The sequence below is a fragment of the Callithrix jacchus genome, chromosome 22 (assembly GCF_049354715.1).
Source record: "Callithrix jacchus isolate 240 chromosome 22, calJac240_pri, whole genome shotgun sequence".
NCBI classification, from domain to species: Eukaryota; Metazoa; Chordata; class Mammalia; order Primates; family Cebidae; genus Callithrix; species Callithrix jacchus.
The window spans coordinates 24,429,043-24,573,221 of NC_133523.1; the positions used below are offsets into that span (position 1 = coordinate 24,429,043).

General features: G+C 40.7%; 1 non-coding gene and 1 pseudogene across 1 annotated transcript; both read right to left on the reverse strand.

Annotated features, from left to right (window-relative positions):
- Nucleotides 1–24,328: 24,328 nt before the first annotated feature.
- Nucleotides 24,329–24,468, reverse strand: LOC118150412 (U4 spliceosomal RNA). The gene has a single exon (XR_004738510.1). It is a non-coding gene; the product is annotated as a U4 spliceosomal RNA (small nuclear RNA).
- Nucleotides 24,469–37,542: 13,074 nt separating this feature from the next.
- LOC100386298 (treslin-like) lies at nt 37,543–98,875 on the reverse strand (annotated as a pseudogene).
- Between the last annotated feature and the right edge of the window lie 45,304 nt (nt 98,876–144,179).

Below are 144,179 nucleotides of genomic sequence, written 5' to 3' on the forward strand. Positions count from 1 at the left end.
CTGGCGTGAGATGGTATCTCAATGTGGTTTTGATTTGCATCTTTCTGATGACCAGTGACGATGAGCATTTTTTCATATGATTGTTGGCCTCATATATGTCTTCTTTCGTAAAGTGTCTGTTCATATCTTTGCCTACTTTTGAATGGGCTTGTTTGATTTTTTCCTGTAAATCCGCTTGAGTTCTTTGTAAATTCTGGATATCAGCCCTTTGTCAGATGGGAAAACTGCAAAAATGTTTTCCCATTCTGTTGGTTGCCGATCCACTCTAGTGACTGTTTCTTTTGCCGTGCAGAAGCTGTGGAGTTTCATTAGGTCCCATTTGTCTATTTTGGCTTTTGTTGCCAATGCTTTAGGTGTTTTGTTCATGAAGTCCTTGCCTACTCCTATGTCCTGGATAGTTTTGCCTAGATTTCTTTCTAGGGTTTTTATGGTGCCAGGACTTATGTTTAAGTCTTTAATCCATCTGGAGTTAATTTTAGTGTAAGGTTTCAGGAAGGGGTCCAGTTTCTGCTTTCTGCACATGGCTAGCCAGTTTTCCCAACACCATTTGTTAAACAGGGAATCCTTCCCCCATGCTTGTTTTTGTCAGGTTTATGAAAGATTGTATAGTTGTAGATATGTTGTGTTTCCTCCGGTGCCTCTGTTTTGTTCCATTGGTCTATATTTCTGTTTTGGCACCAGTACCATGCTGTTTTGATTACTGTAGCCTTGTAGTATAGTTTGAAATCCGGTAATGTGATGCCCCCCGCTGTGTTCTTTTCGCTTAGAATTGACTTGTCTATGCGCGCTCTTTTCTGGTTCCATATGAAGTTCATGGTGGTTTTTTCCAGTTCTGTGAAGAAAGTCAATGGTAGCTTGATTGGGATAGCGTTGATTCTGTAAATTACTTTGGGCAGTATAGCCATTTTCATGATATTAATTCTTCCTAGTCATGAACATGGAATGTTTCTCCATCTGTTTGTGTCCTCTCTGACTTCGTTGAGCAGTGGTTTATAGTTCTCCTTGAAGAGGTCCCTTGCGTTTCTTGTGAGTTGTATTCCAAGGTATTTTATTATTTTTGTAGCAACTGTGAATGGCAGTTCGCTCTTGATTTGGCTCTCTTTAAGTCTGTTATTGGTGTAGACGAATGCTTGTAATTTTTGCACATTGATTTTATATCCTGAGACTTTGCTGAAGTTGCTTATCAGTTTCAGGAGTTTTTGGGCTGTGGTGATGGGGTCTTCTAGGTATACTATCATGTCATCTGCAAATAGAGACAATTTGGCTTCCACCTTTCCTATTTGAATACACTTTATTTCTTTTTTTTGCCTGATTGCTCTGGCTAGAACTTCCAGAACTATATTGAATAGGAGTGGTGAAAGAGGGCATCCTTGTCTAGTGCCAGATTTCAAAGGGAATGCTTCCACTTTTTGCCCATTCATTATGATATTGGCTGTTGGTTTGTCATAAATAGCTTTTATTACTTTGAGATAAGTTCCATCGATACCAAGTTTATTGAGGGTTTTTAGCATAAAGGGCTGTTGAATATTGTCAAATGCCTTCTCTGCGTCAATTGAGACAATCATGTGGTTTTTGTTTTTGGTTCTGTTTATGTGGTGAATTACATTGATAGACTTGCGTATGTTGAACCAGCCTTGCATCACCGGGATGAATCCTACTTGATCATGGTGAATAAGTTCTTTCATTTGCTGTTGCATTCGGCTTGCCAATATTTTATTGAAAATTTTTGCATCTATGTTCATAATGGATTTTGTCCTGAAATTTTCTTTTCTTGTTGGGTCTCTGCCGGGTTTTGGTATCACAATGATGTTTGTGTCGTAAAATGATTTGGGAAATATTCCCTCTTTTTGGATTGTTTGAAATAGTTTTAGAAAGAATGGTACCAGCTCCTCTTTGTGTGTCTGGTAGAATTCGGCTCTGATCCTGTCTGGACCTGGGCTTTTTTTGTGTGGTAGGCTCTTAATTGCTGCCTCGACTTCTGACCTTGTTATTGGTCTATTCATAGTTTCAGCTTCCTCCTGGTTTAGGCTTGGGAGGACACAGGAGTCCAGGAATTTATCCATTTTTTCCAGGTTTACTAGTTTATGTGCATAGAGTTGTTTGTAATATTCTCTGATGATGGTTTGAATTTCTGTGGAATCTGTGGTGACTTCCCCTTTATCATTTTTTATTGCATCTATTTGGTTGTTCTCTCTTTTCTTTTGAATCACTCTGGCTAGTGGTCTGTCTATTTTGTTGATCTTTTCAAAAAACCAGCTCTTGGATTTATTGATTTTTTGAAGGGTTTTTCGTGTCTCAATCTCCTTCAGTTCAGATCTGATCTTAGTTATTTCTTGTCTTCTGCTGGGTTTTGAGTTTTTTTGATCTTGCTCCTCTAGCTCTTTCAATTTTGACGATAGGGTGTCAATTTTGGATATCTCCGTTCTCCTCATATAGGCACTTATTGCTATATACTTTCCTCTAGAGACTGCTTTAAATGTGTCCCAGAGGTTCTGGTATGTTGTGTCTTCATTCTCATTGGTTTCGAAGAACTTCTTTATTTCTGCCTTCATTTCGTTGTTTTCCAAGTCAACATTCAAGAGCCAGTTGTTCAGTTTCCATGAAGCTGTGCGGTTTTGGGTTGGTTTCTGTATTCTGAGTTCTATCTTGATTGCACTACGATCTGAGAGGCTGTTTGTTATGATTTCAGTTGTTTTGCATTTGTTGAGCAGTGCTTTACTTCCAATTATGTGGTCAATTTTAGAGTAGGTGTGATGGGGTGCTGAGAAGAATGTATATTCTGTGGATTTGGGGTGGAGAGTTCTGTAAATGTCTATCAGGTTTGCTTGCTCCAGGTCTGAGTTCAAGCCCTGGATATCCTTATTGATTTTCTGTCTGGTTGATCTGTCTAATATTGACAGTGGAGTGTTAGTCTCCCACTATTATTGTGTGGGAGTCTAAGTCTCTTTGTAAGTCATTAAGAACTTGCCTTATGTATCTGGGTGCTCCTGCATTGGGTCCATATATGTTTAGGATCGTTAGCTCTTCTTGTTTTATCGATCCTTTTACCATTGTGTAATGGCCTTCTTTGTCTCTTTTGATCTTTGTTGCTTTAAAGTCTATTTTATCAGAGATGAGAATTGCAACTCCTGCTTTTTTTGCTCTCCATTTGCTTGGTAAATCTTCCTCTATCCCTTTATTTTGAGCCTTTGTGTATCCTTGCATGTGAGATGGCTGTCCTGGATACAGCACACTGAAGGGTTTTGGATTTTTATCCAGTTTGCCAGTCTGTGTCTTTTGATTGGTGCATTTAGTCCATTTACATTTAGGGTTAAGATTGTTATGTGTGAATTTGATATTGCCATTTTGATGCTAAGTGGCTGTTTTGCCTGTTAGTTGTTGTAGATTCTTCATTATGTTGATGCTCTTTAGCATTTAGTGTGATTTTGCAATGGCTGGTACTGGTTGTTCCTTTCTATGTGTAGTGCCTCTTTCAGGAGCTTTTGTAAAGCAGGCCTGGTGGTTACAAAATCTCTGAGTACTTGCTTGTTCGCAAAGGATTTTATTTTCCCTTCACTTCTGAAGCTCCGTTTGTCTGGATATGAAATTCTGGGTTGAAAGTTCTTTTCTTTAAGAATGTTGAATATTGGCCCCCACTCTCTTCTGGCTTGTAGTGTTTCTGCCGAGAGATCTGCTCTGAGTCTGATGGGCTTCCCTTTGTGGGTAACTCGACCATTCTCTCTGGCTGCCCTTAGTATTCTCTCTTTTATTTCAACCTTGTTGAATCTGACGATTATGCTCTTTGGGATTGCTCTTCTTGCAGAATATCTTTGTGGTGTTTTCTGTATTTCCTGCATTTGAGTGTTGGCCTGTCTTACTAGGTGGGGGAAGTTTTCCTGGATGATGTCCTGAAGAGTATTTTCGAGCTTGGATTCATTCTCTTCGTCCCCTTCTGGTACACCTATCAAACGTAGGTTAGGTCTTTTCACATAGTCCCACATTTCTTGGAGACTTTGTTCATTCCTTTTTGTGCTTTTTTCTCTGATCTTGGTTTCTCGTTTAATTTCATTGAGTTGGTCTTCGACTTCAGATATTCTTTCTTCTGCTTGGTCACTTCGGCTATTGAAACTTGTGCATGCTTCACGAAGTTCTCGTATTGTGTTTTTCAGCTCCCTTAGTTCATTTATATTCCTCTCTAAGTTATCCATTCTTGTTATCATTTCCTCATATTTTTTTTTAAGTTCCTTAGTTTCTTTGCATTGATTTAATACATGTTCTTTTAGCTCACAAAAGTTTCTCATTATCCACCTTCTGAAGTCTAATTTCGTCATTTCGTCACAGTCATTCTCCGTCCAGCTTTGTTCCCTTGCTGTTGAGGAGTTTTGGTCCTTTCTAGGAGACGAGGTGTTCTGGTTTCGGGTGTTTTTCTCCTTTTTTCGCTGGTTTCTTTCCATCATTGTGGGTTTATCCGCTGGTTGTCTGCGTAGTTTCTGACTTTTTGATTGGGTCTCTGAGTGGACACCCAGATTGTTGATGATGAAGTATTTCTGTTACTTGGTTTTCCTTCTACCAGTGTAGCCCCTTCGCTGTACGACTGCTGAGGTCCACTCCAGGCCCTGCTTGTCTGGGGTGCACCTCTAGCGGCTGTGGAACAGTGAGGGATGCTACCAGTTTCTTTTTCTCCTATCTTTGTCCCAGGATGATGCCTGCCAAATGTCAGTCTTTTGGATATAGAGGGGTCAGGGAGCTGCTTGAGGAGACAGTCTTTACTTTATAGGAGCTCAATTGCTGAGCTGTGAGCTCTGTTGTTCATTCATGGCTGTTAGGCTGCTATGTTTGATTCTGCTGCAACAGAGCTCATTAAAAAAACCCTTTTTTTCTCAAACGCTCTGTGTTGGGGTGTTCGGACTTTATTTTTTGATGTCCGTTGTGGTGTCCTGCCCAGCTAGGAGGCAGAGTAGCCACTGTTTGCCTGCCGAGGCTCTGCCCTGAGGTTGTGTGATTTGCCCTGTTCCTGCAGGCTCTGCTGTGGTCTCCGCCATGCCCTGTGGCAGAGTCTCTTCGTTTTAGTGTGTTGCCTCGGCAACAGGAGGCTGCATCAGCAGTGGGCGTGTATCTCAGCAGGGACAGGTTGCCTCGGCAACGGCTGGTTGCGTCAGCAGTGGGCGTGTATCTCAGTTGGGGCGGGTTGCCTTGGTAGTGGTGGACGCCCCTCCCCCACAGAGCGTCTCGGACCGTCTGCTCGGGATAGTTTGAAATCACGGTTTTGTTCGTCCCACTGGGTACCCCGAACGCTCTGTCCCTGCAATCCCCTGGGCTGGCCTACTGTCCAAGTCTCCTTCAGTCTCAAGTCCAGCCCTCTCAAGTCTCAGGTTGCCGGTTTAACAGGGCACCCAGACATGCGCACCCTGTGGGGATTGATGGGTAGGGCCGGCCGCCACCATCCCGGCTGCCTGGCGTCCCGTGTCTTTTTTATACTTGGGAGTTTCCCCGTTCTGTGGGCAACAAAGATCAGTCTGGAAATGCCGCTCCAACTCACCTCTTTGCGGATTGAACGAGAGCTCCAATCCTGGGTTGTTCTCACAGAGCCATCTTGAGTCCTCTCGTCTCTGCTCATTTTTTATTTGTTTAATATGTATGTTTCTGTGTATTTTTATGGGAGTGTTGACATTTAGGGATGTGGCCATAGATTTCTCTCTGAAGGAGTGGCAATGCCTGGACACTGCACAGCGGAATTTATATAAAAATGTGATGTTAGAGAATTACAGAAACCTGGTCTTCCTGGGTGAGCATAACTTTAATGCACAATTTAATAATATATTCTATAAGTTTTATCTTTCTTTCTTTCTCTTTCTTTCTTCTTCCTTCTTTTTTTCTTTCTTTTTCTTTCGTTCTTTCTCTTTTTTATGTAGAATAATTTTTGGTAATTTTTGCTTTCAGATCTGCTAAAAAAAAAACTGCAAGATTTGTCTAATAAAAAAGAATTTTAAAATGTTTAATTTTGACCTGAGCTTTTCACATTCCTTAACTGATCTGTGTTCTTCACTCTAAATTAGTGTCAAGTTTTGAAATTTAGTGGCGTAACATTCTTTTTATTACATCTTAAAATCTGATTGCCACTACCCTTTGATTTAGTAGTACCAGGTAGTGAAATTACATACTTACACAATTAAAATATGTTTTAGAATATTTTGTTATAAATTAGTAGTTTAGAATTATTTTACTAAAATATTTTATTACATGCTTTTTACTGAGCACACTACTAAGTTGGTAATTGAAGAATATGAACAAGATTCATGTAATTTTATAAAAAAACAGGTATTTCTGCCTCTAAGCCAGACCTGATCACCTGTCTGGAGCAAGGACAAGAACCTTGGAATGTGAAGAGACATGAGTTTGAAGCCAAACTCCCAGGTAAGTGAAAGTGAAAGTGAGTACAACAGACAACTCACGGAACATCTTCTCTCTTATCTTATTAAAGAAACAGTCACTAGAGTGAATCGGCAACCAACAGAATGGGAAAACATTTTTGCAGTTTACCCATCTGACAAAGGGCTGATATCCAGAATTTACAAAGAACTCAAACAGATTTACAGGAAGAAAACAAACAAGCCCATTCAAAAGTGGGCAAAGGATATGAACAGACACTTTAAAAAAGAAGACATATGAGGCCAACAATCATATGAAAAAATGCTCACCATCACTGATCATCAGAGAGATGCAAATCAAAACCACATTGAGATACCATCTCACGCCAGTTAGAATGGCGATCATTAAAAAATCTGGAGACAACAGATGCTAGAGAAGATGTGGAGAAAAAGGAACATTTTTACACTGTTGGTGGGAGTGTAAATTAGTTCAACCATTGTGGAAGACAGTGTGGTGATTCCTCAAGGCTTTAGAAATAGAAATTCCATTTGACCCAGCAATCCCATTACTGGATATATATCCAAGGGACTATAAATCGTTCTACTATAAGGACACATGCACACGAATGTTCATTGCAGCACTGTTTACAATAGCAATGACCTGGAATCGACCCAAATGCCCATTGATGATACACTGGATTGGGAAAACGTGGCACATATACACCATGGAATATTATGCAGCAATCAGAAATGATGAGTTTGTGTCGTTTGTAGGGACATGGATGAATCTGGAGAACATCATCCTCAGCAAACTGACACAAGAACAGAAAATGAAATACCGCATATTCTCACTCAGAGGCGGGTGATAAAAAATGAGAACACATGGACCCAGGGAGGGGAGTACTAAACACTGGGGTCTATTGGAGGGAAAAGTAGAGGGCCAGTGGGAGGGGTAGCTGGGGAGGGATCGCCCGGGGAGAAATGCCAAATGTGGGTGAAGGGGAGAAAGGAAGCAAAACACACTGCCATGTGTGTACCTATGCAACTGTCTTGCATGTTCTGCACATGTACCCCAAAACCTAAAATACAATAAAAAATTTTTAAAAATCTCTAAAGATTTTACTTTTCCTTTAGTGATCTTTCTTTACTTTTAAAGTGACAATTAAAGTCCTCTTCATGGCACATAAGGGACTGCAAAATCTGATTGCTCTTTCATTGTTTTTGAAAATCAGATATGTGCAATTTGGAGAAATTTTATGTTAAACTATTTTAAAACTCTCTGTTTACAACATGTCTAAAATGTGTGAGAGTAGTGATTTCTCTTCTATTATTTTTATTACTTTTTTGAGATGGAGGTTTGCTCTTGTCACCCAAGCCGGATTTCAGCTCACCAAAACCTCCACCTTCTGGGTTCAGGCGATTCTGCTGCCTCAGGCTCCAAAATAGCTGGGATTACAGGTGCCTGCCACCATGCCAGGCTAACTTCTGTATTTTTAGTAGAGACAGGGTTTTTTCATGTTGATCAGGTTAGTCTCAGATTATCAGTGTCAGGTGATTCGCCCCTCACCTTGGCATCCCAAATTGCTGGGATTACAGGCGTGAGCTACTGAGCCCAAACTGCATTATTTTTGTATTGCTAATATTTCTGCCTTCTTCTTTTATAGCCTTGAAGTATAGTTTGAAATTTTAAATTATGGTGGTCTGCCTTGTTGTTTTTCAAGATTTTTTTGGCTATTCAACATTCATTCTAGCTCTAAGTGAATTCTAGAATTACATTTCCTAATACTGTAGAAAATATTGAAATTTTGATAAAGTTTATTAAATCTACAAATCATTATAGATAATATGGCACTTTAACAATAGTCTTTCAACCAATAGACATGAAATGTTTTTATATTTATTTTTGTTATTTCAGTTTTTTAAATTGATATATCTTATTTGAAAGATATTTAAACTCCTTGGTTATATTTGTTTTTCAAAATGTATTATTTTAGTGCTATTATAAATAAGATTGCTTCCTTTCTCTTATCAGATTGTTTGTTTAAAGTGTATGGAGCCATAACTTATACTTGTATGTTAATCTCTATTTTGCTAATTGATTGTAATTATCATTTTAATTAAGTTATAATGTAATGTTTATTTTTATATAAGATCAAATAATCTGCACAAAGCAACTTCCTAATTATTTGTCTTTAATTTCAATAACCTAAAATATTTTTTGACTAATTTTTATTGCACACACTTCCAATGCTATGTTCAGATAGTAGCATTGAGAATAGGCACAATATACTTTCGCATTGGTGTCTGTGAATTTGAAGGAGCAAAAACCTCTTCAACTTTCTATAAACTGGTTTCAGAAGGTAAAGACCTTTTGTTGAGCCCCATGGTGATGGGATGCCTTATGGCTTTGTAGTGGAGAGGTTTTAGTGTGGTTAAAAAGGCTGCTAGGTCTGCATTAGGGTCCATCTTTAGTTGGCTTGTTATAAGGGGACTAGGTAGTTCTAATTCCCATATGATTTTTGGGCAGACTAAATATTCTTCAGGACTTTGCTCTGTTTGACAGACTGTAGGTCAGGTTTCTGCACTTGGGTCTTCATATTGGAGGCTTTATATTAAGATGTAGATGAGTTTGGCTTTCACTGAGTACCCGAGAGGATTTCCCAAGGTCACTGTGGGTTTTCACATAGGCAGAACTTGCCATGCACTGTGGTTCGGGGAGCTGAAATTGAGTCATGGAACTGCTTCATGGACCACAATGAGGGCCAATGTCTTCAGTCCTGACAGCATGGCTATGAACAGGTGTCTTCCTCCAGGACTCTGGAAGGGTGGGATGTTTTCCAGACTGTGGCTGGGAGGAGTTTGGGATGATTACAGGGTATGTTCAGAATTCTCAGTGGGACCAAGTTCAGTGGGACATTTTCTGCTCTATAGCCAAGAACAGGATTTCTATAATCTGCCACCTGAATCAAAGCCTATCTTCTGTAAAGAATGTTCCTCCATCTTGGGTATTAGCAGAGTTGTACAATTTCCTCCCTGGATCTTAAAGCTCTTTCGATGGCACTTATTTTGGAGATGGGGTCTTACTGCATAATGCAGGCTTTTCTTGAAATCCTAGCCTGAAGCAGTTCTGTGACTCAATGTACCATGGAGCTGTCATTACAGGTTTGAGCCATGATTCCTGTGTCTCTCATATAGAAATTTTTGTTAGGGATGGCTGATGAATTTTTTTGCTGTCAGAAAATAGGCAAATAGGGCACCTTTTATTTTCCCATCTTGGTGATGTCACTCTCCCTGTACATTTCTACTTTCCATTTTCTATTTTGATTTTGTCTGTCATTTTAGATGTAGACATTTATGACAATATACTAGAATTTACATGTTATGCCTGAAGTGAATTAGATAATTAGTAGGCAAGTGAAAAGTAAATGTAGACAGCTAAATAAAGATGATAAGATTTTCACTCATGTTTGTCAGCCTATATCTAAAATAGAACATAAATCATTACCAAATTTTTTTATGTATCAGAGGCTCTGACAATATTTTGCAAAATCTATATATATTTACTTCCTTTAGCAATGTAAGGGTATTCTTTGCTTCTAAAGTTAGGTTACGAATGTTTCATTTTGTGTAATAATTGTGTATGTTTAAAACTTAAAAATTATTTCACTTAAATGGTTATTTATCAACAGTTTGGCATTCGAATCTTCTGTTTAGGATTACACTGCATTTTATATGAAACTTTACTGCATTACAGTGAATTCCAATGATTCAAAATATTCATCTTCAATGAGTTCATAGTTACAGTAAACTATTGTAGTTACCCACACAAATTCTTCCTTAAAGATTCATCACTGTTGCATACCAGAGTTTATGAGTGAACATTTATTGTTTTGCAATTCCACATTAGTGTGTTTTCTCAGTGTAGGTTTTTTAACATACTTAATTTTGCTTTTTGGTTTTACAATTTTAAACAATTTGCAATTCTGTGTATACCCATATGTAGTTGTGCGGTTTAATTAAGAGATAAATCAACCATATGTCCATTACAATCTGATTATATATGTGTGTATGTCTAATCTTGTATTTATGTTTTCTTAGCTGATTTATAATAATAAAGAATCTTTTCTAAATGAACAAAATTTACCGTCTTAAATCTATTTAAGTGTACCTTTCTTGGACAGTGATGGTGGTGGTTTATATCTAATCCCCCAATTTTGGGAGGCCACAGCAGGAAGACTGTGTGAGTTCAAAATCTTGAGAACAGCCTGAGAGGCATATGGAGACCTCATCTCTATAAAGCATTTTAAAAGTTAGCAAGACATAGTAGTACGGTTCTAGCTCCTTGGGAGATTAAGGAGGGAGGATTATTTGAACCTGAAAATATGAGGCTGCAATGAGCCATAACTGTGTCATGTGCTCCAGCTTGGGTGATAGAGTAAGACCCGGATTCAAAAACTGTCCATTTCGGGCATGGTAAGTATAATTACTTTGTTTTATGAAAGATTTCTGAAAATTTTGCCACATGCATTAAACAACTACCAGTTTTTCCCATTTCTTGGCACTTTTCAAACACCATTCTGTTTTCTCTTTCTAAGAGTAGCTGCTTTGTATATCTCATAACATCTCTGTTTGTGGCTGGCTCATTTTATTTTGCGTAATGTCATCAAGATTTACCTTTATAGTTAGAATACTTTCTGATGTTTGCAAACTGAGTAAATGTTTTTATATTTTCAATTATATCTACTGAACTATTTGGTGACAAAAGTTTGTATTGCTTTCACCTATTGGCTTTCAGTAACAATGGTAAGATAATTATGAGTATGAGTATGCAAATGACTCTTTATATTACCATATATGTGAGCATTCTTATATATGTGCTGTATCCTGTTGCATTAATTAATATTATTATTATTATTTTTTGAGATGCAGTGTCACTCTGTCACCCAGGCAGGAGTGCAATGGAGGGCTTTCAGTTCACCGCAATCTCCACTGCCTGGGTTCAAACAATCCTGCCTCAACCTTCTGAGTAGCTGGGATTACAAGTACCTGCAACCATGCCTGGCTAATTTGTGTATTTTTAGTAGGGAAAAGGATTCACTATGTTTGTCAGGCTCGTCTTGAGCTGCTGACCTCATGATCCACCCTCCTTAGCCTCCCAAAGTGCTGAGATTACAGGCTTGAGCCACCAGGCCTGGCCCATTCTATTTTATTAGTCTGATTTTTTACCTTTATACTCATATCAAATTGTTTTAATTCTCTAGCTTTCTAATGTGTTCGGAAATCAGGAACTGAACTGCCCTCAACATTGTTTGGTTTTGTTTTTAATATTTTTGGGTACTTTATTTTCTGTAGAGATTCTATATACTCAGGATTGCTGTTTGCATTTCTTACAACATGAAATGAGCAATGGAAAAAATTTGTATTAAATCTGTTCTTTGCAGCTGAGCGTGTTGGCTCATACATGTAATTCTAGCACTTTGGGAGACTGAGTCAGGCAGATTACAAAGTCAGGGGTTCAAGACAAGCCTGAAAAACATGGTGAAACCCTGTCGATAAATAAAAATACAAAAATTAGCCTGGTGTGATGGTGCACACCTGTAATCCAGCTACTTGAGAGGCCGAGGCAGAAGAATTGCTTAAATCCAGAAGGTGGGGGTTGTGGTGAGCTGAGATCCCACCATTGCACTCTAGACTGGGTGACAGAGTGAGACTCCAATAAAAAATTCTTAGATAGCACTGACAAAGATAAACATCATTATAATATTACCTGGGATTACACTATAGCTAGTATTACAGGCACTTACCACCATGCCCAATCAATTTTTGTGTTATTAGTAGAGACTGGGGTTTCACCATGTTGGTGAGTTGAGTCTCAAACTCCTGATCTCAGGTGATTAGCCCACCTCTGCCTCCCAACCTGCTGGGATTACAGGCATGAACCACTGCACCTGACCTAATTTGTAAGTTTTGTTTGTTTGTTTGTTTTTTAGATGAAGTCTCACCTGTCACCCAGGCTGGAGTGACCTCGGCTTGAGGCAACCTCCACCTCACATGTTCAAACAATTCTCTTGCCTTAGCTTCCTGAATAGCTGGGATTACAGGTGCATGCCATCATGCCCAGCTAATTTTTTCTGTATTTTTAGTAGAGACAGGGTTCAGGCTAGACCTCGTGATCCACCTGCCTCAGCCTTCCGAAGTGCTGGGATTACAGGCGTCAGCCTCCCAAAGTGCAGGGATTACAGGCGTGAGCCACCGTGCCTGGCTCTAAATTTGTAAGTTTTAATTTCCGTTTTTTTCTCCATGGAATTTTGACTTGAAGTACATTTTTAAAATGTAACAATTTTTGACTTAAGATGTATAATATTGCTTATTATTTTGATTTCCTCTGCTGTCAGTGACTAATATTTGCATTAAATGTCTACTTCCATCTTGCTCCTTTCAGTTTGTTTTTAATCAGTTGATCTCAGTTATCTTTTGTGGATAAAAAGGGGATCTTGGTTTTTTAACTTTTAATAGAATTATGTATTGAAAGTATGTCTCTTAATTTGAAAGTTAATTTTGTGTATGTATTTAAATAATTTTCTGAAAGTAAAAGACAATCTTATGTTTTTATTTTATTAGAGTCTTACATCTTTGTTTCTTCTTTACTCTCTGTCTTGTTTTGTGTCTATTGATATAATTTTACTTATTTCTAATTTCCCTTTTTGTATTTGTACAAATTTTTCTTAATGGTATCTTGGGGGTTACATAAAACCTATATGAAAACAACCAGCATATTTTAAATTTGGTACAAAGTAAATTTCAGTTGAATAAAAAAAGAATTTTTTTTAACATATGCCTTGACATTTGTCATTGATGTTGGTAATTATGTTTCTACCAACATAATTGTATATTTGTTAACAGATGGTTCTGATTTTTATGCTTTTATTTTTAAAATAGTAGAGAATAATTTGAAAAGTTTTCTGCATCATTATGTAATGCCACAAGATTCTGTTTCTGTGTATGTGCATATCTTTCACAAAATATAATGTATATATATTTGATTATGTGTTGTTTTCTCGACTTGCCTTACTTTAAGAAACTGTGTCAGAAATTTGGAATATGCAGTTTCTGTATACTTTTACAGAATTCAGTTGTTTCAGAAGGTTGTTTTCTGAGACACAGTCTTTCCTTCTCACCAGATTGGAGTGCAGTGTCATGGTCTTTGTTCACTGCAGCCTGTAACTCCCAGGTTCAAGTGATTCTCCTGTCTCAGCCTCCCACATAGCTGCCATTACAGGCATGTATCTGCATGCTCAACTAATTTTGTGTTTTTAGTAGAGACTGGGTCTTACTATGCCACCCAGACTGGTCTCAAGCATCTGGCCTTAGGTGATCCACCCACCTCAGCTTCCCAAAGTGCTAGGATTACAGCTGTGAACCACCACACTCAGCCATTTATGTTTCTTCTTAATAACCAATAATCACTTTTTACAATTGTTTTATGTCTGTGGTCCCACCCATAAAGTCTTTCTGTTGCTACAGCACTTACCTTCTGTCTCAGCAGACTCAGATTGTCATTTGAAAGAATACCACTACTTAAGAACCTGATGTAATGAGATACAGCAACCAGGGTCTGTAAAATACTGTATCATTCAGAAATAAAGATGTATAAGGCAGCATTTTACTTGTTATTTACCAAAGAAACCAGAAGTTGGCAATTTATTTCAAGTTACTATGTCATATTGAAAAGCAGGAAGATCTGTGTTGGGTAAATGTAAAAGACTATTGTTCTGTGTGGCTCTTTGCATTAAACTCACTGGGGGCATTGCACATAATTTAATTTTTTACAAACGTAATTTGGCCTATATGTTTTTATCACCTTTAAATGTCTTTGAAAGAAATGGAGCCTGTAAAATTTTTCTATGCCATTTTGTCATGTCGTTTCTATAATTTTATAGGTAAGACTTTTATATATTCTGAGTCAAGTAAGCAGAGTAATTTGTTCGAGTAATTTGGTTGTTTTTGTTTTTTATTTCTTTTAATTGCATCTTATTTTGCCCAAGATCTTTGGCCAAAGCTGGGCATAAAAAATTATTTCCAAAAATTGATACTGAGAAGATACCAAAAACGTGGACATAAAAATTTTTAGTTAAGAAAATGTTGTCAAAGTGTGGATGAGTTTTAGGTGCACAAAGAATGTTACAATGGACTTAACCAGGTTTTGACAACTACCCAGAGCAAAATATTTCAATGCAACAAATTTGTCAAAGTCTTTCATAAAGATTCAAATTCAAACAGATGTAATAAAAGACAAAGTGAAAAGAAACCTTTCAAATGTAAGGAATGTAAAATGTTATTTTGCACACTTTCAGACTTAGCTGAACATAAAAGAATTTATACAAGAGAACGACCCTACAAATTTAAAGAATGTGGCAAATCCTATAATGACGCCTCAAACCTTTCTACATATAAAAAAATTTGTAATGGAAAGAAACCTGGCAGATATGAAGAATGTGGACAAACCTTTAACTGGTTCTTAGACGTTACTACACATATGAGAATTCATACTGGAGAGAAACCCTACAAATGTGAGGAATGTGTCAAAGCTTTTAACACTCTTCAGTCCTTGCAAGACATAAAGAAATTCATGCTGGAGAGAAAGACTACAAATTTGAAGAATGTGGCAAATCTTTTAGGTGGCAATCCAGCTTTAATACACATAAGAAGATTCATACCAGAGAGAAATCCTACAAATATGAAGAATGTGGCAAATCTTTGAGGTGGTCCTCAAACCTTATTACACATAAGAGAATCCATACTGCAGACAAACCCTACAAATATGAGAAGTGTTGCAAAACTTTTAGCTGGCACTTGAGCCATTCTGGACATAAGATCATTTGTTCTGGAGAGAAACGCTACAAATGTGAAGAATGTGGTAAATCTTTTAGGTGACACTCCAGCTTTAATATACATAAGAAGATTCACACCAGAGAGAAATCCTACCAATGTGAGGAATGTGGCAAAACTTTTAACCAATCCTCAGTGCTCGCTAGACATAAGAGAATTCATACTGGAGAGAAACCCTACCAATGTGAGGAATGTGAAAAAGCTTTTAACCAATCCTCAATGCTCACTAGACATAAGAGAATTCGTACTGGAGAGAAACCCTACCAATATGAGGAATGTGGCAAAGCTTTTATCTGCTCTTCAGGCCTTGCTAGACATAAAAGAATTCATGCTGGAGAGAAAGACTACAAATGTGAAGAATGTGGAAAATCTTTTAGGTGGTTCTCAAACCTTATTACACATAAGAGAATCCATACTGAATGCACACCCTACAAATGTGAGGAATGTGGCAAAGCTTTTAACTGCTCTTCAGACCTTGCTAGACATGAAGGAATTCATGCTGGAGAGAAAGACTACAAATGTGAAGAATGTGGCAAATCTTTTAGGTGGCACTCCACCTTTAATACACATAAGAAGATTCATACTGGAAACAAACCCTACAAATGTGAGGAATGTGACAAAGTTTTTGTCCACTCCTCAAGCCTTACTTATCATAAGAGAAATCATACCAGAGACAAACACTACAAATGTGAGGAGTGTGGCAAAGCTTTTGTCCACTCCTCAAGCCTTACTTATAATAAGAGAAATCATACCGTAGACAAACCCTACAAATGTGAGGAGTGTGCCAAAACTTTTAGCTGGTACTCGAGCCATTCTAGACATAAGATAAATTGTTCTGGAGAGAAACACTACAAATGTGAAGAATGTGGTAAATCTTTTTGGTTCTCCACAGACCTTACTAGGCATAAGAAAATTCATACTGGAGAGAAACCCTACCAATGTGAGGAATGTGGCAAAGCTTTTAACCAATCCTCAATGCTCACTAAACATAAGAGAATTCATACTGTAGAGAAACCCTACAAATGTGAAAAATGTGGATAAGCTTTTGACGAATCTTGAAAACTTACTCCACATAAGAGAATTTGTACTGGAGAGAAACTCTACGGTGTGAAGAATATGGCATAGCCTTTAGCCAGTCCTGAAATATTACTAGACCTAAGGTAATAATTCATTATGAAGTGAAACCCTAAAAGTGTGTTGAATGTGGCAACACCTTTAACAAGTCCTCAATTCTTAACAGACATTATATGATTCATACTGCAGAGAAACTCTAGAAACCCGAAAGTTCTGACAATGCTTGTGACAACACTTCAAACATTTCTACACATCAAAGAAATTGTGCTGGTGAGAAGTTATAAAAATGTTAATAATGTGAGAAAGCCTTTAAGTGATTATCACAATTGATTGTAGGTAAGGTACTTCATAGTGGAGAAAACTTCTACAAGTATAAACAATGTCACAAAACTTTTAAATAATGCTCACACCTTATTGCACAGAAAAATATTTGAGAACAAATGTACAAATTTAATGAAAGTAAAAAAATGGTAAATATATGCTCATGATCTTACTGTACAAGAAAGAGCTTATACTTAATAAAAGCATTAAAAATGCAAATGTCTCAAAAGATTCTTCAGAAAATATAAACCTTTAAAGTGCTGGGGAGCATTTATTTCAAATGCAGACATTAAAAATATAGAGAGTTGTAGTAATTTTACTTGTAACAGACCTTGTTGTGCTTATTTTGTGTTAGAGGCAAACTCTGAAGCAATTGCTCAAACTGTGTTCAGTATCAGAGAATTCTGCAAATGTAATACATTTGGGAAAGAAAGACATTAATAGCTGCAGAAACTTCAGAGTGTTCATACTAAAAAATATTTTTTGCAGACACAGTAAATAGGAAAAAAATTTTTAATGCAAAATGAAGTCTTGAAATAATCAGAATAAGAAACGTATAAGGCACTGACACTTCAGACTTTTCACTAAAGCAGTGCTCTGTGTCTACAATATAATCTAAAACTAAAGTTGGTAGGAAAATTATTTGTATGCAACTTTAAAACAGTAGGAATTTTTTTGGAGACATAATTACAAGCATACTTTGGCAAGATTACAGTTTTTTTAAGTAAATAACGTTGTAACTAACTCTCTACTTCATACTAGTAAAGATGTAATTAACTCTCAAATTACTTCATGCTAAAACAATAATTATTTTTTAGTATTTTGCAACTCTGTCACACTGGCTGTGGTGCAGTGGTGTGATCTCAGCTCACTGCAACCTCAAACTCCAGAGTTTAAGTGGTTCTATTGCCTCAGCCTCCCAAGTAGCTAGGAGTACAGGTACATAACATCACGCAGAGCTATGTTTTATTTTTTTAGAGATGGAATGTTGACATGTTGGCCAGGCTGCTCTGAAATTTGTGACCTCAAGTGATCCACCCAGCTCAGCCTTCCAACATGCTGGGATTACAGGTATTAGTCACTATGCCAGGCTCATCCTGTTTCATTATTACTATTTATACATAAAAACATGTGACCAATTGTTATATGAAAGATATGAGAAATTGTTTTTATGACATCTTTTATGAAAGATTAAGGATATTAAAATGTAAGATGCATGATGAAAATCTAAGTAAAAAATTCTTGGGGGGAGGACTCAAGATGGTGCTGTGAGAACAACCCAGTATTGGAGCTCGCGTTGAATCCGCAAACGGTGAGTCCGAGCTGCATTTCCAGACTGATCGTTGTTGCCCACAGAACGGGGAAACTCCCAAGTATAAAAAAGACATGGGACGCCAGGCAGTACGTCTGCCTGGCAAAGCCGGTAGCTGGGGCGGCAGCGGCCGGCCCTACCCAGCAATCCCCACAGGGCGCGCTTCTCTGGGTGCCCTGTTGAACCGGCAACCTGAGACTTGAGAGGGCTGGACTTAAGACTGAACGAGACATGGACAGTAGGCCAGCCCAGGGGATGGCAGGATCAGATCGTTTGGGATACCCAGTGGGAAGAACAAAACCGCGATTTCAAACTATCCCGAGCAGATGGTCCGAGATGCTCTGTGGGGGAGGGGCGTCCACCACTACGGAGGTCCCCCGCCCCAACTGAGATACACACCCACTGCTGACGCAACCAGCCGTTGCCGAGGCAACCCGCCCCAACTGAGATACATGCCCACTGCTGACGCAGCCAGCCGTTGCCGAGGCAACCCGTCCCTACTGAGATACACGCCCACTGCTGACGCAGCCTGCCATTGCTGAGGCAACAAGCTACAACGAAAAGACTCCGCAGCAGGGCGTGGCAGAGAGCACAGCAGAGCCTTCAGGAACAGGGCGAATCACACAACAGCAAGGCGGAGCCTCAGCAGCCAAACAGTGGCTAGTCTGCCTTCTAGCTGGGCAGGACACCTCATTGAACATCCAAAAATAAAGCCCAAACCCCTCAACACAGAGCATTTGAGGAAAAAAAAAGGGTTTTTTATGAGCTCTGTTGCAGTAGAATCAAACATAGCAGCCTAACAGCCCTGAATGAACAACAGAGCTCACAGCTCAGCAATTAAGCCCATATAAAGTACAAAAAAGCTAATGGAAAGCAAAAAAAAGCAGGAGTTGCAATTCTCATCTCTGATAAAATACACTTTAAAGCAACAAAGATCAAAAGAGACAAAGAAGGCCATTACATAATGCTAAAAGGATCAATAAAACAAGAAGAGCTAACGATCCTAAACATATATGGACCAAATGCAGGAGCACCCAGATACATAAGGCAAGTTCTTAATGACTTACAAAAGGAGTTAGCCTCCCACACAATAATAGTGGGAGACTTTAACACTCCACTGTCAATACTAGACAGATCAACAAGACAGAAAATCAACAAGGATATCCAGGGCTTGAACTCAGACCTGGAGCAAGCAAACCTGATAGACATTTACAGAACTCTCCACCCCAAATCCACAGAATACACATTCTTCTCAGCACCACATCACACCTACTCTAAAATTGACCACATAATTGGAAGTAAAGCACTGCTCAACAAATGCAAAACAACTGACATCATAACAAACAGCCTCTCAGACCATAGTGCAATCAAGTTAGAACTCAGAATTCAGAAACCAACCCAGAACCGCACAGCTTCATGGAAACTGAACAACTGGCTCTTGAATGTTGACTGGGTAAACAACGAAATGAAGGCAGAAATAAAGAAGTTCTTCGAAACCACTGAGAACGAAGACATAACGTGCCAGAACCTCTGGGACACATTTAAAGCAGTCTCTAGAGGAAAGTATATAGCAATAAGTGCCCATATGAGAAGAATGGAGAGATCCAAAATTGACACCCTATCGTCAAAATTGAAAGAGCTAGAGGAGCAAGATCAAAAAAACTCAAAACCCAGCAGAAGACAAGAAATAACTAAGATCAGAGCTGAGCTGAAGGAGATTGAGACACGAAAAACCCTTCAAAAAATCAATAAATCCAAGAGCTGGTTTTTTGAAAAGATCAACAGAATAGACAGACCACTAGCCAGATTGATTAAAAATAAAAGAGAGAACAACCAAATAGATGCAATAAAAAATGATAAAGGGGAAATCACCACAGATTCCACAGAAATTCAAACCATCATCAGAGAATATTACAGACAACTCTATGCGCATAAACTAGTAAACCTGGAAGAAATGGATAAATTCCTGGACTCCTGTGTCCTCCCAAGCCTAAACCAGGAGGAAGCTGAAACTATGAATAGACCAATAACAAGGTCTGAAGTTGAGGCAGCAATTAAGAGCCTACCACACAAAAAAAGCCCAGGTCCAGACGGGTTCACAGCCGAATTCTACCAGACACACAAGGAGGAGCTGGTACCATTCCTTCTAAAACTATTTCAAACAATCCAAAAAGAGGGAATCCTTCCCAAATCATTTTATGAGACCAATATCATCCTGATATCAAAACCCGGCAGAGACCCAACGAGAAAAGAAAACTTCAGGCCAATATCCATGATGAACATAGATGCAAAAATCTTCAATAAAATATTGGCAAGCCGATTGCAACAGCAAATCAAAAAACTTATTCATCATGATCAAGTAGGATTCATCCCAGGGATGCAAGGCTGGTTCAACATACGCAAGTCTATCAATGTAATTCACCACATAAACAGAACCAAAAACAAAACCCACATGATTATCTCAATTGACGCAGAGAAGGCATTTGACAAAATTCAACAGCCCTTTATGCTAAAAACCCTCAATAAACTCGGTATCGATGGAACGTATCTCAAAGTAATAAAAGCTATTTATGACAAACCAACAGCCAATATCATACTGAATGGGCAAAAACTGGAAGCATTCCCTTTGAAATCTGGCACTAGACAAGGATGCCCTCTCTCACCACTCCTATTCAATATAGTACTGGAAGTTCTAGCCATAGCAATCAGGCAAGAAAAAGAAATAAAGTATATTCAAATAGGAAACGTGGAAGCCAAATTGTCTCTATTTGCAGACGACATGATAGTATACCTAGAAGACCCCAATGCCTCAGCCCAAAAACTCCTGAAACTGATAAGCAACTTCAGCAAAGTCTCAGGATATAAAATCAATGTGCAAAAATCACAAGCATTCTTCTACACCAATAACAGACTTAAAGAAAGCCAAAGCAAGAGCGAACTGCCATTCGCAATTGCTACAAAAAGAATAAAATACCTTGGAATACAACTCACAAGGAACGTAAGAGACCTCTTCAAGGAGAACTACAAACCACTGCTCAACGAAATCAGAGAGGACACAAACAGATGGAGAAACATTCCATGTTCATGGTTAGGAAGAATTAATAAAGAAAATGGCTATACTGCCCAAAGTAATTTACAGAATCAACGCTATCCCCATCAAGCTACCATTGACTTTCTTCACAGAACTGGAAAAAACCACCATGAACTTCATATGGAACCAAAAGAGAGCCCGCATAGCCAAGTCAATTCTAAGCAAAAAGAACACAGCGGGGGGCATCACACTACCGGATTTCAAACTATACTACAAGGCTACAGTAATCAAAACAGCATGGTACTGGTACCAAAACAGAGATATAGACCAATGGAACAAAACAGAGGCACCGGAGGCAACACAACATACATACAACTATACAATGTTTGATAAACCTGACAAACACAAGCAATGGAGAAAGGATTCCATGTTTAACAAATGGTGTTGGGAAAACTGGCTAGCCATGTGCAGAAAGCAGAAACTGGACCCCTTCTTGACACCTTACACTAAAATTAACTCCAGATGGATTAAAGACTTAAACATAAGTCCTGGCACCATAAAAACCCTAGAAGGAAATCTAGGCAAAACTATCCAGGACATAGGAGTAGGCAAGGACTTCATGAACAAAACACCAAAAGCATTGGCAACAAAAGCTAAAATAGACAAATGGGACCTAATGAAACTCCACAGCTTCTGCACGGCAAAAGAAACAGTCACTAGAGTGGATCGGCAACCAACAGAATGGGAAAAAATTTTCGCAGTCTACCCATCTGACAAAGGGCTGATATCCAGAATTTACAAAGAACTCAAACAGATTTACAGGAAGAAAACAACAAGCCCATTCAAAAGTGGGCAAAGGACATGAACAGATACTTTACGAAAGAAGACATATATGAGGCCAACAATCATATGAAAAAATGCTCATCGTCACTGGTCATCAGAGAGATGCAAATCAAAACCACATCGAAATACCATCTCACGCCAGTTAGAATGGCGATCATTAAAAAATCTGGAGACAACAGATGCTGGAGAGGATGTGGAGAAAAAGGAACAGTTTTACACTGTTGGTGGGAGTGTAAATTAGTTCAATCATTGTGGAAGACAGTGTGGCGATTCCTCAAGGCCTTAGAAATAGAAATTCCATTTGACCCAGCAATCCCATTACTGGGTATATATCCAAAAGACTATAAATCGTTCTACTATAAGGACACATGTACACGAATGTTCATTGCAGCACTGTTTACAATAGCAAAGACCTGGAATCAACCCAAATGCCCATTGATAATAGACTGGATTGAAAAAATGTGGCACATATACACCATGGAATATTATGCAGCAATCAGAAATGATGAGTTTGTGTCGTTTGTAGGGACATGGATGAATCTGGAGAACATCATCCTCAGCAAACTGACACAAGAACAGAAAATGAAACACCGCATATTCTCACTCATAGGTGGGTGATGAAAAATGAGAACACATGAACATAGAAAGGGGAGTACTAAACACTGGGGTCCATTTGGGGGAAAAGGGGAGGGCCAGTGGGAGGGGGAGGTGGGGAGGGATAGCCTGGGGAGAAATGCCAAATGTGGGTGAAGGGGAGAAGAAAAGCAAAGCACACTGCCATGTGTGTACCTACGCAACTGTCTTGCATGCTCTGCTCATGTACCCCAAAACCTATAATCCAATAAAAAATTTAAAAAAATAAAATAAAATAAAAGGAATTGTTTGCCCTCATTAAAAAAAAATTGTTTGTGGTTAACTTACAGTATTGAGTGATGTATGAGGTAAGCGTTTAGAGTAGTATTCTTGTGCATTGCATAAAGAGACAAATATTTTTAGTTTTAGTTAAAATTAAATTGGGCAGGTACAGTGGCTCACATTGATAATTGCAGTACTTTGGAAGCCTGATGTGGGGGAATCACTATGTGTGGAGTTTGAGACCAGCCTGGCCAATATGGTGAAACTCCGTCTCTACTAAAAACACAAAAATTAGCTAGGTGTGTTGTAGCATACCTGTAGTCCCAGGTACTCAGGAGGCTGAGGAAGAAGAATTGCTAGAACCCAGGAAGTGGAAGTTGCAGTGAGCCGAGATTGTGCCACTGCACTCCAGACTGGGTGACAGACTGAGATTCCATTTAAAAATAATTAAAAACAATTGGTAGCATATAATTTTACTAATTGTACTTTCATGAAACAAAATGTAGCACATTTTAAAAATTTCAGATTATGTATGAATTTAATGTCTTCAACATTTCACATGTCAAATATTGTGCATTAAATTAAGTCTTATTACACTTACTTTAACCTTGTCCCCATTACTCAAGTGTGTTGGTATAAGATGGCAAGATGATGGGCTAACATCTCTAATTTTTTTGCCAATGGCTTAATACTTCAAATAAGGTAAGAATATTGTTTCCATGGGTAATAGTTTTTTCTCTTTTACCTTTAAATTTATTTCTGTTAATTTTTGTGAGTACATAATATTTATGTTATATATACATATTCTGATAAAGATATACAATATATATTAATCACATTTGGTTAAATGAGATACTCATCACCTCTAGAACTTATTTGCATTAAACCAATTTATTTCTACAGTTTACTTCTACTGAATCATTTTTGTAATAGTAAAAGTTATATACAATTATAAATAAAATTTACACATATCTGAGTCCTGAATAAATAGCTTTCAAAATTTATTATATATTTTTCTTTGAATACATTGCCTGTATGCTTGCAAACATACTGACTTCTAGTTTTGATTTGCATAGAGTTAAACATATACATCTATTAGTCTAAATATAAACTGTAGGTGTGAACAAATTATGAATTAATTGTGTTTGAGGATGAGTTTGTATTTTCAGAATCAAATATCAATATTGAAAGAAAACAAATAATTTTAATAAGGTGTCTAATTTTCTGTTTTTCTTTTTTTTCTTTTTTCTTTCATTTTATTATTTTTTTGAGACAGAGTCTTGCTCTGTTGCCCAGGCTGGAGGCAGTGGCATGATGTCAGCTGGCTACAACTTCCACCTCCCAGATTCAAACAATTCTCCATTCTCAGGCTCTCCAGCAGCTGAGACTACCGGTGTAGGCCACCACGCCTAGCTAATTTCTGTATTTTTTGTACAGATGGTGTTTTACCATATTGATCAGGCTAGTCTTGAACTCCTGACCTCAAGTGGGTCCACCGACCTTTGCCTCCCAAAGTGCTGGGATTACAGGTGTGAGTCACCAAACCCAGCCAGATGTCTGATTTTTTAGAATACAAAAATACTCAAAAATTCTGAATGCAAATCTTTACTTTCTTTTTCTTTCTTTCTTTCTTTTTTATGTATATATACAATTCAGTCCCAGTAGAGACTCCCAAAAATTGCCAGTGCTGGCTAAATTTCACCTCGTCCTAGTGGGGTATTGGGGAAAGTTTTCAATTCCATTACTCATGCCTTGGATAAACCTCATTGACTATGATACTGCCACAGCACAAAGCTGCAAATCTATGCTTTCTAGTTTGCATTGAATTTATTACTGTAATATATTGTGGCTTATGGTTCAGAATCTTCTCATACAAATTATCTTTTTTTACTTGCCTGATACTTATGTTAGACTCATGACTTTCTTGTTTATTATATATATTTTGTTTTGCAGTTGACAAAGTACCAAGTTTGTGAGCTGCTCTGTGATTATAAAAATGATTTTAGTGAAATTTAGTCATGGGCAAGACACAGTGGCTCATACCTGTAATCCCAGCACTTTGGGAGGCCAAGGTAGACATATCAACTAAGGTCAGAATTTTGAGATCAGCCTGGCCAAAACGGTGAAACCCCATCTCTACTGAAAATACAGAAATAAGTGAGGTGTGGTGGTACATACCTGTAATTTCAGCTATTCAGTAGGGTGAGGTAAGAGAATAGCTTTAACCCAGGAGATGGAGTTTGCAGTGAGCCAAGATTGCACCACTGCCATCTAGGCTGGGTGACAGAGGAAGATTATTTGTCAGAAAAGAAAGAAAAAAATTAGTTATACACACAAAATAGTTTTAGCTGTAATTCCAAAATTAGTGTATTAAATTTGATTTAGTTGGAACATTCAATTTTGTTCTTTTATTTGGAGAACCCTATATAAGCCTACTTTTTCTAAGTTATAATTTATTTCACTTTTTATAATAGACATGAGTAAATGTATTTATTGATTGGGTCAATTTGTTTAGGTAAGTACTAAGGAAGCTTCAGAAGCCATGAGAATGTTTTGACAATAAATGTAGCAGTGCTTGCTGTGTAACTGATGCTCCATTATAAGGCATAAATTTGTCTTTTAATTTAGTTTGTAACTTCACGTTTGATGTAGAAAACATTGAAGTTAAACATAAGATTTGATTCTTCATGTGGAGAGAACATTTTTTCCAGGCTGCAAAGGTGAATTTTGTTGAATTTAAAAAGAAATTCAGCTGTATATATTTCTTAATTATCTTAACTTTTGTTTGTCATTTTATGTGTATTCCTGCCGTGGATACATCATAGCTCTTCTTCTTTTTCTGTGTTAATTAATGGCTACAGTTTTTTCACTGTTTTCTTCATGCTATATCATTTCACATGGCATTTTGAGGGTTTTGATCAGAATTTTGGTGTTTTCTAATGCCCTGAAGAACTGGTTTCAAGCAGAGAGTGTGCTTATAAATATAACTTTCAGATAATTTAAGATAAGAGCATACACTCTCCACAGATGAGAGGGGTAAATCAGTTAGCATGGTGCTTCATTGCTTGTATAGAGAAAGGCTCACTACATTTTTACCCAAAGTGAGACAAATAAAAAATTTGCTAGAAAATATATCACAGAAATTAAAGTTTTAAGAGAGTTAATGGTAAGTGAACCATAATAGTTATTATTTTTTCGTAGATGAACTTTTGCTCTGTCACCCAGGCTGGAGTGCAAGTGGCACAATCTGGGATCAGTGCAACCTACTTCACCCAGGTGTAAGATTATAATATAGAAGTCCTGTTTTGTAAAAAAGCTTACTTTTGGGACAGACTGGAAGATGGCGCTGTGAGAACAACCCAGGATTGGAGCTCTCATTGAGTCCACAGAGGGGTGAGTCGGAGCTGCATTTTCAGACTAATCTTTGTTGCCCACGGAACGGGGAAACTCCCAAGTATAGAGGAGACACGGGACACCAGGCAGTGCCTCGCCTGGCGAGGCCAGCAGCTGGGGTGGCGGCAGCTGGCCACCCCAGCGCTCCCCACAGGGTGCACTTCTCTGGGTGCCCTGTTGAACCGGCGGCCTGAGACTTGAGAGGGCTGGACTTGAGACTGAACGAGACTTGGACAGGAGGCCAGCCAGGGGGATTGCAGGGACAGAGCGTTCGGGGTAGCCCAGTGGGATGAACAAAACCGCGATTTTAAACGATCCCCGGGCGGACGGTCCGAGACGCTCTGTGGGGAAGGGGCGTCCACCATTATTGAGGCAACCAGCCCCAACTGAGATACACGCCCACTGCCGACGCAACCAGCCATTGCCAAGGCAACCTGTAGCTACTGAGATACACGCCCACTGCTGATGCAGCCTGCCGTTGCCGAGGCAACCTGCTACAAGGAAGAGACTCCGCCGCAGGGCGTGGCAGAGACCACAGCAGAACAGCAGAGCCAGCAGCATCAGGGAGAACCTCACAACAGCAGGGTGGAGCCTCAGCAGGCAAACAGTGGCTAGTCTGCCTCCTAGCTGGGCAGAACACCTCAGCGGAAATCCAAAAATAAAGCCTGAACCCCCAACACAGAGCATTTGAGAAAAAAGGGTTTTTTTAATGAGCTCTGTTGCAGCAGAATCAAACATAGCAGCCTAACAGCCGTGAATGAACAACAGAGATCACAGCTAAACAATTGAGCGCCTATAAAGTACAGACTGTCTCCTCAAGCAGCTCCCTGACTCCTCTAAATCCGAAAGACTGACATTTGGCAAGCATCATCCTGGGACAAAGGTAGCAGAAAAAGAAAGTGGTAGCATCCCTCACTGTGCCACAGCTGCTAGAGGTGCACCCCAGACAAGCAGGGCCTGGAGTGGACCTCAGCAGTCGCACAGTGAAGGGGCTAGACTGGTAGAAGGAAAACCAAGTAAAAGAAATACTTCTTCATCAACAATCTGGGTGTCCACTCAGAGACCCAATCGAAAAGTCAGCAACTACGCAGATGACAAGCAGATAAATCCACAAAGATGGGAAGAAACCACCGCAAAAAAAAAGGAAACACCCAAAACCAGAACAACTCGCCTCCGAGAAAGGACGAAAACTCCTCACCAGCAAGGGAACAAAGCTGGACAAAGAATGCCTGTGATGAAATGACGGAATTAGACTTCAGAAGGTGGATAATGAGAAACTTTTGTGAGCTAAAAGAACATGTATTAAATCAATGCAAAAAAACTAAGGAACGTGAAAAAAGATATGGGGAAATGATAACCAGAATGGATAACTTAGAGAGGAATATGAATGAATAAAAGGAGCTGAAAAACACAATACAAGAACTTCGCGAAGCATGCACAAGTTTCAATAGCCGAATTGACGAAGCAGAAGAAAGAATATCTGAAGTCGAATATCAACTGAATGAAATAAAATAAGAAACCAAGATTAGAGAAAAAAGCGAAAAAAGGAATGAACAAAGTCTCCAAGAAATGTAGGACTATGTGAAAAGACCTAACCTATGTTTGATAGGTGTACCAGAAGGGGATGAAGAGAATGAATCCAAGCTGGAAAATACTCTTCAGGACATCATACAGGAAAATTTCCCCCACCTAGCAAGACAGGCCAACACTCAACTGCAGGAAATACAGAGAACACCACAAAAATATTCCGCAAGAAGAGCAACCCCAAGGCACATAATCGTCAGATTCAACAAGGTTGAAATAAAGGAGAAAATACTAAGGGCAGCCAGAGAGAAAGGTCGGGTCACCCACAAAGGGAAACCCATCAGACTCACAGCAGATCTCTCGGCAGAAACACTACAAGCCAGAAGAGAGTGGGGGACAATATTCAACATTCTTAAAGAAAAGAGCTTTCAAACCAGAATTTCATATCCAGCCAAACTGAGCTTCAGAAGTGAAGGAAAAATAAAATCCTGTGCGAACAAACAAGTACTCAGAGATTTTGTCACCACCAGGCCTGCTTTACAAGAGCTCCTGAAAGAGGCACTACACATAGAAAGGAACAACCAGTACCAGCCATTCCAAAATCACACTAAATGCTAAAGAGCATCAACATAATAAAGAATCTACAACAACTAACGGGCAAAACAGCCACTTGGCATGAAAATGGCAGTATCAAATTCACACATAACAATATTAACCCTAAATGTAAATGGACTAAATGCACCAATCAAAAGACACAGACTGGCAAATTGGATAAAAATCCAAAACCCATCAGTATGCTCTATCCAGGAAACCCATCTCACATGCAAGGATACACAAAGGCTAAAAATAAAGGGATGGAGGAAGATTTACCAAGCAAATGGAGAGCAAAAAAAAAGCAGGAGTTGCAATTCTCATCTTTGATAAAATAGACTTTAAAGCAACAAAGATCAAAAAAGACAAAGAGGGCCTTTACATAATGGTAAAAAGATCGATACAACAAGAAGAGTTAACAATCCTGAACATATATGGATCCAATGCAGGAGCACCCAGATACATAAGGCAAGTTCTTAATAACTTACAAAGAGACTTAGACTCCCACACAATAATAGTGGGAGACGTTAATAATTTACTGTCAATATTAGACGGATCAACCAGACAGAAAATCAACAAGGATATCCAGAGCTTGAATTCAGACCTGGAGCAAGCAAACCTGATAGACATTTACAGAACTCCCCACCCTAAATCCACAGAATACACATTATTCTCAGCCCCACATCACACCTACTCTAAAATTGACCACATAATTGAAAGTAAAGCACTGCTCAACAAATGCAAAACAACTGAAATCATAACAAACAGCCTCTCAGACCATAGTGCAATCAAGTTAGAACTCAGAATACAGAAACCAACCCAGAACCGCACAGCTTCATGGAAACTGAACAACTGGCTCTTGAATGTTGACTGGGTAAACAATGAAATGAAGACAGAAATAAAGAAGTTCTTCAAAACCAATGAGAACGAAGACACAACATGCCAGAACCTCTGGGACACATTTAAAGCAGTCTCTAGAGGAAAGTATATAGCAATAAGTGCCCATATGAGGAGAATGGAGAGATCCAAAATTGACACCCTATCGTCAAAATTGAAAGAGCTAGAGGAGCAAGATCAAAAAAACTCAAAACCCAGCAGAAGACAAGAAATAACTAAGATCAGAGCTGAACTGAAGGAGACTGAGACACGAAAAACCCTCCAAAAAATCAATAAATCCAAGAGCTGGTTTTTTAAAAAGATCAACAAAATTGACAGACCACTAGCCAGATTGATTAAAAAGAAAAGAGAGAACAACCAAATAGATGCAATAGAAAATGATAAAGGGGAAATCACCACAGACTCCACAGAAATTCAAACCATCATCAGAGAATATTATAAACAACTCTATGCACACAAACTAGTAAACCTGGAAGAGATGGATAAATTCCTGGACTCCTGTGTCCTCCCAAGCCTAAACCAGGAGGAAGCTGAAACTATGAATAGACCAATAACAAGGTCAGAAGGCGAGGCAGCAATTAAGAGCCTACCACTCAAAAAAAGCCCAGGTCCAGACGGGTTCACAGCCGAATTCTATCAGACACACAAAGAGAAGCTGGTACCATTCTTTCTAAAACTATTTCAAACAATCCAAAAAGAGGGAATTCTTCCCAAATCATTTTACGAGACCAACATCATCCTGATATCAAAACCCGGCAGAGACCCAACAAGAAAAGAAAACTTCAGGCCAATATTTATGATGAACATAGATGCAAAAATATTCAATAAAATATTGACAAGCCGATTGCAACAGCAAATCAAGAAACTTATTCATCATGATCAAGTAGGATTCATCCCGGGGATGCAAGGCTGGTTCAACATACGCAAGTCTATAAACATAATTCACCACATAAGCAGAACCAAAAACAAAAACCACATGATTATCTCAATCGATGCAGAGAAGGCATTTGACAAAATTCAGCAGCCCTTTATGCTAAAAACCCTCAATAAACTCGGTATCGATGGAACTTATCTCAAAGTAATAAAAGCTATTTATGACAAACCAACAGCCAATATCATACTGAATGGGCAAAAACTGGAAGCATTCCCTTTGAAATCTGGCACTAGACAAGGATGCCCTCTTTCACCACTCCTATTCAATATAGTACTGGAAGTTCTAGCCAGAGCAATCAGGCAAGAAAAAGAATAAAGGGTATTCAAATAGGAAACGTGGAAGCCAAATTGTCTCTATTTGCAGACGACATGATAGTATACCTAGAAGACCCCATCACCTCAGCCCAATAACTCCTGAAACTGATAAGCAACTTCAGCAAAGTCTCAGGATATAAAATCAATGTGCAAAAATCACAAGCATTCGTCTACACCAATAACAGAATTAAAGAAAGCCAAATCAAGAACGAACTGCCATTCACAATTGCTACAAAAAGAATAAAATACCTTGGAATACAACTCACAAGGAACATAAGGGACCTCTTCAAGGAGAAATACAAACCACTGCTCAACGAAATCAGAGAGGACACAAACAGATGGAGAAACATTCCATGTTCATGGTTAGGAAGAATTAATATCGTGAAAATGGCTATACTGCCCAAAGTAATTTACAGAATCAACGCTATCCCCATCAAGCTACCATTGACTTTCTTCACAGAACTGGAAAAAACCACCATGAGCTTCATATGGGACCAAAAGAGAGCCCTCATAGCCAAGTCAATTCTAAGCAAAAAGAACACACTGTGGGGCATCACACTACCGGATTTCAAACTATACTACAAGGCTACAGTAATCAAAACAGCATGGTACTGGTACCAAAACAGAGATACAGACCAATGGAACAAAACAGAGGCACCGGAGGCAACACAACATATCTACAACCATACAATCTTTGATAAACCTGACAAAAACAAGCAATGGGGAAAGGATTCCATGTTTAACAAATGGTGTTGGGAAAACTGGCTAGCCATGTGCAGAAAGCAGAAACTGGACCCCTCCCTGACACCTTACACTAAAATTAACTCCAGATGGATTAAAGACTTAAACATAAGACCTGGCACCATAAAAACCCTAGAAGGAAATCTAGGCAAAACTATCCAGGACATAGGAGTAGGCAAGGACTTCATGAACAAAACACCAAAAGCATTGGCAACAAAAGCCAAAATAGACAAATGGGACCTAATCAAACTCCACAGCTTCTGCACAGCAAAAGAAACAGTCACTAGAGTGGATCGGCAACCAACAGAATGGGAAAAAATTTTCGCAGTCTACCCGTCTGACAAAGGGCTGATATCCAGAATTTACAAAGAACTCAAACAGATTTACAGGAATAAAACAAACAAGCCCATTCAAAAGTGGGCAAAGGATATGAAAAGACACTTTACGAAAGAAGACATATATGAGGCCAACAATCATATGAAAAAATGCTCATCGTCACTGGTCATCAGAGAGATGCAAATCAAAACCACATTGAGATACCATCTCACGCCAGTTAGAATGGCGATCATTAAAAAATCTGGAGACAACAGATGCTGGAGAGGATGTGGAGAAAAAGGAACACTTTTACACTGTTGGTTGGAGTGTAAATTAGTTCAATCATTGTGGAAGACAGTGTGGCGATTCCTCAAGGCCTTAGAAATAGAAATTCCATTTGACCCAGCAATCCCATTACTGGGTATATATCCAAAAGACTATAAATCGTTCTACTATAAGGACACATGTACACGAATGTTCATTGCAGCACTGTTTACAATAGCAAAGACCTGGAATCAACCCAAATGCCCATTGATAATAGACTGGATTGAAAAACTGTGGCACATATACACCATGGAATATTATGCAGCAATCAGAAATGATGAGTTTGTGTCGTTTATAGGGACATGGATGAATCTGGAGAACATCATCCTCAGCAAACTGACACAAGAACAGAAAATGAAACACCGCATATTCTCACTCATAGGTGGGTGATGAAAAATGAGAACACATGAACATAGAAAGGGGAGTACTAAACACTGGGGTCTATTGGGGGGAAAAGGGGAAGGCCAGTGGGAGGGGGAGGTGGGGAGGGATGGCCTGGGGAGAAATACCAATTGTGGGTGAAGGGGAAAAGGAAAGCAAAGCACACTGCCTTGTGTGTACCTACGCAACTGTCTTGCATGCTCTGCTCATGTACCCCAAAACCTATAATCCAATAAAAAATTAAAAAAAAAAAAGAAAGGGTACCAATGTAAAATGGGTATCAGTGTTACATATGTAGGTTAGCATTAAAGACTACCCTTACATACAATTTAGCATGTGATGTGACTACTATGTGAAGAGTTTCATCCCTGTGAGTAGTCCGTAACCTAAGAATAAAATGTGTTCGAATGATGTAAAATAATAAAAAAAAAAAGCTTACTTGTAAAGGGCGTTTGAGGTAAGGAAGTAGACAGGAAAGGATCTCTGGGTCCATGTACTGTCCGTGAAATTTTCTGGAACTCTAATAGCTCTTGGCGGAACAGAACAATATCTTGTGGGATGGGAGTCTGGCCAACTCCCGGCGCCCAAGAAACAGTAAACATGAGCAAGGACAGGGCGCTTATGAAACAGATCTTCCTTGTTACCGACTGAACTCGACTGACCCAAAGATGAGTACGTAAGTTTGTTATGTATGCTGATACAATAAAAGAGCAAAAGAACACAGAGTCATTGAATCAGAGCGACTTCCAGATATGACTTGCGAATAGCCCATGCTGCTGTCTAGCGCAACACCAGGTTCCAAGTATTCTTCCACATCAGCCTCCTGAGTAGTTGGAATTACAGGCACCCTCCATCATGCCTGGCTACTTTTTACATTTTTTTTTCTAGAGATGGAATTTCACTCTGTTGGCAAGGTTGGTCTTGAACTCCTGACCTTAAGTTATCCTCCCAACTCGACCTTCCAAAGTGCTGGGATTACAGGTGTGAGCCTCCTCGCCTAGGTTAAATTTAATTTCTTATGGTATAGCAGAACTTGCATTTCCAGGCAGAATCTTCTCTTTTTACATGTGAATGTTAAAGGTTGCAAAACAATAAAATAACTTCTATGTATTTGGAATAGTATTTCCTTTTTCATATTGGTATTTCAATGTTGAGGAATTTATCTCGTTTTACAAATTTTATTTTAGTGGATGAAAGTTAGTCTACAGTTTTATTTTTAGACACCTAAGTGTAACCGCAATTATTTTCTCTGGAAAACTTTTGAAAATCATGGCAGCTTTTAGATTAAAATGTTTTTTGTTATTGTTCATGTAAATGAGTTCACTGTGTTTACGGAGTGGTCAGTCATGAGACCATAACACTTGCCTTTTTAGTGTCTTAATTTCCATTACCATTAGCATCAGAAACCCCAAGTGCTCCAAGCTTTAAATAAAGGACTAAAGTACATTGGCTCCTCTGATGCACTGTGTTGGGTTTGAAACTTGCTGTCAAGCATCAAAGTTTCTATGGTTATGACTGATAAGTGACAGAAACAGCACAAAGATTATTTTTATACACTTCAGCCAAGTTTATGATAAAGACATAGACATGATTTTAAATATTGTCATCTTTTCATAAGGTTTTAAAAGTATATTCTCTAACTTGAAAAATAAATGTGTATTTTTTTATAAAACAACATTGTGAAGTGTATACACATGGTCAAATGCTTAGCTCTAGGTCCAGCTAATTGTGGCATATTTAGTAGAGATGGGGTTTCACCATGTTGGCCAAAATGGTCTCGATCTCTTGACCCTGTGATCTGCCCACCTCTGCCTCCCAATGTGCTGGGATTACAGATAGGAGCCACCATGCCTGGCCTGTTTTTAAGAATTTTTATTAATTATGTCACTGATATTTTTATTGAGGTTACATTATATCTGTAGATCATTTTGTGTAATACAAATATTTAATAATGGCAGTTCAGTTAAATGTATTTCAAAGTATAGTTACTACAGTTATGGTAGATGAAATTGTTTTTTAAATTTATTTTGAGATAGTTGTTAGTTTACAGAAATGCTACTCATAGGCCAGGAGTAGTGACTCACATCTGTAATTCCAGCACTTTGGGAGGTCAAGATGAGCAGATAATGATGTCAGGAATTCAAGAACAGCCTGGAAAATATGGTGAAACCCTGTCTTTTGTAAAAATACAAAAATTAGCCCAGCATGATGGTGCATGCTTGTAATCCCAGCTACTTGGGAGGCTGAGGCAGGAGAATTGCTTGAACATAAAAGACAGAGGTGGCAGTGAGCTGAGATCATGCCACTGCACTCCAGCCTGTGCGACAGAGCTATACTTCATCTCAAAAAATAATAATGGCGATATTTATAATAAGTACTTCTAAGAAAACTGGTTAGTCTTATGCAGAAGAGTGGACTCCTTTTCTTTCCACATAGAAAATGTAAGGCAAGATAGATTATTGACTAATCTGTGAGTCTTCAAGCTGCAAATTTCTATGAGAACACTTAGAAAATACTCTTCTAACACTGGCCTCTGAAATGAATTTCTGAATAACATGTTAAAACTGAGTGGAACAGAATAAAAATCAAAACTGCATCCAATTAAACTAAAGAGCTTCTTCACAGCCAAATAAATTATCCACAAAGGAAACAGACACTCTGTAAAGTATTTCCAAACTTCATACAAGTGATTAATATATAGAATCTATGCAAAAATTAATTTTAAAAATCAGAAAAATGATAAAGATACTTCTCAAAAACACGAGAATTGCCAATAAATATTCAAGAAATGCTTAAAATCAAATCATTAGAGAGATGTAAATCAAAATGACAAAGTAATACCATTTTACACCAGGTAGAATGGCTGTGGTTATACGTCACAAAATAACATGTTGATATTGTGGAGGAATAGGTTGTATTATAAATGTTGATGGGAATGCAATAAAATTTAGCCCCTGTGGAAAGCAGTTTGGGGATTTCTCAAAGAACTTAAAATAGAGCTGTCATGTAACTCATCAGCCTCATCACTGCCAAAGAAGAATAAATTATTTTGCCAGGAAGACACCTGCACTCAGATGTTTATTGTAGCAAAATTCACAATAGCAAAAGACAGAATGAAACAGCGTGCTTAGAAATTTTAGGTTGGATAAGGAAAAGGAGGCACTTCTACAGCATGAAAGAATGAAGTCACGTCCTTTGCACAAACATGAATGGAGTAGAAGGTCATTGCTGTAAGCAAATTAACAGATCAGTGAAACAAACAGCACATGTTTTAACTTATTATATGTGGGTGGTATAAATTGGGTACAGATAGAAGCAAAGATGAAAATAAACATGAAAAAGATAAAACTAAATGTCCAAACAGATGGAAGAATAAAGGGAGACAATAATTGAAAAACTACTTTCAGGTGTGATGTACATTACTTTGTTACTCTGGTGAAAAGTGGTAGGTGATTTCATCAAATTTTCTTAAGAATAAACCATTTTTGAAAATATGAGGCTGTGAAAATTATGCCAAATTATTGAGTTAAAACTTTTTTTTAAAGCATAGTTTTATGACCGTAGCCCAAGAATGATGAAACAAAGAATTGGTTAAGACCACACTGCTGCAGTCATTCCATCACAGTCATTCTCATCAGTAAATAATAATAGATCAAAAGGAATTTTTAGAATAATATTTTTATTCTATCAAAGTGTTAAATTTTTATTTGCTTCATCTTTTTTTTTTTTGAGATGGAGTTTTACTCTTGTCACCCATGCTGGAATAGTGCAATGGCACAATCTGGGCTCATTGCAACCTCCACCTCCCAGGTTGGCCTCAAACTCCTGACTTCAAGTTATTTGCATGCCTCTGCCTCCAAAAGTGTTGGGATCATAGGTGTAAGCCACCCTGCCTGGGACAAAATTCTTATATTAAAAACATCTCCAGCAATTTAATAGGCCTGAGATTTGAAAAAAGAAAAAGTTGTTGAGTCATCATTTATTAATATGAGGTTAAACTAAACAATTATATATTGTACAGAAAATTAGATAAAATTAGTTAAATTTCTCCAAACTTAATCTGATTAAAACAGGACTTCTGGGTATTTAGAAACAAAATTGGCAGAGTGCAGTGGCTCACTCCTGTAATCTTAGCACTTTGGGCAGCTGAGATGGGTGGACCATGAGGTCAAGAGTTTGAGACTAGTGTGGCTATTATGGTGAAACCCCATCTCTACTAAAAATAGAAAAATTAGCCAGTCATGGTGGCAAGCACCTGTAGTCCCTGTTTCTCAGGAGGGTGAGGCAGGAGAATCACTTAAACCTGGGAGGCAGAGGTTATAGTGAGCGGAGATCACTCCAGCCTGGTGACAGTGAGACTCCATCTCAAAACAAACAGAAAACTCACTAAATTACTGATTTAAAATATTTATTTTTAACAAAGATTTTATCTTATATATTTAAAAACTAAGTGAAACCTGTTACTAAAAGATTTGACTTTTTAAATGTTTGTGAATGTCACTGCATTAAAAATAATTATTTAAATCTACTTTCTAAATAATTTTGATTAAAATATCAGTGATTTAATTGAATGCCAGTATTTATATGGTGTGCCAAACCACCAATTTCTTTACTATTTTACCATTTTATAAAATAAGCCTAAGTTTCTGAAGACATTTTTATAGAAACCAATCTTTTCTACAAAAAGATGTAGACATCAAAAATAGAGATGCTAGTGTCATTATATGCATAATTTGCTGAACTCTACAGTAATTTGTGACGTTTTTCTGTGTATAGCAACGTTAGATTTTCTAAAACGAAATGAAAATTTTTTTAAACGTTACATTTAATAATGTCCAATATATGTCCAGAGAGACAAAAGCTGTGGCTGCCACTTTAGAGCAGAAATGTTTCCACACAGTACATCATTCTGTGTATGCACAGATGGAAATCCAGACTGTGAGTTTAGCTTAAATTATACACAGCGTTACTTGTGAGTCTTGAGCCTTAAATATGTATAACAAATATATAGTTTCCTCTTTTCAATTTAAAATATACTGTACTTTAACACTTCATGTAATGTAAGGCTATCATAAATTTCATAAGCCATGCAAGTGTCAACTGCATTTTCAAATTATAAGAGGTTTTAAAAGTAAACTTAACCATGACAGTTTAGTTTAAAAAAATTGTATTTGTTAATGTGGTTGTAGCTTGCTTGGTGGTGACCGTGATGGTATTTACTGTCATGGGGATAATGGAATCAGGTGGACCAGAATCATCAGCACCTTGCTGTGTCACTGCTGTGCTTTCTGTGGCTAAGATTCATTTCCCAGACTTTTTCATCGACTCTGTTTTCATCATGGTGTGAACCGTTTCTCAGTGCTTTAGCATCTGCCTTTGGTTTCTGCTAACTTTCTTGGACTTTCATTTGTCTTGTCCATCTCTGGTGGTTCCTTTGCTGCTCAACTTGGAGAAGTTCAGGCAGCTTCACCCTCAGCCACTCCAACAGTCCATCCATTTGGCTGAAGCTCTGGGGTAGCTTCTCTTGGTTCTTCTGTTTCTGGTGTCAGAAATTTGTCAGCAGGGCCAAATTTTCAGGAACCATGGCTACCACCTCCTCCCCCTCTGCAGGGTGTCTCCTGTACTTGTTATCTGCGCTGGTTTCAGCTGCTGCCCAGCCTAGCACAGGACAAAACTCAGCAGCAGCTGGAGCACCCATGCCCGGTGTCGCCCAGCCCGGGGATGCCTTAGTGGCAACCCTGGGTCGAGTCCCAGCTCCAAGTGCAGAAAGTGGACGTTAACCAGAGAATTTCCTGAGAGAGATGTCTCAGACTGGGAGGCCAGTTTATTCTACCACCTTCCTGCTGCCACCACCCCTTCCATCAAAAGGACACTCAGGAAGGCGCAGGGACACAGAGAAACTGTGAAGAGTCCAGGGAAGTGATGAAGGGCTGGTCCAGAGAGCCTCAGACCCAGCTCAGGGTGTTGTCCCTCATGCCTGAGCAGAGATCAGCCAATGCCACTGCGGGGATGACAGAGAGACCCAGGCTTCCCAGCCAGCCTCCGTCTGCACCAGAAAAGGAGAAAACTATCTCCAAAAATCAAGTTTTTATTCTTTTCTCTTGTTTCCTGTTTTTCAATGTCTTTTTCTCTCAAGTTATGCTCACCTGATGGAAGATTTTATGTTTCATCTTCACATGAAAATTTAAATGTAGTTATACTGGTCACAAATTAAGACTATAAATTGTATTTTACTTTGCCTAAGAATCCTGGGGTAACATTAACCTTTCGATAGTGCTTCTTGAATCTTAACCGTTATTACCATTTATTTGATTCTATTAACTAAATTGTAGTAGGTAATAATAAATTTTTAATTTGCATAGCTTGACAGTTTACAAAGGACCTGTATTCATTCATTGAACTGATAAGTGTGTGTTGAGCATCCACGTGGTGCCATACTTTTTGTAGACTTGGGAGATAAAATAAAGAAAAAGTATTGGCCAGGTGCAGTGTTGCATACACTTTTGGAGGCTGAGGTGGGCGGATTACATCCGGGTTCAGGAATTCATGGCCAGCCTGGCCAAATAGTGAAACCCCATCTCTACTAAAAATACAGAAATTAGCCAGCAGTGGTGGCACATGCCTGCAGTCCCAGCTACTTGGTAGACTGAAGAAGGAGAATCACTTGAACCCAGGAGGCAGAGGTTTTGGTCAGATGAGATCGTGCCACTGCACTCCAACCTGGGCAACAGAGCTAGACTCCGTCTCAAAAAGAGAAGAAAAGAAAAGAAGAAAAGAAAGAAAACATAAATTGATCTCTACTCTCAGGAAACTTCCATTCTGGTTTCATAAACTCCCCCCATACTCTGGTAAAGTACATACCTCTAAAGTCTTCTATAAGCCTACTACCCAAAAGTGACCATTATCCAAATTTTGTGTTATCATTTACTTTATGCAGTTTTATCTATGATTAATACACATTTTAGTGTTTCCTGGGGTTTTTGCCTGTATATATATGGTAGCATAAGTTTTCATCTATGCCTTGCATTTTTATTCATGTATATTTTTTCCCTCATTTTCCATGTTGCTTTGCATAGCTATAGTAATTTTATGTACCTTTAGAAGTACTATTATATGCAGGTTTCCTGAGTTAGACCAACGTCTTAAATGGTTAGAAGAGCAGGCTCAGAGTACCTGTGTAACTTTGGACAAGTTTCTTAACCTCTCTGATTCATGTTTTACTTAGAGATAATAACATGGCAGTGAAATTCTTGCTGCTCTTTGATTGTAGTAATACAGGTAAAGTTATATTAAGAAAAATAAAAACATTATAAAAGGCAAAAAAGAATATTTATAGATACATTGAAGATTTAAACATTTAATTTTTAAAATTTTGTTAATTAATTTGAAAATTTAGATAAAATTACCTTTTTCCAGAAAAGTAAGCGACAAAAACTCACTGAGGAAAAATTAAAAAGAAAGATAGAACAATATTTTAAAAAGTTTTTAATTTTACACACTTATGAAGCACACATATTGTAAAAGAACAGCTTGATAAATTTTTACAAAATGCATATACTGTGAACCCTGCACTCGGTGACAGAAGAGTGTAAACAACGTGGGACATCTCCCTCCTTGATTCTCCTTTTCAACCACTGTTCCCCCGAGAGAAACTTACATCCTGGCTTTTAGAAAATAAATAATATTTGCCTGTTTTTGAATTTAAAATAGATTAACCCAGTAAGTTCACATTTTGGGCCAGGTTCTTTTGTTTAACGTTGTGAGATTAATCTCTGTTGCTTGGAGTGGTTTGTATATTCATTTGTCTACAATGTGACATCACATGAATACATTACAATGTATTTTTTCAACTGTTCATAAACATTTTGGTAATTTTTTCCAATTTTCCAGTACTTCTATAGACTTGCGCATTTTTAAAGATAAATTAGTGCAATTATATAGATATTTAATCACAAATATAATGAAAATATATTTCTATCTTCAGCTTGTGTAGGCATTGGCAAGCCCTCTTCCAGAAGGTAATACCAACTTATGTGACCAGCACTGTATGAGGGATTATTTATTACCTAATTGTCTTTATTTTTCAAACTCTACACTGTAAACTTTGTGGTCAGAGGCCTTTAATTTTATTCATCAATTTATTTTTAATTGCATTTTATGCAATTTTTAATGAAGGAAATATATTCACCAATCTATTTTTAATTGTAAGTTTGCAGTTTTTAATTAAGGAAATAAATTTGCTTTGAACTTGAAGCACTTATTTGTTTAAAAGTAACTAGGGTACAATTGATTTATTTATTCTTCTCTGAGCATTTTTTACCCACAGTTCTGTTTCTTTACAGGTAACATTTATCTGCCAAAAATGCTTTTCTTATTTTCGCCATTCTCAATAAGGGTTATTTCACCCTAGAAGATACTGTAAACAAGGAGGTGCAATGTCCACATGGTTTGGAAGAAGATAGGCCTTGGCTGACCGGGTGAGCTCTAAGCAATTGTAAATAACTACCTTCTAAGTATGTATGATTCATGTTTTTATTTATGTATCATAAACAGTTATTAAGCTGTAGTATTTACAATATGATTTCTGTTCAGATTCCTACAAATCTATCTACATAACACTAATGACAATATTTGAGTCAACAGGACAAATATATATATATATATATAGCTTTGCAAAAAAACCTGATACATTTGCATCTGTATAAAATACCATACAATCAATTTCTCAAAGTTCAAGGAACTAAAAAGGAATGCACGTACACACACACACACACGCACACATGCACACATGCAAAACATTCTATTACAAGATTCAACATTTCTTTTTTTGCTGGGCCTGGTTATGAGGGTCATCACTGTGCCTGTGAGCTGGGTCCAGTAATAAGACATCCCCCCTGTGGTAAGATCCACATATAAAAGTCACTATGCAAACTGAGCTGTATCCACAAGTGAGAGTCAAACCCTCATCAGTGGGCTCTCTCCGTGTGTGAGAATGATAATCCTGTCAGCTGGGTTTATATAGAAGAGTCACAATGTCATCTTTGTTCTGGGTTCTGTTATGAAAATGTCTGTGAAACCTAAGGGCTTTATATTATATGCATGAGTGTGGTAATCTACTCAGAACTTTCTACAAGCAGAAGACTCTGCACTATACTTAATGCCCTAAGCCCAGCTGCAAGAATCAACACCTCATCTATTGGCTAAATGAAAGTACAAGAGTCATTATTGCACCTGTGAGCTTGGTCAAGAAATGAGTCAACATCTCACACGTTCCTGAATTTACATATGACAGTCACAACGCTAACTGTGGATGATGTCCATATGTGAGATTCAGGACCTCACCAGTGGATTCCATCCATGTGTAAAAGTGACAGTTTTAATTGTTGGCTGGGTGTGTGCCTATGGGATGCCAAACTCATCTGCTTGTTGGGTCCTGTTGGGACACTCTCTGTGTCACCCAAGGATGTTATAGGATATGCATGAGTGTCATCGCCTTCTGTGACATTACCACAAGCAGGAAACAGAGGACCTTACCTATTCCCCTAATTCTAGCCATGAGAGTCAAAATCTTTTCTATCGGTTGGGTCTACATATGAGAGTCATCATCATTCCCATGAGCTAGGCCTAGGTATGTTACAATCCCACCTATGGAAAGACAGCAGGCAGGAGAGTCATGTTGATTCAATGTTGGTCTAGGAGTATTTAAATAAACCCGTGTTCAGGGCCCTGGCAGGAAAGTCACATTACTTGAATGCTGAACTCAGCAGTATGTTATAATTCCTCTTGTGGGCTGGGTTCAGCCTAGAGATCCACGTCACCCCTTATCCTGTGCAAAGCAATATTTCGGGGCTCAGCAAGGGGAGAAAAATTACAACACGTAAGTTCTGGCCCATTGGATAGGTCACGATGCCTTTTTTGGCAGAATTCAGGAGGCCAAGTCACATCATTTGGGTGCAGGGCCCAGCAATATGCCAGAATTCTCACTGAAGTCAGGGTTCATGCAGGAAGAAAGAGCCACGTCACCCAGGAACTGGGCAAGGAATATGTCACAGTCCACCTGTGGACCCAGATCTGGCCCCAGGGTTACATAGCCTGAGTGCTGAGATCAGCAAGCTGTCACAATGCCCTCTGTAACACAGGCCAGAGCAGAAGCAAATATGACATCACCTAGGTGCAACACCCAGCAATGTGTCTTTATTTATTCTGTGGGCAAGGCCCAAGCAAAAGAAAAATTACATTACCTAGGTGATGAGCCCCGTGATACATCACAATGTCCCATTTGTGTAGGGCACAAGCAGAAGTGAAAAGTTACATCATTGTGTCTTGGGCCAAAGAACATGTCACAATGGCTCGTATAAGAAGTGCTTCGACAGAAGAATCCCATTACCTAGGTGCTGGGCCCAGAGATACACAGACATTCTCTTTTAGGACAGAGTCCAGGCAGGAGAGGAGAATCCCATCATGTATGTACTGAGCACAGAGACATGTCACCATTCTCTGAGAGCAGGGCCCAGTTACAACACCAAGGTGCAGGGTTCAGTGATATGTCGAAATCTCCCCCATAGAGAGGGTTCAGATGGGAGCAAAGAGTGACATGGTTTAACAGTGTACCCACCCAAATCTCACCTTGAATTTTAATAATCCTAAAGTGTCAAGAGCAAGGCCAGATAAATATAATGGAATTATACAGGTGGTTCTCCTACACTGTTCTTGAGATATTGAATATGTCTCCTGAGATCTAATGGTTTTATAAAGAGGAGTTCCCCTGTACAGGTCTTTATGCTGCCATAGTGTAAGATGCCTTTTTGCTCTTCCTTCATCCTTTACCATGATTGTGAGGCCTCCTCAGCCATGTAGAATTGTGAATCCATTAAACATGTCTCTTTAGAAATTACCCAATATTGAGTATGACTATTAGCAGTATGAGAACAGACTAATATAGAAAGTCATATTTTTAGTTGATGGGCCCACACATGTATCACAATGCCCTCTGTGCAAGGGGCCCATCAGCAGAGTCAAACCACTTGAGTGCTGGGCTCAGGGTTTATTAACAATCACAGCTCTGGGCAGTGACTATTCAGAAGAGCATTGCTGCTTCACCCAGGTGATGGGGCAAGAGACACTTCACAATGCTTCTTTGGGGCAAGGCACATGTAGTAGAGGAGAGTCATCTTACCTAGGTCTGATTATTTTTGTATGGAAGGCACAGGAGAAAAGTCACATCACCTAGGTTCTGGGTTTAGAGACATGACAATTTTTCCAGTGGGAAGGGCAGAGGCAGAAAAGTCACTATACCTACATGCTGGAAACAGTGATATGTCACAATTTTCCCTAAGAACAGGAGTCTGTCAGCTAAATAGACTCCCATTACTTGGGTGATGAGCACAAGGATATGTCACAATGCCTTTTGTGAGCTGTCAGTGCCAGGCAGGAGGGTAACATCCCCTGGGTCCTGGGCTCAGCAACATGTCACAGTCTCCTCTTGGGCACTGCCCAGGCATGAAAGAAGAGTTACATGACCTAGATGTTACATCCAAATACATAACACAATTTACACTAAAAGCAAGGCCTAGGAAAAGCACAAGGATATATTTCCTAGGTGCTGTGTTTAGAGATATGTTCCATTCTCTTCTGTGAGCCAGAACCAGAGAGGAGAGTCACATCACCTAGGTGATGGATGTGGAGACATGTCACACTGTTCCCCATAGGCAGAGCCTAGGTAGGAGAGTTAAATCATCTGGATTCAAGGCCAAGCTGTGTTTCACAATGCTCTCTATTGGCAGGGCTCAGTCAGAGAAAAGAGTCACATCATTTAGCTGTTGAACATGGTAATATGTCACAACACCCACTGTGGGTGGGTCAAGTAAAAGGAGAAGCATTACATCGCCTAGGTGATGAGCCAGTGGCATTTTACATTTCCCACTTTCAGAAGGTTACAGGCACATTTCCTGGGTGCTGGGCCTAGCAATATATAACTCTTTTCCACTGAGCAGTTTCCAGGCAGGAAAGAAAAGTGACATCATCTAGTTGCTAGGTTCAGCAATATGTTACCATCATACTGTGGATGCGGGCCCAGCAGTAGAGGAGAATCAAATCACCTAGATTCTGTGTTCCATGATATGTCATAATCTGCCCTGAGAGAATGAAGCATGTATAAGGAAGTCCCTTAATCTAGTTAATTACTGTTCCCAGAGATATGTCAAAATGTCCCTGTAGGAACAGAGAGGAATGTCAATGTCTCGTGTTCCAGGGAGAAACGTCACAACGTCACATTTTCCAGAGAAGAATATATCACGATGTGCCTGGTGGAAGAATCATATAACCTAAATGCTGGGCTTAGCCACATGTCACAATCTTTTCTGTTTGCAGCTCCCAGGCAAAAGAAGAAAGTCACAGCATTTAGGTGCCTGACCTAGGTATATGTCACAATTCCAGTTTGGGACTTGACCCAGGCAGGAAAGTCAAATTACTGAGGGGCTGGGCAAAGACATATGTCATAATCACATTTGTGGGAAGGTGCAGGGATGAGACTGACAATCCTTTATATGTCCCACCTCTGGATATGAGATTCAACATCTGTGTGTTGGGTCCTAGTACATGAGTCACAAACTCAGTGGTGGACTGGGTATGTGCATGAGACCTCAATCTCACCAGCAGACTATGTCCCAGTAGGGAACTCACAGCCTCACAGGTGTGCTGAGTCCAGGTCAGAGAGCCACTAACTCACTCTTGGACTGAATTCTTGTCCGAAACACAATTACTCCAGATGGATTACAGACTTTAACATAAGACCAGGCACAATAAAAACCCCAGAAGAAAATCTAGGCAAAACTATCCAGGACATAGGAGTAGGCAAGGACTTCATGAACAAAACACCAAAAGCATTGGCAACAAAAGCCAAAATAGACAAATGGGACCTAATGAAACTCCACAGCTTCTGCACGGCAAAAGAAACAGTCAATAGAGTGAATCAGCAACCAACAAAATGGGAAAACATTTTTGCGGTTTACCCATCTGACAAAGGGCTGATATCCAGAATTTACAAAGAACTCAAACAGATTTACAGGAAAAAAACAAACAAGCCCATTCAAAAGTGGGCAAAGGATATGAACAGATACTTTACGAAAGAAGACATATATGAGGCCAAGAATCATATAAAAAAATGCTCATCATCACTGGTCATCAGAGAGACGCAAATCAAAACCACATTGAGATACCATCTCACGCCAGTTAGAATGGCGATCATTAAAAAATCTGGAGACAGCAGATGCTGGAGAGGACGTGGAGAAAAAGGAACACTTTTACACTGTTGGTGGGAGTGTAAATTAGTTCAACCACTGTGGAAGACAGTGTGGCGATTCCTCAAGGCCTTAAAAATAGAAATTCCATTTGACCCAGCAATCCCATTACTGGGTATATATCCAAAAGACTATAAACCGTTCTACTATAAGGACACATGTACACGAATGTTCATTGCAGCACTGTTTACAATAGCAAAGACTTGGAATCAACCCAAATGCCCAATGATGATAAAGTGGATTGGAAAAATGTGGCACATATACACCATGGAATATTATGCAGCAATCAGAAATGATGAGTTTGTGTCATTTGTAGGGACATGGATGAATCTGGAGAACATCATCCTCAGCAAACTGACACAAGAACAGAAAATGAAACACCGCATATTCTCACTCATAGTTGGGTGATGAAAAATGAGAATGCATGGACACAGAGAGAAGAGTACTAAACACTGGGGTCTATTGGGCGGAAATGGGGGGGCAGTGGGAGGGGGAGGGGGGAGGGATAGCCTGGGGAGAAATGCCAAATGTGGGTGAAGGGGAGAAAGGAAGCAAAACATACTGCCATGTGTGTACCTATGCAACTGTCTTGCATGTTCTGCACATGTACCCCCAAACCTAAAATGCAATAAAAAATGAAAAAAAAGAAACTCAATACAAGTATAATAAAGTAAAAGAGATCCAAACTCAGACAAATCATAATCAATCAAAAGTGAAAAAGAGAGGATCTCAAAAGAAGGCACAGAGCAGCTTCTCACTGTGTATAGTTCCTTGAGGAGATTAGTAGCTGGAGAACATCATCCTCAGCAAACTGACACAAGAACAGAAAATGAAACACCACATATTCTCACTCATAGGTGGGTGATGAAAAATGAGAACACATGGACACAGAAAGGGGAGTGCTAAACACTGGGGTCTATTGGGGGGAAAAGGGGAGGGCCAGTGGGAGGGGGAGGTGGGGAGGGATAGCCTGGGGAGAAATGCAAAATGTGGGTGAAGGGGAGAAGGAAAGCAAAGCACACTGCCATGTGTGTACCTACGCAACTGTCTTGCATGCTCTGCTCATGTACCCCAAAACCTAAAATCCAATAAAAAATTTTAAAAAAAAGAAAGAAACAAAGCACAAAAGGCAGTGATGATATATTCAATGTGCTGAGGGAAAAAGACTGTCAACCAGAAATTCTATATGCAATAAAACAATTGTTCAAAAATGAAGGCATATTCTCAGATTGAAACAAAATAAAACAGAATTTGTCATTAGCAGATGCACCCTGTAATTAATACAAAAAGGAGTCCTGTGCGCTGATAGAAAAGGGCACTACGGTAACTCAAATCCACATAAAGAGTTAAACAGCACTGGTAAACTATATGACAGTATAAAAGTGTTTTTTAGTTGTAGCATTTCCCCCTGTGATTTAAAAGATAAAGCAATGATTATAAATCAGTTGATGGGCATGGAATGTCTAGAAATGTAATTTGCATGGCAATCTAGGACTAAGGATAATTAGAACTATACAATAACCAATTTATTATACACTAGCAATGTTAAATTGGTATCAATGAGAACTAGGTTGTTATAAGTTAATACCTTAATTGTAGTCTCCAATAGGAGTGAGGTTATTCAACATAATGGAGAAGAAAGCTCTGGGCGGGGGGGGGGGTCAGTCCCTCTACCAAAATAACCAGTAAACTAGAAAAAAAAGATCAGAATCCACTATTTTGGAATCTAGAAACTTGATTGAGCACTGGGAAGTGCCTGACAATGGGAGAGGCTGCTGATCCTTAGGAAGGGAATGATGTACATGAACTAACTACTATTTTCCTTTTCTCAGCCCTGCAGTAGGTATTGGAATAACAGCCCACATTCTAGGAGCAGTTGGCTGCTGCTAGGGCAGACAGTGAGGACAAGGTTGTAAGCCAAGGAAGGTTACAAAAGACAAAGTAAATTACCTCAAAAAATTGGAGGTTGCATGCTTCGGTCAGTCAGGCAGATTCCTGTAGGACCAGTGCAGACACTGCCTTGGTTTCAGCTCTCTTAGGCTACAGTAGCTTTCTCCCAAATACCAGAAGATTAAGGGACAGACACACCTTCCACCGTCTCCATTTCTGAATCAGATATTTAAGAAAATCCTTCTCAGGTCATTGTCTGACCACAGAGATAATAGACAGAAACTTCAGTGACTACGAAAAACAAGGAATACATACTTTACATAAATAGTTTTATTTTCTTATTTTTTTATTGCATTTTAGGTTCTGGGGTACATGTGCAGAGCATGCAATACAGTTGGATAGGTACACACATGGCAGTGTGTTCTGTTTGCTTTCACCCCTTCACCACATTTGGCGTTTCTCCCCAGGCTATCCCTCCCCACCTCCCCCTCCCACTGGCCCTCCCGTTTTCCCCCCATAGACCCCAGTGTTTAGTACTCCGCTCTCTGCATCCATGTGTTCTCATTTTTCATCACCCGCCTATGAGTGAGAATATGCGGTGTTTCATTTTCTGTTCTTGTGTCAGTTTGCTGAGAATAATGTTCTCCAGATTCATCCATGTCCCTACAAATGACACGAACCCATCATTTCTGATTGCTGCATAATATTCCATGGTGTATATGTGCCACATTTTCCAAATGTGATGATAGACTGGTCTATCATCAATGGGCATTTGGGTTGATTCCAGGTCTTTGCTATTGTAAACAGTGCTGCAATGAACATTCGTGTGCATGTGTCCTTATAGTAGAATGATTTATAGTCCTTTGGGTATATACCCAGTAACGAGATTGCTGGGTCAAATGGAATTCTATTTTTAAGGCCTTCAGGAATCGCCACACTGTCTTCCACAATGGTTGAACTAATTTACACTCCCACCATCAGTGTAAAAGTGTTCCTTTTTCTCCACGTCCTCTCCAGCATCTGTTGTCTCCAGATGTTTTAATGATCGCCATTCTAACTGGCATGAGATGGTATCTCAATGTGGTTTTGATTTGCATCTCTCTGATGACCAGTGACAATGAGCATTTTTTCACGATTGTTGTCCTCATATATGTCTTCTTTCATAAAGTGTCGGTTCATATACTTTCCCCACTTTTGAATGGGCTTGTTTGTTTTCTTCTTGTAAATCTGTTTGAGTTCTTTGTAAATTCTGGAAATCAGCCCTTTGTCAGATGGGTAAACTGCAAAAATGTCTTCCCATTCTGTTGGTTACCAATTAACTCTAGTGACTGTTTCTTTTGCCATGTAGAATCTGTGGAGTTTGATTAGGTCCCATTTGTCTATTTTGGCTTTTGTTGCCAATGCTTTTGGTGTTTTGGTCATGAAGTCCTTGCCTACTCCTATGTTTGGATAGTTTTGCCTAGATTTCCTTCTAGGGTTTTTATCATGCCAGGTCTTATGTTTAAGTCTTTAATCCATCTGGAGTTAATTTTAGTGTAAGGTGTCAGGAAGGGGTCCAGTTTCTGCTTTCTGCACATGGCTAGCCAGTTTTCCCAACACCATTTGTTAAATAGGGAATCCTTTCCCCATTGCTTGTTTTTGTCAGGTTTATTAAAGATTGTATAGTTGTAGATATGTTGTGCTTCCTCCGGTGCCTCTGTTCTGTTCCATTGGTCTATACCTCCGTTTTGGCACCAGTACCATGCTGTTTTGATTACTATAGCCTTGCAGTATAGTTTGAAAACCGGTAGTGTGATGCCCCCCGCTGTGTTCTTTTTGCTTAGAATTGATTTGGCTATGCGGGCTCTCTTTTGGTTCCATATGAAGTTCACGTTGGTTTTTCCAGTTCTGTGAAGAAAGTGAATGGTAGCTTGAAGGGGATAGCATTGATTCTGTAAATTCCTTTGGGCAGTATGGCCATTTTCACGATATTAATTTTTCCTAACCATGAACATGGAATGTTTCTCCATCTGTTTGTGTTCTCTCTAATTTCATTGAGCAGTGGTTTGTAGTTTTCCTTGAAGAGGTCTCTTACATTCCTTGTGAGTTGTATTCCAAGGTATTTTATTCTTTTTGTAGCAATTGTGAATGGCAGTTTGTTCTTGATTTGGCTTTCTTTAAGTCTGTTATTGGTGTGGACGAATGCTTGTGATTTTTGCACATTGATTTTATATCCTGAGACTTTGCTGAAGTTGCTTATCAGTTTCAGGAGTTTTGGGGCTGAGGTGATGGGATCTTCTAGGTATACTATCATGTCGTCTGCAAATAGAGACAATTTGGCTTCCACCTAACCTATTTGAATACCCTTTATTTCTTTTTCTTGCCTGATTGCTCTGGCTAGAACTTCCAGTACTATATTGAATAGGAGTGGTGAGAGAGGGCATCCTTGTCTAGTGCCGGATTTCAAAGGGAATGCTTCCAGTTTTTGCCCATTCAGTATGATATTGGCTGTTGGTCTGTCATAAATAGCTTTTATTACTTTGAGATACGTTCCATCGATACCAAGTTTATTGAGGGTTTTTAGCATAAAGGGCTGTTGTATTTTGTAAGATGCCTTCACTGCATCAATTGAGATAATCATGTGGTTTTTGGTTTTGGTTCTGTTTATGTGGTGAATTACGTTGATAGACTTGCATATGTTGAACCAGCCTTGCATCCCCAGGATGAATCCTACTTGATCGTGATGAATAAGTCTTTTGATTTGCTGTTGCAATCGGCTTGCCAATATTTTATTGAAGATTTTTGCATCTATGTTCATCATGGATATTGGCCTGAAGTTTTCTTTTCTTGTTGGGTCTCTGCCAGGTTTTGGTATCAGGATGACGTTGGTCTCGTAAAATGATTTGGGAAGGATTCCCTCTTTTTGGATTTTTTGGAATAGTTTTAGAAGGAATGGTACCAGCTCCTCTTTGTGTGTCTGGTAGAATTCGGCTGTGAACCCGTCTGGACCTGGGCTTTGTTTGTGTGGTAGGCTCTTAATTGCTGCCTCGACTTCTGCCCTTGTTATCGGTCTATTCATAGTTTCAAAGTGTTAAAGTCTCCCACTATTATTGTGTGGGAGTCTAAGTCTCTTTGTAAGTCATTAAGAACTTGCCTTATGTATCTGGGTGCTCCTGTATTGGGTCCATATATGTTTAGAATCGTTAGCTTTTCTTGTTGTATCAATCCTTTTAGCATTATGTAATGGCCTTCTTTGTCTCTTTTGATCTTTGTTGCTTTAAAGTCTATTTTATCAGAGATGAGAATTGCAACTCCTGCTTTTTATTGCTCTCCATTTGCTTGATAAATCTTCCTCCATCCCTTTATTTTGAGTCTTTGTGTATCCTTGCATGTGCGATGGGTTTCCTGAATACAGCACACTGACGGGTTTTGGATTTTTATCCAATTTGCCAGTCTGTGTCTTTTGATTGGTGCATTTAGTCCATTTACATTTAGGGTTAATATTGTTATGTGTGAATTTGATACTGCCATTTTGATGCTAAGTGGCTGTTTTGCCTGTTAGTTGTTGTAGATTCTTCATTATGTTGATGCTCTTTAACTTTTAGTGTGATTTTGGAATGGCTGGTACTGGTTGTTCCTTTCTATGTGTAGTGCCTCTTTTAGGAGCTCTTGTAAAGCAGGCCTGGTGGTGACAAAATCTCTGAGTACTTGCTTGTTCACAAAGGATTTTATTTTTCCTTCACTTCTGAAGCTCAGTTTGGCTGGATATGAAATTCTGGGTTGAAAGTTCTTTTCTTTAAGGATGTTGAATATTGGCCCCCACCCTCTTCTGGCTTGTAGTGTTTCTGCCGAGAGATCTGCTGTGAGTCTGATGGGCTTCCCTTTGTGGGTGACCTGACCTTTCTCTCTGGCTGCCCTTAGTATTTTCTCCTTTATTTCAACCTTGTTGAATCTGACGATTATGTGCCTTGGGGTTGCTCTTCTTGCGGAATATCTTTGTGGTGTTCTCTGTATTTCCTGCATTTGAGTGTTGGCCTGTCTTGCTAGGTGGGGGAAATTTTCCTGTATGATGTCCTGAGGAGTATTTTCCAGCTTGGATTCATTCTCTTCGTCCCCTTCTGGGACACCTGTCAAACGTAGGTTAGGTCTCTTCACATAGTCCCACATTTCTTGGAGACTTTGTTCATTCCTTTTTGTGCTTTTTTATCTGATCTTGGTTTCTCATTTTATTTCATTGAGTTGATCTTCGACTTCAGATATTCTTTCTTCTGCTTGGTCAATTCGGCTATTGAAACTTGTGCATGCTTCGCGAAGTTCTCGTATTGTGTTTTTCAGCTCCTTTAGTTCATTCATACTCCTCTCTAGGTTATCCATTCTTGTCATCATTTCCTCAAATCTTTTTTCAAGGTTCTTAGTTTCTTTGCATTGATTTAGAACATGTTCTTTTAGCTCATGGAAGTTTCTCATTATCCATCTTCTGAAGTCTAATTCCGTAATTTCATCACAGTCTTTCTCCATCCAGCTTTGTTCCCCTGCTGGTGAGGAGTTTTGGTACTTTCTAGGAGGCGAGGTGTTCTGGTTTCAGGTGTTTTCCTCCTTTTAGCACTGGTTTCTTCCGATCTTTGTGGATTTATCCACTTGTCATCTGCGTAGTTGCTGACTTTTCGATTGGGTCTCTTAGTGGACACCCAGATTGTTGGTGATGAATTATTTCTGTTACTTGGTTTTTCTTCTACCAGTCTAGCCCATTCACTGTACGACTGCTGAGGTCCACTCCAGGCCCTGCTTGTCTGGGGTACACCTATAGCAGCTGCGGAACAGTGAAGGATGCTACCAGTTTCTTTTTCTGCTTTGTCCCAGGATAATGCTTGCCAAATGTCAGTCTTTTGGATATAGAGGGGTCAGGGAGCTGCTTGAGGAGACAGTGTGTACTTTATAGGAGCTCGATTGCTGAGCTGTGAGCTCTGTTGTTCATTCAGGGCTGTTAGGCTGCTATGTTTGATTCTGCTGCAACAGAGCTCATTAAAAACCCCTTTTTTTCTCAAATGCTCTGTCTTGGGGGGTTGGGGCTTTGTTTTTGGATGTCTGTTGAGGTGTCCTGCCCAGCTAGGAGGCAGTCTAATCACTATTTGACTGCTGAGGCTCCACCCTGCTGTTGTGAGGCTCACCCTGTTGCTGCAGGGCCTTGCTGTTCTGCTGCGTTCTCCACCACGGGCTATTCCCTGCAGCGGAGTCTCTCTGTTGCAGTGGGTTGCCTCGGCAATGGCAGGCTGCGTCAGCAGTGGGCGTGTATCTCAGTAGGGGCGGGTTGCCTCCTCAACTGCAGGCTGCGTCAGCAGTGGGCGTGTGTCTCAGTCAGGGTGGGTTGCCTCGGTAATGGTGGACACCGCTCCCCCAAGGAGCGCCTCCGGGACGGTCTCCATGGCGAGCATTTGGAATTGCCGTTTTGTCTGTCCCACTGCACTATCCCACATGCTGTGTCCCTGCAATTTCCTGGGCTGGCCCACTGCCCAAATCCCTTTCAGTCTCGAGTTCAGCCCTCTCATGTCTCAGGTTGCCATTTCAACAGGGCACCCGGACAAGCGCGCCCTGTAGGGATCATTGGGTTGGGCCGGCCCCCACCACCCTGGCTGCCAGCTTCTCCAGGTAGAGCCTCTGCCTGGTGTCCCATGTCTCCTTTATACTTGGGAATTTCCCCGTTCTGTGGGCAACAAAGATCAGTCTGAAAATGCAGCTCTGACTCACCTCTCCGCGGATTAACCGAGAGCTTAAATGCTGGGTTGTTGTCACAGCGCCATCTTGAGTTCCTCCCCACTTTACACAAATAGTTTAAAAAAGGCACCAATGAATAGCTAAAGCCGTTAATAAGCAAAGAATAGAAATCCTTGAGGGGTTAGAGAATCTGATGTCCATGCAGTTACCACATTATAATATGCCTAGTAACTAGTCTTCAACATAAGATTACAAAATATACAAGGAAACATATGGCCTATTTACCAGAAAAGACAATTTGGCAGAAACCATCCATCAGGAAGCCAAGACATTGGAATTACTCATCAAAGATGTTCGATCAACTTTTCTAAATGCACAATGAGCTAACTTAAACCATATATAAGAAGTAAATGGAAATGAGGAAAATAATGTATAAACAAAATGAGAATATCGATATAACAATGGAAATTATAAAAAGCATCCAGGCTGGGCACGGTGGCTCAAGCCTGTAATTCCAGCACTTTGGGAGGCCAAGGCAGGTGGATCACAAGGTCAAAAGATCAAGACCATCCTGGCCAACATGGTGAAACCCCATCTTTACTAAAAGTACAAAAAGTTAGCTGGGCATGGTAGTGTGTGCCTGTTGTCCCAGCTACTCGGTGGGCTGAGGCAGGAGAACTATTTGAAAACAGAAAATGAAAGTTGCAGTGAGCCAGGATCATGCCACTGCACTCTAGCCGGGAGGAATAGAGCAAGACTCTGTCTGAAAAAAGAATCCAATAGAAATTCTGAAGCTGAAAATTACAGTAACTGAAATGAAAAAATTAATGGAAGAGATCAACCACAGATTTGAGCTGGCAGAAGAATCAGTGAACTTGAAGATAAAGTAATTGAAATTATCCAGCCTGAGCAGAAAGTAAAAAGTATTTAAATAAAAAATGAACAAAGCCTGAGGGACCTGTAGGACACCATCAAGTGTACCAACACATATATCATAGGAATCCAAGGAGGAGATGAGTCCAAAAGTGGCAGAAAATATTTTGAAGAAATAATGGTTAAAAGCTTCCAAAATCTGATGAAGACCCAAACGTATACAACCAAAAAAGTTCCATGAACTCCAAGCAGAATAAACTCAAAAGAGTTTCACACTCAGACACATTATAGTCAAAGTGTCAAACCCAAAGACAAAGAGAAAAATCTGGGAAGCAGCAATAGAGAAGCAGCTTAGCAAGATTAATAGTTGATTTCTCCTCAGAAATCTGGGAGACCAAAAAGCAGCGGATGTCACATTTGAAGTACTGAAGGAGGGGGGGAACTGTCAACCAAAAATTCTAAGTCCTTAAGGAATGAAGTAGAAAGTAAGACATTTCCAAATACATAAAAGCTGAGGGAGCTCATGCTCAGTAGACCTAGTCTATAAGAAAAGCTAAAATGAAAAGCACTAGACAATAACTCAGCCACGAAAAGAAATAACAATGGTACAGGTAACCTCATAAATATAGAAGCCAGCATTATGGTAATGTTTGTTCTTTCCATTTTATATAATTTAAGTCTGTATTAACAGACACACAATGTATAAAGCTGCAGTCTACAACAATATGAAGAAGAAGAGACAGAAATATATAGTAACAGAGTGTATATTATTGAAACGAGGTTGCCTTTATTCATAAAGCCAGGTTGTTTTAAGCTTAAAATGCTAATTGTAATCTCCAAGGAAACCACTGAGAAAATAACATAAAAATACACACACAAAAAGAAGGGAATTAAACTGGTACAGTACAAAAAATTAGCTAAATACAAAAAACAAGAATTGAGAAACAAAAAGGTATAAGACACACAAAATGACAGTTGTTCCTTATTAGTAATTACATTCATAGAAGTGAAGTAAGCACTGCAATGAAAAAGCAGAGATAGGCAGAATAGATTAAAAAAACATGATCCAATTCTATGAGGTCTACAGGAGATTCACTTTAGATACAAAGACACTAAAGGTTGAAAGTAAAGGGTCAGTGAAAGATATCCAATGCAAAGAGCTGGTGGGTGGAGAGGTATGTTATTGTTAGACAAAACGGGTTGTAAGCCAAGAAAGGTTACAAAAGACAAAGTACATTACCTATGGATACAAAGTTCAACTGACCAAGAAGACATAATAATTATTAATATATATACCCAAAAACAGAGTCTCAAAATACATGAAGCAGAAACTGACAGAACTGAAGTGCAAAATAAATAATTCAACACTAGCTGGAGATTTTAATATGCCACTTTAAATAATGAACAAACAATCAGAAGCTCAACAAGGAAACAGAAGACTTGAATAATACCTCAAATCAACTAGACCTAACACACGTCTGTATAACCCTTCAGAGTCTTCTCAAGCACACATATAAAATCCTCTAGGGTAGACCAAATGTTAAGCCACACAGTAAGTCTCAGGTTTAAAAAGACTGAAATCATATAATGTATATTTTACAACAATAGAATGAAACTAGAAACAATAGAAAAGAGAATTTGGGAAGTACACATATGTGAAAATTAATGTGCTCCTAAATAATCAATGGATCAAAGCAGAAATTACAAGGGAAATTAAAGTATTTTGAGATAATGAATACAAAAATATCAAAATTTATAAGATATGCCAAAAGCAGTGCTTTATTAAAAAGATCTCAAATAAACAGCTTAAACTTTACCTTAAAAAAGTAGAAAAAGAGCAAACAAAAACCAAAGCTAATAGAGGGAAGAAAATAAATAAAACTGAGATTAGAAAACCAATAGAGGCCAAATGCAGTGTCTCACCCCTGTAATCTCAGCACTTTGGAAGGCTAAGGCGGGTATCACTTGAGGTCAGGAGTTGGACACTATTCTGGCCACCATGGTAAAACCCTGTCTTTACTAAAAATACAAAAATTAGCCAGGCAAGGTGGCATACAAGTATAATTTCAGCTATTGGGAAAGCTGAGGCAGGAGATGCGCTTGAACCTAGGAGGCGAAGGTTGCTGCAAGCCAAGATCACATCACTGCACTCCAGCCCAGGACACAGGGTGAGTGAGACTCTGTCTTAACAAAGAAGAAGGAAGAGAAGGAGAAGGAGAAGGAGAAAAAGAAGGAGAAGAAGGAAAAGAAGGAGAAGAAACCAATAGAAAAAAATCAATAAACCAAAGTAAATTCTTTGAAAAGATTAACAAAATTGACTAAGTGTGCTTGTTCATGCCTACAATTCCAGCTACTTTGGGAGGTCGAGGAGAGCAGATCACTTCAGGAGTTTGAGACCAGCTGGTCAATGTGATGAGAACCCATCTCTATGAAAAAATAATACAAAAAATTAGCTGGGTGTGGCGGTGTACTCCTGTAGTCTCAGCTACTTAGGAGGCTGAGGTGGGAGAATCACTTGAGCCTGGGAGGTTGAGGCTGCAGTGAGCCCAGATTGTGCCACTGCACTCCAGCCTGGGTGATAGAGACCTTGTCTCAAAAAAAAAGAGAAATTATAACAAAATTGACAAAACTTTAGCTAGACTGAAAGAGAAAAGAGGGAAGAAGACTCACATTACTACTAAATCAGGAAAGAAAGATGGTATATTACTACAAGCCTTATAGAATCTCCCTTTCCTTTTTCCTAGCTATTCTGAAATGTAGTACCTTTGGTCTCCTTGAAGTTATCAAGTTTATCCCCCAGACCTTCCACAGCTGACACAGAATGGCTTCTAGGCAACCCCCGCTTCAGCGATCTCTTTGAAGAAGAAAGCATTTCCTGGTTGAAAAGATTTCTCTGAACTTTGGTCACTTCTGAAAGCATCAAAAAATAAAAAAGAAAGAAAAAAAAGTCAAAGATTATCAACAATAAATGTCATATCTGAGAAAAGATAACCAAAACAGAGAAGCTGCTTAAGAAAATTATTGCTATAGTCACATTTGCTAATAAGGTTTCCTTAAACAGTATACTCCCACAATGCATTAAAAATATTTACTTTTATGAATTAAAAAATTTTTTAATATATTACTTTGCATGAGGTAGGAGGGGTCCACTGTCATTCTGTTGCATGTGGATAACCAGTTGTGTCAGCATCATTTGTGCAAAAGACTTTTCATTCTCCATCAAATTGTCTTGGTACCCTGAATATCAGTTGACCATAATAAATGCTAGTGCTAATTTCTTTTTTTTTTATTTTTTATTTTTTATTGGATTTTAGGTTTTGGGGAACATGAGCAGAGCATGCAAGACAGTTGCGTAGGAACACACATGGCAGTGTGCTTTCTTTCCTTCTCCCCTTCACCCACATTTGGCATTTTTCCCCAGGCTATCCCTCCCCACCTCCCCCTCCAACTGGCCCTCCCCTTTTCCCCCCAATAGACCCCAGTGTTTAGTACTCCCCTTTCTGTGTCCATGTGTTCTCATTTTTCATCACCCGCCTATGAGTGAGAATATGCGGTGTTTCATTTTCTGTTCTTGTGTCAGTTTGCTGAGGATGACGTTCTCCAGATTCATCCATGTCCCTACAAACGACACGAACTCATCATTTCTGATTGCTGCATAATATTCCATGGTGTATATGTGCCACATGTTCCCAATCCACTCTATCATCAATGGGCATTTGGGTTGATTCCAGGTCTTTGCTATTGTAAACAGTGCTGCAATGAACATTCGTATACATGTGTCCTTACAGTAGAACGATTTATAGTCTTTTGGATATATACCCAATAATGGGATTGCAGGGTCAAATGGAATTTCTATTTCTAAGGCCTTGAGGAATCGCCGCACTGTCTTCCACAATGGATGAACTAATTTACACTCCCACCAACAGTGTAAAAGTGTTCCTTTTTCTCCACATCCTCTCCAGCATCTGTTGTCTCCAGATTTTTTAATGATCGCCATTCTAACTGGCGTGAGATGGTATCTCAATGAGGTTTTGATTTGCATCTCTCTGATGACCAGTGACGATGAGCATTTTTTCATATGATTGTTGGCCTCATATATGTCTTCTTTCGTAAAGTGTCTGTTCATATCCTTTGCCCACTTTTGAATGGGCTTGTTTGGTTTTTTCCTGTAAATCCGTTTCAGTTCTTTGTAAATTCTGGATATCAGCCCTTTGTCAGATGGGTAAACTGCAAAAATGATTTCCCATTCTGTTGATTGCTGATCCACTCTAGTGACTGTTTCTTTTGCCGTGCAGAAGCTGTGGAGTTTCATTAGGTCCCATTTGTCTATTTTGGCTTTTGTTGCCAATGCTTTTGGTGTTTTGTTCATGAAGTCCTTGCCTACTCCTATGTCCTGGATAGTTTTGCCTAGATTTCCTTCTAGGGTTTTTATGGTGCCAGGTCTTATGTTTAAGTCTTTAATCCATCTGGAGTTAATTTTAGTGTAAGGTGTCAGGAAGAAGTCCAGTTTCTGCTTTCTGCATATGGCTAGCCAGTTTTCCCAACACCATTTGTTAAACAGGGAACTTTTCCCCCTTGCTTGTTTTTGTCAGGTTTATCAAAGATTGTATAGTTGTAGATATGTTGTGTTGCCTTCGGTGCCTCTGTTTTGTTCCATTGGTCGATATCTCTGTTTTGGTACCAGTACCATGCTGTTTTGATTACTGTAGCCTTGTAGTATAGTTTGAAAACCGGTAGTGTGATGCCCCCCTCTGTGTTCTTTTTGCTTAGAATTGACTTGGCTATGCCGGCTCTCTTTTGGGTCCATACGAAGTTCATGGTGGTTTTTTCTAGTTCTGTGAAGAAAGTCAATGGTAGCTTGATGGGGATAGCGTTGATTCTGTAAATTACTTTGGGCAGTATAGCCATTGTCACGATATTAGTTCTTCCTAACCATGAACATGGAATGTTTCTCCATCTGTTTGTGTCCTCTCTGATTTCGTTGAGCAGTGGTTTGTAGTTCTCCTTGAAGAGGTCCCTTACGTTCCTTGTGAGTTGTATTCCAAGGTATTTTATTCTTTTTTGTAGCAATTGTGAATGGCAGTTCGTTCTTGATTTGGCTTTCTTTAAGTCTGTTATTGGTGTAGACGAATGCTTGTGATTTTTGCACATTGATTTTATATCCTGAGACTTTGCTGAAGTTGCTTATCAGTTTCAGGAGTTTTTGGGATGAGGCGATGGGGTCTTCTAGGTATACTATCATGTCGTCTGCAAATAGAGACAATTTGGCTTCCACCTTTCCTATTTGAATACCCTTTATTTCTTTTTCTTGCATGATTGCTCTGGTTAGAACTTCCAGAATTATATTGAATAGGAGCGGTGAAAGAGGGCATCCTTGTCTAATGCCAGATTTCAAAGGGAATGCTTCCAGTTTTTGCCCATTCAGTATGATATTGGCTGTTGGTTTGTCATAAATAGCTTTTATTACTTTGAGATACGTTCCATCGATACCGAGTTTATTGAGGGTTTTTAGCATAAAGGGCTGCTGAATTTTGTCAAATGCCTTCTCTGCATCAATTGAGATAATCATGTGGTTTTTGGTTTTGGTTCTGCTTATGTGGTGAATTACGTTGATAGACTTGCATATGTTGAACCAGCCTTGCATCCCCGGGATGAATCCTACTTGATCATGGTGAATAAGTTTTTTGATTTGCTGTTGCATTTGGCTTGCCAATATTTTATTGAAAATTTTTGCATCTATGTTCATCATGGATATTGGCCTGAAGTTTTCTTTTCTTGTTGGGTCTCTGCTGGGTTTTGGTATCAGGATGATGTTGGTCTCGTAAAATGATTTGGGAAGTATTCCCTCTTTTTGGATTGTGTGAAATAGTTTTAGAAGGAATGGTACCAGCTCCTCTTTGTGTGTCTGGTATAATTCGGCTGTGAACCCGTCTGGACCTGGGCTTTTTTTGTGTGGTAGGCTCTTAATTGCTGCCTCGACTTCTACCCTTGTTATTGGTCTATTCATAGTTTCAGCTTCCTCCTGGTTTAGGCTTGGGAGGACACAGGAGTCCAGGAATTTATCCATTTCTTCCAGGTTTACTAGTTTATGTGCATAGGGTTGTTTGTAATATTCTCTGATGATGGTTTGAATTTCTGTGGAATCTGTGGTGATTTCCCCTTTATCATTTTTTATTGCATCTATTTAGTTGTTCTCTCTTTTATTTTTAATCAATCTGGCTGGTGGTCTTTCTATTTTGTTGATCTTTTCAAAAAACCAGCTCTTGGATTTATTGATTTTTTGAAGAGTTTTTCATATCTCAATCTCCTTCAGTTCAGCTCTGATCTTAGTTATTTCTTGTCTTCTGCTGGGTTTTGAGTTTTTTTGATCTTGCTCCTCTAGCTCTTTCAATTTTGACGATAGGGTGTCAATTTTGGATCTCTCCATTCTCCTCATATGGGCACTTATTGCTATATACTTTCCTCTAGAGACTGCTTTAAATGTGTCCCAGAGGTTCTGGCACGTTGTGTCTTCGTTCTCATTGGTTTCAAAGAACTTCTTTATTTCTGACTTTATTTCATTGTTTACCCAGTCAACATTCAAGAGCCAGTTGTTCAGTTTCCATGAAGCTGTGCGGCTCTGGGTCGGTTTCTGAATTCTGAGTTCTAACTTGATTGCACTGTGGTCTGAGAGGCTGTTTGTTATGATTTCAGTTGTTTTGCATTTGTTGAGCAGTGCTTTACTTTCAATTATGTGGTCAATTTTAGAGTAGGTGTGATGTGGTGCTGAGAAGAATGTGTATTCTGTGGATTTGGGGTGGAGAGTTCTGTAAATGTCTATCAGGTTTGCTTGCTCCAGGTCTGAGTTCAAGCCCTGGATATCCTTGTTGATTTTCTGTCTGGTTGATCTGTCTAATATTGACAGTGGAGTGTTAAAGTCTCCCACTATTATTATGTGGGAGTCTCAGTCTCTTTGTAAGTCATTAAGAACTTGCCTTATGTATCTGGGGGCTCCTGCATTGGGTCCATATATGTTTAGGATCGTTAGCTCTTCTTGTTTTATCAATCCTATTACCAGTATGTAATGGCCTTCTTTGTCTCTTTTGATCTTTGTTGCTTTAAAGTCTATTTTATCAGAGACGAGTATTGCAACTCCTGCTTTTTTTTTGCTCTCTATTAGCTTGGTAAATCTTCCTCCATCCCTTTATTTTGAGCCTTTGTGTATCCTTGCATGTGAGATGGGTTTCCTGGATACAGCACACTGATGGGTTTTGGATTTTTATCCAATTTGCCAGTCTGTGTCTTTTGATTGGTGCATTTAGTCCATTTACATTTAGGGTTAATATTATGTGTGAATTTGATACTGCCATTTTGATGCTAAGTGGCTGTTTTGCCTGTTAGTTGTTGTAGATTCTTCATTATGTTGATGCTCTTTAACTTTTAGTGTGATTTTGGAATGGCTGGTACTGGTTGTTCCTTTCTATGTGTAGTGCCTCTTTTAGGAGCTCTTGTAAAGCAGGCCTGGTGGTGACAAAATCTCTGAGTACTTGCTTGTTCACAAAGGATTTTATTTTTCCTTCACTTCTGAAGCTCAGTTTGGCTGGATATGAAATTCTGGGTTGAAAGTTCTTTTCTTTAAGAATGTTGAATATTGGCCCCCACTCTCTTCTGGCTTGTAGTGTTTCTGCCGAGAGATCTGCTGTGAGTCTGATGGGCTTCCCTTTGTGGGTAACTCGACCTTTCTCTCTGGCTGCCCTTAGTATTTTCTCCTTTATTTCAACCTTGTTGAATCGGATGACTATGTGCCTTGGGGTCGCTCTTCTTGCAGAATATCTTTGTGGTGTTCTCTGTATTTCCTGCATTTGAGTGTTGGCCTGTCTTGCTAGGTGGGGGAAGTTTTCCTGGATGATGTCCTGAAGAGTATTTTCCAGCTTGGATTCATTCTCTTCGTCCCCTTCTGGTACACCTATCAACCGTAGATTAGGTCTTTTCACAGAGTCCCACATTTCTTGGAGACTTTGTTCATTCCTTTTTGCGCTTTTTTCTCTGATCTTAGTTTCTCATTTTATTTCATTGAGTTGGTCTTCGACTTCAGATATTCTTTTTTCTGCTTGGTCAATTCGGCTATTGAAACTTGTGCGTGCTTCGCGAAGTTCTCGTATTGTGTTTTTCAGCTCCTTTAATTCATTCATATTTCTCTCTAAGTTATCCATTCTTGTTATCATTTCCTCATATCTATTTGTAAGTTTTTTAGTTTCTTTGCATTGATTTAATACATGTTCTTTTAGCTCACAAAAGTTTCTCATTATCCACCTTCTGAAGTCTAATTCCGTCATTTCGTCGCAGTCATTCTCTGTCCAGCTTTGTTCCCTTGCTGGTGAGGAGTTTTGGTCCTTTCTAGGAGGTGAGGTGTTCTGGTTTTGGGTGTTTTCCTCCTTTTTTTCGCTGGTTTCTTCCCATCTTTGTGGGTTTATCTGCTTGTCGTCTGCGTAGTTGCTGACTTTTCAATTGGGTCTCTGAGTGGACACCCAGATTGTTAATAATGAAGTATTTCTGTTACTTGGTTTTCCTTCTACCAGCGTAGCCCCTTCCCTGTACGACTGCTGAGGTCCACTCCAGGCCCTGCTTGTCTGGGGTGCACCTCTAGCCACTGTGGCACACTGAGGGATGCTACCCATTTCTTTTTCTGCTATCTTTGTCCCAGGATGAAGCCTGCCAAATGTCAGTCTTTTGGATATAGAGGGGTCAGGGAGCTGCTAGATGAGGCAGTCTGTGTACTTTTTTGGAGCTCAATTGCTGAGCTGTGAGCTCTGTTGTTCATTCATGGCTGTTAGGCTGCTATGTTTGATTCTGCTGCAACAGAGCTCATTAAAAAAACCCTTTTTTTCTCAAATGCTCTGTGTTGTGGGGTTCGGGCTTTATTTTTCGATGTCTGATTAGGGGTTCTGCCCCGCTAGAAGGCAGACTAGCCACTGTTTGGCTGCTGAGGCTCCGCCCTGCTGTTGTGTGATTTGCCCTGTTCCTGCAGGCTCTGCTGTGGTCTCCGCCATGCCCTGCGGTGGAGTCTCTTCATTGTAGCGTGTTGCCTCAGCAACAGCAGGCTGCGTCAGCAGTGGGCGTGTATCTCAGTAGGGACGGGTTGCCTCGGCAACGGCTGGCTGCGTCAGCAGTGGGCATGTATCTCAGTTGGGGCGGGTTGCCTCGGTAGTGGTGGACGCCCCTCCCCCACAGAGCGTCTCGGACCGTCTGCTCGGTATAGTTTGAAATTGCGGTTTTGTTCGTCCCACTGGGTATCCCAAACGATCTGTCCCTGCAATCCCCTGGGCTGACCTACTGTCCAAGTCTCATTCTGTCTCAAGTCAAGCCCTCTCAAGTCTCAGGTTGCCGGTTCAACAGGGCACCCGGACAAGCACGCCCTGTGGGGATTGCTGGGTAGGGCCGGCCGCCGCCACCCCGGCTGCCGGCTTCGCCAGGCAGACCTACTGCCTGGCGTCCCGTGTCTTTTTTATACTTGGGCGTTTCCCCGTTCTGTGGGCAACAAAGATCAGTCTGGAAATGCAGCTCAGACTCACTGTTTGCAGATTCAACGTGAGCTCCAATCCTGGGTTGTTCTCACAGTGCCATCTTGAGTCCTCCCCCCGCTAATTTCTTTTTTAAAGGCTAGATAGAATCCAGCAGTGAAACCTTCTAGTCCTGGGCATTTATTTGTGAGTAGTTTTTGATATCTAATTGAAACTTTTTACTTGTTATACATCTATTCTGATTTTCTATTTCTTCTTGAGTCTGTTTTTAGTAGTTTCTATCTTTCTACGAGTTTGCCCATTCCATCTAGGTTATCTAATTTGTTGCTATACAGTTGTTTGTAGCATTCTATTAGAAATTCAACTTAAATCTAACTTTTGAGGAACACGAGGAAGGTCCAAACTACTTATTTAGTCAGAAGCTTGATTCATTGTAAAATAAACATAATTCATAAATAAGAAGATGGCTAACATAGGTAATGGTCTTTATAATATATCCCATGTTATGATTATTTTTCTCATTTTGGATCTTTTTGCTGTTGTGTATTCAGCTCAGCATTGAGTAGAAAAACTATTCTTCTCAATTATACAGATTTCATTCTTCTTCTGACTACTTTTTAAGCTGCTGGGCCATTTTAAATTTTCTTCTTCACTCCAAAGCATGAAAGTTCTGATCATCTAGTCTCAAAATTAGAAAAAAATAGCTGAAAAGTCAAGAAATACTTGGCAAAGCTAGCAAGACGATAACTTTTTTTTTTTGAGATGGAGTTTCACTCTTGTTACCCAGGCTGGAGTGCAATGGTGCGATCTCAGCTCACCACAACCTCTGCCTCCTGGGTTCAGGCAATTCTCCTGCCTCAGCCTCCTGAGTAGCTGGGATTAAAGGCATGTGCCACCGTGCCCAGCTGATTTTTTGTATTTTTAGTAGAGATGGGGTTTCACCATGTTGACCAGGATGGTCTCAATCTCTTGACCTTGTGATCCACCCACCTCGGCCTCCCAAAGTGCTGGGATTACAGGCGTGAGCCACCACGCCCGGCCCGATGATAACTTAATCTTAAGCAAGATAGCCTGGTGGAAGTGATTCAAAAATTCACTAAGGGTGAATTCTTCAAATATTAATCATTTAAACCCAAACCAAATAATCTAGGATCCACAAACTGGGAGCAACCCTTGTGTTTACCCATCAATGACATAAACATTAATATCAAGGACATCAATAACACATACCAAAGTTGTAAAAATTGTTTCCCTATCTCCATTATAGGAGTTCCTATTACCAAATGCAGGCTGTTGGTGAAACTGATTTATGACCTGAAAGCCAAACTTGGTTTGTCATTTTCTATTTTTTCCAATGTTTTGAAAAGTTTACTGTCTACAGAAAGTTTCAAATAATAATAAAATCAAACATATGCCCATTACTAAAGTTCATTAACCGTCAGTATTTGTTTTCTCCTTTCTTCTCTATGTATAACATTCCCCTAAACACTAGAGAGTAAATTGCAAACACTACAGCTGTTCACTTCTAAAGGTCAGAAAGTATCTTCTAAGAACAAGGACATTCTCTTCCATAACCCCTATGCCATTATTACACTCAAAATATTTTTAACATTCATATGATATTATCTAGCATATACCACTTCTTCAGATTTCTCTAATCTTCTCAATAATATTTTTTCTAGTAATTGCCCCTAAATTTAACATCCAAGCAGGTATCATGGAATGCATTTAGCTGTCATGCTTAAACACCATTTATCTAAAACAGTTCCACTGCCTCTTTTCTTTTTCCTTTCTTCTGGTTCTCATGATAGTGGGTTTTTTAAAAAAAGATTTCAGACCAGTCATTTTGTAAAATGCAGTATTTTGAGACTATTCCTAGGGGAATGTGTCCATGGTATTTGGATGCATTTTATTTTATTTTATTCTTTGAGATGGAGTTTTACTTTTGTTACCCAGGGTGGAGCGCAATGGTGTGATCTCAGCTCACCACAATCTCTGTCTCCTGGGTTCAGGCAATTCTCCTGCCTCAGCCTCCTGAGTAGCTGGGATTATAGGTGCGCGCCACCATGCCCAACTTATTTTTTGTATTTTTAGTAGAGACGGGGTTTCACCATGTTGACCAGGATGGTCTCGATCTCTTGACCTCGTGATCCACCCGCCTCAGCCTCCCAAAGTGCTGGGATTACAGGCATGAGCCACCGCGCCCAAACTTTGGACATATTTTATTAGCCAACAGTCATACAAAGCCATAATTTGTAACTATAAGCAGCTGCTTAAATACATACAATAAAATAAATTTGTCATTATGCTGAATAAATATATACACTGAGAAAACAGCATACCTTGTACTGTGTCTTTCACTGGCTGGGAAGGCTGTCGAGGAGCAAGGTGGGAGTTCTCCTGAAAGATAAAAAAAAACCCAAAAAGAAAATGTAAAAAGGCATTCACTGAAATAAAAATTTCACATGAACTGTTTGACTCTTTCAATTCATTTATAGGGATCCATAACAAAAATAATAAAGTGCACACCAGAAATATTCCAAAGACACTCACTGCTGCACTATAGTAATACAAAATAAAAACCACTATAACTGCCCATAAAGGGTAAAACAGTTAAATAAATTACATCCCCATCCAATACAGACATTCCAAGAATAAGGAAGAAAGATCTCCTTATTCTCTGTATATTTTCCATTTTCCTCTCTGTATATGGTTGAGCATTCCTAATCTAAAATTACAGAATGCTTCAAAATCTGAAACATCATGAGTGTCAACACAACACTCAGAGGATTGAGTGCATTTTGAGTGCACTCAAAGGATTGGAGAATTTTGGATTTCTGGATGTGGGATGCTAAACTAGTAAGTACATGTAATGCAAATGTTACAAAATCCAAAGATATCTAAAATTGGAAACACTTCTGCTCCAAAGAATTTTGGGTAAGAGATACTCAACCTGTACTAACATAGAGATCTGTGATGGGAGGGAAATGGAAAATCTTAAGCCTTCTAAGTTGTATCATTTATATGTATGTATATAACAGATCTGCAAAAATCTTTGGTGTTATTGGTAAATATAGGAAAGGGCCTTGAAACATACACAACAAACCATCATCAGTGATTACTTCTGAAGAATGGATAGAGAAGGAACACCCTAACTATAATTGTAAAAATATGTCATACATCCAATTTTCTATCCAGGGGTCAGCAAACTACAGTGTACAGACCAAATTTGGACCACCTCTTGTTTTTGAAAATAAAGTTTTACTAAAACACAGTCATGCTCTTTTCTTTCCATAATCCCTGTGGCTGCTTTTCCACTACAGCAGGAGAACTGAATAGCTTTTGCAGAGACTGTACGCCCTGCAAAGGCTAAAACATCTACTATCTGGCCCTTTACAGAAAAAGTTTATCAACCCTTGTTAATTATGTAATTTAATGAAAAATGAGGAAAGTATGTCCTGGGGGTACTAGGGCAGGATCAAACCATTTTCTTTTTCTTTTTCTGTAATCATTGCACTTTTCTCGAGTTAAGATACACAAAAGGAATTAATATACATTAATGTAATTAATATTATATGTCTACACTTCAGCTATAAGTTCACTGCTTCCCAAGTTAATTATATTCATCCTTCAGAGAACTGAGATTTATTCTTTTAAACATCTGGTCCTTTCAGTTAAACAACTGTCACTTATCTATGGTACCAACTTTGACATAAAAAAACATTACTAACAACAATCAAATCCTGACCAAAGCAATTTTTTTTTTGAGACAGAGTCTTTCTCTGAAGCCCAGGCTGGATTGCAGTGGCTTGATCATAGTTTACTGCAGCCTTAAACTCCCAGGCTCAAGCAATTCTCCCATCTCAGCCTCCTGAGTAGCTGGGACTACAGGAGTGTGCCACCATACCTGGATAATTTTTAAATTTTTTTGGAGATACAAGGTCTCACTATGTTGCCTAGGCTGGTCTCCAACTCCTGGGGCTTAAGTGATTCCTCCTGCCTTGGCCTCCCAAAGTGCTGGGATGATAGGTGTGAGCCACTGTGCCCAGCCATAATTCTGATCTTAGAGAAGAAAACTGTCTTGTTCAATTGAAAACAGGTTTCAAAGTGTGCTAGAAAATCTGCAAATCATTGTAAAATCTAGTGAGAATAAAGGCCTGGAAACTTTTGGCCATTCACTTTTGGATTTTCCATTCTTCAGTCAGGATTGTGAGATATGTAAGATTTGCATTTTATTCACAGGTAAAGTATAAGAAAATGAACACCATTAACCCTTTGTTAGAAATCCCACCTCCAATTCCAAAGGAAAGCTACAAATATCTAGAAACAGAACAAACCACCATTATAATGACTAATGCTTCTAAAGCTAGCTCTCATAGAATTTTAACTCTTCTCAGATAGTTCGTGCAGTTGAAAAGTTTCATTGTATTTTTAGTCTCCCTTTTTTCCTTAGCATGACATTACTTCTACTTAGTAAATAGGTTCCACCTGGATTTCTTTTTCAACCAACAGAGACCTCGAGTCCTTTTACCAACTACCACAGAAACAACAATAGTCCACTTATCTGTGATTTCACTTTCCATAGTTTCAGCCATAATCAACCACCACCCCAAAATGGGTGGATATAACACAATAAGATATTTTGAGAGGGAAGCCACATTCACATGACTTATATTATATTGCTACAATTGTTCTATTTTATTATTGTTGTAGTTAATCTCTTACTGTGCCTAATTTATAAATTGAACTTTATCACAGGTATATATGCATAGGAAAAAACAGTACTATATACAGGGTTAAGTACTATTTGTGGTCTCAGGCATCCACTGGGTGTCTTGGAACATATCTTCTACAGACAAGGGAGGACTACTCTACCTCTTGGCTTCATGATGATTATTGTCTTCTATTTCAAAAAATTTTTTATTCATTCATTCATTCATTTAAAAGAAGAGGTAAGGTCTTTCTCTGTCAACCAGGCTGGAGTGCAGTGGTGCAATCACAGCTCACTGCAGCCTTGACCTCCTGGGCTCGAGTGACCCCTGCCCCAGACTTAGACTCCTGAATAGCTGGGCCTAGAGGTGTATGCCACCACATGTGACTAATTCTTTAAATTTTTATTTTTTGTAGAGACAGGGTCTTGCTATGTCATCCAGGCTGGTCTCAAACTCTTGGTGTCAAATTATCCTCCCTCCTCTGACTTCCAAAGTGCTGGGATCATAGGTGTGAGTCCCTGTGCCTGGCCTAAACTTGTTACTGAAGTAAAATATAACATACTGAAAAGAACCTTCTGATACGCAACCAAAGTCCTATTACAATTGCATATTCTCTTTCAGTGACCTCTTTGCTTATTTTAGTTACTGTTTTATGAGTTTTCTTATCTACATTAAAGATTCTGAATTAATTCATCCCTAACTTTTACTTGCTGTTTTCTTCATATTACCTCTTATTATCACACTCTTGAGTAAAATTGTTAATCTCTTAACAAGTTTATATTTCTTTATTCCTTGGATTACAGTTTTATATACATTCATGAAAAATTTAATATTATTTCTGTATCCTCCAAAGTTCATTTTCTTAAAAGTAGAGACACTGCCTTTTTGTTCTTATTTACTATGTCATCTCAAGCTGGATGGATTACTTACTTTTTGCATAGCTCTCTTTGACACTTTGGAAATTTCAATATGTTGAAGATTCTGTGAAACCTCAGCAATGCTTTTATGTCTTAATAATGCATTTTTCCTTTAAAAAAAGAAAGATATAGTCAATACATACTAGATAGAGGTTATACACAGTTAAATTCAAATGGAACGAGAATCTAAGAAATATGAAATACAATTTAGATAAAGGCCGGTTATCTTAGGGTTGGTCTGGATTTATAACAAAACAAGACACCCCAGAATTTTCAAAAGTAACAAATTCAACTAGTTGTGAACAATGAAAAAACGAGCAATGGGGAAAGGATTCCCTGTTTAATAAATGGTGTTAGGATAACTGGCAAACTATATGCAGAAAGCAGAAACTGGACCCCTTCCTGACACCTTACACTAAAATTAACTCCAGATGGATTAAAGACTTAAATATAAGACCTGACATTATAAAAACCCTAGAGGAAAATCTAGGCAAAACGATACAGGACATAGGAGTAGGCAAGGACTTTATGAACAAAACACCAAAAGCATTGGCAACAAAAGCCAAAATAGACAAATGGGACCTAATCAAACTCCACAGCTTCTGCACGGCAAAAGAAACAGTCACTAGAGTGAATTGGCAACCAACAGAATGGGAAAAAATCTTTGCAGTTTACCAATCTGACAAAGGGCTGATATCCAGAATTTACAAAGAACTCAAACATATTTACAGGAAAAAAACAAACAAGCCCATTCAAAAATGGGCAAAGGATATGAACAGATACTTTTCAAAAGAAGACATACATGAGGCCAACAAACTTATGAAAAAAGGCTCATCATCACTGGTCATTAGAGAGATGCAAATCAAAACCACATTGAGATACCATCTCATGCCAGTTAGAATGGCGATCATTAAAAATCTGAAGACAACAGATGCTGGAGAGGATGTGGAGAAATAGGAACACTTTTACACTGTTGGTGGGAGTGTAAATTAGTTCAACCATTGTGGAAGACAGTGTGGCGATTCCTCAAGGCCTTAGAAATAGAAATTCCATTTGACCCAGCAATCGCATTACTGGGTATATATCCAAAGGACTATAAATCGTTCTACTATAAGGACACAGGCACATGAATGTTCATTGCTGCACTGTTTACTATAGCAAAGACCTGGAACCAACCCAAATGCTCATCCACAATAGACTGGATTGGGGAAATGTGCCACATATACACCATGGAATATTATGCAGCAATCAGAAATGATTAGTTTGTGTCCTTTGTAGAGACATGGGTGAATTTGGAGAACATCATTCTCAGCAAACTGACACAAGAACAGAAAATAAAATACCGCATATTCTCGCTCATAGGCGAGAACACATGGACACAGGGAAGGGAGTACTACACACTGGGGTCTACTGTGGTGAATAGGGGAGGGACAGTGGGTGGGGGTAAGGGGGCAGGGATAGCCTGGGGAGAAATGCCAAATGTGGGTGAAGGGGAAGACGGCAGCAAAACACACTGCCATGTGTGTTCCTATGCAACTATCTTGCATGATCTGCACATGTACCCCAAAACCTAAAAATGCAATTTAAAAAAATATAAAAAAAAACAAAAAAAGAAAAGCATCAAGGGAAATTTTAAAAGCTGAAACTCTAAGCTTGTTGCATAAAAGGCCTAGTTCTTGGAGCCCTCATGTGGACAGTACAGAAGGGCTCTGTGAAGTAGAAAATCAACACTATACAGTCACACAATGTTTCATTCAATGAAAAACACACACATGACAATGGCCCCATAGGTTATAATATGGAAATAGAAACCTTATACATGACACTTGATATATTGGCTTTACAGATCAAGTAGGAGAAATGACTGATATCCAGTAACAATGCTGGGACATTAGCTTTTCCAAATGAAAGAAATGCATACTATCTAGGTTTTGGTAGGCACACTCCGATGTTAGTACAATAAAAATTGCCTAACAACGTATTTCTCAGGATGTAGCCCTGTTGTTAAGAAAACGTGACTACATATTTCCTAGATAATATAAAGATTGTCAGATGCTCCTATTTAGGAACTCCAATAGTTGGCTTCTCTAATTCAGACGTAAGGATAGCTATTAGTTTAACAAATTGTATGGACAAAGATGACTGGACTGTGGTTGAAACATATCTTTTATCAGAACTAGAACTGTACAAGCAACTCCTTTGATTCTTCAAGCTCTTACCTTCTCCTCTTGGCTGATCTGGTATGAAGGTCCTCTAATTCATCAGATTCAGTGCTGCCTGACACTGGTCTATGAGCACTTGATGAAAAAGACACAGAAAGAAGTGGTGATTTGTTCTATTGTGTCATGGAGTCATCACTGAAAAAAATCTGTAGGAAGGACACCAGCCAGCTTCTGAGAATTCACAAGCCCTAAGCTGTTGTAAAGATTTCCAAGTGTCTTTGGGATAGAGTCAATATACCAGTGGAATAGATTAATTGAATATGAAACAGAGAATTACCATCTCACTATCTTTATTCCCTCCCTCACCTAACCTAAGAAGTATTCCCTACAATTCCAAAATTCAGAGACAATACCATATATATATATAGGTCTTGATAAAATAATTTTAAAGTTAAATTAATAACCATCAAACTTACAGTCTCAAAATTTCCTCCAGAAACTCTGCTAGGTATGCTGAATCCTCTGTTAAACACACCATGTGCAGCAAATCTGTTACCTGAAGATTTTAGAACATTACTAGACAGATGCCCTCTGAAAGCATCTAGGGCTTATTCCCATGGCACTAAGCTAGATACTTGACTCCTCCACTACTTGTTCCATATCATTGGGACTTTCATTTATTGAAGGACATTGCAGACACATTTCCAGACAAAGAAATACCTGAAGCTGGCACCTTGAGAGAAAAAAAGTACTTGGTCTACTTTGGACATAACTTAACAAAAAGCTCCTTCCTTAAGCATAGATCTATTTATAAAGGAACAACAAAAAAGGAGAAGAGCCAGTACCTTTTCTAAAAACTGATATAGGCTGGGCACGGTGACTCCTGCCTGTAATCCCAGCAGTTTAGGAGGCCGATGTGAGCAGATCACCTGAGGTCGGGAGTTTGAGACCAGCCTGACAAACATGGAGAAACCCTGTCTCTACTAAAAATACAAAATAAGCTGGGTGTGGTGGCACATGCCTGTAATCCCAGCTACTAGGGAGGCTGACGCAGGAGAATTGCTTGAACCCAGGAGGCAGAGGTTGAGGTGAGCTGAGAACATGCCATTGCATTCCACCCTGGGCAATAAGAGCAAAATTCTGTCTCAAAAACAAAATAACAACAAAAAAACCTGATATAGTTATTAAATAAATAGGTGATTTGAGCTGCATATTACATCAAAAAAATTGGCTACAAAAGCATATTTATGCAATTGGCAATACTTTTTTTTATTTTGTTTTTTAAGACAGGGTCTTGCTGTGTTGCCCATGCTAGAATGCAGTGAGTGCAGTGCTGGGATCATAGCTCACAGTAATCTTGAACTCCTGGGCTCAAGTGATCTTCCTGCCTCAGCCTCCCAAGTAGCTAGGACTATAGGTGTACACCACCATGCCCACCTAATAAAAAAAAATTGGTAGAGACAGGGTCTCACTATGTTACCCAGGCTGGCCTCAAACCGCTGGCTTCAAGCAGTTCTTCTGCTTTGGCTTCTCAAGGTGCTGGGATTACAGGCATGAGCCACCGTGTCATAAACAATCTATTTTAAACTGATACAAGCTCATCTCATAGCTCTATTTTGGAGTAATGATTTTTAAGAAATGGTAGTTACTTACTCTCTAACTTTGTCTTCCTTAACCAGTTTTTTTCCTAGATTCTGTTGAAGATTTTTGCTAGTTTTTAAGAGATTACTTTTTACTTGATTTAAGCAGCTCACCTAAAAACACAAAGTTATTACATAGGAGAATAATGTTACTTGCCATTCTTTCTAATTTCTTTCACAGTTGACTAAAGCCCTAAGAAGAGAAATACACTCCTTTACACATTTCTCTATTCTGTCATTTGAATAGAAAATAGTGATGTGAATATTCTTTTTTTATAAGTTTAAAAAGAACATGGTAAAAGTCATTTTGAGAGCAAGTGGGCATGGATTAAAGAAGCCTGTGGCTACAAGGTGTCTTAAAAGAAATGTTCCGCAAAGCAGTGATTAAGAAGCCTAAATATCATAAACAAATCCTCCTGTTTGCTTTAGAGAAGGAGCTCCATGATGGCCACTGAACATGAATAAAATAATAATGACACAGTCTAAAACAGTGATTTCCAAGACCCCCAGTGCATAAGAATTATTCAGGGGGCTTTTTCAAAGTACCAATCACAGAGATCTGTTTCAGTTTTTTTGGAGAGAGCAAGGCATCAATATCAGTATTTTTTTTTAATATTGTAGATGATTCTTAAGTACAGCCAGGGTTAAAAACCATGAGCTTAATCATGCAGCTAACACACAGCTCACATGAGAAAAGCCTTTTCATTAGGAGAGAATTACATGTAATTATCTCCACTCAACCCATCTTTTTGATTTATGCCTTACCAGTTCACCATCTCCACCTTCTGAGATCTGGAACTGTACTTAATCCCTTGCTCATCTTACCATTTTGAATCACATGTGGCATAACAGATTTTTCCAAGACATTAACCAAATTCACCAACAACCAACCAAACACTATATCCATGACAAACAATACCCAGACTCTCTTACTTCTAATTCCTTGGTGCCTTTTGATTTTAGGAACATTTTAATAGTTGAGATAATGTTTCAAGCACATGAATACAATGTGATTTCTTCTGTGGTCACAGTCTTTTGGTAATTTTCACATATATATGATAGTAGCTCTTCTTCAGTTTTAAAATCTGTGAAAAACAAAATAAAATGGATTAATCACATCTTGCTCAAGTCCTTTATTATTTAGGCCAGTAGTTGTCAACTGGGGGAAATATTTCCTTGCAGGGAACGCTTGGCTATGTATGGATTGTCATGATTGATGGTGGTGGGGTGTGTGTGGGGGGTGGGGGGATGGGGGAGTTAGCTGCTGGCATCCAGGATGTAGAAGCCAGGGATGCTGTTAAACATCCTACAATGCACAGGACAGCCCCATGGTAAAGAATTATCTGATCTAAAATGTCAATATTCCAGAGGCTGAGAAAGTACAGAGGTAAGTGATTAACTTAATTTAATTTTATTTTATTTGAGACAGGGTCTCCCTCTGTCACCCAGGCTGGAGTGCAGTGGCACAATCTAGGCTCACCACAACCTCCACCTTGCAGGCTCAAATGATCGTCCCACTTCAGCCTCTGGAGTAGCTGGGACCACAAGCATGTGCCATCATGCCTGGCTAATTTTCTGTATTTTGGTAGAGACAGGGTTTCACCATGTTGCTTAGGCTAGTCTTGAACTCCTGGACTCAAGCCATCTGCCTGCCTTGGCCTCCCAAAGTCCTGGGATTACAGGCATGAGCCACCATGCCCAGCCAAGTGATTAGTTTTAAGGCTCTGCAAACCAAGTGGAAGTGTTAAAAATTTAAAGGTAGGAAGAAACAGAACTGTCTTTGGTCATATGACATAATTAGAAAATCTGAAAGAACCAACAACAAAACTCCTGGAACTAACAGGTGATTATAGCAAACATGCAGGACACAAGGTTAATAAATGAAAGTCCATTGCTTTCCCACATACCAGCAATGTACAAGCAGAATTTAAAAACACATTACCATTTAAATTAGCACCCCCATAAATATGAAATACCTAGGTGTTAAATCTAACAAAATTTGTATAAGATCTAAATGAGGAAAACTACAAAATTCTATTAACAAAATCAAATAAGTAAATGGAGAGATAGTCCATGTTCACAGCAAGGAAGACTCAATACTGTCAAGATTTCATATCCCCGATTTGATCTATAGATTCCATGGAATCCCTATCAAATTAGTTATTTTCTGCATATTGACAACCTGATTCTAAAGTTTATAAGAAAAGGCAAAAGACCCAGAATAACTAATTCAATACTGAAGGAGAACAAAGTTGGAAGACTGATAGTACCGAACTTCAGGACTTAGTACAAAGCTATAGTAATCAAGACAGTTTGTGTGGTATTCGTGAAAGAAGAGACAGATCAATTTAACAGGAGAGCCCAGAAATAATAGACCTACATAAGTATAGGTCAATAGTCAACTGATTTTTTTTTGACACAGCGTCTTGCTCTCAGCTCACAGCAACCTCTGCCTTCCTGGTTCAAGCAATTCTCATGCCTCAGCAACCAGAGTATCTGGGACTACAGGCACATGCCACCACACCCAGCTAATTTTTGCATTTTTAATAGAGATGGGGTTTCACCATGTTGACCAGGCTGGTCTCAAACTCCTGATCTCTGGTGATATGCCCTCAGATGATCTCAGCCTGCCTAATTTCTGAGATTACAGGTGTGAGCCATGGCATTTGCCCTCAGTTCATTTTTGATAAAGTAGTAAAGGCAATATAATAGTGGAAGACTGATATAATCATCTTCGATAAAACCAGAGAAAAGTTACTAAAAATTTTCAGTATTCATACATCAATAAACTTGATGTATGGACAGGTATAAAACCAGATGCTCAACAATTAGAGAATACACATTATTTTCAAGTACACAGGTAATATTTACAAAACTTGCCCACATATTATGTCAGTTTCAGCAAATATTAAAGAACCAGTCTTACAGACCACATTGAGCACAGTCCAAAAACATTAAAAGCTAATTATAAAACACTCCCTTATATTATGGATGTCAGAATATATTTACAAGTATCAATAAAAATAGAAAACAGCAAATATACAGTTAGTTATACTTAAAGAGAATATCATCAGACTTTACACTTAAGTGATTATTTTCGTAAAGATCACTTAAAAACAATTAACTAGCTAAAGGTCCAACTCATGAAGTAATATGAGAGAGTAAACCCCAAAAATAAAGGCAGGAAGGTAACCATAAAGAACAGAAATGAATAGAAAACAAAGCAACAGCAGTGATCAATAGAAACAAAAGATGGTTCTTTGAAAAGCCCAATGAGTATACTCCAAGAATGTGAAGAATAAAAAAGAAAAAAAAAAGAAAAGCCAAATGAGGCTGGGCGTAGTGGCTCATGCCTGTAATCTCAGCACTTTGGGAGGCCAAGACAGGTGGATCACCTGAGGTCAGGAGTTCAAGATCAGCCTGACCAATATAATGAAACCCCATCTCTACTAAAAACACAAAAATTAGCTGGATGTGGTAGAATGCACCTGTAATCCCAGCTACTCGGGAGGCTGAGACAGGAGAATCGCTTGAACCAGGGAAACAGAGGTTGTGGTGAGCTTATATCTCTCCAGTGCACTCCAGCCGGGGAAATAAGAGCAAATCTCTGTCTCAAAAAAAAGCCAAATAACACAGAAAACTCTATAGCAAGATTAAGTAATGAGAGAGAGAGAGAGAGAGAGAGAGAGAGAGAGAGAGAAGGTATAAATATTAGACATAAAAAAGCAGGAATTCAAATTACTATTAGAAGTGAGGTCTAGTTTTGTTTCCATAAAGGTATCCAGTTGTTCCTGCATCATTTATTGAAAAGATTATTTTTCCCATGGAATTATTGGGGCCCCTTTGTAAAAAATTCTTTTACCACTATTGTGCAGGTTTATTTCTGACAGAATCTAGACCAGAATTAATGATCCTGCCACACTGTCTTCAGTACTGTTTTCTTCTGCCTTCCCTTGTATTATCATCCACATGTCACACACTTTTACTAGCCCATTAAAGGTGTTCTGTCCCATTCTAACTCAATATCATCTATGATTCTTACATTCCACAGGAAAAAAAACCATTAAAGAAGAATAAAACTTTCCAGAATTTTCAAAAGCACACAGAAATGACATCAAAACACAGCATAATTCAATTTATTTATTTTTTTAAAGGAAAGAAGACCAGGCATGGTGGCTCACACCTATAATCCCAGCACTTTGGGAGACTAAGGTGGTGGATCATGAGGTCAGGAAATCTAGACCATCCTGGCTAACATGGTAAAACCCTGTCTCTACTAAAAATACAAAAAACTAGCCAGGCTTGGTGGTATGTGCCTGTAATCCCAGCTACTGGGGAGGCTGAGGCAAAGAATCACTTGAGCCTAGGAGGTGGAGGTTACAGTAAATGGAGATTGAGCCATTGCCTGGTGACAGAGTGAGACTCCATCTCAAAAAAAAAAGCAAACAAATAAATAGAAAAATAGAAGCTGCTCTTTTAAATTATTCCCACTTTTGAAAGATGTCACCTAACCTAGCCCTAGATGACTCATAAACCCTTTCTCTTCTCCCTTTATTCACAAATGTAAAACTTCTTTCACCATCTGTCCTATGTTCAAGCCATGGCCCTTTTGCTTGGTGACCCGGCTTATGTGAATTCTTCATCTGGAATGCTCCTTTACCTTTCTGCCTTCTAACTCTGCCCATGCCTGGAAGTCTAGCCTGGACTCCAGTGGTTCCTAGAAGCCTTGGCAGTTATCCAGCCCTCATCTTCCCTAGTTTGGTCTTTGCTTCCCAAATGGGCTTGTTATTTTCTTAGACTTTTGGCTCTCTTATTAGTTATATACATATGTGTATATGTATATTTGTTTATTAGTTCATTTTGTAGCTAGATTATACATCTGAGAATAGGACATTATATTATTTACTGTATTCAACATAATAACTTTTGGGGCATGTAGCAGATAGCCAATAAACTAAGGGGTATGACTAAAATTTATCCTTAAAAAAGAGGGATATAAAACAGTAATTATAGGCTAAGTGGAATACCTTTAGGTTTAGAACTTATTACTGTTCTTCCTCTATCTTCCAATTTATCTGCTGTTCTCCTATTGGCTATCTTTTGGGTTCCTTTCTCCACAGCCACATCTGGACTGCCATCTGGATGTAACTTCTGGGTCTTCACAGTCAGCCTTGCAACATTCAGCATCTTTAAGGAATGGCACATGGTATTCATCTTCTGTCTCACTGGAGTACGAGGGACACCTCCTACCAAAACATCAGAGGAGGGAAAGTAAATTACCTTCCACTTTTGTGGAATCAAGAATGACTTTAATTCAGATTACTGTGAAAGAATATCAAAATTAAAAATTAAAAAAAGAATATCAAAGTGAAACATAAAGCATATTCCTCCAGAATGATTTGACTTGGGAAGTTGTTGCATCTCTTTCTGCCCACACACAAATAGAAAGAGAACTTTTCTTTTAACTGAGTTCTAGGAACTAAACATCTCAATGTAATTGGGTTTTTTTTCTCCATAAGGCAAATGCCAAACGACTTATTTTGGTGTTACCCAGTGGCCACAGGAGTATAATGAAACTTTTCTGAATGGCAATTTAGCAGTTTACATAAAGAGCCAGTTTTCACACCCTGACACAATAACTTGTTTTTAGAAACTTCTGCTAAGGTAATTAATTAAAAAACAAATTATATATGGCCAGGCACAGTGGCTAATGCCTGTAATCCCAACACTTTGGGAGGCCTAGGCAGGTGGATCACAAGGTCAAGAGTTCAAGACCAGCTTGGCCAATATGGTGAAACACCATCTCTACTAAAAATACAAAAATTAGCAGGGCATGGTGGGGCGTTGCCTGTAGTCCCAGCTACTCGGGAGGCTGAGGCATGAGAATCGCTTGAACCTGAGAGGCAGGGGCTGCAGTTGCAGTGAGCCAAGATCATGGCCCTGCCCTCCAGCCTGGGTGACACAGTGAGACTCTGTCTCAAAAAAATAAATAAATAAAATTATATGCATAATGTATACTATGGTATTATTTATAAGGATGAAAACTGAAAACAATCTTAATGTTCAATGATATAAGAATTTTGTAGACTTAATTAAGCAATGAGGTAAAATAATATCTAAAAAGGCAAGGTAGAAGAAGAAAAAATACTTCTAAGCAGAACACAAAGTTGTATTTGAATTTCTATCGTAATTAAAAATGAAAGTTTATTCATTAGACAGGTAAGACTGGGTGCTTTAAAAAATCACTATTGAACTAATATAATTATTTTAAAATGTGAAATATAAAAATTTGTTCTTCTTTATTTAATTACCACTTCAACCTCATTTCAGGGAATGCCCATCTTTTAAAATGTGCAGTCTCAAAAAAGAATGACTTAAGAGACAGCCTTTCTAGGTGCATATGTTTCTTTTTGCTGTCTTCTTGATGAGCTCCAGTGAATTCTTCACAAAATTTTTTCTGGTAGAGCTTGGCAAGGCAATGTGTTAATTCACCTTTGGTTTTGAAAAACTTTTCCTTATTAGCTGAGGCAGCCTGTAGTAACCTGTAAAATCAAGATGTCAAAAATAAAACCAAAATTCTAATTTTGCAAAATGCTTTAGAAATAAACAATACAACAATGAAATACCACTATCCTCTAAAAAGCTAACCAAAATATGTCCCCACAAGATGCCTTCAAAAATATATTTTCTTAGGAGAGAAAATATCCCTTCTCTCATTTTTTATTTGAATGAATGCAGGAACCAAACAGGTCTTGTTCACAAAATCATTAACCATTACATATAATATTGACTTTTATTAGTACGATTCTTCAAGAGTTAGGGTAGAAGTCTCATTATGGCAACTATTTCATTTCAGGCTTCCACAGTTATTTTTTACTCAGTTTCCATTTATCAAAGCACAAAGTGATGTTAATACAGTATAGTAAGTATTGCAATGACTTTGAATAATCCTTTCACATTGTAATAAACTCATTTGAGATTGATGAGAAGAGGAGGAAGTAGGGCAGGCAGGAGGGGTAATTAGTAATTAAATGCTTTTCCACCTAGAGCTAAATATCTAACATTAAAGAAATTATGAAAATGGCACAACATTCAAAATGTGTTATTTGTATTTTAGTATCTTCCATTATCTGATTTATCTGATTAAAAAGGAGAAGAAACTTATGATGACATTAGTTGAATAGGTATCACAGGGTGGAATGTGTTGAGTCTACTGGCTTCAGCCATACAGCCAATATCAAACAGATTAATCCTCCCTAAGTGCGCCAGTGCTCTGTCTCACATCCTGGAGTGCAGTGGCATGATCTCAGCTTGCTGCAACCTCCACCTCCTGAGTTCCAATAAATCTTGTGCCTCGGCCTCCTGAGTAGCTGGGATTACACATGTGTGGCACCATGCCAGGCTAATTTTTTTTTGTATTGTTAGTAGAGACAGGTTTCATCATGTTGGCCAGGCTGGTCTTGAACCCCTGACCAAGTGATCCACTGGCCTCGGCCTCCCAAAATACTGGGATTACAGGTGTAAGCCATCACATTAGGCCTGGCTTTTCTATAAAGACAATCATACTATCTTCAAACACTTCAATATTTATACCTCATAAAAATACTTAGAGATAATTTTAAACAATAACATGGGCCACATGTATAGATTAAAAACTACAAAACACTGAGGGAGATTAAAGAAAGACCTAAATAAAGGAATAGTTGCAGCATGTTTATGGATCAGAAGACTCAATATTGTTAAGGTGTCAGTTCTCCCCATTTATCTATTGTTTGATTCACTCCCAGATAATTCAACAGATTTTTGTGTGTATGGAAATTGACATGCCGATTCTAAAGTTTATATGAAAATGCAAAGTATCTAAAATAACCAAAGCAATTGTAAAAAAATACAAAGCCAAAGGTTAGAGGACTTACGCTAACTGATTTAGTGCCTAGTATTATAAAGCTACAGTAATGGTATTGCTATAATGCAATATTGAGGGTAATGTGGTATTAACACAGCTTCTGGACCCGATTCTGTCTAGAAATCAGTCTGCACAATGGTGGCCAACTGATTTTTGCCAAGGTGCCACAGTAAATCAGTGGGGAAGAATAGTCTTTTACAAATTGTGTTGGAACAATTTTATATCTGTGTGGAGAAAAATGTCAACCACACCTCTTAATAATGATTTGAGTTTCTGCTACATCGTTTACATTTCTAATACTGTTTGTCTTTTAATTGCTCAATCTTGCTATAGATTATTTTATTTGGCTCGTAAAAGAACCATCTTTTGTTTCTCTTGATCACTACTGTGTATTTGTTTTCTATTTAATTAATTTCTGTTCTTATCTTTTCCACGTTCCTTCTTTGTACTGTGGAGGTTACTCTGTTGTTTACTTCTCACGTTGGCTTCTTAGCAATTGGTTAACATTTTTCCTTACAACAATAGTCAGCAAATACATAGGTATAAATTCAGCTGCATTATTCAGGTTTGCTGTTTTCTATTTGCATTGATACTTAGTTCTAAATATTTTCTCACTTCCATAATATAAGGGAGTGTTTACTTATATTTAACTTGACAAATTTCTTTGTTAACTTTTTTTTTTGAGATGGAGTTTCACTCTTGTTACCCAGGCTGGAGTGCAATGGCATGGTCTCAGCTCACTGCAACCTCCACCTCCTGGGTTCAGGCAATTCTCCTGCCTCAGCCTCCTGAGCAGCTGGGATTACAGGCACGTGCCACCATGAACAGCTAATTTTTTGTATTTTTAGTAGAGATGGGGTTTCACCATGTTGACCAGGATGGTCTCGATCTCTTGACCTTGTAATCCACCCACCTCAGCCTCCCAAAGTGAGCCACCGTGGCACAGGCTTGAGCCACTGCACCCGGCCTCTTTGGTAACTTTTTAAGAATTTTTGGCATGTATATATTTATATGTTGCTAACATATTATCTAGCTAACATACTCTCATAATATATACTAAGCATGAGAGGGTTTTATTTTTATAACTAATTTCTAATATTATTAAATTATACTTAGAGAAAGTGGTCTGTTAAGAAAAAAATGCAGATAACTGAAAGTTGATTTTAATAATTATTACCAGAGATATAAAAAAGTTTTACCCAAATAACTCCATCAAATCTGAACTGGCACCACTGATGTTACAGAAAGGAAACCACTTTTCCACAACGGCTGGACTCCAGGGAGTGATAGAGTCAAGCTCCTGCTGCGCCCACTCTGGAACAGGAGAAGCTACTGGAGCAAAGGAACAGAGGCAGGAGAGGAAAAGCCATGCGAACCAAAGCAGAGAATTCCAAGCACTTGCTCCTCCGCTGGACTGACTGTACTCCTCCCAAGGACACATGAAGCGCATGGGTAACGTTTGTTCTCCGGCACCACAAACTGCTACAGCCCTAAGTGGTAAATAAAAAATGCTTCTGAAAAATGAACAGACACAATTCAAAGTCTTTCGTTCTTATTACTGGCTATAAATTCTCTCATTTCTGAAATGTTCCTCTAAGCAGGTTAAAAAAATATATTGTCCTATTTATTTATTTACTTTTGAGATGGAGTTTCACTGTTCTTGCCCAGGCTGGAGTGCAATGGTGGGATCTTGGCTTACTGCAACCTCCGCCTCCCAGGTTCAAGCAATTCTCCTGCCTCAGCCTCCAGAGTAGTCAGGATTATAGGCATGCGACACCCTGTCCAGCTAATTTTGTGTTTTTAGTAGAGATGGGGTTCTCCATATTGGTCAGGCTGGTCTCAAACTCTGGACCTCAGGTGATCCACCCTCCTCAGCCTCCCAAAGTACTGGTATTACAGGCTTGAGCCACTGTGCGTGGCCCTGTTCTCAAAAATGGCTTTGTACAAGAATAAATATATAGTAACAAAACTACAGAATATCACAATTCTGCTGCGCTGGCTGGGTAAATTGGAAATAGGATGATGTGGCTCTGTGTTGGGGAGTGTAAGGGCAGAAAGTGCTCTTAAAACAAGCCAGATGGAGGAGGCAGTTGGGGGAACAGTAACAGAAACTTCAGTGAACTGAGATCTATCTAAGACACCAGACAAATAAAACGTTAGACATTAATGAAGTCTTGGGGTAAAAACACAAATACTTAAAATATATTCAAACTTTTTGAGATAACCAAATTTTAGGCCTTCTTTCAGTAAGAGGATTTAGAGATAAATACACTGCCAGCTTCAAAAGGAGCTCCCAGTACAGGAAGCGTAGATCTGTTCTTGTGAAGTCATGGAGATACGCATAAATGTTAGCACATACTGACTCTGTCTAGATGGGCAAGGAACGTCTCATGGAGAATGCAGTATTTGGGCTAAGTACTAATGTGTGGAGAGAACCTCACCTAGATGGAGCATAGTGTGGAGACTGGACAATAAGCCAGCACACTGATTCATAACCTGGAAGAAACTGTGGGCCACACTAGAGCAGAGAGTACCAGTAAGATACTGCAGTTCTTCCTTTACCAAATTCCAAAATACAGTTTTCTGAGCTGCTTCCAAGACTATATACATCGTTAAGATACAGTCTGTTCTACAATACACATTTTCTGCACTACACACAATTGGTAAGTAAGTCAGTGACCTTAGTACAGAATATTACATTGCTTTCGTTGGTATGTGATCATTCCTAATGTGCTATTATTTTATACCACCAAGCAGCAGCAGCTGAATTCAAAGTGCACAAACACAACTACACACAGCAAGCCTGAGGAGCGCAGTGCTACACACTATGCCCTTTCGACCCACACTCTTCCTTGGCTGTCTGGCCACGTGCTCTTTCCTAAAAGTGCTTATGTGGTAGTTTCCCATCTTTGTCTTTGGCCCCTGTCTCCATAATACCACAGCCTCAACCCTTCCATCGTACCAGCTTCACCTGTCTTTGAAAGAATGAGGTATATTTATTATGGAGTTTACTTATGAATTTAATGTGTCTTTTAACTGAACTAGAATTTGCATTAGGATTGCATGAGTTTTTTTGTTTTTATTGAGACAAGGTCTTGCTATGTTGCCCAGACTGGTCTTGGACTCCTGGGCTCAAGCGATTTTCCCGCCTCAGTGTCTGGGGGAGCTGGGATTACAGGCACATGTCCCCACATTCAGGATTGCCTTAGTTTTTGTTACTACCAAAGATTTTTGAGAAGTCTGCCCCAACTGTAGTTTTCCTAAAGATATTATTTTTAGTGTAAGATTTTGTAGAATTCTTCAAACAAATGAAAGAAACTTCACATCACATGACAGCATAAATGCCTATAATCATCACAAAATTCAGACAAGGGCAGGAAAGGTCCATGAGAATAAATATGAGAGGATAGTTTTTTCTCAAGTCATTATATGCTAGATTGGGGGAGAAAGGCCAGAAATATCTTCCTCAGGCCTCCAAGTCCCAAGCCTCCCTTTACATGGAGAGAGAGTTACGCGCACCTCTTCCAGCAAATGTCAAGCAGGAACACCATGCTAAAAACAAGGCTGACCTCCACTGGCCACCTGGGCAGGGCTTTAGCAGGAGCCCTAGGCCCTCAGTGTCAGATGCCCTTTTTCTAGTCTCCACACCTACATGGGCAGGAGTGTTGGTGGGCCAAACACCCACCCTTCTTACCCCCCAAACTCACAGGCTCAGAAACATACCTGCCTTAAAACCACCAGGAATCAATCCCATGCTCCCATGATAGCTGCTTTTTCCTGTCATGCAAAGCCCTAGACCCCAGGCAACTCCAATCTGCCCACTGGAATTCCCTCACTGCTCCATCCATCTCCCATCCAGTCACCACAGCCCAGCTCTTCCACATGTAAAATCCTTCCACCCTGCCCTCTGCAACTCACTGACCCTCGTTAGCAAAATCCCCCATGTCCTCAATTCCATCTCCTCCTGCCCTGAACACACTGCTTCCCCTGCAGTGCTGGAGGGGACTGGCTGCTCCTCTGCCATGCACCTCTTCTACTTGGCCCTGAGGTGAGCTGGCATCTGCACTTCCCAACATCTCTCGATCTGTGATCATTCCTAATCTGCTAATGTTTTATACCACCAAGTAGCCACAGCTGAATTCGAAGCTGAGTTGTGTGCGTAAACACAACTAAACACAACAAGCCCAGGGATTATTGCAATATTTCTCACTGGTCTCCCTGTTTCTAACCCTGCTGGGGAGGGGTGGCTGCTCCCCAACCATGTCCCTCTTCCATTGGGCCCAGAGGTGAGATGGTATCCTCCCTGCCTCTTCCACATCATTCTCCCTCTACCTGCTGAAAATAATGACAAACATCCAGCTCTGAGTCTCACATCAAAGCCTATACTCTCATAGTCATCTAACAAGCCTGGATCATCCCCACTCACTCCTCAAAGGCAGTTAGCTCCTGACTCACCACCACAGTACTACTCAGTCTTAACTCTGGATGATTTCAATACACGCTTTTAAAGCTACCCATACTCTGGGCCTCTGTCCCCTCAAATTCCTTGCCTCTGGTGCCCCATGCATTGCTCTGCCTCAGTCATTTTCTCCTCGGTCACCACCCTCTATGAACTCAAGCACCCCACTCTGACCACCTCCACTGATTTCCTAGCTCTCTCCTTTGAGCACATTGGTTCCAGAAATCCTGAGACCCCACAACCCTCTACTCAGATTGCCTCTGTCCTTCTCTTGTCCTCCCTTTCCTCTTTACCCTGCCTGGTTCGATGGACAAACCCTGTAATTGCTTCCTGTTCACACTTTTGAATCCCTGACCCCTCTCCAGCTTCATCACCCTCATATGGCAAAATCCCAGCCCTGGTTAATCCAGCTCTCTGACTACTCTGCAGCTGTGCCAGCTGGTAAACATGTCTGGAGGCAGGCAAGCCCACAGAGGGACCTCGTTTTACCTTCCCAATCATCCCAGCAACTGTCCTCCATCTTCCTGCTGTCTTCACCCTCCCAACAGCTACTTCTTCCTGCCCTCTCTCCTCAGCCTCCAGCATCTCCTTAAGTAGTCATTTTCAGCTGGGTGTGTTGGCTCACGCCTATAATCCCAGCACTTTGGGAGACTGAGGTGGGTGGATCATGAGGTCAAGAGATCGAGACCATCCTGGTCAACAAGGTGAAACACCGTCTCTACTAAAAATACAAAAATTATCTGGGCATGGTGTTGCGTGCTTGTAGTCCCAGCTACTTGGGAGGTCGAGGCAGGAGAATTGTTGAATCCAGAAGGTGGAGGCTGCGGTGAGCCGAGATCGTGCCATTGCACTCCAGTCTGGGTAACAAGAGTGAAACTCTGTCTCAAAAAAAAAAGTATTCATTTTCAGTTGATGGCACGACTTCCTAAAGTTCACTAAAAAACCCAGAAGCAATTAGAAGAGACCCCACACACTCACACCATGTCACTCACCTCGGCATCCCAGCCTTCCCCCAGATGTCACAGATGAACTGTGCTTGTTCCCAACACCGACCCGTCCACTTGCACTTTCTCAGAGCCCTCTAACCAACAATTCTCTCCAGCCCCTGCATTAATTTTTACCATATTATCCCATCAGCATGCAAAGTAGGCTATTATTATTCCTAAAAATCAAAAATGAAAACCTTGACCCCTCTTCCCTCTCTAGCTACTGTCATTACTCTAACTTCTTTTAGATCAAAACTACTCAAAATAATGTTCTACACTTGCTGTTTTCCTCTTTTCAGTCTCTCCTGAGCCTATTCTCACTCACGTTTCTCCCTCACAACTCCACCGAAACTGGAATCACAAGCATCCACGTTGCTCAGTTGAATGTCAGCATGAGCCTTCATCTTCCTTGACCTATCCGTAGTAAATAACCCAGCCAAGCACTTCCTCTCTTCACTTGGCTTTCAGCACAGCACATTCCTGTTTTCTTTACCTCAGGGACTGTCCCCTTTTTGTTTCCGTTGCTGGTTTCTCTTTCCTTATCCCCCAAACTGCTTAACACTGGGGTGCAGTGGTTAGTGGTTAGTCTTTAATCCCCTTCTCTTTCCTGTCTTTGCCTACCCCCATGGTGATCTTAATCCATCTCATGGCTTTAAACATAACTGATGACTCCCATCATCTCCAGTCCAGACACATCTCTCAACTCAAACATGCAGAGTTGATGCCTACTCAGTACCATATTAGATGCCTAATGAACAACTCAAACTTAACATGCCCCAAACAAATCCTCTAGTCCTCACCTCCCCAGCCCCTGCTTCTCCCACAGCCTTCCCCATCTCAGAAGGAAACTGCTTTCCACTAGTAGCTTAGCCCAAAAGTCTCTGGAGTCGTTTTCAGTTTCCCTATATCTCACTCTAGACATTTAATCTAACAGCTAGTTTTGTTGGCTTTACCTTCAAAATATATCCAAAAGCTCCAACTACTTTTAACCACCTGCATTTCCCACCATGTCTTGCCTGGATTACTGCAAAATTTTTGACTCACCTCCCTGCTTCTATTCCTGTCTCTGTATGGTCAATTCTCAATATGGCAGCCAGAGTAATGCTGTTAAAACCTAAGTCAGATTGTGTCACTGCAGACACTCCCCCAAAGGCTTCATCTCTCACTCAGAGAAAAAGCAAAGTCTTTTCAATGGCCTGTAAAGCCCTGGCCAGTTTGGTCTGCTGCTGGTTCTCTGACCTCACCTCATCATACTCTCTCCTTGCTCCTTTCACAGGCTTCCTTACCACTCCTCTAATACCCTCTGAGCCTTGGCACTTGCTGTTGCCTCTGCCAGCAACTCCCTGCCATCACTTCCTTCATGCCTTTGCTCAGGTATTATTTTTTCAGCAAGGCTTTCTCTGACCACCCTCCATAAAATTGCAACCCTCCCTACCCTGACATCATTCCTTTGTTCCTACTTTATTGCTATAGCTGCTATCTCTTTAGAATAAACCGTAGTTTTCCTGACTTATTGCTTTGTCTCCCCTGGCTAGATGGTCAGCTCCATGGGAAGAGATCTTTGTCTGTTTTGTTCTCTAATATAGTCCCAGTATCCTGAACACTGCCTGACATATACAGTAGGTACTCAAATCTGTTGAATACACGAATTAAAGAAATAACAAGTTGATTATATACATATAATTAAACCTATCTAGCATAAATAAGTTTGTACTACTAATATGACACAAACCTTATTTATGCTAGGTAGATTTAGTAGTAACGGTGCATGTAGTTACTATAACGCTAGTGGTAACAATGCAATGCAGGCTGGATAGAATCACTACAGTTTTACATGCAGCACTTATTCAAAATATTAAAAACCATGACTTTGATTTCAGATTGGCTTCATGGAAACTGCGGCCTCCTCAGAAGTACTTCAGGAATTCTATAAAAATAACAATTTAAACTGCCTAAAGTATTACAGCTTTCTTTTATCTCTGTTATAACATATTGGGGGGTCTACTAACTGCACAGTGAAAAAGTCCTGATGCTGGAAAAGATTACAAACCACCCCAGACTATGCTAGTTACTGGTTCAGGCGCTTACCAGCAGAAGTGGTATCTGCAAGTGAATCATGAGTCTGATTCAACGCACCATCCACAACATCTGAGAAAAGGGAAGCTGTGTCCTGGGGGCTGTTGGCCACGGCCATCTGGAGAACATGCCTTTGAAACTCAGCCTCCTTAGTGTGGAACACTGAGGATCATAGCATTGGCAGAGAGCAGGGAAATAACTCCAGTGACGGGGCCAGCCTTCACCAGGGTCCACATCAGCAACCTATGTGAGAAGTCCTAATGATTTGGGAATATTACTGTCAATATGCCTAAAGAAGAATGTAGTGTCATAAAAGACAGAATAACCATTTTCCTAAGGATTAATAACGTGAGAACTATGAAAAAGATAGACTTGATAATTATTAGAGGTAGAGCAGTCCTAGTAAAGATTAGGACTCTTTATTAATGATCTAATCTTTCCATTAACAAGTAAATAAAACCTGATATTACCAGGACTATTTGCTAGGTATTTACTAGGTGCTCACTGAATCCTCACACTTGCCTTGAGGCAAAAATAAGTATTATTCCCATTTTATAAAGGAGGGATTGAGGCTGAGGCAAAAGTAACCTGTTTAAGGCCTCCTGCTTAGTAAGAGAAGAAGCCAAGCATATGTGACTTTGAAAACCAATCACTTAAGCATGAGGCAGAAATTCCACTTGAGGGATTTATCCAGAACATACAGCAGGCAGCAGATCTGGGACCTAACCCAGATCACTGACTCCCCAGCTCGGTGCTCTTTTCTTCAGAGCACACAACTCTTAGAACAGCATCTATCCGATGACTCTCCTATTTTTCTCCAGACTACTTTACAGTGGGAACCAGAATACAGACCCCTCCTGAGAGTATGAAGGCAAAAGACAAATAGGGTGAGGAATTTGCTGGTAGTTTAAAAATAACCATCACCATTAAATCAAATCTGTGTATGTATATGTGCCTTTTCAGAAGACATTTCTCAGTCTGTGTAACCACTGTCCATCTACTAAGTTCTACAGGTAATTATATTACAGCTATGATACTATTATATCCAACTTTACTGTGGAGCAGCTTTTTCTTAAATACTTATATAAAAGTAGTAAATATATAACAGAACACAAAAAATAATGAGAAATCACTCATCACTACACTGGACAACTTCTTCTTCCCTATGTGAATATAATTTAATAATGTACTATAATGTTGACAATATTATTTGCAAAAGCACCATCAGTTTTACTAAGACTATATCATGTAGGGCATTTATAAACAACTTATTTCACTTTACCGTGTGGATGATACCTACCAGATGTAGCTCTTCAGCAGTCAGCCTGCTTACCAGCTGCTGAAATAACAGTCTCTGAGTTGATGCGCTCTCCTCTGCACTTTGTAGCATCTGGCTGTCAGTGCCCAAAGTGCTACTTGTCGGAGGAGACCACTGAGCCTTTTAGAAAAATTCTTACTGGTTTCTGAAAATGTCTCTGATGCATTGCCAAGGGCTCTAGGGTGACTGTCCATGTTTCTTGAATCTCTTCGCCTGCTAGAAATAAAGATTAATTACACCAAAATGTCAAATTGAAATTTTAAAAACATTAAAATTCCAATATAAAAAATAGATACTAAAAATATTTAATAATTTTAAAAAATCAAGTTGTCGGTTGAGATACTGCTACTTAGTTGAACACTTCAACCCCTTATTCTACTGCCAAGCCATCACAGCAAGTTCATTTACCACTACAGGAAAAGCTATAAACAAATGGAATTACAAAGCCAATATGTGATAGCCGAACTTCTCAGAAATTATGACTTAGGAAGAAGTGTTGAAGGCCAGATGCCATGCGTCACATCTGTAATCCCAGCATTTTGGTGGGTCAAGGTCAGAAGATCACTTGAGGTCAGGAGTTAAAGACCAGCCTGGGCAACATGGCAAAACACTGTCTCTATGAAAACTATAAAAAAACCAAACCAGGTGTGGTGGCTCATGCCTGTAGTCCCAGCTACCCAGGAGGCTGAGGTGGGAGGATCCCTTGAGCCCAGGAGGTTGAGGCTCCAGTAAGCTGCAATCTGAGCTGTGATTGCACCGCTGCACTCCAGCCTGAATGACAGAGAGGGAGCTTGTCTCAGAAAAAATAAGAATTCAAGCAATGTTTACTACTTATAAGAAAGAAGACACCAATTCTTAAGTCCATAAAGTACAGTGCATCATATCTCATGAGGAAGTTAAATTCTAAAGCTGTGTAATAAAATTAAATAAACAAAACTCCTCTTGAAAATTCCTTAAACTGCACATAATGTTCAACATAGTCTTATGTATATATCTCTATGCATTAGTGTGAATATATAATGTATTCAGAAATGAAATTTACCATATAGCAAATAACATGGTGAAACAAATTTAATGAACAGTCCAATATGTTGGCTTTTCCTGGTAACAAGCATGATTTTGGGTGTCTGTAGACCAATTTATTTCTTTTTAGTTGACCATTGTTTCTCTATGGGCTTCAATTTATCAGTCTCCTTTATGAGGCAATGAAAGCTTATGTACTTGGGCACCTGAACAATATTACCCTTCTTTAGGAATAGCTGGGAAACTTCAAAATCAATCATTTGCTTGTAAATCCAAGTACATTCACTTGTACACAGGCTGGAAGTTGTACTGAATTAGGGTTCAAACCTTTCCTATGGTATCTCTGATTTTGCCTTGATGTCTTTTCATTCTTTCATTACAAGCATCACTGAATACCTGGGCTGTGAGAAATGCCAGAGAAGTTAAGAACATCTTTGAATAAATGAATGCCACTGATATTTACAAAAAGCAAACAAACAAAAAAACCCTTAAAATATTATTTGCTTACCTTCAACAGGGAGAAATAACGTTCCTTCCATCCATGGAAATGAGACCTCATACTCAGGAGAATTATAGAGCAAATGGTTTAAAGTGGCATCAGTGACAGTATTGAAATCCATGGAAAGAGATGAGGTTCACTTGACAGCTTTTGTTCACCCCTGAGCAGCATCTCCCCAGCTTTAGCAAAGTCCCAGCTGAAAGATTCAGATAGCAAGACAGTGCCACCTCCGTGGTGGAGCAGCTCACAAACAGTCCAGTATCCAAGGTGGTCTGGGTACTCCTACAACTAAAATAAAATGACAGACAACCTCAGGTTACTGTAAATTAGGCATTCATAAATAAAGGAAAAGGAAACCAGGAGAAAGTAAAGTTGATACCAATTAAAGGATCAAACTATGCAACCCATATATTTGCTAAGCTAGATAGAAATAATGGCCAGTATCCAGTTACTGTGCAGCCCCAGAACATAATTACTACCTAATATACCTTTGAGAAAGCATTTATTTAGTAAAAATATAACCTCATTTATTCACTCAAGGAAGAAAGAAGTGACACAAGTCACTGGGTATAAATCATAAAATATTGGAACACAGAACCATTATACATTAATAAAAATAACTTTTTTTAAGTCAGTCAATCTGTCACCAAGGCAGTGCAGTGGTGCAATTGCAGTTCACTGCAACCTCCACCTCTCAGGTTCAAGTAATTCTCATGCCTCAGCCTCCTAAGTAGCTGGGATTACAGGCATGCGCCACCATGCTGGCCTAATTTTTGCATATTTAGTAGAGGTGGGGTTTCACCATGTTGGCCAGTCTGGTCTCAAATTCCTGACCTCAAGTGATCTGCCCCCTGTGGCCTCCCAAAGTTCTAGGACTACAGGCATGAGCCACTGTGCCTGGCCTATTTAATAAAAATAATTCTGTCTTATATAACACAGCACAAAGGCCAGGTGTCATGGGAGTGAGGCAGGAGCACCTCCCCCCAGATGGTGGCCATTGCTTTGACTTGCCCACCCACAGGACTGTGCACAGACCAGACAAACTGCAGCCTTGTCACATCTTTTGCCCAAACTCTTACCATAGCTTATGAAGTCTGTCCTCTGCCTCTAATCCTTCCTCCATGGTGCTGTAAGTATTCTTCCAAATCACTTGTCTGAAATTCTGAAAGTAATAAAGTCACTTTTGAGCATAATCACAAAGCCCTTCATAAACCAACACTAAACCACCTTTCGGACATACTGTCTTCTACCCTCATCTGTCCCCACTCCTTCTAGGCACATTAAACCATTTGCTATTTCCTGAACATGCCACATTTTCAGGCTTCCTTGTTTTTGCTGATTTGTATTTCCTGTGCCTCCTCTTTCCTTTTCACCAGCTGAATGGTTATTACCCTTTTGTATCTGGCTCAAATCCTGCTCTCTTTGTAAAAGCCCCATTTCCCTCCCTCACACACATCTGGCTTTTCAGTCAACCTTCTGTAAACAAACTTTTATTGAACAACCTCTATGTGCCATGTCCAGGATCTTGAAGTGAGGGGGGTGAATAAAATATAAACTATTTAACCTGGCATCACAATATAGCAACAATATCCAGCTACTATGGGAATACAAAGGAGGAACACATCCCTTCCAATATGTTCATCATGCCAGTTAACAATTACAAACTATAAATCGCATGTGACTGTGAGCAATTAGAACTAGAAGGGTCTTGAAAGTCAACTGGGGGGTCATTCCCAAACTTTCTATTACTGTCAAGTTCAAAGACAAGCAGGGAATTGTCCACAGTCACAGTGAGGCAATGATAGAGCTGTTCAAGAACCCAGGACTGTACTGAATGGACTGCTTTTATTTATTTATTTTTAGTTTTTGAGACAGGGTCTTGCTCTGTTGCCCAGGCTGGAGTGCAGTGGCATGAACATGGCTCACTGCAGCATTGACTTTTTGGACTCAAGCAATCCTCTCGCCCCAGGCTCCTGAGTAGTTGCGAGTACAGGCATGTGCCACCATACCTGGCTAACTTTCAAATTTTATGTAAAGATGGAGTCTCACCATGTTGCGCAGGTTGGTCTCAAACTCCTGGGTGCAAGAGATCCCCCTGTCTCAGACTTCCAAACCTGGGATTACAGGTACAAACCACTGGGCCTGGCCTAGATTGCTTTTAAAATTCAGATCATGATCATCTGATGGACTTTGACGGATTCCTGGATGGATTAATTGAGTGGTTTATGATCAGCATTAAAAACAAAAAACAAAAGGTCCCATGTAATGAAGATAAACAATGTATTGGAGCACATCATCTTCTAATCTATCTAAACTTTTGTTTCAGTTATGCATATCAATCTGGAAAATGCTGTATTAACCAATTAATTAGTATGTGCTGTTATGTGTGTATGCTCACTGCTATGGAGAGGATGGTAACCTAGTTCAGAGGCCACAGATCTTGATTAGGATTTTCTGCCAAAGGGACACAAAAATTGTGTTGAAGTTGTTTCAGCCAGAGGACCAGCCAGAAAAAACAAAGTAAAACCCTGCTAATCAAATGAAAAGTTAAGATGTAACTTTATGGTCAGGCGTGGTGGCTGATGCCTGTAATCCCAGTACTTTGAGGGCTGAGGTGGGTGGATCACCTGAGGTCAGGAGTTCAAGACCAGCCTGGCCAACATGGTGAAACCCTGTCTCTATTGAAAATACAAAAATTAGCCTGGCCTGGTGGTGGGTGCCTGTAATCCCAGCTACCTGGGAGGCTGAGGCAGGAGAATCACTTGAACCTGGAGGCAGAGGTTGCAGTGAGCAAAGATCGCATCACTGCACTCCAGCCAAGGTGACAAGAGCAAAACTCAGTATTGGAAAAAAAGAAAAAAAGATGTAACTTTAATAAGTGTTAAAAAGGACATTAAGTTTCTGTTAGAAAGTAATGTGGGCATGCTTTAGTCTGTTTAATATTGCTTACAACAGAACAGCTGAAAGTGGTAATTTATAAAGAAAAGGAATTTAATTCTTACAGTTTGGAGGCTGAGATGTCCAAGGCCAGGGGGCTGCACTTGATGAAGCCTTCTTGATGGTGGGAACTCAGGCAGCACAGATGGCGAGGAGGCTGAGCAAGTGAGGTCAGCACTTTCTTCCTCTTTTTATAAAGTCACCAATCCCACTCCCATGACACCCATCACTCCATGAGTTTTGGAGGGGACAAATACTCAAACCATATCATACATATGATTTTAAAAAATACAGCCTGTAATCCCAGCACTTTGGAAGGCCAAGGTGGGCAGATCACCTGAGGTCAAGAGTTCGAGATTAGCCTGGCCAACATGGTGAATTCCCATCTCTATTAAAAATACAAAAATTAGCCAGGCATGGTGGTGCATGCCTCTAATCCCAGCTACTCGGGAAGCTGAGGCAGGAGAATTGCTTGAACCTGGGAGGCAGAGGTTGCAGTAAGCTGAGATTGCCCCACTGCACTGTAGCCTGGGCGACAGAGAGAGACATCACCTCAAAAAAATAAACAAAAATACAAACAGTACACTATAGAGTATGGTGACATTTTTCATTCATATGCATATTATAGGGTAAGTGACAGGCATGTCCTAGTGGTAGTATCAAATTTGGGAATTTGTAAATGTCCACTAGACTATAAGCTCCAAGAGAGCAGGAACTACATCTGTTCGATTCCTTAGCACACCTGGCAGGTATGGAACAAATATGTGTTGAATAAATCAAAGACACAGAGTTGAAAATGTGTCAGAGGTCTCCTACCCTCCTATCCTCTATCTTTGCAAATATGATATCCTATTTCATGTGCTTGGATTCCTCCACTTCCAGTGGAAGTCCAGGTTCTGTTTCTCCCAGTTCTGCTTGCCAGACTGTGAGCTTCCTCCAAGGCAGGGCCTGGATTTTCTCTTCTTCCTTCCTTCCCACTCCTGTATGGAGCACTCACCAAGGACCTAAACCTTCCTTTTGCCTCCATAGCATGGCTGGGCAGAGGATTTTGAATAGGAAATGATAGACCTTCAACAGAAGGTAATTCCAGGAAACCTTGATTATCTGATGGGGCATTTTCTTAGAAGAAACATAGCAGATGTGAGAAGGGAAGCCTCAGAAAAGACCCATCCCCTCAGTCGACAGTATGTCAGACCTGGAAGGGATCCTTAAAAAGATCCAGTCAACCCACTCATTTCAATGCTATTCAGAAAGAGAGAGAGAGAGAGAAAGAGAGAGAGAGAGAGAGACAAAGAATCTCCAAGAACCATCAAGCCCCATCTACTAACTTATTTCCAGGTAGTATTGACATAACACAATTCCAGATGAAAGTCTTTCATATCAATTGTTTCCAAATGAGCAATGTGTTGTATATGGTGTTGAAGGCCTGACTAGCTGCCTTAAATTTTAGTATTTCTAGGATTCTGTTTTCCCTGTCAAATGTTTACCATCCCCTTAAACACTTTTTGTCCTTTCCTTTTCTTCGACAAACCACTGCTGCCTTATTTTGCATTTGCCACGCCTTTGGGCTTTGTATGTGAAGGCACTTTGAAAATCTGAACACACAATATCATTATTTAAATACTTGCTCATTTTCTGTCTGTAATCTTGCAATTTAACTCACTCCTGGGTTAGTGACATGTATTTCCATTAAGTGGAATTGAATCTTTCACCTGGTGAAATCACCTTTCAAAGCCTTCTCATTAATTCATTAGAACAAAATTCACACTTAAACCTTGGCCCTGCAGGTCAGCCTCTCCTGCTTACTGACTTCTCTCACACTGCTCTCCTTGCTGACTACGTCTCAGCACTCCTTGCCTTTTTGTTTCTGAAACAAACTGAGTTCATTTACAGTTGAAATGCTTACACCTGCTCGTCTCTTCACCTGGAATGTTCTTTACCTACCTTCGAGTTCCTCTTCCTTCACCATTCCATTATCTGCTCAAAAAGGACTTCTCTGCTCTGTGTTATGGCTCACGCTTGTAATCCTAGCACTCTGGGAGGCTGAGGCAGATGGATTGCCTGAACTCAGGGGTTTGACCCCAGCCTGGCCAACATGGTGAAACTCTGTCTCTACTAAAAATACAAAAAATTAGCCGGATGTGGTGGCACCTGCTTGTAATCCAAGCTACTTGGGAGGCTGCTGCAGGAGAATTGATTGAACCTGGGAGGTGGAGGTTGCAGTGTGCTGCAATCCAGCCTAAGTGACAGAGTGCGACTCCATTTCAAAAAAAAAAGCCTTCCCAGACTACCACCCTATATACAATAACCACCTACTTCTATTCCCATCCTCTCACCCTGCTTATTTTCTCCAGAGCATTATTTGAAATTGTCACTTGCTTATCTGTTTAATCTTTTAATTGTATCTGTTTAGTATCATCTTCCCATAGAAGGGAAACTCTGCTTTGGCTACCATGTCCCCAGCAGCTCAAACAGTGTGGTGAGCACTCAGTGTTCCTGGCTTCTCAATGAACATGTGTGCAACAATGAAGTGCAATGAGGAGAAGGATAAAGGCAAAAATAGACACTTATCCTAGCACTTTGCAGGAGCAGGGGCCTCACTCAGCAAAAACCCAAATCAGCCATTGAAGAACTTAAGTTTGCGAGAATTTATTCATTTAGTCAGCAAATACTGACTGAACACCTAAATGTTTAATACACATCTAGGTGGCTGAGCGCGGTGGCTCACACCTGTAATCCCAGCACTTTGGGAGGCCCAGTTGGGTGGATTGCCTGAGGTGAGGAGTTCAAGACAGCCTGGGCAACACGAAACCCCATCTCTACTATAACTACCAAAAAATTTGCCAAGTGTGGTGGCATGGGCCTGTAGTCTCAGCTACTTGGGAGGCCAAGGCACGAGAATCAGTTGAACCCAGGAGGCAGAGGTTGCAGTGAGCAGAGATTATGTGGCTACATTCCAGCCAGAGCAACATGAAGATTCTGTCTCAAAAAAAAATATATATATATATATATGTGTGTGTGTGTGTATATGTGTGTGTGTATATATATATGTGTGTGTATATATATGAGTATATATATGTGTGTATATATATAGTGTTCACATTTTCAAAGTGCCTTCACACACAATATATATACATTTATATATATTTATATATATATATATATATATATATATAGTGTGTGTGTCTTATGTGTATGAACATATATATATATATGTGTTATACACATAACACAAAACAAGTAGTCCAGACCTGCTGATTTTCTAGATTGGCCTTTAATATGCTAGAGTATATGTCTGTGTAGGAAAATCAGGTCTGGGAAGGCAGGTGCGGCCCATATTGTGAGGGGCCTTAAGCAGTAGATAGTGAGGAACTACCCATTTTGTGGTGAAAACTGTCCCTATCTATCTGTGACACAGGACTTTCCTTCTGAAGGGATGCAGGGCCATGTTAGTCTCATCCCGGGTCTGTGGCTGTTCTGAGGATACTGCCGAGTTCTGGTTAGCAAGGAAAGCGCCATGCATGCTGCCTGAGACGATGATGCCGTTACCTTAGTGCACTCCCTGGTATCCACCCAGTAGAAGGTGATTTTTCGGGCAAGCATGACTTCCTGGACTCTCCTAGGCAGCAGCTTCTCCATCACCTGCTTAGAGGCAGGCGGCGGCTCTGGGCCTGGGCCTCGGACCCCGACAGGAACTGCAGCAGTTCCCTCTGCGAGTGCCAGTGCGCACAGGGAGCCAGGAGGAAGACGGCGTTCGCCAAGCCCCGAGCCTGGCCTCGGCCTCCCTGGCCTCGCTCTCCGCGTCCAGCAGCCTCCTCCCGCTGCTCCACAGGATCCGCTTGGTGGGCGACGTGATCTCGGGCAGGTCCCACTGGTAGTCCAGCAGCGTCTCCATCAGGGCGCCTTGCGTGTGGGCTGCCCTGGGCGCCGGGCCAGGCCGCTGGGCGCGATCCCCGGGTCGGGCCTCTAGCTCCTCCTCGAAGTCCTCCCACGAGCAGGCGCCCAGCTCGTGGAAGTCGGACACGCGGGACGGCCGGCTCCGCGCGCCCTGCGAGTCAAAGAACTTGAAGGCCCAGTGGACCCTGGCCAGGCCTAACCTGCAGCTCAGGTAGGTGAGGAGGTGCAGCGGACCCCGCCGGACGCGGCTGTGACGAGCGGCGCCTCCCGCGGTGTCCAGCAGCAGCATGACTTTGTGACTGTCCGCCGTGCCGCCGCCCCGAGGCCCCGGTCCCTCAGTCCCTTGCTTCAGAGAACCGGCGCGTTTTAAATTTTAAAAAGGAAGGAAAAGCACACTGCCATGTGTGTTCCTACGCAACTGTCTTGCATGCTCTGCTCATGTACCCCAAAACCTAAAATCCAATAAAAAAATTAAAAAAAAAAAAAAAGGTGGTGCCTCGGGGGCGTGGCAAGAAGTTTCCCCATCGGAAGGAGGCCCGCGTTTGTGCTCAGTGGTGATTGGGGACTGCGGGGCCATGTTTCACAAGACCGGGGAAAACTAAGTGCCGGGAGAGAATTGAGGATGGTTTAATCGAGCTGGTTGAAATCCCTGTGGACCGTCTATGAAGTAGAATCTGACGGCTACGGCTTTAATTTTCTGTAATTTAAAAAAATTATTAAAAATAAACGGTTCACTTTTTTGTCCCAGTAACTTCTAGGAATTTATCCCAATATTGCTGGGATTACAGGGGTGAGCCACTGCCCCGGCCCTAAAAGAATTTTAAAGGGAAAGTGAAGCATATGCTAAGGGACTACAATTAGAGAGCTAGATAAAAGACATCTGTACATCTTAGAGTTTATTTAACTAGAGAAAAATTGGAAACGGTCTGGGAATGGTTAAATAAGGTATGGTACCACAGGTAGTCCAGCAGCATCTCCATCAGGGCGCCTTATGTGTGGGTGCATCGTGCAGCTTTTTTTTTTAATTGCATTTTAGGTTTTGGGGTACATGTGCAGAGCATGCAATACAGTTGCATAGGTACACACAGGGCAGTGTGTTTTGTTTGCTTTCTCCCCTTCACCCACATTTGGTATTTCTCCCCTGGCAATCCCTCCCCAACTCCCCCTCCCACTGGTCCTCCCCTTTTCCCCCTATAGACCCCAGTGTTTACTACTCCCCTCTCTGTGTCCATGTGTTCTCATTTTTCATCACCCGCCTATGAGTGAGAATATGCAGTGTTTCATTTTCTGTTCTTGTGTCAGTTTGCTGAGAATGATGTTCTCCAGATTCATCCATGTCCCTATAAACGACACGAACTCATCATTTCTGATTGCTGCATAATATTCCATGGTGTATATGTGCCACATTTTCCCAATCCAGTCTATCATCGATGGGCATTTGGGTTGATTCCAGGTCTTTGCTGTTGTAAACAGTGCAGCAATGAACATTTGTGTGCATGTGTCCTTGTAGTAGAATGATTTATAGTCCTTTGGATATATACCCAGTAATGGGATTGCTGGGTCAAATGGGATTTCTATTTCTAAGGCCTTGAGGAATCGCCACACCGTCTTCCACAATGGTTGGACTAATTTGCACTCCCACCAACAGTGTAAAAGTGTTCCTTTTTCTCCATATCCTATCCAGGATCGGTTGTCTCCAGATATTTTAATGATTGCCATTCTAACTGGTGTGACATGGTATCTCAATGTGGTTTTGATTTGCATCTCTCTGATGACCAGTGACGATGAGCATTTTTTCATATGATTGTTGGCCTCATATGTGTCTTCTTTCGTAAAGTGTCTGTTCATATCCTTTGACCACTTTTGAATGGCTTGTTTGTTTTTTTCCTGTAAATCTGTTTGAGTTCTTTGTAAATTCTGGATATCAGCCCTTTGTCAGATGGGTGAACTGCAAACATTTTTTCCCATTCTGTTGGTTGCCGATTCACACTAGAGACTGTTTCTTTTGCTGTGCAGAAGCTGTGGAGTTTGATTAGGTCCCATTTGTCTATTTTGGCTTTTGTTGCCAATGCTTTTGGTGTTTTGTTCATGAAGTCCTTGCCTACTCCTATGTCCTGGATGGTTTTGCCTAGATTTCCTTCTAGGGATTTTATGGTGCCGTGTCTTATGTTTAAGTATTTAATCCATCTGGAGGTAATTTTACTGTAAGGTGTCAGGAAGGGGTCCAGTTTCTGCTTTCTACACATGCCTAGCCAGTTTTCCCAACACCATTTGTTGAATAGGGAGTCCTTTCCCCATTGCTTGTTTTTGTCAGGTTTATCAAAGATTGTATGGTTGTAGCTAGGTTGTGTTGCCTCTGATGCCTCTGTTCTGTTCCATTGATCTATATCTCTGTTTTGGTACCAGTACCATGCTGTTTTGATTACTGTAGCCTTATAGTATAGTTTGAAATCCGGTAGTGTGATGCCCCCCGCTGTGTTCTTTTTGCTTAGAATTGACTTGGCTATGCGGGCACTCTTTTGGTTCCATATGAAGTTCAAGGTGGTTTTGTCCAGTTCTGTGAAGAAAGTCAATGGTAGCTTGATGGGGATAGCGTTGATTCTGTAAATTACTTTGGGCAGTATAGCCATTTTCACGATATTGATTCTTCCTAACCATGAACATGGAATGTTTCTCCATCTGTTTGTGTACTCTCTGATTTCGTTGAGCAGTGGTTTGTAGTTTTCCCTGAAGAGGTCCCTTACGTTTCTTGTGAGTTGTATTCCAAGGTATTTTATTCTTTTTGTAGCAATTGTGAATGGCAGTTCATTCTTGATTTGGCTCTCTTTAAGTCTGTTATTGGTGTAGAGGAAGGCTTGTGATTTTTGCACATTGATTTTATATCCTAAGACTTTGCTGAAGTTGCTTATCAGTTTCAGGAGTTTTTGGGCTGAGGCGATGGGGTCTTCTAGGTATATTATCATGTCGTCTGCAAATGGAGACAATTTGGCTTCCACCTTTCCTATTTGAATACCCTTTATTTCGTTTTCTTGCCTGATTGCTGTGGCTAGAACTTTCAGTACTATATTGAATAGGAGTGGTGACAGAGGGCATCCATGCCTAGTGCCGGATATGAAAGGGAATGCTTCCAGTTTTTGCCCATTCAGTATGATATAGGCTGTTGGTTTGTCATAAATAGCTTTTATTACTTTGAGATACGTTCCATCGATACCGAGTTTATTGAGGGTTTTTAGCATAAAGGGCTGCTGAATTTTGTCAAATGCCTTCTCTGCATCAATTGAGGTAATCATGTGGTTTTTTGTTTTGGTTCTGTTTATGTGGTGAATTACGTTGATAGACTTGCATATGTTGAACCAGCCTTGCATCCCTGGGATGAATCCTACTTGATCATGATGAATAAGTTTTTTGATTTGCTGTTGCAATCGGCTTGCCAATATTTTATTGAATATTTTTGCATCTATGTTCATCATGGATATTGGCCTGAAGTTTTCTTTTCTCGTTGGGTCTCTGCCGGGTTTTGGTATCAGGATGATATTGGTCTCGTAGAATGATTTGGGTAGGATTCCTTCTTTTTGGATTATTTGGAATAGTTTCAGAAGAAATGGTACCAGCTCCTCTTTGTGTGTCTGGTAGAATTCGGCTGTGAACCCGTCTGGACCTGGGCTTTTTTTGTGTGGTAGGCTCTTAATTGCTGCCTCGACTTCTGCCCTTGTTATTGGTCTATTCATAGTTTCAGCTTCCTCCTGGTTTAGGCTTGGGAGGACACAGGAGTCCAGGAATTTATCCATTTCCTCCAGGTTTACTAGTTTATGTGCATAGAGTTGTTTGTAATATTCTCTGATGATGGTTTGAATTTCTGTGGAATCTGTGGTGATTTCCCCTTTATCATTTTTTATTGCATCTATTTGGTTGTTCTCTCTTTTCTTTTTAATCAATCTGGCTAGTGGTCTGTCTATTTAGTTGATCTTTTCAAAAAACCAGCTCTTGGATTTATTGATTTTTTGGAGGGTTTTTCGTGTCTCAATCTCCTTCAGTTCAGCTCTGATCTTAGGTATTTCTTGTCTTCTGCTGGGTTTTGAGTTTTTTTGATCTTGCTCCTCTAGCTCTTTCAATTTTGACGATAGGGTGTCAATTTTGGATCTCTCCATTCTTCTCATATGGGCACTTATTGCTATATACTTTCCTCTAGAGACTGCTTTAAATGTGTCCTAGAGATTCTGGCATGTTGTGTCTTCGTTCTCATTGGTTTCGAAGAACTTCTTTATTTCTGCCTTCATTTCGTTGTTTATCCAGTCAACATTCAGGAGCCAGTTGTTCAGTTTCCATGAAGCTGTGCGGTTCTGGGTTGGTTTCTGAATTCTGAGTTCTACCTTGATTGCACTATGGTCTGAGAGGCTGTTTGTTATGATTTCAGTTGTTTTGCATTTGCTGAGCAGTGCTTTACTTCCAATTATGTGGTCAATTTTAGAGTAGGTATGATGTGGTGCTGAGAAGAATGTATATTCTGTGGATTTGGGGTGGAGAGTTCTGTAAATGTCTATCAGGTTTTCTTGCTCCAGGTCTGAGTTCAAGCCCTGGATATCCTTGTTGATTTTCTGTCTGGTTGATCTGTCTAATATTGACAGTGGAGTGTTAAAGTCTCCCACTATTATTGTGTGGGAGTCTAAGTCTCTTTGTAAGTCGTTAAGAACTTGCCTTATGTATCTGGGTGCTCCTGTATTGGGTCCATATATGTTTAGGATCGTTAGCTCTTCTTGTTGTATCGATCATTTTACCATTATGTAATGGCCTTCTTTGTCTCTTTTGATCTTTGTTTCTTTAAAGTCTATTTTATCAGAGACGAGGATTGCAACTCCTGATTTCTTTTGCTCTCCATTTGCTTGGTATATCTTCCTCCATCCCTTTATTTTGAGCCTTTGTGTATCCTTGTATGTGAGATGGGTTTCCTGGATACAGCACACTGCTGGGTTTTGGCTTTTTATCCAATTTGCCAGTCTGTGTCTTTTGATTGGTGCATTTAGTCCATCTACCTTTAGGGTTAATATTGTTATGTGTGAGTTTGACACTGCCATTTTGATGCTAGCTGGCTGTTTTGCCCGTTAGTTGTTTTAGATTCTTCATTATGTTGATGCTCTTTAGCATTTAGTGTGATTTTGGAATGGCTGGTACTGGTTGTTCCTTTCTATGTGGAGTGCCTCTTTCAGGAGCTCTTGTAAAGCAGGGCTGGTGGTGACAAAATCTCTGAGTGCTTGCTTGTTTGCAAAGGATTTTATTTTTCCTTCACTTCTGAAGCTCAGTTTGGCTGGATATGAAATTCTGGGTTGAAAGTTCTTTTCTTTAAGGATGTTGAATATTGGCCCCCACTCTCTTCTGGCTTGTAGTGTTTCTGCCGAGAGATCTGCTGTGAGTCTGATGGGCTTCCCTTTGTGGGTGACCCGACCTTTCTCTCTGGCTGCCCTTAGTATTTTCTCCTTTATTTCAACCTTGTTGAATCTGACGATTATGTGCCTTGGGGTTGCTCTTCTTGCGGAATATCTCTGTGGTGTTCTCTGTATTTCCTGCATTTGAGTGTTGGTCTGTCTTGCTAGGTGGGGGAAATTTTCCTGGATAATGTCCTGCAGAGTATTTTCCAGCTTGGATTCATTCTCTTCATCACATTCTGGTACGCCTATCAAACGTAGGTTAGGTCTCTTCACATAGTCCCACATTTCTTGGAGACTTTGTTCATTCCTTTTTGCGCTTTCTTCTCTGATCTTGGTTTCTTGTTTTATTTCATTGAGTTGATCCTCGAATTCTGATACTCTTTCTTCTGCTTGGTCAATTCGGCTATTGAAACTTGTGCATGTTTCGCGAAGTTCTCGTATTGTGTTTTTCAGCTCCTTTAATTCATTCATATTCCTCTCTAAGGTATCCATTCTTGTTATCATTTCCTCAAATCTTTTTTCAAATCTTTTTCCAAGGTTCTTCGTTTCTTTACGTTGATTTAAAACATGTTCTTTTAGCTCACAAAAGTTTCTCATTATCCACCTTCTGAAGTCTAATTCCATCATTTCGTCACAGTCATTCTCCGTCCAGCTTTGTTCCCTTGCTGGTGAGGAGTTTTGGTCCTTTCTAGGTGGCGAGGTGTTCTGGTTTCAGGTGTTTTCCTCCTTTTTGCGCTGGTTTCTTTCCATCTTTGTGGATTTATCCACCTGTCGTCTGCGTAGTTACTGACTTTTTGATTGGATCTCTGAGTGGACACCCAGATTGTTGATGATGGAGTATTTCTGTTACTTGGTTTTCCTTCTACCAGTCTAGCCCCTTCACTGTACGACCGCTGAGGTCCACTCCAGGCCCTGCTTGTCTGGGGTGCACCTGTAGCGGCTGTGGAACAGTGAGGGATGCTACCAGTTTCTTTTTCTGCTATCTTTGTCCCAGGATGATGTCTGCCAAATGTCAGTCTTATGGATATAGAGGGGTCAGGGAGTTGCTTGAGGAGACAGTCTGTAGGAGCTCAAGTGCTGAGCTGTGAGCTCTGTTGTTCATTCAGGGCTGCTAGGCTGCTATGTTTGATTCTGCTGCAACCTAACTCGTAAGAAAACCCCTTTTTTTTCCTCAGATGCTCTGTCTGGGGGGGGTTGGGGCTTTCCTTGTGAGTGTCCGCCTCACTGTCCTCCTGCCCAGCTAGGAGGCAGTCTAGTCACTTTTTGCCTGCCGAGGCTCCGCCCTGCTGGTGTGAGGTTCGCCCTTTTCCTGCAGGCTCCGCCCTTCTGCTGTGGTCTCCGCCCTGTTGCCTCGGGCTACGCCCTGCGGTGGAGTCTCTCTGTTGTACCGGGTTGCCTAGGCAGCGGCAGGCTGTGTCAGCAATGGGCGTGTACCTCAGTAGGGGCTGATTGCCTCGGTAATGGCTGACACCCCTCCCCCACAGAGCTGCACTTTAAAAAAAAACCTTTTCACCGGGAGCGTTTGGAATTGTAGTTTTGTTTGTCGCACTGTGCTCCCCCAAATGCTGAGTCCCTGGGATTTCCTGGGCTGGGTCACAGTTCAAGACCCGTTCAGTCTCAAGTTCAGCCCTCTCGGGTCTTAGTTTGCCGATTCAACAGGGCACCCGTAACAGTGCGCTTTTGTATGGAGCGCTGTGGAGTGCCTCTGCGCTCTGGCGTGGGCCGGAGCCACACAGGCTGCCGGCTACGCCAGCGGAGACCTCTGCCTGGCGTCCCGCGTCTCTTTTTTACCCGGGAATTTCCCCATTCTGTGGGCAACTAAGATCTGTCTGGAAATGCTTCCCCGACTCACCCTCTTCGTGCGTCCAGCGAGAGCTTCAATCCTGGGTTGTTCTCACAGCGCCATCTTGAGTCCTCCGCAGCTTCTTAAAATAGCGTTTTATTATGTAATGTCAAGTTTAAATAGTGGACGACAAACAGCACCTGCAGTGAATTCCCCACATTTTCTATCTACATTTATATATAGGTAGAAATTACATGTAGATTTGCATTATAACTAGAAATTATATATATAGACAGAATACATAGAATTTTATATAAACAGAGATAGAAGTTATATATAAATAAGCATGCATTTATATGCATATTTTTAAACTGTTAATAAATATTGTGTACCAGAAGTTGTCTGTGATTGTCTCACCCCGTGATTTTTTTTTAAACTTTTTTACACTTCCTCTCACTGGCCAACAGTGAACAGGCTGTTTTCAGAGATGTGAGATGTGCCTCTAGGAACAATGGAATATGGTATTTGGAAAGAAGAAGGGGACCAAGAGTAAAGATGGGTTACCTGAAATGTGTGTTTAGGGAGATTGATTCAATCCTCCACACCATTGAATTCTGCTTTCCACCTGGAAACGGAACATTTCCTTTATATCACTTGGCTTCTCCAATCAAAGTCCTCAACAATTACTGCCTCATGCATGACCATTCTCTCTCTCTCTCTCTCTCTGTCTCTCTTTTTTGAGACGAAGTCTTGCTCTGTCACCCAGGTGGACTGCAGTGGTGTGATCTCAGCTCACTACAACCTCCATCTCCCAGGCTCAAGCAGTTCTCCTGCCTCAGCCTCCCAAGTGGCTGGGATTACAGGCACGCACCACCACACCTGGCTAATTGTTTTGCATTTTTAGTAGAGATGGGTTTTCACCATATTGGCCAGGCTGGTTTCGAACTCCTGACCTCTAGTGATCTGCCCACCTCGGCCTCTCAAAGTTCTGAGATTACAGAAGTGAGCCATGGCACCCAGCCCCACTTTCTCTTTTGTATGAGTTTTCCAGGGCTGCCTGCCATAACAAAGGATCAAACCCCAAAATTGCCTCACAGTTCTGAAGGCTGGATGTCCAAAATCAAAGTGTTGGCATGCACTGGCTCCCTCCAGCCCCCATGGCTCAAAGAGAGAATCCTTCCTTAACTCTTCTAGCTTCTACTGTTTGCTGGGTATCCTTGGTGTTCTTCCCGTGTCTCTTTCCGCCATCTTCCCTCTGCACATGTCTGCCTCTGTGTCCAAACTCCCCTTTATAAGGACACCAGTCATGTTGGATTAGGACCCACCCTAATGACTTAAAAAATTTTAACCTCTTTACTTCTGCAAGACCCTAATTTCAAATCAGATCACATTCTGGGGGATTCTAGGGGATAGGACCTCAGCATATCTTTTTGAGAGGACACAATTTAGCTCATAATGCCTTTCATCCTTTTGCCAGTCATTTGTTTTGCTCATCCTTACTACATATCAGACACCATTCCTGCCCTGATGGAATTTACAGTCTAATAGGGAGGGGATCAGATGTTAGATAGATAATAATACAGATGGACATGATACGATAATCTTCTAAAAGAATTTTATTTTTCAAAAAGAGGTTTTTTTTTTGAGATGTAATTTTGCTCTAGTTGCCCAGGCTGGGGTGCAATGGCATGATCTTGGCTCACTGCAGCCTCCGTCTCCCAGGTTCAAACAATTCTCCCACCTCAGGCTCCCGAGTAGCTAGGATTATGGTGCCCACTATCATGCCTGGCTAATTTATTGTATTTTTGGTAGAGATGGCATTTCTCCATGTTGGCTGGGCTGGCCTTAACTCCTGACCTCAGGTGATCCACCCACCTTGGCCTCCCAACACGCTGGAATTACAAGGGTGAGCCACTGCTCCAGCCTAAAAAGAATTTTAAAGGGAAAGTGAAGCATATGATAAGGGACTGCAATGGGTGGGCTGGTTAAGATTTTTGTTTAAACTTTAACATATTCACATATTGCATCACAAATCTAACCTAAGTGTATGTTGTGCCTTGAGGTGTTAAGGGAGAAGAAACAACCTAAGGCAGTGAGATTTAAACAGAGATTTTAGAGGTAAGTAGGACTTTAGCAATGGTGGGTGAGATAGGGACAGAAATGAGCAGGGAGGAAACGTGATTGGGGCAGCTTTAAAAGACCCAGACAGGAAGGAACATAGAGTTTGAGGAATGGGTAGTGGGACTGTGGGGCTGTGGGGATGGGTGCTGGTGAACAGGCGGGGGGATGGGAGAGAGGCCAGGGAGGCAGTGGAGCCAGTGAGAGGCTCTAGAGACCACAGGGGTAGCTTGGATATGCTATTGAGAATGATAAGAAGCAAGGGGAAGCTTTTGTGGATGGCAGGGACATGATATGATTTGTGTTTTGAGAAGAGCTCTCTGGCTACTAGGTGGAAAATTGAACCCGTAGGGGCAATAACAAAGTGGTGAGATCCATGAAGAGATGCTGCTGACCATGTGGGGGACCATTATCCAAAGTGAGGAGCTGACACACCAGGAAGTGCCCAAGACAGTCAACCCATTGGGTGCAGGAAGAAATTATGGAACTTCTGTTTCTCTCATGTTTTATCTGATAATGCACTCATTCATTGGATACCAGTGTTTTGTGACATATTATACTTTTCACGAATCTGATTAGATGGATTGGAGGATTATCCAATTGAGTTTTAACCAAAATGAGTCTCAGAAAATGAACAAGTGCATTGCAAAGCCATATATTGGAAGTCACATTATTAATATTAACAATACAATCACAAGCAAATCACTGGAAAATGATGACTCTGCCATTCCTGTTTTCTAGTATGGATCTTTGTTAGCCACATTTTGAGATTAAAAAAGACAATTTGATCAACTCTTACACTTGTGTTTAAGCGAAACATGGAATTAATAAAAAGGCTATTTGAAATGGGTATTTTTATTATAATTAATCACAAACCTTACCTAAGTGTGTATTTTACCTTGAGATGTTAGGTAAAATGATAGTATGAAGCTATCACAAATCAAGACATTTGAGAACTGCTTGTTTTCTCTTCATGCCATCCTTTATAAATTTCTATTTTATAAAGAAAAAAATTAAATTAAAAAAGAAAAAAGTCTATGTTTTATAATACATATTAATAGCAAAGTATCTGCATAGAATTTGCCAGTTAGTAAATATACATACAGGGTCAGCTTCTATTTCTATATATTGAAAATTACATAAAATATAATTATATCATCATGAGGGAAAACACCAAATGTAGGAAGTGGAATAGTTCCTTTTTAAAGTGTCCTGTCTCATTAAAAAATAAGTGTGCTAATAACTCTTTGTTAAGCTCTATCCTATGTGGCTGTTAGACACGCCATACTGACAGGCACGTAGTACATTCTATGTCCCTTTACTTTAACCAAGATATCTGTGCTAGACATGCTCACATCCATGTCCCAGCTCTCCATTGCTTTTTCCTGTTTAGAAAAGTTTTAAACTGTTAGCCAATCGGATTTTAATTTAGATTGTGAGGTCTGGCTGTAGCCAACAGAGATCAGACACAGCAGTAAGATGACCCCAATTGCATAAGGGGTACATTTGTGTGCTTTCCTTTGTTCATGGTACTCTTGTGGCAAGATGGCTAGTGAGAGTACCCTTCCTTCCTGCAGTCCAGGAAGTAAAAATTGCATTGCTAAAAGATACTTTGTCTCAGTGCTTTTTTCTTTGTGGCACCAAGCATCTATTTTCAGCACCAAATAAATGTCTGTCTGAAAATCACTGGTCTGCTTATGATGTGATGGCTTTGGTACCAGTGATGGATATGGTGAAACATGGTTAATTCTGGATATGTAATGTTTTGAATGTGGAGGTGACATAACTTGCAAACAGATTGCAGAACAGAAAGATGACTTCTAGGCTTAGGGCTGAAAGTGAAGTGAAGGGTGGGGAAGACTCAGTGAGGAAGTGATGGGGAGGAGGGGCAGAATATCAAAGGGTCTAGTTAACCCAGGCTAGCTTACAGATGCCTATCAGACCATGAAGCGGAGATGCCAAGTGTATGTGCAGTTAGATATATGAAGCTGGGCCAGGCGCAGTGGCTCATGCCTATAATCCCAGCACTTTGGGAAGCTGAGGCCAGTGGATCACCTGAGGCCAGGAGTTTGAAACAGCCTGGCCAACATGGTGAAACCTTGTCTCTACTAAAATACAAAAATTAGCCAGGCCTGGTGGCTCATATCACCAGTAGTGATCCCAGCTACTTTGGTGGCCAAGGCAGGGGAATCACTTGGACCTGGGCAGCAGAGGTTGTAGTGAGCTGAGACTGTGCCACTGCACCCTAGCCTCGGTGACAGAGGAAGACTCTATCTTAAAAAAAAAAACAGAGGAGGACTCAAGATGGCGCTGTGAGAACAACCCAGGATTGAAGCTCTCGCTGAACGCACGGAGAGGGTGAGTCGGGGAAGCATTTCCAGACGGATCTTAGTTGCCCACAGAACGGGGAAATTCCCAGATATAAAAGAGACGCGGGACGCCAGGCAGAGGTCTCCGCTGGCGTAGCCGGCAGCCTGTGCGGCTCCGGCCCGCGCCGGAGCGCAGAGGCACTCCAGAGCGCTCCATACAAAAGCGCACTGTTACGGGTGCCTTGTTGAACTGGCAAACTAAGACCCAAGAGAGCTGAACTTGAGACTGAATGGGTCTTGAACTGTGACCCAGCCAAGGAAATCCCAGGGACTAAGCATTTGGGGGAGTGCAGTGCGACAAACAAAACTGCGATTCCAAACGCTCCCGGTGAAAAGGTTTTTTTTTAAAGTGCAGCTCCGCGGGAGAGGAGCGTAAGCCCCTACTGAGGTACACGCCCATTACTGACGCAGCCTGTCGCTGCCGAGGCAACCCGGTACAACAGAGAGACTCCGCAGCAGGGCGTAGCCCGAGGCAACAGGGTGGAGACCACAGCAGAAGGGCGGAGCCTGCAGGAAAAGGGCGAACCTCACACCAGCAGGGCGGAGCCTCGGCAGGCAAAAAGTGACTAGACTGCCTCCTAGCTGGGCAGGACAGTGAGGCAGACATCCACAATAAAAGCCCGAACCCCCCCCAGACAGAGCATCTGAGCAAAAAAAAGGGGTTTTCTTACGAGTTAGGTTGCAGCAGAACTAAACATAGCAGCCTAGCAGCCCTGAATGAACAACAGAGCTCACAGCTCAACACTTGAGCTCCTACAGACGGTCTCCTCAAGCAACTCCCTGACCCCTCTATATCCATAAGACTGACATTCAGCAGACATCATCCTGGGACAAAGATAGCAGAAAAAGAAACTGGTAGCATCCCTCACTGTTCCACAGCCGCTACAGGTGCACCCCAGACAAGCAGGGCCTGGAGTGGACCTCAGCGGTCGTACAGCGAAGGGGCTAGACTGGTAGAAGGAAAACCAAGTAACAGAAATACTCCATCATCAACAATCTGGGTGTCCACTCAGAGATCCAATCAAAAAGTCAGTAACTACGCAGACGACAGGTGGATAAATCCACAAAGATGGAAAGAAACCAGCGCAAAAAGGAGGAAAACACCCGAAACAAGAACACCTCGCCACTTAGAAAGGACCAAAACTCCTCACCAGCAAGGGAACAAAGCTGGACGGAGAATGACTGTGACGAAATGATGGAATTAGACTTCAGAAGGTGGATAATGAGAAACTTTTGTGAGCTAAAAGAACATGTTTTAAATCAACGTAAAGAAACGAAGAACCTTGGAAAAAGATTTGAAAAAAGATTTGAGGAAATGATAACAAGAATGGATACCTTAGAGAGGAATATGAATGAATTAAAGGAGCTGAAAAACACAATACGAGAACTTCGCGAAACATGCACAAGTTTCAATAGCCGAATTGACCAAGCAGAAGAAAGAGTATCAGAATTCGAGGATCAACTCAATGAAATAAAACGAGAAACCAAGATCAGAGAAGAAAGCGCAAAAAGGAATGAACAAAGTCTCCAAGAAATGTGGGACTATGTGAAGAGACCTAACCTACGTTTGATAGGCGTACCAGAATGTGATGAAGAGAATGAATCCAAGCTGGAAAATACTCTGCAGGACATTATCCAGGAAAATTTCCCCCACCTAGCAAGACAGACCAACACTCAAATGCAGGAAATACAGAGAACACCACAGAGATATTCCGCAAGAAGAGCAACCCCAAGGCACATAATCGTCAGATTCAACAAGGTTGAAATAAAGGAGAAAATACTAAGGGCAGCCAGAGAGAAAGGTCGGGTCACCCACAAAGGGAAGCCCATCAGACTCACAGCAGATCTCTCGGCAGAGACTCTACAAGCCAGAAGAGAGTGGGGGCCAATATTCAACATCCTTAAAGAAAAGAACTTTCAGCCCAGAATTTCATATCCAGCCAAACTGAGCTTCAGAAGTGAAGGAAAAATAAAATCCTTTGCAAACAAGCAAGCACTCAGAGATTTTGTCACCACCAGCCCTGCTTTACAAGAGCTCCTGAAAGAGGCACTCCACATAGAAAGGAACAACCAGTACCAGCCATTCCAAAATCACACTAAATGCTAAATAGCATCAACATAATGAAGAATCTACAACAACTAACGGGCAAAACAGCTAGCTAGCATCAAAATGGCAGTGTCAAACTCACACATAACAATATTAACCCTAAATGTAAATGGACTAAATGCACCAATCAAAAGACACAGACTGGCAAATTGGATAAAAAGCCAAAACCCAGCAGTGTGCTGTATCCAGGAAACCATTCTCACATGCAAGGATACACAAAGGCTCAAAATAAAGGGATGGAGGAAGATATACCAAGCAAATGGAGAGCAAAAGAAATCAGGAGTTGCAATCCTCATCTCTGATAAAATAGACTTTAAAGAAACAAAGATCAAAAGAGACAAAGAAGGCCATTACATAATGGTAAAAGGATCGATACAACAAGAAGAGCTAACGATCCTAGACATATATGGACCCAATACAGGAGCACCCAGATACATAAGGCAAGTTCTTAATGACTTACAAAGAGACTTAGACTCCCACACAATAATAGTGGGAGACTTTAGCACTCCACTGTCAATATTAGACAGATCAACCAGACAGAAAATCAACAAGGATATCCAGGGCTTGAACTCAGACCTGGAGCAAGCAAACCTGATAGACATTTACAGAACTCTCCACCCCAAATCCACAGAATATACATTCTTCTCAGCACCACATCATACCTACTCTAAAATTGACCACATGATTGGAAGTAAAGCACTGCTCAGCAAATGCAAAACAACTGAAATCATAACAAACAGCCTCTCAGACCATAGTGCAATCCAGTTAGAACTCAGAATTCAGAAACCAACCTAGAACCGCACAGCTTCATGGAAACTGAACAACTGGCTCTTGAATGTTGACTGGATAAACAAGGAAATGAAGGCAGAAACAAAGAAGTTCTTCAAAACCAATGAGAACGAAGACAAAACATGCCAGAATCCCTGGGACACATTTAAAGCAGTCTCTAGAGGAAAGTATATAGCAATAAGTGCCCATATGAGAAGAATGGAGAGATCCAAAATTGACACCCTATCGTCAAAATTGAAAGAGCTAGAGGAGCAAGATCAAAAAAACTCAAAACCCAGCAGAAGACAAGAAATAACTAAGATCAGAGCTGAACTGAAGGAGATTGAGACACGAAAAACCCTCCAAAAAATCAATAAATCCAAGAGCTGGTTTTTTGAAAAGATCAACTAAATAGACAGACCACTAGCCAGATTGATTAAAAAGAAAAGAGAGAACAACCAAATAGATGCAATAAAAAATGATAAAGGGGAAATCACCACAGATTCCACAGAAATTCAAACCATCATCAGAGAATATTACAAACAACTCTATGCACATAAACTAGTAAACCTGGAAGAAATGGATAAATTCCTGGACTCCTGTGTCCTCCCAAGCCTAAACCAGGAGGAAGCTGAAACTATGAATAGACCAATAACAAGGGCAGAAGTCGAGGCAGCAATTAAGAGCCTACCACACAAAAAAAGCCCAGGTCCAGACGGGTTCACAGCCGAATTCTACCAGACACACAAAGAGGAGCTGGTACCATTTCTTCTGAAACTATTCCAAATAATCCAAAAAGAAGGAATCCTACCCAAATCATTCTACGAGACCAATATCATCCTGATACCAAAACCCGGCAGAGACCCAACGAGAAAAGAAAACTTCAGGCCAATATCCATGATGAACATAGATGCAAAAATATTCAATAAAATATTGGCAAGCCGATTGCAACAGCAAATCAAAAAACTTATTCATCATGATCAAGTAGGATTCATCCTGGGGATGCAAGGCTGTTTCAACATACGCAAGTCTATCAACGTAATTCACCACATAAACAGAACCAAAAACAAAAACCACATGATTATCTCAATTGATGCAGAGAAGGCATTTGACAAAATTCAACAGCCCTTTATGCTAAAAACCCTCAATATACTCGGTATCGATGGAACGTATCTCAAAGTAATAAAAGCTATTTATGACAAACCAACAGCCAATATCATACTGAATGGGCAAAAACTGGAAGCATTCCCTTCGAAATCTGGCAATAGACAAGGATGCCCTCTGTCACCACTCCTATTCAATATAGTACTGGAAGTTCTAGCCACAGCAATCAGGCAAGAAAAAGAAATAAAGTGTATTCAAATAGGAAAGGTGGAAGCCAAATTGTCTCTATTTGCAGACAACATGATAGTATACCTAGAAGTCCCCATCGCCTCAGCACAAACACTCCTGAAACTGATAAGCAATTTCAGCAAAGTCTCAGGATATGAAATCAATGTGCAGAAATCACAAGCATTCCTAGGCATTATTAACGGACTTAAAGAGAGCTGAATCAAAGACAAACTGCCGTTCACAATTGCTACAAAAAGAATAAAATACCCAGGAATACAACTCACAATGAACGTAAGGGACCTCTTTAGGAAAACTACAAACCACTGCTCAACGAAATCAGAGAGGACACAAACAGATGGAGAAACATTCTATGTTCATTGTTATGAAGAATCAATATCTTGAAAATGGCTATACTGCCCAAAGTAATTTACAGAATCAATGCTATCCCCATCAAGCTATCATTGACTTTCTTCACAGAACTGGAAAAAACCACCATGAACTTTATATAGAACCAAAAGAGAGCCCGCATAGCCAAGTCAATTCTAAGCAAAAAGAACACAGCGGGGGGCATCACACTACCGAATTCCAAACTATACTACAAAACGACGGTAATCAAAACAGTATGGTACTGGTACCAAAACAGAGATATAGACCAATGGAACAGAACAGAGGCATCAGAGGCAACACAATGTATCTACAACCATACAATCTTTGATAAACCTGTCAAAAACAAGCAATGGGGAAAGGATTCCCTGTTTAATAAATGGTGTTGGGAAAACTGGCTAGCCATGTGTAGAAAGCAGAAACTGGACCCCTTCCTGACACCTTACACCAAAATTAACTCCAGATGGATTAAAGACTTAATCATAAGACACGGCACCATAAGAACCCTAGAAGGAAATCTAGGCAAAACCATCCAGGACATAGGAGTAGGCAAGGACTTCATTAACAAAACACCAAAAGCATTGCTAACAAAAGCCAAAATAGAAAAATGGGACCTAATCAAACTCCACAGCTTCTGCACAGCAAAAGAAACAGTCTCTAGTGTGAATCGGCAACCAACAGAATGGGAAAAAATGTTTGCAGTTTACCCATCTGACAAAGGGCTGATATCCAGAATTTACAAAGAACTCAAACAGATTTACAGGGAAAAAACAAACAAGCCCATTCAAAAGTGGGCAAAGGATATGAACAGACACTTTACAAAAGAAGACACATATGAGGACAACAATCATATGAAAAAATGCTCATCGTCACTGGTCATCAGAGAGATGCAAATCAAAACCACATTGAGATACCATCTCACGCCAGTTAGAATGGCAATCATTAAAAAATCTGGAGACAACAGATGCTGGAGAGGATTTGGAGAAAAAGGAACACTTTTACACTGTTGGTGGGAGTGTAAATTAGTTCAACCATTGTGGAAGACAGTGTGGCGATTCCTCAAGGCCTTAGAAATAGAAATTGCATTTGACCCAGCAATCCCATTACTGGGTATATATCCAAAAGACTATAAATCGTTCTACTATAAGGACACATGTACACGAATGTTCATTGCAGCACTGTTTACAATAGCAAAGACCTGGAATCAACCCAAATGCCCATTGATAATAGACTGGATTGGAAAAATGTGGCACATATACACCATGGAATATTATGCAGCAATCAGAAATGATGAGTTCGTGTCGTTTATAGGGACATGGATGAATCTGGAGAATATCATCCTCAGCAAACTGACACAAGAACAGAAAATGAAACACTGCATATTCTCACTCATACGTGGGTGATGAAAAATGAGAACACATGGACACAGAAAGGGGAGTACTAAACACTGGGGTCTATTGGGGGGAAAAGGGGAGGGCCAGTGGGAGGGGGAGGTGGGGAGGGATAGCCTGGGGAGAAATGCCAAATGTGGGTGAAGGGGAGAAGAAAAGCAAAGGACACTGCCATGTGTGTACCTATGCAACTGTCTTGCATGCTCTGCTCATGTACCCCAAAACCTATAATCCAATAAAAAATTAAAAAAAAAAAATCTGGAGACAACAGATGCTGGAGAGGATGTGGAGAAAATTGAACACTTTTCCACTATTGGTGGGAGTGTAAATTAGTCCAACCATTGCAGAAGATGGTGTGGCGATTCCTCAAGGCCTTAGAAATAGAAATTCCATTTGACCCAGCAATCGCATTACTGGGTATATATCCAAAGGACTATAAATCATTCTACTACAAGGGCACATGCACACAAATGTTCATTGCAGCAGTGTTTACAATAGCAAAGACCTGGAATCAACCCAAATGCCCATCGATGATAGACTGGATTGGGAAAATGTGGCACATATACACCATGGAATATTATGCAGCAATCAGAAATGATGAGTTCGTGTCGTTTATAGGGACATGGATGAATCTGGAGAACATCATTCTCAGCAAACTGACACAAGAACAGAAAATGAAACACCGCATATTCTCACTCATAGGCGGGTGATGAAAAATGAGAACACATGGACACAGAGAGGGGAGTAGTAAACACTGGGGTCTATAGGGGGAAAAGGGGAAGGCCAGTGGGAGGGGGAGGTGGGGAGGGATTGCCAGGGGAGAAATACCAAATGTGGGTGAAGGGGAGAAAGCAAACAAAACACACTGCCCTGTGTGTACCTATGCAACTGTATTGCATGCTCTGCACATGTACCCCAAAACCTAAAATGCAATAAATAAATAAATAAATAAAAACAGAAAAGATATATGAACTGGAGCCCTGGGGAGAAATTGAGGCACAGCGGTCATTGGAAACAAATCAGTACTGTCATTGAAAGCCCCAAGCCTGGATGAGAGGTTGTAAAGAGGAGTGGCCACTTGATAGGAGGATGCTATGGTCTGGATGTTTGTGTTCACCTAGAATTCATACATTAAAACCTAATCACCAAGGTAATAGGTGGGGCCTCTGGGAGGCAATTAGGTCTGAAGGACAGAGCCCTCATTAATGGGACTAGTACCCTCATATCATAGGCCCAAGGCCATAGGCTTATACCTGTAATCCCAGCATTTGAGAGGTCAAGGTGGGAGGATTTCTTGATCTAGGACTTTGAGGCCAGCCTAGACAAAATGGCAAGAACCTGTTTCTACAAAAATTAAAAAAAAACTAGCTGGGAGTGGTGGCACATGCCTGTAGTGCCAGCCACTTTGGAGGCTGAGATAAGAGGATCATTTGAGCCCAGGAAGTCACTGCAGTGAGTCATGATTGCACTACCTCATTCCAGCCTGGGCAACAGAGCAAGACCATGCCTCAAAAAAAAAAAAAAAGGAGACCTAAGGGATCTCATTTGCTCCACCCACTATGTAAGGACAGAGCTAGAAACCTGTCTGAACTGGAAAGAAACCTCCATCTGTACCCTCTCTGGACATCAAGTTGACAGGTGCCTCCAACCTGGACTTCCAGCTTCTGGATTGCGAGAAAAAAAAAATGTTATTGTTGATAAGCCCCTCAGTTTATGGTATCTCATTATAGCAGCACAAAAGGACTAAAACAGTTGTAATAACCTAACCTGCGTTAGCCTAACTGACTCCATCTCAGTGGTAAGCTCCAGCTTAGCTTCTCCCTCCCTGCCTCAGCCCCTCAGATGCATGATTGGGTCACACTGCACTCAAAGCTTGGAACTGTTGAGTGGTTCCCACTGTTCACAGTACGTGCAACTACTGTAACCACATCCTGCTCGGCAAGTCTACCTGCTACTGTGAATACCTTCCTTGGTGATCGATTGTACTTAAAGTTCCCTCTGCTACCCACCTTGATGATTGTATGGAAATACCCTTAGCAACCAACAATCCTGGGAACCTCCTGCCCCTGGTTACCAGCTTCCTTATCTAACTTGTCTGTTCTCCTTCTGTAAAACTCAGCTTCAGCTAGGCTTCCCCTCCCCTAACTAAATCAAGGTATAAAGGGAAATCAAGCCCCTTCCTCAGAGCCCAGAGAATTTTGAGCATTAGTCATCTCTTGGTCACTGGCTAGTAAAACAGTCTTAATTTGGAACTCAGAGAGTGGCGTGTTCCTTCTGACTCACTAGGTTACAACGTAGTAAAGTCAGTAGAATTTGGTGAATGTAAATCCAGTGAAAAATGGGTTTCAAGAATGAGGGAGCGGAATACTATGCAGCCATAAAAAGCATAAAATCATGTCCTTGATAGTAACATGGATGCAGCTAAAGGCCATTATCTTGAGCCAATTAATGCAGGAATAGAAAACCAAACACCACAGACTCTCACTTATAAGTGGAGACATAAACATTGGACACTCATGGACATAAAGATGGCAGCACCAGATAATGAGGACTACTAAAGGGGAAGGAGTGAGGGGACCCAGGGCTGAAAACTAACTATTGGTCCTATGCTTATGGTCTGTGTGCTGGGGTCACTTGCACCCCAAACCTCGGCATCACACAATATACCCAGGTAACCAACCTGCACATGTACCCTGTGAATCTAAAATAAAAGATGAAATTGTAAATAAATAATAGAGAAAAAATAAAACTGGGGAAAAAAGACGAGAGGGCTGTTTACATTTTTTAAATTATCTTTTAGAGATGCTGAAATATTTTACAGCCAAAATGATATAACGTTAGGATTTGCTGCCAAATAGTAGGGAGGGAGGTGGCTGGACTGAGTGGTGTATATGTGAGGCTCATTGCTTCATGCTCTCTCCTCCTTTTTTATTTTTTATTTTTGAGACAGAGTTTCACTCTTGTCACCCCGCCTAGAGTGCAGTGGTGTGATCTCAGCTCACTGCAACCTCTGCCTCAAGCGATTCTCCTGCCTCAGCCTCCTCTAAAGCTGTCATTACAGGCACCTGTCACCATGCCTGGCTAATTTTTTGTATTTTTAGTAGAGACAGCATTTTGCCATGTTGGTCAGGCTGGTCTTGTGCTCCTGGCTTCAGGTGACCCACCCACCTAGGCCTCCCAAAGTGTTGAAATTACAGATGTGAGCCACTGTGCCCAGCCCCATTGCCTTTTCATATAACCTTTAAAATCACCTTGTCCAGTTAAAAAAAATTCTACTGGAATTTTTATTAGAATTTCATTGAATCTAAATCAGTGTGGGAAGAATTTATATCTTAGCAATATTGAATTTTCCAGTCTGTGAACATAGTATGCCTCTTCTTTTTTAAGGTTTTCTTAGGTTTTTTTTTTTTTTTTTGGCATTTCACTCTTGTTGCCTAGGCTGGAGTGCAATAGCACAATCTTTGCTCACTGCAACTTCTGCCTTCTGGGTTTAAACAATTCTCCTGCCTCAGCCTCCTGAGGGCTTTTTGTGTTTTTAGTAGAGTTGGAGTTTCACCATGTTGGCCAGGCTCGTCTTGAACTCCTGACCTCAGGTGATCCACCTGCCTAGGCCTCCCAAAGTGTTGGAATTAAAAGTGTGAGCCACTGTGCCTGGCCTCTGATTTTTTTTTATTAGTGTTTTATAGTTTTCAGCAGACAGACCTTGCACATATTTTGCTAGATTTATACCTATGTATTTCATGTTTTCTGGTACTACTGTAAAAATTCTTCAAAAATTTTTTCAAAGTCCAATTGTTTATTGCTGACATATAGAAATACATTTGCTTTTTATGTTGACCCTTCCCTTTTAGTGTTAATCTTCATTATGGATTAACTTTCCTCTTACCTTTCTCACACAAAGACTTTATGGCTATCACAATGTCCTAAGATGGGATAGTAAATACACTTTTTTTTTCTTTTTCTCCCAAGACCAAGTCTCACTTTGTTGCCCAGGCTGGAGTCCAATGGCACAATCTCAGTTCATTGCAACCTCCACCTCCCCAGATTCAAACAATTGTTTGCCTCAGTCTCCTGAGTAACTGGGATTACAGGTGCCAGCTAATTTTTGTATTTTTAGTAGAGTTGGGGTTTCACCATCTTGGCCAGGCTTGTCTTGAACTCCTGACCTTGTGATCCACCTGTCTTGGCCTCTCAAAGTGCTGGGATTACCGGCATGAGCCACTGTGCCTGGCCAATACACTCCTTTAAACTGAGTGAAGAAGTGAAAATCAGCTGTAAAGAAAGGAAAACAAACTGTAGAGAGAAGAAAACACACTACAGATAACTAATTAATATGTTGTAACTCTTAAATCACTCTTGTATAGAAATGCTGTAATCCCCTTACATTTCTGTGTTTTCTACCCATATAAGCAAAAACTTAACTCTTAACTTTGGAGCACTGATCCTACTTCTCTGGAGTCTTTGTCTCCTAGATCACCATTTTCACCTTCTCACTTGAATAAACTTTAAACAGGATTCTGATTCTCTTAATTCCTTCAGGTTTACAAAAAGAAGATTCAAGCTTCAGCAGGCCAGGCCAGTTGGACAAGGTGACCTTTAAGCCCACTTCTAGCTTCATGAAAACAAATCTGAAACTTGCCCGATCTCAGGAATGGTGGTGAAAACACTGTGTACCCAAAAGGTCTGGTGACAGGTGTGTCCTGTGCCCTAAGTGTTCTCTAAGTCCTGGGAGGAGCAGGTTGTCTAAAAGGAGATGCCAGGAAGAGGCAGGAGATGCCAGCATCCTGATGTGCTCAGCAGTGTCATCTCTTTCACCAGACAGGCAGCCCTTATACCCCTCCACTAAGGCTAACTGCCAGGAGGGTGAGGTGTGGGTGGGTTTTATTCACTGATCCATCCTCAGAGGCCAGAAAAGTGCATGGAAGAGGAAGAAATCTCTAGTGTTTATAGAGAGACCAACACTCCCACCCTGAAAGGACACAGTATGACAGGGGATTGGGGGAGGTAATGATTACAGGCAACAGATTGTTCAAAACAACTACATTTGGATGAGTCTATTCTAGCAAAACAATGGAAACTCAGTGTTCCTTTCAAAATAAAAACTTTCTTTTTCCACTATCAATTATTTCAGTCTTAGATATGCCTCGTTCTGTTTCTCCCATAATATATGACTTAATTAACAACACAGTCGATTATTTATAAAAAACGTTATTTTAAAACTGTGGTTCAAAATCACATCTGATTTTTTCACTTGACTTTTGTAGTATAGCTAGTTATTTTTGTTTGTTGTTGTTTTTTGAGAGAGTCTTGCTCTGTCCCCCAGGCTGGAGTGCAATGGTGCTATCTCAGCTCACTGAAACCTCGCCCTCCTGGGTTCAAGTGATTCTTCTGCTTCAGCCTCCCAAGTAGCTGGGACTACACGCAGGTGCCACCATACCTGGCTAATTTTTTGTATTTTTGGTAGACACAGGCTTTCACCATGTTGGCCAGGATGGTCTCGGTCTCTTGACCTTGTGATCTGCTGCCTCAGCCTCCCCAAGTGCTGGAATTATAAATGTGAGCCATCGCACCCAGCCGTTTTTGTTTTTAATGATGTTGCCAGGGTCAACTTTTTCCAAGAGTAGTTTTTAACAGTAAAAAACATGGCGGGGGAAATAATAAATGGCTGAAGAGGTTAAATAAATTATGTTACCTTCATTAAGTAAAATATGTATAGCCACTATAATGACGTGAACTTTCATTTACTGGTAAGGAAAAGTTCATAAGGCATTACTGACTGAGGAAAAAATCAGTTTATAATACATTATGTATAATGTATTTTCACTTTTTCTTTTAAAACATCTTTTATATATTTAAATATATTAATATGCAAATATATAAATACACGAAATATGTTTATAAACATTCTAGAACAATATGGAACAAAATGTTGACAATGGTTATCTCTAGGATTTTAAGTTATTTTTGTATTCTTTGTATTTGTATAACAGGGTTTCTTTCTTTATTTTATTTTTGTTTTTTTAAGACAGAGTCTCCCTCTGTTGCCCAGACTGGAATGTGGCGGTGTGATCTCAACTCACTGCAATCTCCACCTTCCAGGTTCAAGTGATTCTCCTGCCTCAGCCTCCTGAGTAGCTGAGATTACAAGCGTCTCCCACCACACCCAGCTAATTTTTGTATTTTTAATAGACATGAGGGTCTCACCATGTTGACCAGGTTGTTCTTGAACTCCTGACCTGAAGTGATCTGCCTGGCTTGGCCTCCCAAAGTGCTGGGATTATAGGTGTCTTTCCCAGCCAACAGGGTTTCTTTATAATCAGAAAAGGCAGTAATGCTATTGTCATCTTATGAAAAACATTAAATTAAATTAAATTAAAGCACATTTCTCTCTAAGAACACAGATCTAGTATTATAACATGAATCAAGTAGGAATGAAAAGAACTAGACAGGTTACACAGAGTCTTCTGTTGCCCAGTTCTCTTGTGGCCCTCAGAGCTGTCTTCACTTGCCAGCCCATGCCCACCACAAGCCCCCAACCCTAAGCCCTGGTACTCAGCACCACCAGCCTGGGCTGACCCCTTTCCCAGAGCTGAACCTACATGGAGAAAAAAATGTGTAAGCAGTGAGTTCCAGCTGCCGGGCAGGCTGAGGCAGTGTTGCTCTTGATAAAGCCACTGTCCCTCCAGCAGGAAGAAGACATACACGTCTGTACAATCTCTGGGCACGAATTTTCCTTTCTCTTTCTTCCCTCTCTTCCACCTCCCTTTCTCTTTCCTTCCCTCACTTCCACTTCCCTTCCCTCATTTTCTCCACATCTCCCAAGCACCTGGAGGTCACGAGGGATACAGTGATGAATCACCCCAGGCCCCCTCATGGGACCTGCAACTACAGAGAAAAGCAGTTGAGTCCTAGAGTTTACCTCTGTGTGCTCCATGCCCCAAGAGAGGGCCTCCCGGAGGAAGTGACCTCGGCACTCAATCCTGAAGGATGAGAAGGAGTTGGTCAGGAAAGAGAATGGACAAAAGCCCAATCCTCATGGGCAAGTTGGTTGATGCTACAGGTTCCTGACCGGCCCTTCTGTTACACAGATTTAAGTCTGCCCAGAAAGTGACTTGACACCCTTCCTTGGCTGGGGTGAGTTCCCTGGCAGCCAAACTCACCTGGCCCTACGATGACAGAAGGGCTTGGCCAACACTCACCCCATAATTGCAGCTGAGTCAGGGTTTGTTTCGGTGCTTGGGACTTCCTGGAGGGCCTTGCACAACTGCCCCTGCCAGGTCATGCCCAGGTTTTATTGTTCTGACCGTCGGCTTGGCAGTTCTTCCTTATTTTGAATCCAGATCCTTCCTGCTGCAGTAAATCCAGGGTCTTTTGCTTTATCCCCAAGGTTTTCAAAAATGAAGAAAAACTTGCCTCCTTGTTCTACAGGATATCCACTGTTCAGCTGGAAAGCTATGATTAGGTCTGCCCCTCCTTCATAGTTAAGCCTTTGGGCTTTCAGGAAGGATGTGAGGTCTGCTTTAAGCAGGAATGGACTTTGAGATCTTTATCATTACTCTCGTCTCAACCATGGACCTCCCTGTGCACCCAGATCTATTTGCCATGTGGGGACCATAAGCAAATTGAAGACCAATCCAGAGGTCATTCGCTCATATAGAACATTGATTGTATCTGTGGATAAATCCACTACCCTCTCCAATTTTCTCCTGGTAACAGTTTTAGAAGGTATTCCATAAAAAGATACATCTTGGAGAGGTCAGTTTCAGGATGAGTCAAGCTTGAAGTTATGCATGGGAGCTGGAGACCAGGATGAGAAGATTGGAGCAAGGGTGATGAGGCTCATTAAGATCACTCAAAGAAAGATGAACAAATAAACGTGTAATTTAAAAATGTTTTAATACATTCTATTTGCTGGGCATGATGGCTCACACCTGTAATTTCAGTACTTCGGGAGGCCAAGGTGGGCAGATCACTTGAGGCCAGGAGTTCGAGACCAGACTGGCCAACGTGGCAAAAACCTGACTCTACTAAAAATACAAAAATTAGGTGTGGTGGTGCATGCCTGTAATCCCAGATACTCATGAGGCTGAGGCAGGAGAATTGCTTGAACCTGGGAGGCAGAGGTTGCAGTGAGCTGAGATTGTGCCAATGCACTCCAATCTGAGTGACAGAGAGAGACTCCATCTCAAAAAAAAATACATTAAATTCAACAGAGAAAAATGGATTGGATGAAAATGCTGGACACAATCAGAAGGGGGCATCCCTTGGGGAAGTTGGGTTGGAAGAGTTGGTATAACATCAGAGGTGGGAGTCTTGCAGGATGGAGCAGAATCCAGAATTGTTGCCTGGGCAGCTCCCACCAGAGCCAGTGGGGACAGAGGGGCCCTGAGGTTGGGGATGCAAAGAACTTTGGGGTCAGCATAGTTACACAGGCCTTTATCTCCTGTACTGTGTCATCGTGGATGGCAGCCTTCAATGGAGGGCCCACATGCCAAGCACTGTCCTCCTGCTCCACTGTTCATTCATCTGTCAAAGCCCTTTGATGGCATCCTGAGTGCTCTCTAGCTCCAATGCTCTGCCTACCTTAAGTTCCCATAGGGAGCTGGATGAATAGTTGGGTCATTCGCCCCATGTAACATCTGCCATCTCCCTGCACTTTTAACTTCTGATTTATACCAGCATGCAGCCCAGGGCATGTTGTGGTGTCTTCCCTCATGAAAAAATCAATTTATTCCAAAGAGGAGGTGACTTTAACTGGCTGTTGGGTCCAGAGACAGGACAATCAGAGACCCCTCTCAGGGCCTTTGCTCTGCTTTTTTTTTTCTTCAGTTGGAGTCTTTCTGGGACAGTTTTCTCTCCTGGGAGATGTTTGGCAAGATCCAAAGACCTTCTTAGTTGTCACAATGGGGGTGGGCATGCTCCTGACCACTCACATCCAGCGGGGAGAGGCCTCAGCTTCTTGCCTCCATACCTTCCTTCAAGCTGTTCCTGGCATGCCTTTCTCCACCATGCCAACCTGTTAAACCTCCTCTCAGCTGAAATCATGCCACTTTCTTCTTCAGATCTGCCACTCTCTAGCTGGGTGACTTTTAGGCAAGTGATTTGACCTCTCTGAGTTTGAGTTTCTACCTTGTTAAAAAACAAATCCTTCCTTCATGGTCAGCTGTTTTCATGAAGAGGATGCATGGTGACAGGCAGACAAGGAAGGACCGGGTTTAGCTTTGTGCTTGGCTCCTAGGAACACCCGGTTCATGGAGGCTCCTGCTGTGACTCATCTCTGCTTCCATCTTCCCCTGAGAATCCTGGGGTTTGTGGGTGAGTCTTTGCACTGCTGTATAGACAGCACACTCTGCAGTAGCAGGGAGAAGTGAGTGAAGACCCTCCCTTGACCCGTGTGCACTGGAAGAGCAGAGGTCACATCTTGATGTCTCAGTGCTTGTACAGTGACAGGGATGGGGTAGGTGCTGAGCGTATGTGCTCACCCTGTGCTGTAAAAAACACAGAAAGCCCCGCAGGCTTGGAACTGTAATTAAGCCTTGGGCCTCTGACTTTGGCCTCTGCTCCAGGCCTTGGGTAGGTAGATGTTTTCTTTTTTTTTTTTTTTTGGAGACGGAGTTTTACTCTTGTTACCCAGGCTGGAGTGCAATGGCATGATCTCGGCTCACTGCAACCTCTGCCTCCTGGGTTCAGGCAATTCTCCTGCCTCAGCCTCCTGAGTAGCTGGGATTACAGGCACGCAACACCATGCCCAGCTAATTTTTTGTATTTTTAGTAGAGACGGGGTTTCATCATGTTGACCAGGATGGTCTCGATCTCTGGACCTCGTGATCCACCTGCCTTGGCCTCCCAAAGTGCTGGGATTGCAGGCTTGAGCCACCGTGCCGGGCCCGGGTAGGTAGATGTTTTCTAGTAGATATCAGAGACTCTAGCTGACATTCTTCCAGGGGCTATTTTCCCATTTCTTTTTGTTTTACAAATTTTCTTTTCTTTTCTTTTTTTGCTACAGAGTCTTACTGGAGTGCAGTGGCCCAATCTCGGCTCACTGCAACCTCTGCCTCCTGGGTTCAAGCAATTCTCCTGCCTCGGCCTCCCAAGTAGCTGGGACTACAGGCATGTGCCACCATGCCCAGCTAATTTTTGTATTTTTAGTAGAGATGGGGTTTCACTATGTTGGCCAGGATGGTCTTGATCTCCTCACCTTGTGATCCACCTGCCTGAGCCTCCCAAAGTGTTGGAATTACAGGCATGAGCCACCGCACCAGGCCTGTTTTGCAAATTTTAAAGCCAACAGAAAAGTTGCAAAAATGTACAATAAAGTTGCATAAGCCCTTCACCTGGATTCACAACTTGTGTTTCCTTTCTCTCAGGATATATGTTTGTGTGTGTTGGGGACATATGACATTTTACCTCTAAAGCAGGCATCTCCCAGGAACAAAAACAGACTCCCACGTAACTACAGCACCACAATGACCCTCAAAACACATTGCATTAATAAATCCCATCAGTTAACATACCACTCTTACTTCATTTTCCTCAGCTGTACCACTAGTGTTTTTTCCATGGTTTTTGTTTTGATCAGGGAGCTAATTAAGAATCAATAAGGAGGACTCAAGATGGTGCTGTGAGAACAACCCAGGATTGAAGCTCTCATTGAATCCACGGAGAGGTGAGTCAGAGCTGCATTTCCAGACTGATCTTTGTTGCCCACAGAATGGGGAAATTCCCAAGTATAAAAGAGATGCGGGACGCCAGGCAGAGGTACCGCCTGGCAAAGCCAGCAGCCGGGGTGGCGGCAGCCAGCCTTACCCAGCACTCCCCACAGGGCACGCTTGTCCGGGTGCCCTGTTGAACTGGCAACCTGAGACTTGAGAGGGCTGGACTTGAGACTGAATGGGACTCAAAAAGTAAGCGAGCCCAGGGGATTGCAGGGACACAGCGTTTGGGGTAGCCCAGTGGGACGGACAAAACCGTGATTCCAAATGCTCCCCCTTGCAGATGGTCCCTGAGATGCTCTGTGGGGGAGGGGCGTCCACCATTACCAAGGCAACCCGCCCCTACTAAGATACACGCCCACTGCTGACGCAGCCTGCCGTTGCCAAGGCAACCCGCTACAACAGACAGACTCTGCTGCAGGGCATAGCCCGTGGTGGAGACCGCAGAAGAAAAACAGAGTCTGCAGCAACAGGGAAAACCACACAAAAGCAGGGCGGAGCCTCGGCAGGCAAACAGTGTCTAGACTCCCTCCTAACTGGGCAGGACACCTCAACAGACATCCAAAAATAAAGCCCGAACCCCCCAAGACAGAGCATTTCAGAAAAAAAGGTTTTTTTTTAATGAGCTCTGTTGCAGCAGAATCAAACATAGCAGCCTAACAGCCTGGAATGAACAACACAGCTCACAGCTCAGCAATTGAGCTCATATAAAGTACAGACTGTCTCCTCAAGCAGCTCCCTGACCCCTCTATATCCAAAAGACTGACATATGGCAGGCATCATCCTCAGACAAAGATAGCAGAAAAAGAAACTGGTAGCATCCCTCACTGTTCCGAAGCTGCGATAGGTGCACCCCAGACAAGCAGGGCCTGGAGTGGACCTCAGCGGTCGTACAGCGAAGGGGCTAGACTGTAGAAGGAAAACCAAGTAACAGAAATACTTCATCATCAACAAGCTGGGTGTCCACTCAGAGACCCAATCGAAAAGTCAGCAACTACGCAGACGACAAGTGGATAAATCCACAAAGATGGGAAGAAACCAGCGCAAAAAGGAGAAAAACACCCGAAACCAGAACACCTCACCTCCTAGAGAGGACCAAAACTCCTCACTAGCAAGGTAACAAAGCAGGACAGAGAATGACTGTAACGAAATGATGGAATTAGACTTCAGAAGGTGGATAATGAGAAACATTTGTGAGCTAAAAGAACATGTATTAAATCAATGCAAAGAAACTAAGGAACTTAAAAAAGATAAGAAAAAAGATTCGAGGAAATGATAACAAGAATGGGTAACTTAGAGAGGAATATGAATGAATTAAAGAAGCTGAAAAACACAATACGAGAACGTCGTGAAGCATACACAAGTTTCAATAGCCGAATTGACCAAGCAAAAGAAAGAATATCTGAAGAAAGAATACCTGATAGAAAGGAACAACCAGTACCAGCCATTCCAAAATCACACTAAATGCTAAAGAGCATCAACATAATGAATAATCTACAACAACTAACGGGCAAAACAGACACTTAGCATCAAAATGGCAGTATCAAATTCACACATAAAAATATTAACCCTAAATGTAAATGGACTAAATTCACCAATCAAAAGACACAGACTGGCAAATTGGATAAAAAGCCAAAACCCATCAGAGTGCAGTATCCAGGAAACCCATCTCACATGCAAGGATACACAAAGGCTCAAAATAAAGGGATGGAGGAAGATTTACCAAGCAAATGGAGAGCAAAAAAAAGGAGGAGTTGCAATTCTCATCTCTGATAAAATAGACTTTAAAGCAACAAAGATCAAAAGAGACAAAGGAGTTATGCCGGCGAGGACTCAAAATGGCACTGTGAGAACAACCCAGGATTGGAGTTTTCGTTGTGTCTGCAGAGAGGTGAGTCTGAGCTGCATTTCCAGACTGATCGTTGTTGCCCACGAAACGAGAAAATTCCCAAGTGAAGAGGAGACGCGGGACGCCAGGCAGATATTCCGCCTGGCGAAGCCGGCAGCTGGGGTGGCGGTGGCCAGCCCTACCCAGCGCTCCCCACAGGGCGCGCTTGTCCAGGTGCCCCATTGAACCGGCAACCGGAGACGTGAGAGGGCTGGACTTGAGACTTAGCTAGACTTGGACAGTGGGCCAGCCCAGGGGATTGCCAGGACAGAGCGTTAGGGTTGGCCCAGTGGGACGAACAAAACCGCGATTTCAAACAAGCCCCGTGAAGATGGCCCGAGATGCTCTGAGGGTAAGGGGCGGCCACCATTACCGAGGCAACCCGCCCCAACTGAGATACACGTCCATTGCTGACGCAGCCAGCCGTTGCCGAGGCAACCCATCCCTACTGAGATACACGCCCACTGCTGACGCAGCCTGCCATTGCTGAGGCAACCCGATACAACAGAGAGACTCCGCCGCAGGGCGCGGCAGAGAACAGCAGAACAGCAGAGCCAGGGCAAGCCTCACAACAGCAGGGCGGAGCCTCGGCAGGCAAACAGTGGCTAGTCTGCGTCCTAGCTGGGCAGGACCTCAACGGACATCCAACAATAAAGCCCAAACCCCTCAACGCAGAGCATTTGAGAGAAAAAAAGGTTTATTTAATGAGCTCTGTTGCAGCAGCATCAAACATAGCAGCCTAACAGCCCTGAATGAACAACAGAGCTCACAGCTCAGCAAGTAAGACCCTATAAAGTACAAACTGTCTCCTCAAGCAGCTCCCTAACCCCACTATATCCATAAGACTGACATTAGGCAGCCATCATCCTGGGACAAAGATAGCAGAAAAAGAAACTGGTAGCATCCCTCACTGTGCCACAGCTGCTAGAGGTGCACCCCAGACAAGCAGGGTCTGGAGCGGACCTCAGCAGTCGTACAGCGAAGGGGCTAGATTGGTAGAAGAAAAACAAAGCAACAGAAATACTTCATCATCAACATTCAGGGTGTCCACTCAGAGACCCAATCGAAAAGTCAGCAACTACGCAGACGACCAGCGGACAAATCCTCAAGGATGGAAAGAAACCAGCTCAAAAAGGAGGAAAACACCCGAAACCAGAACACCTCACCTCCTAGAAAGGACCAAAACTCCTCACCAGCAAGGGAACAAAGCTGGACGGAGAAGGACTGCGACGAAATGACGGAATTAGACTTCAGAAGATGGATAATGAGAAATTTTGTTAGCTAAAAGATCATGTATTAAATCAATGCAAAGAAACTAAGAACCTTGAAAAAAGATTTGAAAAAAGATTCGAGGAAATGATAACAAGAATGGATAACTTAGAGAGGAATATGAATGAATTAAAGGAGCTGAAAAACACAATACGAGAACTTCACGAAGCATGCACAAGTTTCAATAGCCGAATTGACCAAGCAGAAGAAAGAATATCTGAAGTCGAAGACCAACTCAATGAAATAAAATGAGAAACCAAGATTAGAGAAAAAAGCGCAAAAAGGAATGAACAAGGTCTCCAAGAAATGTGGGACTATGTGAAAAGACCTAACCGACATTTGATAGGTGTACCAGAAGGGGACGAAGAGAATGAATCCATGCTGGAAAATACTCTTCAGGACATCATCCAGGAAAATTTCTCCCACCTAGCAAGACAGGCAAACATTCAATTGCAGGAAATTCAGAGAACACCACAAAGATATTCTGCAAGAAGAGCAACCCCAAGGCACATAATCGTCAGATTCAATAGGGTTGAAATAAAGGAGAGAATACTAAGGGCAGCCAGAGAGAAAGGTCGGGTCACCCACAAAGGGAAGCCCATCAGACTCACAGCAGATCTCTCGGCAGAAACACTACAAGCCAGAGGAGAGTGGGGGCCAATATTCAACATTCTTAAAGAAAAGAACTTTCAACCCAGAATTTCATATCCAGCCAAACTGAGCTTCAGAAGTGAAGGAAAAATAAAATCCTTTGCGAACAAGCAAGTACTCAGAGATATTTGTCACCACCAGGCCTGCTTTACAAGAGCTCCTAAAAGAGGCACTACACATAGAAAGGAACAACCAGTACCAGCCATTCCAAAATCACACTGAATGCTAAAGAGCATCAACATAATGAAGAATCTACAACAACTAACAGGCAAAACAGCCACTTAGCATCAAAATGGCAGTATCAAATTCACACATAACAATATTTACCCTAAATGTAAATGGACTAAATGCACCAATCAAAAGACACAGACTGGCAAATTGGATAAAAATCCAAAACCCATCAGTGTGCTGTATACAGGTAACCCATCTCACATGCAAGGATACACAAAGGCTCATAATAAAGGGATGGAGGAAGATTTACCAAGCAAATGGAAAGCAAAAAAAAGTAGGAGTTGCAATTCTCATATCCAATAAAATAGACTTTAAAGCAACAAAGATCAAAAGAGACAGAGAAGGCCATTACAGAATGGTAAAAAGATTGATACAACAAGAAGAGCTAACGATCCTAAACATATATGGACCCAATGCAGGAGCACCCAGATACATAAGGCAAGTACTTAAGGACTTAGAAAAGGACTTAGACTCCCACACAATAATAGTGGGAGACTTTAACACTCCACTGTCAATACCAGACAGATCAACCAGACAGAAAATCAACAAGGTTATCCAGGGCTTGAACTCAGACCTAGAGCAAGCAAACCTGATAGACATTTACAGAACTCTCCACCCCAAATCCACAGAATACACATTCTTCTCAGCACCACATCACACCTACTCTAAAATTGACCACATAATTGGAAGTAAAGCACTGTTCAACAAATGCAAAACAACTGAAATCATAACAAACAGCCTCTCAGACCACAGTACAATCAAGTTAGAACTCAGAACTCAGAAACTGACCCAGAGCCGCACAGCTTCATGGAAACTGAAAAACTGGCTCTGGAATGTTGACTGGGTAAACAATGAAATAAAGGCAGAAATAAAGAAGTTATTTGAAACCAATGAGAACAAAGACACAACGTGCCGGAACCTCTGGGACACATTTAAAGCAGTCTCTAGAGGAAAGTATATAGCAATAAGTGCCCATATGAGGAGAATGGAGAGATCCAAAATTGACATCCTATCCTCAAAATTGAAAGAGCTAGAGGAGCAAGATCAAAAAAACTCAAAACCCAGCAGAGGACAAGAAATAACTAAGATCAGAGCTGAGCTGAAGGAGATTGAGACACAAAAAACCCTTCAAAAAATCAATAAATCCAAGAGCTGGTTTTTTGAAAAGAACAACAAAATAGACAGACCACTAGCCAGATTGATTAAAAAGAAAAGAGAGAACAACCAAATAGATGCAATAAAAAATGATAAAGGGGAAATCACCACAGATTCCACAGAAATTCAAACCATCATCAGAGAATATTACAAACAGCTCTATGCGCATAAACTAGTAAACCTGAAAGAATTAGATAAATTCCTAGATTCCTGTGTCCTCCCAAGCCTAAACCAGGAGGAAGCTGAAACTATGAATAGACCAATAACAAGGTCTGAAGTTGAGGCAGCAATTAAGAGCCTACCACACAAAAAAAGCCCAGGTCCAGACGGGTTCACAGCCAAATTCTACCAGACACACAAGGAAGAGCTGGTACCATTTCTCCTAAAACTATTTCAAACAATCCAAAAAGAGGGAATCCTTCCCAAATCATTTTATGAGACCAACATCATTCTGATACCAAAACCCGGCAGAGACCCAACAAGAAAAGAAAACTTCAGGCCAATATCCATGATGAACATAGATGCAAAAATCTTCAATAAAATATTGGCAAGCTGATTGCAACAGCAAATCAAAAAACTTATTCATCATGATCAAGTAGGATTCACCCGGGGATGCAAGGCTGGTTCAACATACGCAAGTCTATCAACGTAATTCACCACATAAACAGATCCAAAACCAAAAAACACATGATTATCTCAATTGACACAGAGAAGGCATTTGACAAAATTCAACAGCCCTTTATGCTAAAAACCCTCAATAAACTCGGTATCGATGGAACGTATCTCAAAGTAATAAAAGCTATTTATGACAAACCAACAGCCAATATCATACTGAATGGGCAAAAACTGGAAGCATTCCCTTTGAAATCTGGCACTAGACAAGGATGCCCTCTTTCACCACTCCTATTCAATATAGTACTGGAAGTTCTAGCCACAGCAATCAGGCAAGAAAAAGAAATAAAGTGTATTCAAATAGGAAAGGTGGAAGCCAAATTGTCTCTATTTGCAGACGACATGATAGTATACCTAGAAGACCCCATCACCTAAGCAACTTCAGCAAAGTCTCAGGATATAAAATCAATGTGCAAACATCACAAGCATTCGTCTACACCAATAACAGACTTAAAGAAAGCCAAATCAAGAGTGAACTGCCATTCGCAATTGCTACAAAAAGAATAAAATACCTTGGAATACAACTCAGAAGGAACGTAAGAGACCTCTTCAAGGAGAACTACAAACCACTGCTCAACGAAATCAGAGAGGACACAAACAGATGGAGAAACATTCCATGTTCATGGTTAGGAAGAATTAATATCGTAAAAATGGCTATACTGCCCAAAGTAATTTACAGAATCAACGTTATCCCCATCAAGCTACCATTGACTTTCTTCACAGAACTGGAAAAAACCACCATGAACTTCATATGGAACCAAAAGCGAGCCCGCATAGCCAAGTCAATTCTAAGCAAAAAGAACACAGCGGGGGGCATCACACTACCGGATTTCAAACTATACTACAAGGCTACAGTAATCAAAACAGCATGGTACTGGTACCAAAACAGAGATATAGACCAATGGAACAAAACAGAGGCACCAGAGGCAACACAACATACATACAACTATACAATCTTTGATAAACCTGACAAAAACAAGCAATGGGGAAAGGATTCCATGTTTAACAAATGGTGTTGGGAAAACTGGCTAGCCATGTGCAGAAAGCAGAAACTGAACCCCTTCCTGACACCTTACACTAAAATTAACTCCAGATGGATTAAAGACTTAAACATAAGACCTGGCACCATAAAAAGCCTAGAAGAAAATCTAGGCAAAACTATCCAGGACATAGGAGTAGGCAAGGACTTCATGAACAAAACACCAAAAGCATTGGCAGCAAAAGCCAAAATAGACAAATGGGACCTAGTCAAACTCCACAGCTTCTGCACGGCAAAAGAAACAGTCACTAGAGTGGATCGGCAACCAACAGAATGGGAAAAAATTTTCGCAGTCTACCCATCTGACAAAGGGCTGATATCCAGAATTTACAAAGAACTCAAACAGATTTACAGGAAAAAAACAAACAAGCCCATTCAAAAGTGGGCAAAGGATATGAACAGATACTTACGAAAGAAGACATATATGAGGCCAACAATCATATGAAAAAATGCTCATCGTCACTGGTCATCAGAGAGATGCAAATCAAAACCACATTGAGATACCATCTCACGCTAGTTAGAATGGCGATCATTAAAAAATCTGGAGACAACAGATGCTGGAGAGGATGTGGAGAAAAAGGAACACTTTTACACTGTTGGTGGGAGTGTAAATTAGTTCAACCATTGTGGAAGACAGTGTGACGATTCCTCAAGGCCTTAGAAATACAAATTTCATTTGACCCAGCAATCCCATTACTGGGTATATATCCAAAAGACTATAAATCGTTCTACTATAAGGACCCATGTACACGAATGTTCATTGCAGCACTGTTTACAATAGCAAAGACCTGGAATCAACCCAAACGCCCATTGATAATAGACTGGATTGGAAAAATGTGGCACATATACACCATGGAATATTATGCAGCAATCAGAAATGATGAGTTTGTGTCGTTTGTAGGGACATGGATGAATCTGGAGAACATCATCCTTCGCAAACTGACACAAGAACAGAAAATGAAACACCGCATATTCTCTCATAGGCGGGTGATGAAAAATGAGAACACATGGACACAGAAAGGGGAGTACTAAACATTGGGGTCTATTGGGGGGAAAGGGGGAGGGCTAGTGGGAGGGGGAGGTGGGGTGGGATAGCCTGGGGAGAGATGCCAAATTTGGGTGAAGGGGAGAAGAAAAGAAAAGCACACTGCCATGTGTGTACCTACACAACTGTCTTGCATGCTCTGCTCATGTACCCCAAAACCTAAAATCCAATAAAAAAAAAAAAGTTTACTAAGCCCTGCTAAAATCCTGATAGCAGATGAGAAGGCACAGAAAAGAATCTCCTATCTACCTGGCCCTGCCGCTCAACAAATGCTCCACCTTGCTTTTTGGTGAGAGCACCTGTATTAGTTTGTTTCCACACTGCTGATAAAAACATACCCGAAACGGAGACCAAAAAGAGGTTTAATTTGACTTACACTTCCACATGACTGGGGAGGCCTCAGAATCATGGTGAGAGGTGGAAGGCACTTCTTACATGGCGGTGGCAAGAGAAAAATGAGGAAGAAGCAAAAGGGAAACCCCTAATAAACCTATCAAATCCTGTGAGACTTATTCACACTATCACAAGAATAGCAGGGGAAAGACTAGTTCCCAATATTAAATTACCTCCCCCTAGGTTTCTCCCACAACATGTGGGAATTCTGGGAGATACAATTCAAGTTGAGATTTGAATGGGGACACAGCCAAACAATATCAGCACCTAAACTGTAGACAGAGCTGAGCACTGCAATGCTGTGTTTGAATGAGAAGAGGATAGCCCATAAGCTGAGTCCCCACATATCAAGCTGCAAATAGATGGCAAGGTGGTAGTTATGAAATTCTCTGTTTAAAATAAAAGGTAAACACAATTCCTTCAGCTCAGTGGGGAATCCAAGGACACAAAGACCATGGCCTGCATATGAGGAGGAGAGTAAGGACATATGGGTAGATGAAAGTTCAAATAAACATAGAAGAGGCCAAGATCTAGAAAACATTCAAAAGAGCAGCTGAGGGCAGGCTGCAATTATTGTCAAGGACAGGGAAGCCTTTGTGGAGTATTTAACCTTAGCAATGGAGCCTTAAGAGAAGGACCAGGTTTAGAGAGGTGGAAGGGAAGGGAGAGGGTAACTTCATACTTTACCTGAGCAGCAATGTCTTAATGCTCTTGGACACTCCTCTTATGCCACTAATTTGAGAACCTTCTCCCTGGGGCAGCAACACCACTACTCTGAGTTACCACACACCATGTCAGTCTGGCAGCCTTACAGCTCTGAAGGCTGAGCGCACTGCTCCCCCTGGCTGAATTTTCCCCAGGGCCAATGTTGTGGCTCTCAGGCAGTCAGCAAGGCTGTCTTTTTTTCTGGCATCACTGATAACACTAAAACAGCCACTCCTCAGCTGACTGAGGCTTCAGGCCCACCCTGCAGATTCAATCTCCAGACCATCGTAGAGCCAGGGAAATCTCAGAGGGACACAATCTTTGTGAATAACACAGGACAAGGGGAAAGTGATGGAGGCAATCTAGATAAACAAAAGCTCAAGTGTAAAATACTTATTTCTGACTGCAGCCAAAGCAACCAGCTTTTCTTTCAACCCCACTTTGGAAGAAGTACTCCCCAGACACAACACAGACTGAGGTACCCTCCAATAGACACATGACCAAGCCCTAGCACAAATCCAGACACCTACCTTGCAGATTCAATCTCCAAGACTCACCCCAGAGCCTCTTAACTCTAAAGTTCAAACCACCACCAACACAACATCCCAGATGTCCCAGAGGAAACAATGATGATTATCTCATTTTATAAGGATAGACATCAAGGCACAGCGAAAGTCCACTATTTCTCCTGGAATATATAGTAAGTTGAGGGGATAGTCCCAGAGACAGGACTGCATTTTACATGAAGGAGGGGAAAAAGCAGTATTTAGAGTAGTATTTAGGGACTTCTGAGGCTGAGGAATTCAGGGAGGCTGTGTCTAGTTCTGGGGCAGGGATGGAGCAAGGTAAGTCTGCAGGAAACAGAAGAGGAACAAATCCACATTCCATGCAGTCGCCTTAATTATTTTACTGAAACCTGCTCCATTGTCCATTCATCTGTGGCTCCACAGGCTGAAGTACTTTCAGTAAAACATCAGTTGAAATGTACTTCCTACCCCCAATTAGGTCATGAAACCAGACCTCTATTTCTTTCCCCAAGACTTCTGAAGCGACATAAAGTTCACCAGAAGACTGTGAAAGGCAGCTGTTCCAAGCCCTTTGGGGGGTTCTCCATGAGTCCACAGAGATAAGGAACACAGAGATAAGGCTGTCACTCTGAGTTGCTGGTAGAGCTGATACCACAGAGCAAGTCTGCATGAAAGCCACAAAAGGAGAGCTCTCAGAGAAGCAGGGCAGCCCACACTCACCTCCCAAAGAATGGATTCCCTGTTCCTTGGCAGTCTTGTGAATACTGCTGAAATTGTCTCCAAGGTTTGCATCAGCCCCTGCGGCAAACAGGACCTGTATCACACTAGAAGAAATCACAAAGACAGAAGTGTCAAAAGCAGGAAAGGTCCAAGAGGTAAAGACCCAGATCTGGAAGCATGTTTGGGGACTGGTGCTGTCTCTGCTTATGGGAGTGATACAGCAGAAAAAAACACGAACTCTGGGAGGGTAAAAGGTAAGCATAGGAAAGGCAGGGATAGGAAATCTTGGCCGGGTGCAGTGACTAATGACTGTAATCCCAGCACTTTGGGAGGCCAAGATGGGAGGATTACTTGAGCCCAGGAGTTCAAGACCAGTCTGGGCAACACAGTGAACTTCAGTAACAACAACAACAACAAAACAGCAGCCTCTGAAACTTACCAGCTGAGAAGCTTAGGACAAGTTACATAACACCTTTCTAGGGCCCACTTTCCACAACTCTAAAATACAAACTGTTTGCCAAATGTAGTGGCTCATGCCTGTAATTCCAGTACTTTGGGAGGGCAAGGCGGGCAGGTCATGAGTCAAGAGATCAACACCATCCTGGCCAACATGGTGAAACCTCGTTTCTACTAAAAATACAAAAGTTAGCTGGGCGTGGCGGTGCACACCTGTAGCCCCAGCTACATGGGAGGCTGAAGCAGAAGAATTGCATACCCCTGGGAGTCAGAGGTTGCAGTGAGCCAAGATTGCACCACCGCACTCCAGCCTGTGACAGAGCAAGATTCTGTATAAAAATAAAAACACACAGTTTATCCAACAATTACCTATCAAATACCTACCATATTCTAGTCCCTGTCCTAGGTGCTGAGGTCTGCGACCTCAAAGAGCTAGGACCAGTCTGCTGAGAAAAACAATAGTTAAATATAAAGTTACAGCAAAGTGTGATGAAGATTACCACAGGAGAAACATGCAGTAGAACAAGAAACGGGATCAAGAAAACCCTTTCAGCATCAGCAAGATGGCTGAACAGGACTCTCCGGCATTTGTTCCTCAACAGAAACGTCAATTTGAACAATTATCCACATGAAAAAATACCTTCACAAGAGCTAAGTAAACCAAATGGGAGATTAAAGCACCTGGGCATAGCACAGAGAAAAAGAAAAGACTAACTACAGAGGGTAGGAAGCACAATTTCCCCTTACCCACACTGCCCCTCCCCCAACTTTAGGCAGTACACATGGAGAGAGATACACCCATAGGGGAAGGAGAGAGAAACGAGCACTGGACTTTGCCTTGGACCCTGAAACCAGACCCACCCCAGTAAAACTCAGTGCCCGGAAGGTTTCCAAACTCCAGGCTGATGCCCTCAGACTAAGCCTCTAGGCCTCTCTTAGTGTCAGGCCATACCCCACAGCCTGAGGCTCCAGATCTGCCAGGTGGACTTGGTCTCTGGACCTGCTTCCTAACCAGATTGAATTTAGCAGCCTCAGACTTTTGCCCTAGTGCCAGGCTAGTCCCCGTAGTCATGGGCTCTAGGCCCACCCTAACACCAGCCTAGCCCCTACAGACTGAGGTTTCAGGCCCACCTTGCAGATTCCATCTCCAGACCCATCCATATAAAAATAAAAATACACATCCTAGAGACAGGGTAGCCTTCATGACCCAAGGCTCTAGACTGCCCCCAGAACCGGATGGGGCATGAATCCAGGCTTCAGGTCTGCCCTAGAACCAGGTCAGCCAGACAGCCTTGGTTATCAGGCCTATGACAGCAGGCCCAGCCTCCAGGTCCACCCAGGCTCCAGCACAGCACACAGCCAAGTTAGTCCATATAGTTCTGAGCTGTGGGCTCACCCTAGCACAAGGTTAGTACCCCTGGCCTTAGGGACTGGGCCAGCACCTGTGGACACAGGCTCTAGGGCTACTCAGTTTCATACCAGGACTACTCAGTTTCATACCAGTCCCCATGGCTCCACATTCCAGGCCAGCTCTAACAGCCTGCAGGCCCATCTCAGTAGACCCAGTACTGAGCTGGCTCCCACAAATTCAGACACCAGGATAGCCCTGATGGACTCAGGTCCCAGGGTGGCCCCCATGGCCATAGTACCCAGGCAAGCCCCCACAGACCTACCCTCTGCGGCAGCACCTGCATATCTAGGCTCCAGACTATCACCCACAGATGCAGGCTTCATATCTACCCCAAACCAGGCCAGCCCAGGCTCCAGACAAGTCCCTGTGCCACAGCCTTCAGTGAACCCAAAATCTAGGCCTGCTCCAGTAGACCCAGAGTCCAGACTGGATGTGAAGACAGCCTGGCCCTCATGGACCATCCCTGTGCAACCATGTTCCAGGTCAGCCATTGTGGACCAAGGGCCCAGGCCCAATCCCCATAAACTCAGGCTCCAGGTCTTCCCCAGTACCAAACCAACCCCTATGGTCTCAGGCTCCAGGCCTGTCCACAGGGACCGCAGCACCAGGTCAATCCCAAAGACTAACCATTCTCTGTAGATTCAGGCTCAAGGCCCATTGCATCACAAGGTCAGTCCCTGTGCACTTAGGCTTCAGGCTGGACCCTGCAGATACAGGCTCTAGGCCCACCCCTGTGGTCCCAATCAATAGGTCCACTCCAGTGGACCCAGGCTCCAAGCTCAACCCTAAGGACCGAGGTACCAGGTCAGCCTGCCTGAGGACCTAAGCACCAAGCTCATTCATGAACCACACAAAACAGCCTGCCCAGAATCTCTGGACACGTTGAATGGTGAAGGGCTTTCCCAGGCAAAGCCAATCTGCAAAGACTGGAGTAAGTACCTAGTTCTTCATATACTCAGACACAGATGCCTGGCCACAAGAATCAAGAATAATTAGGGAAACCTGATCCCACCCAAAGAACAAAATAAAGGATCAGTAACCAAGCCTAGAGAAATGGATATTCATGACCTGCCTCACAAATAATTTAAAATAATTGTTTTAAGAAAGTTTAGCAAACATTAAGAAAATAGAGAGAAACAATTTAACAAAATCAGAAAAATCATAAATATCCAAATCAAATTTAAGAGTTTGAAATTATTTTTCAAGAAACATCAAAAGAAATCCTAGAGCTGAAAAATATAATCAATCAAATGAAATTGCATTACAGAGCATTAACAGCAGAACTGATCAAGCATAAGACTGAATGTGAACTCAAAAATTAGTTATTTGAAAACAGGAAAGCCAATGGTCTCCAGTAAGATTTAGTCCAAATAAGACTACACCAAGACGTATTATAATTAAACTATCAAAAATTAAAGACAAAGAAGGATTCTGAAAGCAGTAAGAGAAAAAAAGCAAGTAGTATGTAAGGGACTTCCAATAAGGCTGACAGTGGATTTCACATTATAAGCCTTATATATAGGCCAGGAGAGAATGAAATGATAGATTTAAAATGCTGAATGAAAAAAACCTGCCAACCAAGAATAATATATTTAGCAAACCTGTTCTTCAGAAATGAAGGAAAGATAAAGACCTTCCCAGAGAAACAAAAGCTGAGAGAGTTTATCGCCACCAGACCTGTCTTTTATTTCTTAGACAGGTCCAATGGTGATAAATTTATAAGAAATGCTAAAGAGAGTGATTTATGTTGAAAGAAAAGGATGCTAATTAGCAACACAAAAACAAGGAAGTATAAACTCACTGGAAGCCTGAGAAACATGGTGAAACTCCATCTCTACCAAAAACAAACAAACAAATACATACATTAGTTAGTCATGGTGTCACAGGCCAGTAGTCCTAACTACTTGGGAGGCTAAGGTAGGAGGATCACTTGAGCTTGTGGGGCAGAGATTGCAGTGAGCTGAGATCACATCACTGCACTCCAGCCTAGGTGACAGAGTAAGACCCTATCTCAAGACAAACAAACCCCAAAATCTCACTAGCAATGGTGAACACATAGTCAAATTCGGAATACTATGATACTGTAAATGGTGGTAAGTAAATCACTTTTATCTTTAGTATTAAGGTTAAAAGACAAAACTGTTAAAAATAATATCAGCTACAATAATTTGTTAAGGGATATATAATACAAAAATATGTAAACTGTGACAGTAAAAAGAAAGAATATGTTTGTGGCAGGTGTGGAATAAAAGTGTAAAGTAACCACAAAGCAACATAAAGTAGATACATAAAAGACAAAAGGTAAGGAATATAAGTATACTACTAAAGAAAATCACCTCATCACAAAGGAAGACAGCAAGAGAGGAAGAGAGGAACAATGGATCTACAAAATAAGCAGAAAACAACAAAATGTCAGAAGCCAGTCCTCACCTATCAATAATTACCTTGAATGTAAATGGTTTAAAAAAGAGTAAGACCCAACTATACATTACCTACAAGAGACTCACTTTACCAATAAGGACACACATAGACTATATATGGAGGAATGAAAAAAGATATGGCATGCAAATGGCAACCAAAAGAGAGCAGAAGTACCAATATTCATATGGAATAAAATAGACTTTAAGTCAAAACTGTAAAAAGGGACAAAGAAGGTCATTATACAATAATAAAGGGTCAATTAATCAAGAAAATACAACTATTATAAATATATATGCACCTAACATCACAGCACCCAAATATGTAAGGCAACTATTAATTGATGGGAAGAGAAAAATAGACTGTAATACAGAAATAGTAGGGGACTTCAATATCCTACATTCAGCAATGGACAGACCATCCAGAAAGAAAATCAATCAGGAAATGTCTGACTTAAACTACACTTTAGACTAAATAAATGTAACCGACCTATACAGAACATTCCATCAAACACATTCTTCTCAAGCACACATGGAACATTAAAGGTCTCCCCTTACATGCATCTCCTTAATGCAAATTCCAAGAGTAACCACTATTTACAGATTGGCAAGTTTCCTTCCAAACTTTGGAATTAGAAAAATCAGTCCAGTGTTCTGTGAGAAGAGAGAGTATGACCAGAGGCAGGGGCTCTGTATGTTAGCTTCTCTTCTTCTTGCTCTTTATGTAATATTCCCACTAATACATTTTTTTCCTTCTAATAAAAAAGGACTCATGTTCACTATAAAAAAAAAAACAGAAAATACAGATAATAAAAAGACGAAAATGTTGTAGAACATATAACATCTTTCCAGTTTCTTCAATGGATATATACATACTTTTATTTAGAAGAATGGGATCATGTATAAATTTTTTCTCTGAATGCAGAGATGTCCTTCCATGTATTATATGTCTATAACATCATTTTACAGGCTGGGCACAGTGGTTCATGCCTGTAATCCCAGCATTTTGGGAGGCTGAGGCAGGTGGATCATTTGAGGTCAGGAGGTTAAGACAAGCCTGGCCAACATGTTGAAACCCCATCTCTACTAAAATACAAAAACTAGCCAGGCATGGTGGTGCATGTCTGTAATCCCAGTTACTTAGGAGGCTTGGCAGGAGAATTGCTTGATCCTTGAGGCAGGGGCTGCAGTGAGCTGAGATTGGGCCACTGCACTCCAGCCTGGGCTACACAGTGAGACAATGTCTCAAACAAACAAATAAACAAACAATAACAACAAAAAGCCCACACTGTTTCAAATGGCTATAGGGTATTCCAGTACTGTGAGATCACATCACTGCACTCCAGCCTAGGTGACAGAGTAAGACCCTATCTCAAAACAAATAAACCCCAAAACCTCACTAGCAATGGTAAATACATAGTCAAATTCAGAATACTATGATACTGTATTCCAAAGCTGATTTAATCAATCCCGTGTTACAAAATAATAGATTCTTTTAAATACTTTAATAACATAATATTTCTGATTATTTCCCTTGGATAAATTCATATGAGATAAAATTTACATTAAAAGTATAAGCATTTTAAGCATTTTAAAAATATTAGCAAGTTGCTTTGCAGAAAGATTTTACTAATTTTTATATTCACTAGCAAAGTATGCTGTATGAGAGTAATTGTTGTGCCTTTCTTTAACCAAAATAGGGTATTTTGATTCCTCTTTTCCAGAATGTGTCAATCTGGAAAATAGAAAATGGAATCACACTGCTGTTTCAATTTGCATTTTTTGATAAATAGTAAGGGTGAATTTTAAACAAAATATATTTAGCAATCCGTTGTGCTGCTTCTTTACGAATCCCCTATTAAGGTCCTTTGCCCATCTTTCTCTTTCTCTTAGGGTATCTATCTTTTGCTTACTAACCTTCAAAACTGCTAATGCTTCTGCAGGCAGAAGTGGCAAGAATTTCAAACAAATTATTTATCATACCAATAAAAAAGCCAAAGTATAGTTTGTTTTCTCTTCCTTAGTAGTTTTTTAGTATTTTTAACCAGTAACATTGATGGTCTCTCACATACCATTTGGTTTGAAATTCATTACCTTCAACAGGCGCAGTATGTGATTCAATTATTTGCTGAACCAATGAATAAATTTCACTAACTTCCATGCACACAAACATACAGTCCTTAAGGGCAAGCCCAAAACCAGACTCCGTCTCCCACATAGCAGTGGTTCTTTTATATCTAACCTAATATGTAATATATTTAAGGGAGTTTTTTGTTACAATATTAACCATTAATACTGAAGTTGAGTGAGTCTTCTGAGCCTACTCACCTTACCTAAAATAACTTCTAAAACTACCTTCAAAGGTAATTTATCCAAACATAAATTAAGATTTCAAGGAGAAATGAGAAGGGCCTCTAAGTAGCTAAAATCTGTCTAAAACTCATATATTTAATTCACAGTAGAGTCTTCAGGTTCTCATTTGGAGTCTACTTACTCTCAGTTTATATACAATTTGGATTAAAATTGGCATTAGTCAGTCTTCCTATTTCCCTGAACGTTAAAAGCCAAGAAGGTACAAAAAGGCAGATACAGATAGGCAAACTAATTGAAGGCACTGCAAGACAATGTCTGATAGAGAAGTAGTATGGCAAAGAGGTTAGAAAAACTGGATGTAAAATCTGAGATGATCAGAGTATCAGAATGAATAATGACAGTAATGGATTCCAACCTGCTACTTATATATAACTATAACCCATTGAGTAAAATAAGAGTCTCCATTGAAGTCCACATTGAAAATAAATTAATACGTAAATGGGAGAGAAGGGAAAGTTCTGTCTTACTATAGAATGAAAAGTAATAATTGTGGAAGCAATGATGAAATTAGAAAATCACCCTTTTATGGCTTCATAATAATTATTAGGGATAATAAGAGTATCTAGCTCATCTGGTTGTGTTAATACATGTAAAGTGGCTTAGAACAGTGTCTGACATACAACAACTGCTCGATGAATGTTAGTTATTACTACTATGTACCTGACCCTGTGGTTGGGCTACAGGGAAGTCAGGAAACGTATGAACATCTAAATTGGGAAGAGAGCATGGCATTTTATAACAAGCACAGAGAGACCTGTGTTCAAATCAAAGCTCTATTATCTACTGATTGTATGTTCTTGAACCAGTTACTACATGTCTGAGCCTTCATTTTCTTACCAGAATAATGGAGATGATGATGGCTCCTGTGCAGGTTGTAAGCGTGTAACCAACTCCATAGGGCCTGACACATTAAAAGAAAAGCTCCAAAAATCTAAGCTCTCTACTTTCTGTCTGTATAATCTTACAAATA